We start from the raw sequence: 144,179 nt of genomic DNA, 5'->3' as shown, positions 1-144,179 counted from the left end.
CCTATTATGCCCTTTCACACATAATGACAGTACAGTGCATTGGTTAATAAAAGCCCAAATCACCAGAGCTACCCAGAGTCCCGGGTGTTTCACAGCTTAATGGAGGTGATGTACAATAAGGTTACTAAGATTGATAGAGACAGTTCACATGACACACTTCACCAAGACTGCCATTCTTTACTGCCTCTCTCTCCAACCCTCCTCCTACCTCAACTAATGTTTTTATCAGAAGTTACGATTCCGTTTTTATTAATATAATTAATGCTACGGAGTCCACTCTCTCTCTTCTCTCTCTCTTTAAAATTTACCATCAATGGCACCAAAACCTCTGAAAGGTTAATGGAGAATTATACTTAATTATAATGAATCATTATCATCTATGCAGTTAAGCTAATTTATTGTCGGCTCCTTAACTAAGGGAAAAGTCTGTTGGGGTGAAATAACGTACAATAATTAGCCTTTTGTGTTTAGCGACTGCTTAGTCTCTTAAATCTTATTGTAAAACTAAGGCCACAGTTGTGAAATTGCTGTCACAGTTGCAAAGTGGCAGCAGAATATCTGTGTAATTTCGCAAGGCACACCTGTTACGGATGTATAGGGGAGCCATCAATACCAGCATGTCAGACAGGGACAGATCCTGGTCTCAGGCTGCTAAGTGTGGCATTGTCTGAGTCCGACTATGAATTGATAACGGGAACAGTTGCTTCTACGGATGTCTTTTAGATCAGTGGGATAATGCCACATTCAGAAGCATTGATTTGATCAGGATGTCAACATTGGCAAAGCACAGACACTATTTTGAGCCATAAAGAATAAGTATGAACAGTGTGAGAGAGAAGTAGAGGGAAGGAGAGAGAGAGGGAGAGAGGGGAAACCCAAAGAAAGAGAGAGGAGACTAAAACAACAAATTGATCTTAACCGTTCAATAATAGTCAAAAGCTATATTCATATATATATATATTTTTTTTTTCTTGGAAGTTATAGGGTCTTTAAACTAGTCTTGCTTAGAGAGAGTATTTAAAGAGAGATGGCAAGAAGCTGTCTCCCAGCAAGTCAGTGTGACAGTTTACCATTCCAAAACATGCCTTCTGTGCTCTGGGACTAGCAGTCTTAGGTAGACCAGGCTGTCCTCTGCTTCAGTTTTCATGTGGATGCTCTCTTTAGTACTGTGTAGTTTTCAGCACTGTTGACAAAGTTTTCCCCTTGTCTCTGCACTGACGGTGTTGAGGAAGAGTTAAGGAAAAGGGCTCGTGCTCTGAGGATAAGCAGTGTGGATAAAAATGGAGCCTTGGAAGTGTTACATCCATAACAAAACACTAATACTGTACCGGATGTGATCTACTCTCTTTAGCCCAGCTTCCACTTACAAACCTAGCCTGTAGCTTTGGGCTGATTCAGATAATACAAAGACAAATCCAACAAGATGAAAAAGAAGACCTTTTTTGTTGGGAGTGGGGAGCTTTTTCTTGGCATGGCCATGTGCCTGCCTTTGGGGATCTTCTGGGGCCTGGTGGTCTTCTGGACAACTGCAATGGTATGCAGACTCTGCTCTCCCTCTCCTTACCTGCTGATTCCATTACCCAGTACTTACTCCTGAGTGTGTGGCTCCAGATCACACTGCTGCATATGACCTGTGTGATACAGCCTGCCAGCGATGACAGGGGTGCTCCAGAAATCAAGTCTGCACAAAACTTATGTTTTTCAAAATCTAAATGTCAAAGAAGTTCATCAGCCTTATGTCCCACTGCTGCCTGGACGGGAACCACTAAATAGCTCCCTGCGACCTTGGAAAGGAAAGGCAGGAGGGACCTTGTTTCTCTCTGCATGTGAATGCTTAAATTCAGGCAGATGGCTAGTGAAAGGATGGAGTTGTGGTGACTCTGCCGTATATGAGACCCCCATAGTAAGCGTCTTTGTGGCTCTTTAGAGCACCCAGACTTGGCTCAATAACAAATTAGCCAGTTGAATGTAGGAGACCATCTCATTGGTAAGGGGTTCTGATTTCCTCAGAAGGCAATAGGTCAGGGACTTGGGAAGACTTTCTGAACCCCAGAAAGAGGTTAAAAAAAAAGTAACATAAAATAGCCCTCCTGATAAGTATTTAAACCTTTCAATATATTGAAACCATTTCTTATCTCCATACAAATATGATCATTTTTAAATTCACAACAACTGTAGTTTTGACATACCTCAATAAAACACAAAATATAATAATCATGGTACAGTACTTTGGCTTTTCCCTTTTAGATGACAGGTGATCCCGACACCCCCTCACACACATACACACACACATACACCTTATTCCCAGTGAAAGCTATAAAGGTCACATCGAAAAATAATATAAATTTTGTTCTTTAACTCAAGGAACTTCCATTTGACCTGTTAAGGATGAAGTCAGAGAACTCATAAAAAGTCAAGTGAGAGTAAATGATTTAAATAACAATTCAAGAGAGCCATGATGAGTCAGAGGACTTGCATCATTAGTTGCTAAATGAATGATATGGATTATAATACTTAAAGGGAGTGGGCACAGAAGAAGTTTTCCCAGTGTAATTCTTGAGTTCTGTTATCTCAGTGAGCACTTGTTCATAGGGATATCCATTATATCTGATGGTGATTCCAAGGTACAAATCCACTTGTATACTTCTCTCAAACCCGTCCTATGATAAGAATAGAATAAAACCATGTGCATAGTTAACTATAAGAGGGTTTGAAACTCACTGAGTATAACTATCCTGGAGGTAGGAATGAATTCTGTTGGTTTTTAACTGGAAGATTCAAGGAGGCCTTCATGGAGACATAGTACTTAGTTTGGATCTGGGTTTAGAATTTGGATGGGGGAAATTAGACAAAATACTCCTGGGGAGCTAAGCAAATAAAGAATGGAAGGTGTTTCCCCTGGCGATTAAAGCCCAGAGCCAGCTTTGGTGCTGTCGTTGAATTAACCAGACTTAATTCCTATCACATGCTACTGCTGTTTAGTGAATTCTTGCTGTTAATAACCATTGTTTTTTTTTTTTTTTCTTTTGCTGCCTCCTGCAGTGTGCTGCTCTGGTTGGTGAGGACCAGCCTCTTTGCCCAGATCTTCCCGAACTTGACCTTTCTGAACTTGATGTGAATGACTTGGACACAGACAGCTTTCTGGGTGGACTGAAGTGGTGCAGTGACCAATCAGAAATCATATCCAACCAGTACAACAATGAGCCTGCAAACATATTTGAGGTAAGCATCTCCTCTGGAGAATTTAACTTCTCGTCGACCTTGGCGTGGGCCAAACCGACGCGGTGCCATGCCTGGACACATAGGTGCTCTTACATTGTTGCCAGTAGGCAATTCGTCATCGCAGCTAGAGAATTTCTATGTTATGGAAACACCATGCTTGTTACGTTATGGAAAACGGTGCTTTTTAGAATGAAGGCGCTAAGGCCTGACAGCAGAGTGTGTTAAACTGTGTTGAAATACAAGGGGTTGTGAAAGCTTCGGGGACAAGGAAGAAAAAAAGTGTCAAGCTGTTGACTCCCCTTTGTTCCCACAGAAAGTGACCTCATAGCAAATGGTACCTAAAATGAATTAATACAGAATAAGGCATTTCTTTTTCACTAAGGGGTTAATGTCTATTGCCGTTTGTTTTACCTTGTAGGTGAACAGTTTTGATTATTGCTATTATATTATTGCTTCATACCCCTAATTTTCTCGCATGATGGAAAATTTCTAAACTCAAAAAAATCTAGTATGTACTTATAAATTAGTCAAAATTCATTTACCTTTCAGTAGTGAGAATTACCTCCCAGACGCTAGACGCCTATTATGAGCCTACCCTATAATAAAGAATGTTAATCTACTCCTATTAAAGTGTTACTCAGAGAAACGAGGTTCACTCTCACAAGATCGGGACTCATTTACCTGAAAATAAATAATTTCTTATAGTGATAAGCATTCAGTGAGTACTGTGACAAGTGAATTGGGTACAAATTGCCAAATCAACTAATTTTCAGCATCAAAATCAGCATCAGCACCACAGCTTCTGAGCCTCTCTGTGCCAGGCTGCACACAAAACTTCTGTTAGCCACTGGTCACTACATTACTGACTGTCTTCCCACTTACCCAATTAAAATCTCTGTTCTTTAAAAAAGAACACTTTTATAATAATTCAAATTTTGTACCACCCAGTGCATAGGTGGTACTGAATAAATAAGTGATTGTTGAGTAAATTCATGGTAAAAATGGTAATTGTTGATAAGCAATAATTAGTAACAATGATGGCTCCCATTTTGGATCTCTCCTGCCTTCTGTATGTCATCACACACACACACATCCTTCAAAACAACCTTTTGTTTTCACATATTATTCCATATACATGTGTATATACGTATACATTCTCATTTTACACATGCAGGCACCGAGGACCAAAGAAAGTTAAGCGATTTCACCCAAATCACACAGTTGACAAATAGAGACCTAACACTGAATTTCTAAATTTATCTGATTTCAAAGTCTATATCATTGATAAAAATAGGGAGACAGTGATTCTTGGGTGACAGCCATCCTTTACAAAGATGTATCAAGCTGCTTCTTTGTTCAATATACTTAAAAATAGAACAGAATGTCTTCCTTTTGTGTTGGCCTGTGTGGAGGCACTGGGTGGCTGGTGAATTGAGGTGCTTGTCAGGTCTTTGGAGAGCTAAGATTCTGTAACATGCCTGGGAAATTACCTGGGTCTTAAGAGACTACTTCAGGTGGGGGACTAAGGGTTAGGGAGTGAGCAAAGTGGAGGAAACATCAAGAGTTTGTGGTTGGTTATACTTTCCCAGGCTTCTCAGCTGAGTCTTAGAAAGTTCACACAAGGACGTGGCTGGATAGAACCAGTAAAATGAACATTCCTCATCCAGCACACTTGTCAGGTTACAGGCCCATTCTAAGTCATGCAGCATTAAATAAACAGTTCTTTTCAAACATGTCCATCTCTATAGACCTCTTATCTCAAGATCAGCTATGGCTATTCCATATTGGGTGAATGCCACACATTTTGTAGATGGTGGTTCTGGGATAACTGAAAGGGGGGTAGGTAATGTGGTAATCATTACTTCCCAGGAAGGCTGATTTCAGAACTTTCCCCATGACCTTATGTCCTCATATTTTATCTTGTAGAATCTGTGGGGGTACTTCTCATTTATAGCTTCAGGAGTTTTGGCTTAGCAGCCAGTCGGTTATCTATATATAGATGCTTAATCTATGCTGCAACACTCTTTTTGTTTCCCTATATAACTTCCTACACTGATAGAATTGTTTGCAATGCTCTAAAACACATGGTTCATTTAATTTAATCTCTCATTAGGTCATTTTAAGCCAGTGATTCTAAACCAAAGGCAATTTTGTACCCTCAAGGGATATTGGACAGTGTCTGGAGGTATGTTTGATTGCTAGGTGTAGATGACAAGGTGGTACCTCTGCTATTTAGAAGGGAGAGACTAGGAATGACATAAATACCCTATAATGTGCAGAGTAGCTCATTGCAAACAAGAGCTGTTTGATTATAAATGACTGGTGCTGAGCTTGAGAAGTCCTGGTCTTATTATTGTTGTTGATGTTGTTGTTGTTATTATTATTATTTTAATCACTGAGGTTCTCCCTTATGAAATGCAAAAATGATTTGGTCAGATTGCTGAGGTGAAACGTAGTACAGTGTTGGATCTATAAAGAATGAGACTCCAGATGAAATTATAGAGACGTCTGGACCTCAAGACTCATGTGTTAGGTATTCTCCTAGTGACAGAGGATAAGTACGGCTGTTTTGACAAAGGCTCACAGCAGTCCTCTCTGATGTCACAGGATCCCTTCTTCTTTGACTGGGCAAAGGGTAAGGTCATGTGTGGCAACTGTGTCACCGCCAGCAACAGCGTCATGAGCCCTGTCACCACAGTTTGCTGACTTCCTCACTCTTTGCCCTCTAGTGTTAAACTAACACACATCTCTCCCGTGATGGGAAACAAAAGTGAGTATTAGTGAAATTCTAAAATGGAGTTGCTCCATATTCAGGGACAGAGTTCTCTTTGCCTGACTGTGGCCTTGTGTGCCCTCTGCCAAAGTAGTTTTTCACAAGAGCTGTTTCCCAGGGCCACCCACTCCCATGGACTTTCCTCCTGTACTCCCCTTCTGCTGATCCTCAAAGCCCTGCCTCATCACATTTGAGAAGGCCTTGGCCTTGAACAAGACAAACAGTCATGGCTCTGCCTGAGCTGATCTGTCAGTTGTAAGCATTATTATGTACCTCTGCCTCACAGGATAAAATAAACTATCAAGGAGTTAACCATTTTTCCCTGACTCAAGTTGCATATTGATGTCATGGCTGGAAACTAGCCATGGGGTTCTCAATTGTAATCAAAGCACAGAGTAAGATTCAGGCTGACATGAGAATACAGCAGAACCATCTTGTGATGTTGAGTGTTGGGAGCATGTGATATTCACTTCCTTCCGGCCTCTAGCATACATGTAAATCTTAAGTTTAGTTGTCACTCAATGTCACAAACATCAAATAAGGAATGACAAAGGAAGAATGGAGTTGAAAGGCCCCATGGATAAAGTGCTTGCTGTACAAGCATGAGAACCTGAAGTTTGATTCTCAACACCCATGGCAGAAGGCAAGCATGATAGTACATGCCTGTAACAGTGCTTGGGAGAAAGAGACAAGAAGATCCCAGGAGCTTGCCAGCCAGTCAGGCCAGCCAGCTGGTCAGCTCCAGGTTTACTGGGAGATTTTATGCCAAAACTAAGGTGGAGATTGATTAGGATAACACCTGATATCAACGTCTAGCCTCCATACGAGTGTGCATGAGCACCTGCACACTTACACACACACACACACACACACACACATATATATATATATATATATATATATATATATATATATATATATATATATATACACACAAATACCCTATACGAACATACACATTTATACACACAACATAATGCAGTTCAATTCACAATTTATGAAAGAATAAATTCTAAGTGTGACAAAGGCTGAGCTGACATACAATTGGTTGAATCATTCACTGGACACAAATTAACTTGTGCTTGCAACACCTGCACTTGGATGTGTAAATCCTGGAGACCAGGTATAATTCAGAAGCCACTTTGAGGAACAGGGCATAGAGCCTATAAGGACAGCCTCCAGTGCCTGATCCGTGTGTAAGGAAAACAGGATGCTGTCTCTGAGCAAACTGGTGACAAGATTTATGTTTTAGAATATTGCAACATGACTTCCTTCCCTGGTTGCCTTTGTACATTGTTTGGTGGAGAATAAAGGAGTGCTTTTATGGCAGAGCATTGTATAAAGATGGGTGGTATGGGGTTTATTTAATCAGCACCTAGGCCTTTCTGGGTCACTGTGAGCCACCTTGTCTGTGCTTTATTTGAACACCCGACTTAATGCCTCCATGATACGAGTGAATGGACATCTTTCATTCATTCATTGGGTACTTCTGAATGCAGCTACTTGGAGTTCCTTAGAACACTGGTATGTGGAATGCAGTCTCTGGAGGTCATTGCTTACAATGTACTCAGAGGATGGTCTGTGCTAATGGAAGAACACTCAACAGCTGTAGCCAGCACTCAGGTTTGGCTTATGGTGAGGTTCAAGGTTCAGAACTAGTGTAGCCCAAGTGTGAGTGGTGGTTCCTCGATGTCTGTGTGGAAGGTGTTCTCCTCTGTGCTACCAAAGAAGTGTGATGGAGCTCTCAAAGTACTTGATCATCCTGATTAGAGTATAGGTGTCTTTAATATTTTTTCTTGTGGTTTTCTATTTATATTCTAACATTTTCAATAATGATAATATATTATGTACATACTAAAAAAGCTAAAATAACCAATATTGGCAAATTCAACAGACCCTTAGCATTACAAAAGGATCTGCTAGTTATCTTCACTGAAGGTTTCCCAGCTTAAAGGTGAGGAGAAAGTCAGTACCTACAGAGCTAAAAAGGAAAACTCTCTCTACTTTGTAAGGAAATTTAAATCTAGTTTTGGTGACCAAATGTGAAAATGTAAAACAATTAGCCAACAGTACAAGGCTGTAGGTGTATATATGTGTACAAATGTATCTATACTTTTATATATTAACACATGAAAAATAATGCAGGACTGTATGACCATGTATATACATATGTGTGCATAATAGGATTGACTAGCATGTATAGGCAATGCATAAATGAATATATATGTATATATACACATATACACACACATATATATATAAGCAACTAGCCAACATTGCATGATTGTGTATGTGGGGGAAAAGCCTGAGCTCAATTCCAAGACTTGAATACTTGAATTCCCACCAATCCCTAAACTCACCCTAAGCTTAGGACTTGAAAACCCTCCAATTCATGAGATTGAAATCCTACCAATCCCTGAGCTTGTCCCAAACTCAGGACTTGAAAACCCACCAATCTCAACCCTAGAAAACTCTGCCCCTAAGCAATCCTGTATAAGCTTGCCTCCTACTCAGTTCTTAGCTACTTCTCACTGGATTGGAGTCAACCACCCTCCTGTGTTTTTCTCAATAAATCTCTTGTTCGAGGTTTGTTGTGTGGTGTGACTTTATGGTAGTCCTTGGATCCCAACCACCAGGATACCTTTTTCCTCAGATCTGTAACACTTAACAATGTTTACGTGTGTGAGTGCTTGTGTGTGTGTGTGTGTGTGTGTGTGTGTGTGTGTGTGTGTGTGTATTTCTAGCTAAGGAAAAAAATAGCAGGGTAGATTCATCAAGGCTTCTGAGAAAATGAGAGAAAGGTTTTCAGGGAGTAGGGCTGAAGGTGAAGAGTTTGGTTCACTCAAAATGAAATACAGTCTCATGGGAAGACATTGTATAAGTTTAGATGTAGACCAGCCACACTGTTATGGAGGCTCACTTTGCATTGGGAAGTAGTCACAAGTTTGCATGATAGAAACTAATATTCCCCCAGGAGGCCAGTGTGATGGAGGTGGTATCAACGAGAATCATGCTGGTAGATCTAAGAGGTAGAGGCAAAAAGAAAGTAACCGGAAGCCAGGCAGCCTGTGTGCTAGACTAGGGCATGGGAAGGAGGTAGTTAGAGGGATGGCATCCAGGAAAAGGTTCAAAGAACCTTGAAGAAAAATTCCATCAGCCCTGATAATATGAGTTATATATAGAGGGAGGCGACAAGTAATGTTGACTTGAACACATTCCAAAGGGAATCAGGTCTTCATGGATACCTCTCCTGATCATGTGATTGCTCATTGTTGCAAACTGAGGTACTTCCTTCAACTTGTAAATCATTTTATAAAGAGTGCTCCTTCTCCCTGTGGCCTCAAGCGGACCATATTTACCCAAACCCACAAATTTACATGATGTCTGGTTTTACTCTCTTGTCTTCTTGGAGGACATTTTGTAGCTTTCCATGATAATGAATTCCTACCTCTAACTGTGACAGTGGCCAGGAACTCTATTCTATGAATGGTAAATCTCTTGGAATTTTAACAAAACAAAGTATGTAAGAAAAAAATTTTTACATTCATTTAACCATCAAGAGAATAAATTCTCCTTTGTTGTGTGGAAAGAGTGAATTCATTTACAATAATCACTTTTTAAAGATTTCTAGGATTCCCAATTTGCAATCAATAAATGCTTGCCATTTAAATTAAATTTACGGCCCACCACCAGATTTTTTGCCACACTTGGTAATGACACTTTCAGAGAGCATAGACTTCAAGTAAGAAAATAATAGCCATTTAAGTGGGGAGATAATTGGCTGTAACATAAGAACACTGAAGAATGTTGAAGCTCACGGAGACTTATGGAGTATTTTAAAAATTTATGTTGTACTTATCTTTGCATTTGTAGTCTACCACAAAATTCCAAATTCTGAGCATAAATCAGTTAGATGTTCATCTTGGAGGCTCACAAATCAGAAACCAACAATCTGATCTAGGCTGTGTGCTGTTGCTGTTTCATTTTCAATGACTATTATCAGCTTATCATGCGGAAAGACCAACTGGGGTTGGGTCTGTGTGTGCATGCTTGTGTGTGTGTGTGTGTGTGTGTGTGTGTGTGTGTGTGTGTGTGTATGTGTGTGTGTTCATTTATGCACCTTAGGTAAACACAATTTTAGACTTCTTGGCTTGATAACATCTGGCTTATCTTGGGAACATCTGGTTTATCACCCTATTTTCTCCCTGCCATTATGCTGACCACTGGAAAAATATGGCTTAGGAGTTCTGCCCCACAGGGCTGTGTCTTTTGGCATCCACCCTTGCTAATAAATAGCAAGTCACAGGATGCAGGTTGCATGGCCAGGGGTCACTAGCACATACTTCCTCGGTCATGGATCTTGTTAATGAAAATGGTAGTTACCAGGGATGAGGCTGGCTGCTCTTCATCATGAGAGCTGATCCAGTTCCTAGCCTTTGTAGTCTGGAAAGTAAGAATCTATATGTTTAATTAAGCACACTGATTATTTTTTAGCACTTACTCATATTCTTTGGCAGCGCTTGAGATTGAATGTAGGGTGGTCTCCTGCATTCAAGACATGCACTCCACCCACTTGAGCCCAATCCCCACCCTTAACTTTAGATAGTAGTAGTTATTTTATGGTTGTTTTGTGATTTGGTAAGGGGGTTAAAAGACATTTTTTCATGTCAGACGCTCTGTGTGCTCTAGGAAGTACGTGAGCCATTTGTTTGTCTCGGTGCTTTCTGGTTTCCCAGAGTCTCAGGTTGTTTTATCTTTTGCTTGGATATGTTTAGGTATTAGAAGGAAAGAAAGAAAGAAGGAAAGAAAGAAAGAAAGGAAGGAAGGAAGGAAGGAAGGAAGGAAGGAAGGAAGGAAGGAAGGGGAGAAAGTGGAGACCCAGATTCACAACACCCTGAAGTTGAATCAGGAAAGGAGTGACCAGCTGACTCTCTGGGTTACTTCAAAGCTATCCATCTAGGTTAAAGCAAACACTATTCTGGGTTCTGCACTGGGCAAACAGTCCTTGTGTTCAGCACCTGGGTGCTGTGTGGTAACCTCATCCATATGCTGTCTATATTTGTTCGTGGACATCTAGCTATGTGTGCTGTCATGGAGGGGCAGCCCAGCAGATGGCTCACCTCAGCATGAGAGGAACGCACAACGCAGTCACAAAGATGAACATTATCACACTGTTAAACCAAGAGCCAAATTGCTCCTGCACAGTCCCTTGTCCCACACCTCACATTTTTAACAAGGTTAATTTGTCTGTATAATTATGCACCTATTCTTTCAGCAACGAAAACTTTTATTGTGGGTTTAATAAAATGAATTGCCTGTGATATGAAACAATTCTGGAAGGCTCAGTTTTATCTTCTTCCTTAACCTCTCAAGGCTCCTTTTAAGATTGTGCCCTCTGAGGTTCAGATGGAAGGCAAAACAGAAATCATTTTGCTGTCAAAGAGGCTGACTTGTAACTAAGTAGCCAGGATGAGTGCAAGGGGAAGCCGAGAGAAAGCTACAGTGAGACATACAGGGCTTACTCTTGGCAAGGGCACAATTTTTTCAGAACAAAAGTAACTTCTTATCCATAAAGCTATTTGTCCTGAAATGAGGATAGGTGATACTTCTATGCCTTCTCTTTCCCAAAAGGTTAGAGAATCACACAGTTTCAGGTCCCAAAGCTAACACAGTGTACACCTGCCCTTCTCCATTACTACTGCAAATTATTCATTCAAGGTTCACAACCAGATGGATTAATGAATTACCAGATCTGGGGGATATCTTGGCCTGACTTTTATACACAACTTTCTCTTTACCTCTCCCTTTAGTCTTGTGATTGAGGTTATCACTTCTACAAGCCGAGCCTCTGGAGAATTTCCCCCAGGAAATACCTTCTATAAGCATCTTCTGCATTTTCCCTTTCCTTCTCAACTCCTGCTCACAGGCAGCTGTGGCAGCCAGTGGGTCGGCAGGGATGGGAGAGACCACTCAGTGGCCAAATCTTTGGTAACCTATGACCTTCCTGATGCCAAATATGCACATTTTTCCCTCCTCTGCTCAGCCTTGAGAGTGAGTTCTGTGGGGTTCCTTGCTCAGTGTGTATAACTGGAGCTCTGAACTTTGTGGGAAAGCCTTAGAGCTATTTGCAAAGTGCTGGTGCTCAGTGAATACTAAATTACATGTAGGAAACAGTCTACAGTACCACTTACACTTCATTTTTATTCTTGACACAGACACCTAAATCAGAGAACAGTAACATTTCAGAGATTATGCAAGCAGTTTGGGTATGTTCCAACACCATAATAGGATCAGAATTTTAAGGCCTTTTGTATTATTACCAATAGTCGCTTAGTTTCTACTGCAGTGTTCTTTGTAGGGAATTACAGCTTTTACTAAAAAGATTAAAATGCTATTATGCAAATGATTGCAGTATGTTATTGTGTTTACAAATTAACATCCATGGCTCAACACACAAATTAACTAACTATTCTATCTGTGTTATTAAGGATTTAATAAAGTAACTGTTAATAAAAATGGGTAGCCTGGAACACTTAATAAGAAACAATTGTAATTTAACACACACAACTAGAGTCTGGTGTTTAATGTTCTAGGTGATATAACAGTAAAATCAAGTCGAGCAGAGGCTTTAGAAAAACTACCCTTGTGTGAATGGTGGAGATGTCTGCTTGAGATGCTGATGAGCAAGAACTAAATAGCTACAGGGTACAATATACAGTGGGCAGCGTATCAATAAATCTAAGCAAAGCACACAAAACATCTTCTATTAAAAAGTAGTTCATTGAAATGATAATTGCCCTCTGTTCCATGTCTGATATGTTCCACGCTCCCAGAGAATACTTACATTATTCTAAAATGGAGCTCAGAGCACATTTTGTGGTGGTGACTGGGACTTAGCTGCTGAATATCACTGTGTGATAAAAGAGGAAAAGGCGAGCCTCGGACTAAGATGGCTTTACAAACAGGCTGCAAATGGCTATTCCTGGCTGTTCATGAGAGATCATAAAAGCCAGCAGATAAGAGCCGCCAAGGTCCCTGAGAAATGAATGTGTGTGATTATGTTATCTCTCACTTTGGATTTACTGGATGGACCGACAGCACCTTCACTTTAGCCCCACAGGACAAGTAGGAAGAGATGCAGATTTTGGATAGTAAACTTTGTTGGGATGGCTTTAAATTCCAAAACAATATAAAGTAATTTTTTTTGTATGAAAATGTCCTTATATAACTCAACACCAAATACAATGGATTATATGTAATGAAAATTTATATTAAAGATGATTCTAAAATATCTTATTTTAAAGAAACATGGCTCAAGAGAGACCTAGGATTCCAATGTCTGAATCCCCTGATAGGTCTCATGATAAGAGGTAGGGGGTATTACTTAAAATCAAGCAAGCTAACAGAGAAGAGACCCAAGGACTCAATTCACATTTCAAATATTTTGAATTTGTTCCCTCTCTGATCAAAGATGAGGACAACTTCAAAGTCTTCAGACAGTTACCTGTTTAAGTCTAACCTTCTGAGAGGGAAGAGCTACGAGTATTCAGGGAATGTACAGGCAGGGAAGCCATCGCAAAGTTGGCCAAGGTTTGTGTAATTTATTTTGTTCCAAATAGCACCTCTGTTGTTGTTGGGAAACTACTTATGCAAATTTTTTGATATCTAGCTTTAGCAAGGTGCCTGGTTCCTTCATTTCCTTCCACATTTGGATAAATTGTGTTGTTCTTCACTATTCCAAATTTGTCCTTGTGGAAGTGAACACTTGCAAATTGGTTGAAGCTTCCTAAAAGAAAGCAATCCAGGGAGTAGGGGAGAGGAAGGAAAAAAAAAAGAAAAAAGAAAAACCTGACCAAAAAACAGTTGCTGTGACAGCTTATGATTTGATGGTGTGTGGCCTTGCCCTGTTCCCAGGCACCTGATCAAGAAAGTCGTACAATCCTGTTATGCAGGCATTCTGGAAATCTTGCCAACATTCACCTGACATGACCAGGGTTTAAAGTCCTTGAGGTAACTTTATGGAACGCGATGGAACACTGTGCTTGTGGATATGGGTGCCTATATACTCACATTCTCTTATTTTATAAATAAGAGGTGGGGGCAGGCGGGGGGGGGAAGACTCGGATCTTTGCCACAGAAGGGTGGTAAAATAATTAGTCCAGGAGACAAATGTCTTGGACCATGTTTAAACAGAGCTTTAAGGACACAGTGTTCCCAACACTCACATATCTAAATACAAACGAGTGTCAGCTGTTATACAGACTGAAGCCTAGCAGCCTGCTTTCACGTAGGTCATCGTCAATCCATTTTGGTCACAGTCACACTGCACATCTGTTTCTGCGAGCTGCAGCTTCTTAAGGTGGCATTTGGACTTCATAAGAGCACAAACAACCCGGCTATAAATTGCCACTGCTGGAGTTATTTTGAATAAGTGTATACTGTTTCATATTTATAATGGTGAGGCTTCATAATAGTCGCAGTGAATATATAACACCCATCAGTTCAACAAGCATGAAATTGTATGTTGTCAACTTGTCACATAAATAGAGTCATATTCTGGCTCACGATAATGTTGAACTAACATTTTTTCCCCCAGAATTGTTGAGAGGGTCACATACACACACACACACACAAAAATAAATAAATAAATAAATAAATAAAATTAAAAGAAGAAGAAGGAAGAAGAAAGTGAAGGAGGTGGTTGGTGCTTCCTTTAGGTAGCTATTGTAAAGCTGAATTGCTTGCTGCTACCCTCTCTCCCAAGAAGCTCCCTTTCCTTGAGTGAATGCTAATTGGTTAATTGGAAGTGTTTTCTCTGTCATCTAGTGATATCATTTCTATCCGGACCCTGGAGGGTCTTGCATTTGTGAGTGAGTGGCTTTTATTCTTTTCCTTTCTTTTCTTTTTTCTTTTTTCTTTTTTTTTTTTTTTTGCTTTTTTTTTTTAAAATTCTATTCCTGTGGTGAAAATCAGTGCTAATTGCTACAACTCTAACTCTATGCTCTGTCAGGCTTTCTCCCTGTCTTTGCACCCCGATTAACTCTTAATTCATTATCAGAGCTGTAGGAAACAGTGACAGGAGGACACTTTGTTCAAACTTTTCTGAGTCAGAAAATGGAGAGAGAGAGAGAGAGAGAGAGAGAGAGAGAGAGAGAGAGAGAGAGAGAGAGAGAGAAAGGAAATGATTGTACCAACTTTGCAACTTGCTGAAAGGAAAAAAGACGAATGAAATGTGTTTGCCGGCAGCTAGGGAGCAACTCAAGAGACCAGTTTCCACTGTGGTTGAAGTTTCTGCACCAGAGGCATGAGGAGAGACCAGCGCAAGGAGGAGTCTTTTTCTGCCTTTGAGAAATTCTTAGATGTGTTCAACTCTCCCCATCCTTCTTCAATGGCCCCAAGACAAGAAAGCATTGCAGCCTAGGTCTGCAATCATTTTGACTTAGCCAGTTAAGTTGCTAACTTTAAGACCTCGGGACATTGTCTTGCCTTAAATCAAACACTATGCAGATATTACTGAGGCTTATGACTAACCCTGCTCCCTTCATCCTGTGTCATTGTGAGATGGATGGTCGAATCTTCTCGAAGGAGAAATGATTTGCTGGTCAAAGCTCTTCGTCTCCTTTTTGCGTTTCTTTGTGCTTTTGGGTTTAAAAGTTCATCCATCTTTCAATGGTTGTAATTATTGTTACACAGTAGTATGTCTAGCTTTTTGCCAATTTCTAGGGATACGGTGGCTTAGGGGAGACATGTTTCCTGACCCCATGAAACTCATAGTTAGTGATGAAAACAGGCCTCTAAAACTGAGGGAGGTAAACACTCCAATAAAGGGAACGTCGGGCACTTCCTTCACCTAATTACCTTGCTCATCAAAAAGATAAATTCTGCTCTTTCTTTCAAAAATACCTCCACCTTGAAGTGGATTTTTGGTTGTTTGTTTGCTGACTTGCTTTCCTGGAGACACTTTCCCCAGTTACAGGGCCTTATCCCTCCACCTTGAAGTGGACTTTTGTTTGTTTTTGTTTATTTACTTGCTGACTTTTCTGGAGATCACTTTCTCCAACTACAGGATCTTTCTCTTTCCAACTAGGAACCCAAAGATAAGATCTAAAATTTTTGAGGCAGAGACTCAGAATGTTTGGAATTGTGAGACATTAGACAAGCTACAGGAAATTCATTGAGAAAATGAGAGTTCAGCTCATTGGAATTGCTGAAGGAGATGAAGAGGAAGCAACCATAAAGGGAAGACAGACCCTCGGTCAACTGAGAGCTCTTACACCAGTGTGCACATCTGACATGTCCAAAATGCTGTGTCTCTGACAGTGTGTGCTGGGATTTTCATGGACCAGAACCATTTTGTACCATTTTAGGCTTGGTGACCTTTCTCTCCGAGAATGATATTTCAGTCCAATTGGAAGGGCTAACATGCTTTTGGCTGGTAAGTAACACCCCGTATGTGTGATGTTGCTCTCTCTGAACAAACTGTCTCAGGCCCCTTCTCTAACTGACATCCTCTTTCCTCCTTTGGTAGTGTAACTTGGGGACTGTCTTTTCCCCTTTGGAGAAGCAATATAGAAAGAATATCCTATATCCCCATGCTCCCTTCTCTGGAGGAACAAAATGTCATGTCCCCAACAGCCTTATTCAATCAGATCCCTTTCAGAGTTCTATATTGCTCTGACTTAAATCTCGTCTCCCTGGTCCCCTTTGAGAAGTCTATCTCTCCAGTTGGACAGCTCTTTCTTAGTGGGAAAAACCCTTTATTATAGGCATGCCCTTGGTTTTTACATGGAATCTTGGCCTAAGGATATTAGCTTCCCTGGGTGTCATCTCATCTGCTCAGATGTGAGCTTGGAGCCTCTGTATTCCAGACATAGTTCTCCTGGGTGTCCAAGGAACCTAGCCAGCTCAGATTCTGTCCAGAAAGTTTCTCATGTCAGGATCCTCTTGTGCCTTGCCAGCCAATTCTTAGCAGGGACACCCTGCTCTCCTTTGAGCTGTATGTCTCCATCTGCATTTTTTTTTTTTTTTTGGTAGTGCTACAAATGGGTAGCCTCACTTCTTATTCATGTTGGAGGTGAGCCTGGCAAATACCCAGGAATTGGAACACAGTGATTCTCCACAAGATAAGTGGCTTCTTATTTTTTTCCTGCTGATTCTCAATTCCAGGGCTCTGTGTGCTGCAGATTTGAGAGGGACATTAGGTCACAACGCTACAGTCTAGCTCCTTCAATCCTGTCACCCTCAATCCTAGCTATGTGGCTGTCCCCACCCTAGAGGAATTTCTGTCAATTTCTCCTGGGATAGATCTAGCCTGGACTGCTTTGCAACATTTGTCCAAACTGACAATTTTTGACAAAGACGTTCTATCCACATTGAGCTGGAGAATTTTCTCTGTTTCGATGCGTTTGGAGGTGACTAAATGTTGCCTGGTCTTGGCAGATAACCGAGCCTGTGACTCCACATAGCACATGCCCTGCCCTGTTTAATTTGTCTTTGAATGGCAAATGGGTTTCTTCTCTGTGTCAGCAGAAGTAATGATACCCTCTACTGGGACTGTATGACCTCCTTGCTGCTTTAGGGTGTAGAAGAACAAAATTGGAATTTTATGTTTTACCTTTAGTGTCTGGCTTGTTGTGATTCCTGGCTACATAGTCTACGGCAGAAAGAGAGGTTGTCTTTCATAAAGAAGATGCATGTCTAACTCCATCACAGTGGCTATTTTTATAATTTGCACTAGAAGACCTCATTTCTCTGGCCATTATTAACTTAACGTGATTAATTGTCTGAAACAGAACTGAGAAACACACCATTTTGGAAAGTTGCCTTTGAGAAGCCCAACTAGATTCAGAAAAGTTTTCTCATATTTAACACATTTTATTCCCAGATAAGCTTCTCCGGCCCTCACTTCACACTTGCTTTCTTTTGTTGAATGTGCAGTCTAAATGAGCCCTAGTTACTTGTTGTTCTGGGCGCGTAAGACACAGGAATAGCAATGATTTAAAAAACTCACGAGATGGTAGGGGCAAGGACATCATAGGGAGATTTTCAAGCTGACCTAAAGATGAGACTAAATTTTTACAAAACTCACACCTAGAACAAAACTTTCTGGGGCCATTTATTATGAAGGCAGACAAGCTTCGTGTGTGCCTTATACCATTCCCAACCATCACTTTGGAAGAGCAAATGGTGCTTCAAAAATCAATTCTCATTTTTAGCATGGATGAAATATGTAAATTAATTTTAAAAACCTCTACACATGTGCAGGGGCATGTGTGCCCACCTCCAAGTAGGTAAATTAACGTAAAATAAAGTTTGCTCTTTACACACATCAAGTCCTTGGATTCATTACACAGGGACCTACTGTGTTAATTCTGGATCATTCTTTTCCATGTAGCAGAACATAGTAAATCAGAGAATGCTTTTTGAAATCTTGCAATATTTATTATTATTATTGTTGTTGTTGTTAATCTATTGGAATACTTCTCACTCAACAAACACATCTATTTAGATTTTTGGTGATAATGACACCTCTGGTTATTTTACTTGTTAACTGTAAAACTCTTTGGATACAGAGAAGCTTGTCTTTGTCGAATTCAAATACAATTCAGCTTACTTACTGCTCTGTTATTCCTGGCATTAGAATAAAATTGCCTATGTACCCCTTTCATTGCTTCCATCTTTGTATAGACTCCAATAACCCACAGCCACCCCAGCATGCAGTTCACCTACATGGCTCCATCTAGAGCATGCTCAGTTAAAATAGCTGCACCAACAATGATTCCTCCATTTTTTTTTAATTCTCCTCATTTTGTTTGGAGACTATTATAAGGAAATCAACAGACATAGGGCTTACAAAAGCAATTATTAACATTCTCGACTTGGCTTTGGACAAAGGATTCCAGTTAACATAGAAGACCAAGTTCCTTAAATCTAATTTGCACTTAGAAACCCAGGGACTCCTCCAGCTCCATCTTCATCTATGTTTTCCCACACCTTGTACTTAAAAGTGAATAGCCTGGGTTTCCCCTGTGCAGACCTTGAGACTTGGTTGAGCCATGATTCCTCATTAATATTCAAACTTTGGCAATATCAAAGAGTGCTGTCTTCGCCACCACTGTAAGTGGCCCTGCCTCCCTGGCCCCTTCTCGAACTTATTCTTTGTAGAGAGGCAGTGGTGTCTTTCTTCATGTCCCTTCCAGGAGCAATTCTTTCCCTTGTCCAATTTTTCCCTTTCTCTTTATGGCTGTCATAATGGCCCCTAATGCCGTCAGGCAGCCACGACCCTGTCCATTACTCACCTGCAAGCTATTCTTAAGCTAGTAGATGGTCCCTGAGTGAGCAGATTAATTGTGCCAGTGCTAGACCTTTCCACCCGACCTTTTTTGTCTAGTGGCATAAAAGCTGATTCCAGGCTGTGTGTGAGGCAGGCTGCCCTGCCATCCCTATGCTCTCCATGGAACCCCTCAGTGGCAAGGGCAGCTTCAATGCAAATGAAGTGCCAAAGAAGGGGTGGAAGAAGGGGTGTGGTTGCAGGCTGCCAGGAATCAAATCAGCTCTCCTCTGAGGGCCATTGGAAGCAAGTCTTAAGGAGGGAGGGCCCCAGAGAAATTTTCTGTGGACACCATTTCCATAAACGGTCCTGTAACAATGTGCTATTTTAAAGATGGGTTGTTTAGTCTCTGGTTAGCTGGAGGCTTTACCAGGCACAAGATAAACTCTTAATCCCTCAAATTTAGGAAAGTATCTATGGCCCTCTTGGGCACACAGTGAGTGGTTGCTACATAGGCAAAACAGTGTCCTTTTCTCTTTCCCTAAAGCTCTTGGATTATGACATGGCTGTCTAGCTCTGTGATTCCACGTCTCAATGTATTGTGGATCCCATGAAAGATAGCTGGCTCTGTTTGTCTCCTCACCTCCTCGGTGCCCAGGACAGTGTCATGCACATTGGGACTGTCTCCAGCGCTTCTTAACAGAGGGCTTTACAGTGGTTCTACTGAATTCAGAAAGAGAGAGAGAATAAAATGACCTTCCCAGCCATTCTGACCAATTGGGCTAAAAATAAGACATGTCAAAGATCTGAGAACATGTTCTCCAAGAGATGGTTTATAAACAGAGCCAACAGTGACAGTGGCATGCTGTACGTCTGCCAGCATGGCTGTGAACCTGTCTTCTAACTCATTGAGCAGATTTGCTGTTCAGATTAAGAGATGAGGGAAACTTCAGTGCTGGTGAGGGGATAGGCAGCTGTGTTAGGCCATGTGTGTACACAGTGCACTGCTAAGAGCACGTGGCATTGGCTTTTCACCTGTATAGCACAAGAACAAGATGAGGGAAGTCTCCCCATTCAGTAAACTGCTAAGGATCTTGTAGTTATCTCAGGTTTATGATCACCTCAGTCTACATGTAAGGAACTAGCTAATTCTCACCTAATTAATAAAAACACAGGTTCACAGTATATGCCAGTATCTAATGTACCATTCCCAATGCTGTATTCCTATCTCCAGCGTCTCTTTTGACTTTCTGAACAGTTACAAACTTCAATATTTTACAAACATTTTATCATCGTCCTTGTGTTTCTTGTGATGACCTTTGTTGTTTTTGTCGGGGCTGTGGTGAACCTTCTTTGGGCATTCTGTCTACAAGTTTTGGGACATCAGCGTGACTTACATGTTGCAATGCAGTCCTTTCCTATGTTGGATGTCCTAGTGCAGATCTGTTCTTCCTCATTCATCAATGAACAGAGCTATCAGCCATGTAAGGAGCAGCTGGCATGTAGCAGGCACTGTGTTCATTCCACTGAAATGCACTATGTACATGAGACATAAGATACAGGGACTCCCCTCAGGGATTGCTTGTCTACTGAAGACAGTCCTGAGTTCAAAGACAGAAGATGAGTCCTTCAGCAAAAGTAGAAATAAGCATCAAGAGGACGTCAGCAAAGACTGAAAATGTTTACTGAAAAAGAATGAGGGAGAATTGGTCGCTGATAAGTCATAGATTTACTCCTGAGATGTTAACAAATCAGAAGCAACACAACTTTCGTTTGTTTATAAATTACATTTGCAGAAAGTAGACAAGCAAGGGGGTATATTATAGTTAAGATATTTTTTGAGACAGGGTATCATCTAGGCCTTGAATTTATTGTCTAGCCAAGGATGTACTTGAATTTATGATCTTGTCTCCATCTCCCAAACCCTGGGATTACAGACAAATGTCACCCCCAGTGCTGGGGATCAACCATAAGTTTTGTGCATGCTAAGCAAGATTGCTATGGACTGAGCTCCAGTCCCACGTAGTAGGTTTTTAATGACATGTTTTAATGAATTTACCTCCTAAGCAGCCCTGTCTACTACATGGCTGTGATTGGCAATCCAACAGCTCATTAGATTTTAACAAAAGCAGCCCAGCTAAATAAGAAGGACTCCCTAGTCAAATACCCCTGGGCAATATCTCTGAGAGCAAATGTGACAAATAGAATCAGAAATGAATTAAATAGTCAGCTACAGCAAGCCAAACTAAGAAAAAAAAAAAAAACCAGCCCTGAAGTGACCAAAAATGGAAATATATTACAGTTATCTGCATTCACCGTACAGAGCAAGTTTGGTCATATTTAAGATAATTCTCTAGTGCCTGCTATTTTTAGCCCAAGGGTAATCTCCCTTAAGAGCCTTTCCAAGCTGCATCCCTTTAACCTGGCCTAACAAACTAAGCCAATAAGCTGTCTGCTTTGCCTCGTCCATGCAGGAGGAAGAGCCATGGCTAAAACAAACCATTTGCGGGGAGAATGCTTGGCCTATCTCGTATTAATGGCTTCCTTCATATAGATTTTTAAAACAGCTCACTATCGAGTGTCGTCTGCCAGGGACCAAAATGTCAAGCTTTGCTGTTTGGAAATTGTAGACTCATGGTTATGAAAAGAAGATTTTATAGGCCCGATCTAATGGAAATAAACATTACCCCATTACCTTCAGGAGAAGCAAATCTTTACAGTTCAAGCTATCGTTATTAATGGCTATGAGAAGAGAAAAACGTTTCCAGGGAGTTTTATTTATTTATTTATTTATTTATTTATTTATTTATTTATTTATTTATTTATTTATTAGGCAAAGAAAGACTGGCGAGCTGTACTATAGCAAATGAAAGTTTTCTTAAGACTTTCTCCTCAGTGATTTTGCAGTGTGTAATTTAAAAGCAGAAAGCAAAGAGAAAGCCGTCGAAAACAGCAGGCTGGCTAGTCCTGATTCAGAAGCTTTTGTGAGCCTCTTGCTCAGTCAGCTCTTGTCTGTCTGTCTCGATGTAGTATATTCCAATGACTTCATCACCTCTTAGCACTCACTATCTTCATCAGAGAGAGGGAAGGGGTGCTTGTCCATGTGTGTGCACAGGTGTAGATGCAGGCTGTCTAGGAGGAAGCACCCCACGGGTCACAATACCACATGATGTGTTAGATTCTGCCCAGTGCATCAGAAACAATGGTTCTGATTATTCAAGATCCAAATGAATCCCAGGTTGACTAGTCTACCTCAGTCAGAAGCCTGCAAGAGCTATTTCAGCATGAAGTAGACTTAAGCTGCAGATGTTAAGCATGAGGCATCGATTGCCAGATGCTTTCTGAGCTCATGTGTTACGCAGCACGTTAGGCAGGTGCAGTGGGAGATACACGTTTGTAATATAGGGCGCCAGTCTTCTGGCAGCCGTGTTCTGGGGCTGCAGAACTGACTGAGATGTCTATGCTCACAGAACACCGCAGTCAAGGAGACTGAGGGCACTTACAGATGTCTTCCTCTATCTGAGACATCATGCCTGCATCTTCCAAAGCTCATCCAGAGTTCAACACTACCTGAAACATCAGCCTTCTCATAAACGTTTTATGGAGACCTGCTAGGTGTCAGGTACTACCTTTGGTTAGACATAGTTTCTGTCTTCCTACAGATTAGGAATTTAGAAGTTAGTATTTAACCAGAACCTGTTCCTGGTTCCCACTGCTTCTCTTCAGTATGATGAGATCACCATTCTTTCTCTGGAAATCTCAGGGACCCTAGCTAGCCCCATGGCTACCTTTGGGAGGACATTTGCCTCACCAAGGTGATCTTTTGACTGGGATCTTCTGAGAGTCCTGGTCCTGCAGGGCAGGCTGCTGCCATGCGGTGTTTGGTGGTGCTTCACTGGCCCTGCCTGATCTTTAGACCCCTTTGAGTCTGGCTGTTAATCTTTAGCAGGAGACTGACACTGCAACACAGAGCACACAAGGTTGCCTAACTTCTTGTTTATGTGCTTCGAGGGATCAGAAGCCACTGTGTTGTTTCCCCTAAATCTCAAGCCTTCCATCTCTATTGCCCTCTCACTTTCTCACTGTTGGCTTCCCACCTCCTTTGTTTTCCGTAAGAGTGGGTTTCCAGAGACTTCCTTCCTGCTCTTTGATGAATGCTCACAATCTCTATCTCTGTTTGAACCTCCACTAGCTAGTATTTAAGTTATCGTGCCTGTCTCCATACCCCCACCACTTCCTCAGCCCTGTTCCCCATTGCTCCTGATCAGATCATACCCTACACATATGTTACTTGACTTTGAATCCAAAGGCTGGACTTTGAAACTCCTGCTATGGTCTTTGAACTTTGCCAGAAACTGTGGTACATAAAAAAGAATCATCTGAGATTCAAGGATTCTTTTCCTTGGGACATTCCTAGCCTTAGAAAGATACCAGATTTACATATGTGTCACAAACACCTGCTGTGGCTGCACTGTAAATTGTTGCTTGACAAAGCCTTTTCTAGACCCCATATGAAATACAGCAATTCATCAGCTAGCCCATGCATCCAGTGCCTATGAGGAGCTAATCACTGCATAGGAAGCATGTGGCCATTGGTAAAGGATTAGCAGGCTACTCAGATCTTTAGGAGTGGGAGGAAATCCTTAAAACTGATGAGAAATAAGGAAAGCAGCTACATAGGGAATATAGCTTCTAAATGGGAAGAGTCTCCATCAGCAGAGCAGAAGATAGGTATTTCAGGCATCAAGTTTCATTGCGCTATTCCTTTAGTACAAATTTAGCACCAAGGCTATAGGTTATGTGTTAGAATGAATAAAAGCGATAGAAAATGGCAGCAAAACTGTGGTGAAGGAAACTCTGAGATGAGCCAGAGATGGGACTAACCTAATTAGGTGGAAGGGACAGTAGCTACAATGGGACAGAATTTTTAGATCATCTATCAATGATGTGAGATGATGTTAACTCTTGTATGCTTATTTCAAGTGGGGAAACTGAGTTCTAAGAATGTTAAGTTGCTTATATCAAGAAGCCATCATATGGCTTCTTAGGAGACTATATAGAAGATGACTTGGGTGGGGGATGGCAGAGATGGGGTGAGGGATGTCCAGTTAGGAAGCTTGAGGTCATGTGGTAGGAAATGGGAAGGTTATGGAAACACCGAGAGGAAGGGATGGATGCCGCAGATGTTGGAAATTTTCATTACAGAAAGTGATAGTTTTGATGTTGGAGTGCAACGGGAGTGAAAATGACTGTAGACAAACAGGTTGGCTGTCTTGGAGAACTAGGCATTGGTTAATATACATAAGAGGATTGTGTGGCAAGGGCAAGTGTATGACTCAAGGATGGCACCTAGAAGAAAGATCCAGAATATGGCCTGAGTAGATTGTCAGCCATACACCGTAGTGGCTGTGGGAAGTAATTTTGTTCACAAAATGTGGGGCAGTCATGGAAGGCTGTATGAAGAAGGTTGTCCACAAGGAAATAGTCATTTGGCAGATACATTGTGGAAGAAATCTCAGGGCTTCCTTTTGTTCTGTATACCAAAGATGTTTCACTTTGGCTTTGAAATCCACAATTGGCCAGATTTCTTTTAACAGATAGTAGTAGTAGTTTGATATATGTGTATGTGTTGGGGAGGGGGTTGTCTTTCTACAGGTCAGGTACTAGGGTTGTTCATATTCAAATAATGTTTTAATATAAAAAGAGAACTTTAGTTCTATCAACTTACTTACTAAAAATACTACTCTCATCTAGTTCTCATAATCACCATGGCTGTGTTGGAAGTATTCGCTTATTTTACAGTTTGGAAATTGAAGTTGAGTAAGCCGCTTGCCCAGGGTCCAGTGTCAGAGCAGATACCAGAATAGATAAGCGTTTCTGAACTACAACTTAGGTTTTAACCGTTCCCTATGCTGCCTCGTAATTACTACTTCTCTCGCTAGGTACTGAGCTTCTCATCCCCTTTACTCCCAGCCGCTTCCAACGTTTCTAAATGCCTGAGATTATTTCTGTCTCCTTATTTTCAGTCCTTCTAATTTAAAAATCACAGGAAACTCTGAAATTCAGGAGTTGCTCCCTGCTTAACTCTAATTCTACCTGAACAGTCAGAATAGTAATGGATCCTTTAATACTACTGTGTATTGGGAAGAGCAGCATGAGAGGCTGTCCTACTACCCCAGCCAGCAGATGCGCACCCATCTCCTGCAGCTCAGAGGGACATGGATGTTTCAATCTGCTTAAGAATATGTATATATATTTCAGGAGATCCTGCCACTGTGAGGCTGGGACTCTTAGTTCTTCCTTCTCCATTGTGAATGTTCTTGGCACTTGTTAACTAAGATTCTTGTTGTAACATTTGAATGAAGATGAAGGCAATTAGGAAGTATTAATAGTGTGTCCTAAACTTGGTTTTAGTTCTGTTCATTGGGCCCTTGGAAATGTCTTTGTAAGGTAGATTTAGTTGACTGTCTATCAGGTTCTTGGAAAGGTAAGTTTAGTGGGACATACAATGCCGCCCTCATACAGTTTTCTTCGTTTCCTTAAGTAATGCCAGTTATCCAAATCATCCAAACAAAAAACCACAGCCCGTTTTACTCTTGCCTCACTCCAGTATCAAAATATATTCAAAATACAAATGCTCCTCCCAATAAACAATTTCTTTTAAATTGCACTTAGGTCTAATCACTCCCTTTCCCTTAGTGAGCACCAAATCATTTTGTATTAGTGATTACACAATTTCTCTTAATATTTTGGCCTCCTTTGCTTCTGTGTAAAGGTGAGCAATTGTGCCTTTCCCATCTTTCTCTTGCATGCAATGCTTGTAACTGATAACATGCCACAAGAGGTAGTGTCATTTATCAGCTAAATTATAAGCAGAGAGGATGATTTCTTTCTTTTTTTTAAATTTTGTTTGATTCCTGTGTTCTTCTAGATCCCTGGGTTTCTAATTCAAAATTATGTATATAAACAGAACTGAGTAGCCAGCTGGTGAATAAATGAATGAAGAAATGACATTTAACTTAAGATCTTCTAAACCATTCTGGAAGTGTTCTTAGGGGGCGTGGAACCTTACTTGAGTAATTGGATCTGTCGAATAGCTACCAGGCTGGTTCTGGTGACTGCATTGAAATCTGCAGATGGGTCAGTGATTCGGCATCACTTTGTTCTTTCTTAGTTTCAAATAGTGCAGATTTCTGTGCCTTGATCTTAGAATAAAGCGGGCCCATTTTGCATTTCTGTTTACATTGACCAGTGTTTTATTCCTGTCTAAACATGCACGTGTGAACACCCATTCCCACTGCAGTACCTGAGAAAGGACTGCTGCGTGTCTTTGCCCTTCTGGCTTGAGTAGCAAATTATTGATCAGAGTGTTATGGTAACATCCAGTAGTACTGTTGGTGGGATGAAGATAAATGTCCAAGAAGGCAACTGGTATTTCCTGACATGATGGTTTTTCCTGGGAACTCGGTCATCCCAACAGGCTTTGTGGGAGTGTTTCCTAGGTGCATATTGTGAACTGTGTTATAGGAGTGAACAAATCATGCTGTCTAACTCCTCTGTTCATTTATATTCCAATTCTTACCTCTGTCTGTATCCATCTTTTCACTTTTATTTTTTTAAATATTTTTTTGACTCTAGAATTTTCTGCTGTTCTCTATTCCTTCCTTTTACATGCTTCCTAAGTTACCTTTTGAAGGTTTATGAGCAAATGCTATCATTGCCTATAATACCTTTGTTCTTGAGCTTAATAACTATTCTTCTGATGTCCTCAAATGTCTTTTTGCACGTTATTCCTATTGTATATATTTAAGTAGTACAATGTGATATCTTGGTAAACATATTCATGGTGAAATGATTTCTACTGTCAAGCAAGTTAACATAACAATCTCTTCACATACTTCTCTTTTTACTGTAAGAGCATCTAAATTCTGGTTTTAGGAAAATAGCAGAATATAGTACTGTATTGTTAACTTCAGTTCCAGTGTAGGCTATTAGGCCTTGTTATCCTACACATCTGCAAGTTTGTATCATTTGACCTGTTTTTCACTTCTTCCACCCACCTCCCGTCTCTCCTAGTACTCTCTTCGTTGTTCAACAAAAGTCATTTTTCGGGTCCCCATTCTTCTTGAATTTTCTGTGCTATTTGAATATTCTCCATTGGCCAGCCTGTAGTGAAACTTTGTCTTTGTTGGTGTTTAATATAAATAACTGAGTTTTTGTTACTCTTCTTTATAGTCTGGCAGTTTTTCTTCTTCCATGGACATCCTTTTTTTCTTTCTTTCTCTCCTTTTCTCTTTCTCTCTTTTTCTCTTCCTTTCTTCTTTCTTTCTTTCTTTTTTAATAGATTATCTTGAAAAAACCTCTCTTTTACACATTAAGTATTCAGGTAGACTATGGCTAAATGGATAAGCCAAAGACAATGTCTGAAATGGCTCCCTGGGGCCTCAGTGTCTGATTGTGTTGGCACCACTGAACTAAGAACCTTGTCTTGGCCTGACTTTACAGTGGCTTTGTAAGCAATGCCTCCTTTCCTTAATTAACAGAGACAATCCAAGGAAAAATGGTTTGTGAAATGATGCTCAAGTTGTCTTTAACTACCATTTTATTCCCTGGAGAGTCTGTGGAGTTGATAATTCATCCTGAACAATGTACTAAAGAAGCCTAATATTAAAGATAATTATTGTTAACACTTTAATTTATATTTATAAGTAAATTCTCTTGCATGATATAAACTTCTCTTTGTGTATTATCTTAATTTATGTTAATATTTAATTTATCTTATACAACATAAGTTTTATAGTTTTATATCTTAATTTATCTTTATAAATCATTTCATAGGACAACCCATACAAATTTCACATGTTCTTTCTGTTTCCCTAAATGAACTAAAAGGCAAATGTTTTGCTGTGGAACTGAGTCTCAGTTAAGAGCCCTGCCAGTAGGAATAACAAAGATGAGCATTGACCTTAAATTGACTTTCTGAACATTAAACAGATTCCCAAATTCAAGAAGTTAATACTATGTGGCAGTATTTCATATATGCAGAGACTTCTTTAAGCCTTCAGAAGCCACACAGGGACCATGTCTCCATTTCCCAAGCATGGACCCAGAACGCAGAAGACCTTGTCAAGCTCTTTAGGGTCACAAGGCATCTCTCTCTTCTTTGTACTCTACAACCCTAGAGGCACTATTGTAAGATGACTGGGAAAAAAAGAGAACTATAATCAGAAAGAAATGCTTTTCTTATCCTGAATCTGTCACTTGATTCAAGTGGATACATTTCTTCTTCTGAAAACCATTACTACTTTATGAGGTTATTTACTCATTCCATGAACATTTACAAGTCATGATGTCACATGTGAGAGTCCAGAGACATTGCAGTAGTAAATGAGTAGGAATTCCTGTCTTTGTTGAGCTTCTGTTCTGGATGGTTGTGTCAAGTCTGAATGAGACACAACCTTAGGAGTGCTCTCCAGTGTATAACAAGGGCATTTAATAAATGCTTGTTGGCAAAATGCATACAAAGTCCATGAACACCTGGAGGAGATGGTGGTTGCCACTCATACATAAATGCATCAACAAGGGAAGCCAAAATATCATTAAGAAATTCCTTTCATGGAAATCATTAATATTTAGTCACAGTGAAGGGGGCTTATAATTTATAATTCATCAGTTACAAACAAAGTCATCATCATCATCATCATCATCATCATCATCATTAAAATCATCAACTCTAGCATCCTCACACAGAAGGGCATCTGTAGTGGATAGAATAAGATGAGAAGGTACTGAGTTGGGCTTGGTAACCTTGGTATCTGGAACACAGAAACTGGTCTTAATGGATCTGATCAGCTTCCCATTTTAGTAGGTTTGTCCTGGGACCATGCCAATCCCTGGGGAATAGAGGAAGTTTTTGCCTATTACTTCCTGTGTGAATCTAGGGGAAACTTAATCTGTATAAAAAAATCATGACATTCTTACATATAGGGCTCTGCAGAAACTGACTTTTGGTAGATCTCAGGCTTTAAAGTTGTATGGGAGATCTTGTTAGCAGAAAATGCTTGACATTCAGGGAAGGAATAGGAGTTCTTGTTCCTATTGAAACAGCAGGAATTCTACCACCCAGTGGCTGTCCTCTGAAACTCCACAAATTAAATTAGTGTTCATGTTTCAGCTATTTTCTTTGCCTTTAAAACATGTTGCTTAAATACTTACTTATCTGCATACATATGTGTGTACAGACATATGGACTTTAAATATGTTTTGTAAAACTTCATTTCTCATATTACTTGTCGTAGACAAGTGCTCCTCTGTTTCTTGTGGTCTTTGAAGCTCTTTGGCATTTGCTACTACGTATTTATTCCTTCTTTTATTGTCATAACAGCTTTAGAAACAGTTACCACACATAAGTGTTGAGCATCTTTTGTGATCCCAATATTTTGCTGACTTTGAAAGTAGGCAGGAAGGTTTGGCATTACATGCTATTCCTGAGAAATCAGCTATGTACTTATGCCTAGAAAGTTTGGTTTTTTATTGACCATTTTATTTGCTTATTTGTTTGTTTGCTTATTTAATTTGTATGGGGGTGGTCATGGTGTATGTGGAGGTTAGAGAACAACTTGAATAAGTTGATTCTTTCCTTCTACCATGTGGATTCTAGAGGTCTGACTTAGGTCATCAGGCTTGGCAGTAAGCACTTCTACCTGCTGAGCCAGCCCACTGGCTCTTTTTAAATGTATTTAAGTTTTCTAATAATATATGTAGAAATAACATTAGGAAAGTGCCTGGTTTGGTATTTGTTCTTAACTTTTAGTCAATACATGGCTATTTGCAAGAATATCCGATATGCTGGATTTCTTGGACAGCTCTATAAAACCAAAAATGTCCTTGGGAACAAATTGCATGAAAGTTCTGGTGAAGAGTCAATTTCAAGGGAGGAACTATTCAACTACCTGTCCCTGGCCTCTGGGAGAGCCCTTTAATGAGAATGAGGTTTCTGGTTGCTAGATCCCCAGTGTGGATCTATTATATACTTGTATCAAAGATTAATTCCGGGGGTCTGTCTTATACAGCATTCAACCCCATACACAGTACATTTCCTAGCATGTAGAAATGACCTAAAAATGTTGTTTGGAGAAATGACCTATTTGGGAAGCTCTAGACATCAGCAACAGGGAAATGAGTAAGTGGTTGGCTTGAATAGCAAGGATTGATGTTACAAAACAATTCTAGAATGGGTACAGTGTCTAGCTAATCTCTGTCATGAAATATCTCCTTTGGAGGGATAATAGACAACCAAAGTGTGACTCCTTGAGTGACTTGCAGCTCTGAGCTTCTCTCTCATGTGGCCAACAAAGATCAGCAAGCAAAGATATTTTGTACACTCCATCTAGTTTGAGATGTTTGCAGTGACTAATGGGTCCTGGTGAGCAGAAACCAGGAAGCAATGGCCTACAAGACAGAAAATATCAACACAGAGAACTTTGCTCAGAACATTGGCTACAGAAGTTTAGCATTTGGCATTTTCAACAACTGCTGTTTGATTTGCATTACGCTTGTGATGGCACATTCTGGAAACACAGTCAGCTCTGATATATCTTGTGCCAGCTCGGGGAGATGGATGTGGAGATATAAATGTTTTGTCTCCTCTTATAACTGTGGGAACACATTTCTATATACCATATATTATTTTGGTTCAGGGTAGGAGGACCTGGTTTTCATAAATGTCAGCTGGTTTCCAGAATATAACATGAGTGTAATTATTCATTCGTTTGATGTCTGGGAAATGACTACTATATGCCAAATCTGGTGACCAGACAGTTTCTGGATGTATAGCACATTGTTTTGTTCTGATGTAGGGCCTCTTTTATACTCCTCTTTATAAACTGAATTCTTATTACCAATCAGTATTCCCTTCCTATACCACTGCTAACACCTGGTACCCTGACACAGCCAGTCTGCTGCTCCTGTGTGCCCTAGCCCTATAGCCTCTGCCTAAGGTCCCTTGTTCTCCTCTCTGTTCATGATCTTTTCTTCCTTTTTAAGTGAGTGAGAGAATCTGTACTGTGGTTTTTTTTTTTTTTTTTTTTTTTTTTTTTTTTTTTTTTTTACAAAATCCATTATTGACCTGAATGTTGAAATACAGTATATGCTAATTATGTCCATACTGTATGATTCAAAATAAGGAATGAAATGATCTGATCTGAAATTATTCTGGGAGTATATTAGGAAAAGGATAGCACTGCGTGTTTCAAGAAATCCCATGCTGACTGGGTACTTGACTTGGGCTGAAAGGAACTTTTTGTTAACTCATGTATACTCATTTATTTGCAGCATGGTTTTTTAACATCTAGCCTGCTTCTGATTCTTAGGGCTTCCAGAAGTAAAGGACTTTTGAAAATATAACTAATATTTGAAATTATTTGTCATAAGTGACAAAAGGTAAATTTGCAAGACAATCTGGGTTTAGAGTTATCTGGATGTTCAGGTGATTTTACAGAAGCTGATAAAGTGTTTCAACCTGTTTTCTATTTAAAAAAAAAAAGCCTTTTCTGTCCCCTCCTCCCCCCTTTTCCTTCATATCTGCTCATCCATCCATCTGAGGGTCATTCATTCTTGGCTTGCTCCATTTTATTAGATGCCTGGGATACAAAGATAAATGGCACATGCTCCCCAGGAAATGCACATTGATAAACATTTTTTAGAAGTTTAATCTATCTGCCATTGAGTGAAACATTTCAGTACAATGCTTATCTCTGTGTAAAAACTCACCTTGCTAGGGCAAGGCCACCCTCATTTATAGACATCAAATTCCTTTTCTCAAGCTAGGTCCCTATGCTAAACCCATGAAACTGTTTGCCTCTGAGGCCTCTTGGTCTGGCTAAACACAGCAGCACATTGGAAATGTGTACAATCTCTAGTGATCAGCTAGGTCCCTAGTAAGACTTATTTGAAGTCTATTCTTGCGATCTTATGTTACTTTCTTTCTCCCTTGAACCGTTCATCAGAGGAAAAGCATGGATGGCCTCTTTTGTCCAGATGGGAGGAGAATGCTGTTCTGAACAAGTTGTTGAAAAGATTTCCATGACCAAAATAACATAACTATTCTAAAAGTCCCGTGACCTGATAAGAAATTCCTTGCCTGGATTCTTGGCAACATTATTGAAAACTCAAAATGATTCTCCTCAGAACTAACACTCCATATCTGAGTGACTTATCTGCCACTTGTCATGTACACATAGCCTTGTGGAGTTAGTTATATTTTTACTATTCCTGTCTCACTTTCTAGATTATAAGCCCTTTGAGAATAATAAAATGAGTATTGATGATAGTTAAAATTTATGGAAGGCCTGTATATGTCAGACAGCATTCTGAGCATTTAACGTGGTTTAATTCATTCAATCTTTGCAGCAAGGCACGGGTTAGGTGTTTAATTATTGTCTTAACTATGGGTGGGAAATGGAATACCAGAGGAATTTAGTAGCTCCTGGAGGCGCCATTCCAAGGTAGTACTGAGGACTCCTGCCCAGCGATCTGACTGCAGATCCTAAAGCCCTTGGTAATTACTTTCTAGCTTTGCTAGAGATTTCATACTTTAGCTTACATGCTGAATTGCACCTGAAAGATGCTCCAAAAATATTAAAACATTGATTTATCATGTCATTTTCTAAATGCTTTTGTAATTTTATCAGGATTCGCTCTACCCTTCTGAGTCTGACATAGAAGATAGTTGTGTGACTGTTCTTAGTGAGAGTGTAAATAATGAGAGCAGTTATTTCAGGTACAATAAAGACGTTTATGTAGGATTTCTCCTCACTGTAACCATCAAAGTTTTCTTGAGCCTATGGGTTTCTCAGATGCAGATAGGCAGATCTGTCAGACCCTAAATTTGAGATAAATTTAATATACTTTCTGTTCTCTAAACTGTATCTCGTTTATCTGAGGCAACATTATAAATATAACTTAATCTTTCTTTCATTTGTTTAATACATAGTAGTCCAATGGATTATTCAATGGTGTCTAATAGAATATATATATATATATATATATATATATATATGCTCTAACTTAAATACTTCATTATTATTTATTTTTGCTTAACTTTATTTTTCATAATTATACACACACACACACACATACATAACCCACCGCAGCCCTATTCACACATTAATTTGATCATATTCTTTCCCATTATCTTTTCTCAGCCTCTTCTTCCACCCAAGTCCTCCATTTTATTTATAACTCCTTGAATAAAATTACAGTTGCTTGCTTGACCACAGATGGATGCTCCTTACTTGAATAAAGACAACTTACCTGTAGCTACACACCGAAGAATATGGCTCTTCCACCCCCCAAGATTATTAACAGCTTAACTTCTCAAAGGAGGCTGGGGGTCCCTGCTCTACCTATGATGGCATACCAATGGGCCCAATCTTGTGCAGCTCTTGTGTTACACCCTTTTAAAGAGACCCTGATGCTGAAGACACTGCTGACGTGGGTTGTAGGGCACAGGGAAATTCAGGTGAAACTGTCTGAGAAGCTCACTCCTGCTATCAATTCTTAGGTGCATCAGCCATGCCATGGCTAGGAGACAGCATTTCACAGCTCTCCTTCTCATCTTCTGGCTCTTGGTTCTTTCTTCCTCCTCATATGTGATGTTTGGTTTTTGTTGTTGTTGTTGTTTTTAGCCCTGGACAAAAGTAGGATTTATACAATAAATATAAAACTTGTTATGATATGTCTAAACACTTGAGAGGATGAGACTGGTAACCAATATGTCACGAGACAGAAGAACTCAAGCAGTAGATAAACCCATACAACTTCCATGAGGAAAAAAAAATGGGTGAAATATCTGATATGAGATGTGCCAAAATGAGGAAGTATGAAAGTGGGAAAGAATTTGAAAAGGGAAATCAGAGTGACTCCAATGTTGGGGGTACAGGCAGGGTATTGAACCATGTGGATGAAGGGTAAATGAACATGGGGTTGGCCACGGACATCAGTGTCATGTCTGTGAGGGTGGACAGTGGCAGTCTGTAGGGATCTCTGTCTTTAAGTAGTCACCTGCTCCTCAGCTCCCATCTATCTACATTTTCTGATTTGTTTCTAAAATGCAAAACTTTCAGATGAAATTTTAACTCCAGGAAGTATTATTAAATAATCTAATAATGTTTAAGATCCCTTTGTACACAAAAGCATGTTATCTAAGCAAAATCTATGTCTGGGCCTCTTATGGGGAGACACTTCCATTTTGCAACATGAACCAGCATGCATTAAATGGCATAAACATCTAAGTCTTTATTCAGACTGTGGTGGCATGCCTCCACAAGACAGGAGGAGCAAGGGCCTCAAAAAGGGATTCAGTGTAATCCAACTCAGTTTTTTTTTCCTACTCTGTAAGGTGTGGGAAAGTACTAGAAAAATGTGCTAATTTGATGAAAGAGAGTAGACAATGATCAAAGCACATTATATACGTGAATGAAAATCTTATATGAGGGACTAAAGGCATTTGCTTCCCAGCTTGATGGCTTGATTTCAGTTCAGAGCCCTTATAGTAGAAGGAGAGAACTGACTCCCTCAACTTGTTACCTGAACTCCACAGGTGTGCCATGCCATTCAAGCACAAATTCACACACACACACACACACACACACACACACACACACACACACACTCCAAATAAATAGACAAATGTAGTTTAGAAAATGAAAATTTTACAATGAACCCATTCTTGTACAAATAATGTCTATTAATTACGTATTTTAAAGAATGAATCATAACACACACAAAAGAAAACTAGACCCTTGCTACTCTGCTGAGTTGTATGACATCTACATGGTAAGGGCTTATGACCTAGAGGCTCCTTAAAGGCTCAGAATGTCTTCATGCCACATATCCTGATTCTGAAGCTGCATTTTACTCTTTAGGTGTTTTGTGTCACACCAATATTTGAGAAGCACCAGCTTTGGTGTACTTCATGTTCTCATTTTTAACAGCCTTGGTAGACAGTGCTTACAACAACAATTTGAGTAGATTGCAGGCTTGCAGAGAGCCTTAGCATCACCAGTGGAACCAAGGAACAGCAACAATGTAACGGTTTACTCTCGTTGAAGCTGAACAGAGCAGTTAATATGGTAATGGTGACATGTTTAGCAGTGCATCCATAGTGCTAACTTACATAGAGGAACCTGGTGAGCTAGCTATGAGGCACTGCCCAGGTAATGCATTCGTTTGGTAATCAGTAAATTGCCTTTTATAGTCAGTAAATCGTTAAATCCTGGACAACTGATAAGATCATTTGCTTTCATGTGTTTTTTTCAATATTGTGCTGAGCCTTGAGTACAAATTGAATAGAGTGACCTTTTGGTACTCTGTGAAATTGACTGCATTCCCTAAGATTCTTTGGTTTCAATTACCATAAATTTTTTGATATTGGGTCCACAGTCATCGTGTAGTTTCCAGCATAGTACTGTCTTATCACTGGCTCTGATGATACGGTCTGCAGCAGTACATGTTACTAATGAGTGTATGACCATAGCATGTGTGTTCCCTATCAAGACTTCATGTCAAGTATAGGAACAATGTGTAAATTACCCAAAGCAAATCAAATCACAAAGTTGATTACAAAATGTTGAGTGATTTGGGACCCAATGATGGAAACTGTGTTCTAGGTTGCTGGGTGTTGAGTTTGTGAGATGGATAAGTCAATTAGTGGCTCCTCAGTTTATTAGCAACTTAATTGTCAGAATGTAATGAAACTTCTGAACTGCAACAACTCATTAGAAGCAATGAAACACATGACTTTTCTTTTTCTAGAATATTCAGTGAGCTGTATTTTTTCCCCCAAAGACATCTTGAAAATAAAATGAACAATTAAGTGTAATTTTTTATCTTTGAAGCGGTAAGAGATTTAAATTCCTTCACTGGAAAAATGCTCAGAAAAGGTTAAGTTCACTCAAGAAAATGAGCCTGGGTTCTAATTCCCACTCTGTCATGTGTTTGTTATATCACCTGTATTGATGGCTTAATCTCTTCAAGCCTCTGTCTCCTGCTTGTAGAACACCACAATAATGATTATCAAAGCGATTATTGTGTAGATAGAAGGAACTAACAATGTGTAGTGTATAACAATAATCTTATCACATGTCCTGTGGTCTTTTACCTTTATTTTGAGATAACTTGGATTTTATTTTTGAAGATTAAGGTATTATTAATAAGCACATAGACCATGTATGATCTGTCATACATCAGACATCAGGTCATCAGGTGGCTGTATTTTCATGGCTTCTTGTACCTTGTATATATGGGCTGTTTCTGCAGATCAGGAGTTTACCTTCAAGTAAACACAAAAGAAGCTCAAAGATGAGTCTGGGTGCTTCTCTTATACTTTATTATAGCTATAGCTACCAAAGAAAATCTTTATAATGTTAAGAATAAAGAGCTATTGAAAAGTCCTGAGTGGTGATTCAAACCTTAATTCACATTTTCAAGTCAGTAATTATTTCCCAAAGTCCACAGCCCCAAAGAGCAGTAGAATATGGAAAGAATACTACATCTCCAACTAAAAGTGAAAATATCAGGTTTCCTTTTATTCTCCTAGTTTCCTATTCTAATTTTCATTTTTCTTTTCCTCACTATGATCATTATTTAGTCCATTTTTATCTTAATTAAACAAATAATTTTATTGGTTTATGTACTAATAAATGTAGGCTAGCTAGGATATTGTTTCATTGTAAAGCTAGGGAGTGTGTTTTTAAAAAATGATTTATTTAATTTTATTTTATGTGCATTGGTGTTCTGCCTGTATCTATGCCTGTGTGAGGGAGTCAGATGCCCTGGAACTAGAGTTACAGACAGTTGTGAGCTGCCATGTGGTTGCTGGGAATTGAATCTGGGTCCTCTGGAAGAGCAGCCAGTGCTCTTAACTGCTGAGCCACCCCTCACAACCAGGAGTGTGTTTTTAAAGTCTACCTTTGTGTCCCTACGTGTCCGAGATACCTGTCTTCCAAAAAGCATTTCCTCGGTCTAGTGGATAAAGAGTAAAGAAAAGAATGAGGGCAAATTAAACATAGTGTTAGCCTTGGAGCAGCTTTGCTATACATTGTGGCCCTTCTATTTTTATTGAGACACAGTATCTATACATATTTAAGGGTTAAGTATGACAACATGTTTGTTATACCTATACAATAGACCTTTTATTAAAGAATTTAAGTAAAATATCTACCACATTTGTTGAAGACTGTGTTTTCTAGTCTTACTTTTAAAGAAGACAAATTAGCTTATTTCTTCCTCTATCATCCTAAAAAAAAAAACCCCAGTATATTTACTTCCTGTTTATATTTCTTGTGAATCATTGGCTCCTGCTTCGTTTTAAAAATGATATTTTACCTTAGGTGGGGTGTTCTGAATTGAAGGCAGTATCTGTGGGCCTAAGAGGAGGCTGTGGCTCACCCCCAGTCACAGTCCTTATGCCATGTAGCTTCCTGAGATATCTGTGGAATATTTGTTCTTTGTTGATGATGCAACATTTAAACGTTTTAGAGTAGGAAATATTTCTATGGAGGTCTGCAGTATGCTTTATACATGCCATCACATACTATTACCAAGCAACTATCTCCAGTTGTCAGTGCTGAGTTCAGTGCCCCCAAAAGACTTTCCAAATGACACAAGCTTCATGTGATAAAATTAGAACTTAATTTCATTCTTCTAAGGCAAAAAATCCCCTAAGATTTCCAATCTATGTCTTGTAATTATTCACAATGGACATGATATTGATGAGGAGAGCGGTGAAATGAGAGGCCTTGGGTTAATGTTTGGAGAATATTGAATACTCTTCCAGGGACAAATTGAGCAGCAATTGATGCTTTAGTGACATCTAACTATTTTGCTATCAATTGCTAAAGTCTGATGTTGTCACACAGTGCCTGGAGGTAAAGAGATCCACACTGGGGCTGGTAGCATCAGATCTTTGAACCCTGAGTGAACAGATTACAGCAGCTGATGGCACTGTTCCAACAGTATTGGGACGTTTGCTTCTCATTGTTGCTACCAGCTGAGGTACTGAGGATTCAGCGCAGGTTAGGAACAGGTATTGTCAGGCTTCTCTTGCTCCAAGGCCTTTGCTAGAGTCTCATACACATTCTATTGTTTTTACAGTGGCTGTTACGTTCCATTTGCTGTCACAAAGTTTTATGAGCAAGAAATAAATTCAATCCAACTATAAGTATAATCCAAATTCAGTAAATATTTTGAATGATTTAATCTGAAGTGCATGCTATCACATTTATAGATGTAAAAACAAACCACTTCTTTTACAGATTCCCCTAGAAGTGTTTTAATCTTTACACCCACGCTTAAGTAGGCTGTCTGATCTATGAGACCTGATGGTTTTTACAAACCATTCAATTTGACATTAGTAGTTGAAGCTCTTGATTGGTGGGTGTCCGTATTCTACACTAGAGATCTACTTAATGAAGTTACAAGTTTTAAAATAAGATTGGGACAGGTAACTGAGGAGAAAACTAAAACTTTGAAAAGAAAGCACCTCTAGTACAAGTTCCAGGATGGGTTGTAGCATCTGTATTCCTTAGATGTATGAAGGATCCTGGGCATCCTGAAGCAGGACAAGCGGACCTTATACATTGGCAAGCTTTGTTTGCTTGGGCTCATGATGTGAACATTCATTTTCCTCTATCCTCAAAGGTTCTACCATTTAGTCTTTTAGAGGCATGATTCTCAGTCCTGGCTTCTATTAGAATCCCACCTGGGAAGCTTTAAAAATACTAACTCCCATTTGCAAAGGTACTAATTTAATTGCTCTGGAGTAAGGGCTAAAGCGTAAGTATTTTTAAAATGCATCCATGATTCTATTGAATAGCCAGTATAGAGAATTCCTGCTCTCCAGCTTCCTTTCAGTTCATAGAAAAGATAGCCGCAAGCTGTTCTGTGAGTCCAGTTCTCGTACCAATTGTATTTTCAACTTTAAGTGCTGTGAAGTTATCTCAGTGTGAAGTCTTTCCTAAGAAAACTATTTATGCTCTGCTTTTATAATTAAATCCGATTCTTAAATATGTTTGGCTTTTCTTAACCACAAGTAGCATTCGTACTGCTCTAGCCCTTCTTTTATTCTTCACGGTTGTTTATCATGTTTATAGTAATTTATGTTGTCAATCACTGGTCTCCTTTCTTGTTTAAAATAAGCTCTCTGAGGGAAAGAATTTTATTTATTTTGTTCATTGCTAGATTCCAAGTATCAAGAATGCCTGGTATATAGTAAAGTCTCAAACAGTAATTATTAACGTTGTTCCCAATCATTTTGATGTGCAAATCACAATACCTAACTCGAAGGTGCATATTATTTATTGGAAAACACAGATTGGGACACATCATTTGGTAATTATGGTCCACTATTTCTTTGGAAGTAAATATATTGGAATTTTCCAACTATGATATTTTTAATAATGTTAAATATTAAGGAAGAAAAATAGCACTATAAGAAAAAAAGTACTTCTTTATTGTTACTTTCTTTTATTCTCCTGAAGCAATGGGATCCAGTGGCAAAACTAACCATCACACTGGCCTAGATCAGAACAAATGCAGACTTAGGTTTGTTAGACACTGATTTGGAAGAGGTTTGTTTAACGCTTTGAATGTCTTTCTTCTCACTTCCTATGTAATAGTTTTTCGTGACTTGACTCTGCGCTTTCACTATCTGTTGCTTGTGTGGTTCTACATCCTGGCATTGTGGGAGTGCCTAAAGGAGAAGAGCTTGCATTACCCGACTTTTCCTTTTGTTGTTTTGTAACTCTTGAATTCTTATCCAGATTGGCCTAGCCCACTTTTGTTATTTCCCATGCTGTTACAGGGGAATGTGCTTTTTAAGGCTCTGATATCAAACTCACTTAAAAAAAAATGTTACAGACGTTATAGGCCACTTTGTCTAAAGGATGTCTCATGCTACCTCACTATGCATGCTCCTAGCATATGCATACACATCACCAATAACCATAAAGGAGTCTGCATTGAGAACTAACTTAGTGGAAAGTGTTTAAAGATTCTTCATGAAAGGTGCACTCAGTGTGGCATTAAAAAGAAGCTCAGTATCTAAATCCTAAGAGATTGCAAACTTATTCAGAAGCTTTGGAAAGCAAACCCCATGTAGAATTGTTAGATGTGAAATCATTGAGAAAATGAAGCTCTCATATTGTATTTATTTGGCAACTATTCATCGACAACCCACTCCTCTGTGCAGAGCACTTTAGTGGGATATGAAAGTTGTTCAAGGAGTCTCCGATCCAATCTCAGCTCTAATGGCTTCTGCTCTCTTGGGGAAGGGCCAGGGACAGCACAGAGGATTACCAGGAAGCACACTTTGATTTCCTTTACCCTAGATGGCCCCACAGAGGACAGGCTTGCCTCTGAATAGCTTGCAGCTACCCTGAGACAATTTTCGCTCATTCTATGCTATTGCTGGGATACACAGTAATCAGATCATTTGACACTGTCTGCTTCTTAGTGTACCCAACCTGAAATGCCACATAGATCCAGGTGCCGGGGATCTGCAGCTGCATAATCTCACACATATCTCGTGGTGCTAAGTCTTTGTGAACAAGTTACATTGACCTTTATGATGATGCTGTCTAAGCATTTCTTTTAGGCAGAAAATGTACTATCATATATAGAATAAAGATTGCTTACATCGTCACTCCAAAAAATACTCTCTGTCCTTGATTCATGTAGTCTGATAATTTGCCACAAAAAACCCTTATAAGTTATTTACAGCCACCTCCTATCTGAAGACCTGGTGCTGATGTCTGGACTGATTAGGGATCATGGGTGATTGTTGGTTACAATTTTTGACTATTGGAACTCAAACTTCATAAACTTAATTTCTTATTCATTTAAACTCTCATCTTAGGGCTGTTTATTGCTTCAACTGCTCTTCTCCCTCTCTTTTCCTCTCTCCTCTCTGTCATTCTCTATTTCCTTTTCTCATTCTTATGCAGACTTAGATCAGTTGGGAATTGATCTTGAAGAAGCTTGCTCAACACTTCGAGTCTCTCTTCTCATCTGCCTGACACTACACTCTCATTCTCGGTTGCTTGTATGCTGTTACATCCTGGTATTATGGAAGCCATTAAAGGATGAGTGGTTAAATTCCCTGATTTCTCCTTTTTTGTTTTGTAACTTTGAATTCTTATCCAATTGATTTCATCCACTCATTATTTCCAATCATATTACCCTGTTGAAGTTGAAAAACCTTCATCTAGAGATCTGGATTTAGTGGTCTACACTGAGGTCCCGAATATTTCTGTTCTCAAGGCACCTGTTACTCAGACAAAGAAGTTGGTAGCTTTGAGATGTCTAGAAAATCTGAGTTTGTGCAAAACTACCTATTTTGAGGAGAGAACATTTAATGTCAGCTTTTATATGGGAGTAGTAGGAACAAATGAAGGAAAAGGAAAGAACACCCTAGCAGAACAACTAATCACATCCACTAGGAGTAAAGATGGATTATGAGAGAACATAAGCCAGTAAAAATAGTGAGGCACAACTTCAAAACAGTCCTCCCTTTCCATGTGGAGGATTGCTCTGTTTCTTTGTACATAGCAGCCTGGACATTTTGGTTTTTATCTACGGACAAATATAGATATGACTTCTGATATGAAGATAGACTAGCCCAAATTTACCCCCTTTCCTATAATCTCTCCCATAAAACTCCAATAAAGAACATAGGAGCCACATTTTATCAAACATATTTTGCTTGATGTCCAACTCTGCCTCTCATTAAGCACATGATTTTTAGACTGTTAATAATGTTAAATGGATAATTTAAGTGAAATAAATGCAATATGATAATTAACTCAGTACTGGACACATGAGAAGCATTCAGTAAAATCAGCTTCTGTAGCTACAGTTGCCAGTTCAGGACCTACACAAGATCAAGCCAGCCAGCACTCCTGAATGGATGGGGGAGGAACTAAAAATGTTCTATTCCTAGTTGACAGTCTATTGGCAATTGATGGCTATAGATGGATTTCTTTGAGGATGTGACCTCTGGTAGGTTGCCTATGCTCCATTGGGTAGCTTTACATCTATGCACACACAGATAGTACTAATGGGACCAGTGGGTTATGAAAAAAGTAACAAGAGGAGGCCATGTAGTTGGGAAACAGACTTAGTAGGGAGCCAGAGGAGTTGTAAGAAAGGGGTTGAGGGTAGGCATGACCAAAATACATTGCATACAGAGATGAAATTATGAAAGGATAAATAAACATGTATTTAAAAATAAGCTGTTCTTTCTTGATGTTTTAAATTAAAATAACGTCTATCCAAGAGAATTATAACACTAATTGAACAGAAAAAAATTAGCTGTAAGATAATGATAAGTATCTTAGAATTACTTTTAGGAACAGATTATTTTGTATTTTGGTTTAATCAAAGAGACTGAGAAATCCTAAATGTTTGTGTTTCCAGGTTCAGACTGCTCTCTTTCACTTTTCTTTCTTCCTTCTTTCCTTCATAGAACACCAATTTAAAATCCTGGGCTAAGATGAATAGATATCCACCGCTCAGAGAGGCCCTAGTCCTGCAGTGACATGGGTGATTCTGGCCCTGATAGAATATATTATTTGTTTCTTCTTTTTTTGGTCACCTGGGAATCCCAAGTGGGTAGATCATAAGTTCGTATGGCATGATTTTATTTTCATAAAACCATCCTGTTTCTTCTAATATGTTTTCAAATTGGCTGCTTGGTGATGTGTTCCAGTGTCCTCTCCAAAACAGGGTTGGTATAAATTAATCTCTGTGTTTAAAGGGCTCATCTAAATATCTTCCTTTATCATCCATGGGTATTACATTTATTCCTATGGGTTCAGAGTCCATGGGACAATACAGAAGCAGCCCCTTTGAATTTCTAGCTGTTTTCATATTTCCTTCTTTCCCACCAAGAATACATTGGCTGCTTGCCTGGGCTATCATCTGCTATGTGTGAGATGAATGCAAACTAATTTTAAATCATAGTCTAAGATAAACATTATTAAGAAGATAAATATGCTGGGGGTGGGAGGAGGTGGAAATTACAGATAAAACTAAAAACAAAAGAAAAATGAAATGTCACAATATATTCTGGGTGTTCTGAAAAGTTGTTATTCATTTAAATTAGCCATCTCCAATATGCCAAGTGTCTTTTTTTTTCTGTGCTAAAACCCACAGCCTCCCACATGCTAGTCAAGCTCTCTACCACTCAGCTGCACTCCCAGCTTTATATGCCAAGTATCCTGACAATAATCAAATAGGCCTTTCAGAGATGTTGTTTTAGATAGCACATGAACAAGGAAAATCACTTATATATACAATGAACTATAAAGACAGATGCCAAGAGAGTAATAGGCTAGGGAAGGTGGCTAGAATGTGTCTAGAGTCATTGGGAAGTCTTCATTGAGAGGTCATATTTGAGTGATGGAAGGGAAAGGGGACAGAAAGCTGTGGCCATCTGGCAAGAGAGCCTTATAGGGGTAGGGAACATCAAATGCAAAGGCCTCAGGAGAGAATGTCTGGTGCTTTGTGGACCAGTGGGCAAGAATTCAGGCAGGTAAGTTGTGACATTTGATGGGTGACACGATGTTGATTTAGAAAAGGCTAACCATATGCCCCATTTAACCTGTGATAGTGTGGGCCAACCCAGTGTAGCTGATCATACTGGTTTGGATAATAGCTCATCTGGTGAACACCTAGCTAGTATGTCACTCTTTGGATTTTATTTTTGGAGATAGGAAAGGGCATGAGTGGGAATTGGCAGGGAAGGGGGGTGAGACACAACAGATTTTTTATCACTGTTGCTTAGTCTTCTGTGTTGACATATCAGGGTGGGATGCAACACAGAGGCAGGGGGTTAAAAAGATGGTCATTCTAGATCGTGCAATGCAGCCAGATTTGAGTTGCTTCACTGGAGGCTGTGCAGCTGCTAGCAGTGAGAATGAAAGCATCTGTTCTCTTAGTCTGCTGTCTGGTGTCCTTGCACTTTCTGCAATGATGTTTCTCTTCATTTACATCCAAAAGGAAGGCCTTGCTGCCTCTTCTTGGGTCTGTTGAGCTTCCTGCTCAATGCTACTACTCAGTTCTTTATCCCTCCTACTGTGAGAAATAGATATGAAATGTCACTTTTTCTGTTTCTCCTCTGAAATAGCTCATTTTGCCCACACCAACCATTCTATCGAATCTCTGTATCTACACGTTGGTTCCTACAGCAGCTTCAGAATAATGAATTCCACATGTTCTGTACATACTTATTAACTCATGAATATTGTGATATAAGTTAATAAGTTAGAATGGAGTCTAAGTACAGATGTGAATATGAATTTTATGCCTGCTTAAATAGGGCCATATGTATTCATGGGAATTAAATGGATTCCTACAGATCTAAATATATCCATGCAGAAAAAAATTCTTCAGATTTGCCTGTATTTTATTTCTACTTGAATTTTATTTCATCTTTGTAAGAGTTATCCCTAGTTCTTGATCATTGCTTTCCTTGGTTGAAATGGATAAATGAGACAAAGAGTATTAAGTGCTGATTATATATTGTTATCTAGTCAACAAGAACATATTGAGACTGATGTGTGTGTGTCTGTGTGTGTGTGTGTGTGTGTGTGTGTGTGACTAGACACTATTTCAAAAATGTATACTTGTTATGTATACTGATGTGTTCTAAAAGGTATATTATGGATGTATAATATTTCAAATGGTCTGTGTGTCCATAGTGAAGTACTCAGATAATGAACTTAAAAATTGTATTCTTTCTTTTGCCCCCCAAATTTTAGCACCTTTAGCATCCAGCAGAACTTGTTGGTTCTAAAGATAAATGGCAATAAGCAAGCCCTTGGTGTCTCTACAGAACTTGAAAGCACACTGAAGTATTTTATAATGTGTGCTATAAGCTAAGGAGGCATATTTGGGTAGCTGTCTGTTAGTCACATATGTTTGTTGGGTTTTTAATGTCATATTTGCTTCTGCCTTCCAGTGTTGGCACTTGTACCACGTCCTGTATTCTGCACGGTAAATAAAAGTTAGTGGGATATTCTAGGGACTCTGCTTACAGAATGGGGAAAGATCTAGAAGTCCCCAAGTGGGCTGTGTGGAGGAGAACTTACCTGTCTCTTGTTGATTATGTAATAAAGGAGGCAGAGCAGCTGTCGGTGTCCCTGCTTAGAGAAGCACGAAACACCATAGTGGATTGCAACAATACAGGGAAAGAAGAGAGAGGGTGGGAAAGAGTTGTTTAAAGACAGTCAAAGCACCTCCCTCCACCTTCTACAGACCTCAGGCCTCTCAGAGCTCACACAAGCACTAAAAAGAGAAGCAGCATCTACCCCTGACTGCAGTCATTCAAAGAAAAGATGAAAAAAAAAAAAACAGCTTGATTTCAGGGCCATAGTCTAGATTGCTATCTTTTAATTTCATTTCAGAACAACAACAGCAACAACAGTGAAATCTTATTTTTTTTTACTTCGAATGAATCTTCTTCTAAATCTTGGAATGTTATTCATCAAATACAAAATTCATACATGTAGACTTTTTTGTTGTTGTTGGCCAATTCATACATGAAACCAAGGAACTCTGTGCATGGAGATTCAGGCAAGCGTACCTGAAACCAATTGGATTCCTCATTTGAGCTTTCAAATCCATCACAAAAGTCACTTCTCTATATAGTTATTTGAACTCTTGGTAGGATGTAGTAGAACAAATAATCCAAAATAGTGGATAATCCAAAAATGTCATTTTTATTTGGCTTTGGAATACACTACCAGATGTTACTCTAGCAGATTTCCCTTCCTAATTAGGCCTCACTTAAAGAAGAAGTTAATTTCATCTTCATTAGCTGTTTCCAAATCAGCAGGATAGGGCAAGAAAGAGGCCTAGGGCATGCTGGGTACTTGGGGGAAGCTGGCCCAGAGTGGAAAGTCAGTGGTAGATTGTACACATGGAAGAAAATTCAAATGTAGGTAATCAAGACGATCGGCATATACACTGGAAATACTTCTGGGAACCATCTTGAAGAATTCTTAAGTTGCACTGACACTTTTTTATCCTATTAATCATAAATTCAGAAGAAGAGAAAAGACATTCTGTAACAGGAATGAAAACCTGAAACTTTGCACAGGAAAATAGAGACACTGTAAGGTTAAGTAACCTCTCACACAAATTGATCTCTGAGTCAACAGTTCCTAAGAAACTGAAATTGATTAATGAGTGATAAGAAGACCCCCCTGTTTCCTTCTTATTGATGATTTGAATAATGAGGAAGCTAGAATTCTCATGGCCTAATTCACATTAAGAGAGCTAAGATAATGAAGCTGTGATTAAATGGCTATTAAACTATTTTTATCAAACAGAGATCAAGCGAGTGTGAGAATCTGGGGATGCAGAGTGTAATTGCAATTCTACAAGATGCAGAAAAAATTACTATCATGAGCAGGGCATGGTCCTTCCGTAATAGGCTGCATTTAGAAACCTTAGGGATGCCACATGCGGTTTTCCTCTGTGTTTCTCCCTCCAGGTGTCGGTTAGCAACCCAGTCCTTCATCTTCTCCTTGATTAGGTGGATTTATTTGCTCTCTAGGGCATGTTGCTGGATGAGCTGACTTCACTGTGGGCCCAACCTCCACGTCTTCTTTATCAGTTGGAAGGTCCTTTTGCTCCTGTGGGCAAAGCAAGAGAGTCCAGTTCGGGGCTGGAGTCTGGGATTTTAATCTTTGGGTGACCTTGGGAACCCGTAGGAACATGGTCTATCGTCTTTAGTTGTGCTGTTTAGATTATGTCACACCCAGTGCACAAGCCATTTCAGGACACTGAAGTCTCAAAGAGCAGCAGTGAGCCTCCCGATTCCGTTGACTGTTCAAAACCATTATTTATTAATGATGAGGCATGGCTTAGGAATTGTTGCAGATTCCAGATTTTGGGTTGTCAGTATAAAAGCCAGTGTATCATCTGTCACAGGAAATTCTTTACACCTGGAGTGAGGTTTTGTTGCTGTGTCTCTTTCTTCCTGGAGAGCCCTTGGAGAGTGGAGCTTTACAGACACACAGGCCTTTATTTAGGTCAGAAGAATAGCAGCAAAATTGTACCGTGGAAGGAGAAGCCAGGGTTGAAACTCCCCATAGGAAATGCCCTTGATAGATGCAGAGTAACTTCTGGAGATGCCTGTTGACCTGGGCTTTCCTGTCTCTTCTGCTGCAAGGAATCCAGTTAAGCTAGTGATCTCCACACACCTGTGGTGATCTGTTCTTGCATTCTAGATTCTCTACTTTTCAGTCTTTAGAGCAATCTCAACCTTCCTGTTGCTGTGACCTTCATTACAGTTTCTCATGTTGGGGTGACCCTTAACCATAACATTATTTTGTTGCTACTTCGTAGCTATAATTTTGCTTCTGTTATGAATTGTAATGTAAATGTCTGCCATGCAGGAAAGCTAATATGCAACTCCAAAGGGGTCACAACCCATAGGTTGAGAACCACTGTTTTAGATGGTGCTGAGAAACGCTCCGTCTTGTAATATTGTAAGTTCAGGTGACTGGAGAGGAGCACAAAGGTCAAGGCTGTGAAAGTGTCCCCTACAGTGTCACCTGGATCACTCATGTGCTTCCATTCTCTGGCACTTGTGAACAGACATGTGTTCATAGGCTTCTGTGCTTCATCTGTGGTGACTTTGATTTATTTGCTCTGTAAATTGGGACCAGAGCAATAATGGAAAGTGACATTAATTGTTTAACAGAGTCCTCTTTGTCACATCCATTGCCTTCTCTGGGATGATGACTATTGAAAACTAATTGAAATTGCCACAGTGAGGGACAGAATCCACTCAACTTTACATGTAGGAATATTTGTTGATCTTTGCCACAGAGGTGTGTCATTAGGCTCCCATAATTAACGAAGAAACAAAGTTTGAAATCCTAACAATCATTCTTCCAAAATTCAGAACAAACATTACTAAGTAAATGGTCTTGGAGTACCTGAGCATACAGTGATAGTAAACATACCCAATAATCATTTTTAATTGACAGAATAAAAAAGTCTGGTCTTATTGGTATGTACTGTTTGAATAGTAGCCTTCCTCGCCCAAGCGTCTCAGCCGCATACACATTTACTATAGCAATCTCCCATTCTACAAGCCCTCCCTTCCCATTGTGCTTTCAAGAGAGGAGAATTAAAATAGTTGGTGGTTTGATCAGATCTTGTAAATTAATTATGACATTATCAAGCTCCAATATTTCTGCCATTGTGTGTAGTATACGTTCACTCAGGCTTATTAAAGAAATCGGTGGAAACTAGTTAATTTAAGTGTTCTTTGTCATTTGGGCTTGATTGGAATTATCGGAGTTTGTTTATACAGGGGATAGAGCTGAAGCGCTATTGTATTCTGTGATTGAAAGTAAATAGCAGCTTGTAGTATCACTGGAAAACCAAATATAAAATTTAAATCAGGGTAAACAAAATTACTCATTTATTGGTAAACACTCTTAACTATTTTTCTTGAGTTCTTTTTTGACTTCAGTGAATTGAACCTTTTTTGAAAATGGGATAGGTATTCTTGAAAGTTTTCAATTTAATGAAAGTGTGCATGTGTATGTATTTGAGAGGTCCTCAAATATTATTTTATTACAAAATACAGTTACAGTAATGCAAATCTCATTATTTTGATAAGATTTTCAGTAGTATATTTTATTTAAATATACTTTTATTGCGAAAAGTTTATGACTTGCACTTAATTTTGTTGTTTAGCGTATGGTGGTAATTAGAATTTGGGAATACTAAAAACTAAGTCATTAGAATTTTTAGATACTAGATTATGACATAAAGCAGAAAAATGGAAAATATTTTACTATTTCTATTATTGGGAGTATATGGAAAGATACAGAAGAATTGGGGGAACTGAGGTTTTTGTTTGTTTGTTTGTTACTGTTCAGCTTAGATTTTGAAGAATGTTTAGTTAATGGAAGAAAATGTGCCATGTGAAAGTGACTGTGAACTTCTGGTTGGGTTTCTCTTCTTCATTAGAATTTAAGACTCAATCCAGTTGTCACAGTGCAATGTGCCCAAAGTACATGACTATAGTCTCAAATCCAGGGGCAGTAGGAATATGCCATATGCAAATGTTGAAAAGGTCTATTAACACCCACAGAGAATAAAATGGCTTTTCGTGGCTTTTGAATCTAAAGGAAAACAAAGTCTGTAGTTTGACTCCTAGATAGAGAGTGATCAGTAATGAGGGAAAACATTTTTTTTTCACGTGAAAATAGAATGTCTATGTGATAAGGCCCTGCCTAATTTCGCTAGTAATACAATTTGATTTTCTGATTAGCTGTCTTTTTCTGTGATTCTTGTAATTTTGTCAGGTCAATTAACTGAAGTTCAGTGCTAGTGAGAAAGGAAGTGTGGGCATTGCCAGCTTTATTAGATGTCAGCAGCTTAGGTGCATTTTGTAATAGAGTTGTGTGGGATAATTTAGCCATATTGTTAATGTCATAGCATACAGAACTTGATGAAAAAAAAAGAACTTTGGAAACAGGTCAAATTGGATAAATAATGTAGAATTCTAAAAGAAAGAACAGAAAATGGTGTGCACCATCTCTGTGGGTGCCAGTAAATGCTATCAATGAATTATTCTGACTCACCAATGACCATGTATTCCATGTGCCCAGCACTGATACTAATTGATTACATGCATAGACAAGAACACATTGTCATATTAACAGATATAGACATTCCAGTTTTTGTACAGAGAACCAAGACTAAAATTATCTTTTATGTAATTTGTTCATATTGTTCATAGACTTTTTTTCTTTCCACTAGAGGAAAGAGTTCAGTCTAATTTTTCTTTCTATCTTAAGTCCTTACCATGACATCGCCAAAGACTAAGGCATTCAATAATATTCATGGAAGGCATAATACAAGATTAGTTTTGTATGAGCATCAATGAAAATGAGTTTAGGCAGAAGGACAGCAAGTTAGAATACATCATGGAAGCGAAGCCCCTACTAGAAAGCATATTATGTTGAAGTTAGAACCTCTGGTACAACAGATAAGTTTGGTTAAGATACATTGAAAAGAGAGCTTTCTTCTTAGCAACCAACTTCATAATAGGGAGTCCTGGCATTGCAGAGCACAAATCTGAAGAATTGATAGTCAAGCTAAAGAAGTTAAGAAAAAGAGTAGAGGAAAGGTCCCAAGTTTGGGTTTGGGAGACAAGAGAGCCATTATATGGTAGAAGTATCCAGTAGGCAGAGATTTATGACTTAAGTTGGGAGAGATGTCAGGAAGAGAAATAAATGATTTGGGAGTGAGCAGTGATGAGATTATAATGGAAATCACAAAAGGGTGTAGATTTCCTTAGTGTAGTTCAAGTTTCTGATGGTGTTCAAGTGAAAAGTTGTCTAAATATTTGGGGTGGCATACTGAGTGGGAGATCTAAGAACTGTGCATGAAGGTTAGATGATGCTTAAAATTTTCTTACGGCCTGAGATTTCCTAAGTTAGGGGCAGAAGACATAAAGATGTGGAAAAAACGATTGTGAACACAACAGAAATATATGCTGCAGTATTAAGGACCAGTCTTAAAGATTGCTAAACCAGACAGCTCCAGGATCTGTAAATGTATTTTGTAATCATATGATTCAGACTAAAAATGAGTTAGAAGTTTGAGGAAGACACAATGTTTGTGTTCTGGTGTGGGCATTGAAGATTTCAGATACAGTTTCCTCACCCACCCAGACATGTTCAGCCTATGCTGATTAATCATGGTGTCTGCCCCCTCTTGTCAACTCATTCATGTCTTCTGTATTTTTTCTCTGCTTCTGCAGAAGATAGATGAAGAGAATGAGGCAAACTTGCTAGCAGTCCTCACAGAGACACTGGACAGTCTCCCTGTGGATGAAGACGGATTGCCCTCATTTGATGCCTTGACAGATGGAGACGTGACCACTGACAACGAGGCCAGTCCTTCCTCCATGCCTGACGGCACCCCTCCACCTCAGGAGGCAGAAGAGCCGTCTCTAGTAAGAACCCTTCCTACTGTTTAACAGTGGCCAGAGTTGCCACTGGCTGCCCAGTGCATGACTGTGGTATAGGAACAATTGGGTTTGGATTTTTAATTCAGACTAAAGTGAAAAGAAATCTATATAAGCCAGCCTAGATTGTCCAATTCTGTAATTCTCTATTAAAAAGTATTGATAATACACTTCTTACATGGCATAATGCAAGTTGCTTATGAAAGCAATCTTTTACTGTTTCTATGTGTGTGATCGTTTCTCTTAGAATTATTCAAGTTCATGATACAAGTTTAAAGAGTTGAACAAGATCTAGAAAGAAAAGAATAAACATTCACCTGTGGTCTTTAAAACCTTATCATATCAAAATGACTGAATTTTTTAATGAAAGATTTAAGAAGGATATTTAAGATGGATTAAAATATAACTTTATCAATTTTCCCATTTTCTATCATTCCTCCAGGACATTCTAGGTACCTCCTTCTTAACCCTTCTGTACTCCCCACTCTCAAATTAATAGCCTCTTTTAATTCAATTATTATTGTTACATACATACATTATATATGTGTGTGTGTTCAAATATGTAAATACAACCTGTAATGTCTGTTTTTGTTGTTTCTGTATATGGTTTGAACATATGCAGAATTTTAGTGGTTACATAGTATTTTTTTTTGTATGGAGATGCTGTGATTTATTAGACAATCCAGTATGGTGAGATGTTTAGTTTTTTTTTTCCTTTCCATGTTTTTGCTGTTACAGATTGTATAATAATGTTTACATTTCTTTGCATGTGATTCTAAAAATAGAATTGCAAGTCAGGCAGTATGCTATAGTTTAAGACTTTAGATCAGCATTTCTTACGAAGATGAAAAAATAATAGCTTATCTGCAGCCCAAGTTACTGAAATTTGTGGTAGGCAATGGAGAGTAAATTTGTTGGCCATGAGGAGTGACTTTTCTTTTCAACAAAATGCTTGACCAGAATTTTATTAGTTCTTAGTGCCATTTGCCTCCTCATCTATGATAGCCATTTGTCATTTGCTATAAATCTCATGGAAGAGCAATGCTGTGTAAATTATGGAATGCCATTGTTCTAACATTAATAAAATACTCTGGCATGCTATTTGGAGGTTGATTCTCTCCAATCGTTAAGTCTGAAGGAACTCTACATGAACATATGGAGATCTGCTTGTTTCCTCTTTGGATTCTAAGATTCTTGCTGGTGAGGAAAATATTACATGTGAGAATTATTCCTCACTCACCATGCCCCCCATGTGTCACTGGTTCTATGGTCTAGTATCTTAATTCCTTAACATTGATTGGCATCTGTACAGTTTGTTCAATTGGGAAGTGATGTTGAGTCAAAGACATCCTGCATGTCAGAGCAGGGAGGTTCCTGAGAGTCATTCAGCCAAATGAAGAAACTGGGGTCAGTCATGAAATAGTAAGTGCTAACCTGGGGCATTGTAGTGCACACCTACGATCTAGTTGCTTAGGAGGCTGCAGGAGGAGTAGTCTTTGCATAAGAAGGCCCTGACTCAAAAAGCAAAGGCACAAACAAACAAAAATAGTAAATACTTGCCTTGTGCTATAACCCACATGTAGGCTGTTGAACAGTGTCCTATTTCCAAATCCTTTCTTTCTTTTCTTACACCAGTGATAGCCACTGCTCTAATCCACATATTTTTAATTCATCAGTTTATGCATTTAGTTATGAAACATGGCTCAGAAAATGTTTTCATTGATTATCATGTGCGTTTGATGGGCACAGAGAGGAAGATTCAGTATCTAACCTCTGCCTCCAAAGCTTTAGCAGGCAAAGCAGACTTCCTTACCACAGGTGGTTTTGCTTTAGGAAAAGCACTTTTTAGGGAAGTTTGCATCACTATTCTATGTAAAAATCACCTAATAATTGAGGAAAATAATGTCAAATTTCAAATAAAATGTAAGGAAATATTTTCCTAGGTAAGCACTGTAATGCTAAAATCTTTTCTTACTTTTAATGAAACTGTTTCCTTTACCATTTTTGTGCTAAAGTGTGGTATTGTTAAAGAGGAATATAATTAGTTCTGGTCAACTTTCAGTTACCAATCTGAAGCTTAGAAGGTGTGTAACTTTTCTTGCTTTCTCTTCCCTGGTATGTCTAGCTTAAGAAGCTCTTACTGGCACCCGCCAACACTCAGCTCAGCTACAATGAATGCAGCGGTCTTAGCACTCAGAACCATGCAAACCACAACCACAGGATCAGAACAAGCCCTGCAGTTGTTAAGGTACGCATGCAAACATTTTTATAGAGAAAAGTAACGGTTTGGGGGTTGCACGAATCTGTGTAAGAGACATGAAGTTTGCATGTATTAATTTAGCCAGGATCCAGCAGCTGCCTCTGGAGTGGAAGCCGACATAAAATGGGTCTCCAAACACGGCACTAGCACTTGGGGGAAACCAGGAAGAGTTCCCTTATGCATTGTTTTTCTGATGATTGGGATGTGTAATTCCTTTCCCACTTGATTAATACATGCAGTGGTCTGTCTGTACCACAACACGATTTACTGGCAGCTGTGGTCTGTGGATGACTTTAAGATGCAGGATGGCTGTTTTGCCAGCTGTTTAACCTGAGAAAGATAGTTTCGGATTCATCGCAAAAGATCCGTCTCTGCCATTAATTGGAGAAAATGCTGGCAATGACATAATTCAGTTAGCGGGCTGTATTAAACAATGTTTGTCTTGCCATTCGCTGTGAGCGAAAGCGGAGCGTTAAGGGGTACTTAAGAGAGTTGTGAATACTGGGCCTCAGCAATCAGCGGTAAATTAAGGTTTAAAGCAGCTTTTTTTTTTCTTTACTCACAGTAAAGGCGCTGTAGGGTCTTGTTAGTTACATGTTGCTGAGTAGGAACATCGGGATGTAGGAGAAATGAAATAAAAAGCTGCATAAAAATGGCATTTAGGAATTTTAAATGTAATTTTCTTCCTTGTTCTGCAAACAATTATTCACAGCTCATAGATCCAGTACACTTAGACTGAGCACTTCACCGAAAATCTCATCTCTTCAGAAAACCTATATCCATTCCGATAAGGTTCACTTCACTAATTTTAGCTTTCTTTATGCCTTGTTTTTAAGACCGAGAATTCATGGGGCAATAAAGCAAAGAGCATTTGTCAACAGCAAAAGCCACAAAGACGTCCCTGCTCAGAGCTTCTCAAGTATCTGACCACAAGCGATGACCCTCCTCACACCAAACCCGCAGAGAACAGGAACAGCAGCAGAGACAAATGCGCCTCCAAAAAGAAGTCCCATACACAACCGCAGTCGCAACATGCTCAAGGTATGCCAGGCCAGTAACAGCCAGCAGCCAGCAGGGGCGCTGACTGCATCTGAAGTCTGAGCGTATGGACTCCGCTTCATCCCATCTGTGTTTGTCTGGGGCAAAAAGGGGTGGGGGAGTAGGGTGGGGTCTTCCATGGACCCAGGATGAACGTATCTTATTTGGCAGATAGGCAGCATGAGTAATTAACTCCGAAAGACACCTGCATTGTTAGCTGGGTGGAGTGGGGCCGCAGGGATTACACCTTTGAGGTTTATACACATCTGGATTACTGAGATCACTGACTGTTATGTTCAGTCGCTTGCCAATTCTTTGCAGGGCTCTTTGATTTTCCCTTTCCAGTCATGGGGAAAAAAAAGAAAGAAAGAAAGGAAGAGAGAGAGAGAGAGAGAGAGAGAGAGAGAGAGAGAGAGAGAGAGAGAGAGAGAGAGAGGAGGGAGGGAGGGAGGGAGGGAGAGAGAGAGAGAGAGAGAGAGAGAGAGAGAGAGACGCTGGAGATTTCCCCCTCTCCACCTTGGGAAGCAGTAAATAGCATTGCATAGTCTTTCTGATTAAGTACATTCTTGTTTTACTTTTTAAGACCACCTGCTATGCTCCCAGATTTTACTTCACATGTAAGGATTTGGAAATTCCTGATTTCCCCCACCCTTCATATTTAAAAAAAATACTACCTAGATTAAACAAAACATCTGGGTTGATCTTTATTAGTCCCATATGTAGCCAGGAGGCTGATGCTTGCGAGGCAGTTTCGGGGGATTTGGGGAAAATATCTCTCGGCTGAGATACAGTTTTCTCTCTAAACTCTTCCCCTTCCAATTGTGGAAGTCCAGGAAGCAGAAAGAGGGTTTGCTGAAAGTAGCTGTTGCTTTAAAAATGCCGGCTTGTGCTCCCTGTCCTGGACGCTGGTATGTTCTGTGGTAGCTACAAACATTCCCACTTTGTGTTTCTGGCTCCCCAATTTACAGCCACGGGGTGGTAGTCCCTGTCTGGTTTGAGCCATGATCATTTCATACAGCAGGCACACTGCTGCTGCTGAGGATGAGGATGAGGATGATGATGATGATGATGATGATGATGATTTTAATAAGCATTTCTTTCTCAGGGTTTGTAATCCCTCTACCTTCCTATCTTAGAGGACTTTTAGGAATTTTCCTTTAATGTTCTAAGTTGGCTTTCCATTAGGATTTGTTGTTTGTTTTTGTTTTCCTTGCTGGATGTATCCAATTTACTACCAACCTCTGCCTGTCACTTTGGCAAGATAAATTTAATTATATGGGACAAACTCCCTTCCAGCTTCCTCTGCCAGGATTAACCCCTGATCACAAGCTCTATCATTCTTGTGTTGATTTTGTTGTAGCAGAGGGATTGATGATGTCGAAGACCTAGGAAAAGGAGCCCACTGAGTTTGGTGTAGTGAGTGAGTGAAGAATCCATTGGGTTCCTCCTGACCAGTTCCCAGTCATGCATTCATCTAGAGCTGAACTGAGAGTCTTGGACTCTTCGAAATCCTGTGGTCAGGAACCTGGTCAATTAGCATATACTTTGAAGTTCTCTATCTCTTCTCTCTTTCTCTTGTACACTCTCTTCCCTTTCTCTCTGTATTTCTTGTATCCTTTTGGAGTTTGAGATGTTCTTAAAGTTCATTTACCATTAAATATTACCATAAACTTTTACAAACCATGCCATTGAACAATTAAGTACATCCCTGGAAGATGGATTCTCTGAGGGGGACCAGTTATATGAAGAATTTTTAAAAGTATAGATCTGTGGTAAGGCCCAAAAGGCCCATCCCAGAACAAAGCCTGCTGATTCTAAAGAAAAAGACATCCCTTAGTTTTTAGAAGCCTAGGAGAAAGGAAGCCTAGCCTGTGATTAGTAACCAATAGGCACTTATCCTCCAAGATTATTTAAATTATTCAAGTTAAAAAGTAGAAATGGCCTGAACAGTCAGAGTCTATTCTGAAGAGGACACGGAGATGACTTTCTTCTTGTGTTGGTATGTTTCTGACAGGGCTTTTTTTTCTACTCGTCTTCACATTGTGACATTATGCACTTTTTGGTTCCTTAGGATAATTGCCTAATCTATGGTATGTGCTGGGTCTCATTCATTCATTCACTCACATACATATTTATTCAAAAAGAGCATCAACATGAAGGGTAACTGTGAGGGTCCTAGCAGTCTGTGGTCAGCCAGTCCTTGGAGCAGCACCAGGGAAATTCTCTATCAATAAAATCAGTGGTCCTCATGAGACAGTGCCTGTGAGCCAATGTCCAGTCAGGAGTTCCAGTCTGAGGGTGGTTGGAGGCCTGGCCCCTACATAGGCATCTCATTCCCTGCTTGTCTCTGCTGGTATTCAGCATGACTGTGGCCAGTTCTGTCCCTCTGTTGCTTTCAGGATTCCCTATACCTGGCTGTCTGAATCTTGGGAAGATTTGTACGAGCGTTTAACATGGCCTATTGTACATCCCCGTTTCTGATTTTCAGTGTACATTTACTGTGTGATTTATCTCACTGTTCATAGTCAGGTAGTATTGTCTATAGAATCTGTGTAAATTATCCTGGCTATTAGCAAAATATCATAAAAGTGAGTCAAATTTGTTCATAAATTCCTTCTTTTTGAAAGGCTGATTAAATTAGGCATACACAAAAATTAATGTACAATCAGCTCATCTATCTGTATATATGTAAAAGCCAATTAATCAATGTACCTAATTTGCAGAAGACAGCATGAGTTTCATATTTCTGGATGCACACTGGATAGATGATATACTTACTACTCAATTGTTTAAAAACGAAATTCTAATCTACAAATTAAATATGTAAATACTATTTTTCACATAAAGTACCTTATTCCAGGCTAATTTAAACATAAATAATATTTTTACATTTCAAAGGACCTTAATTACTAGGGTTGATTAAATTACTTTAAGGTGTATTGAATTAAATTCCTTTTGATAATAGGAGGAAGGAAACATCTTAGTGTCCAACTCTGCCAAGAATCAGTTTTATGGCCCTGTAGGCATTGTTTAACATCTTTGTGTCTTCAGAGTATTCAACCATAATGTAAGAAACTATTCCAGAGACCCTTTTTGTTTCAACTATATGATCTTCATTATACATGTAGCTACCTCTTGACCTTCTGAAAGTAATTAACAAGAAAAAAATGGACAAAAGCTTACATGCATACATACCCATAGATAAGCGTATATATATGTAAAATATATTTCTCATTATTTATTCTCTTCTTCCTGCTCAAAGCACAAGATTGACATAAAGAAGTAGTCAACATATTAGAGCAAGAAGATTCCTACTCTTGCATTTCTTGTTGAGAAAACACACCAAAGAAAGTAAGATTCTGTGGCATTCAAGGACAGAAAGGAATAGTGAGCTTTAGAAAAATGTCTGTAGCTCTTTTAACTGGTAAATGTGATGCCTCCATTTGTCTATCAGATTTGGGATGCAAACTCCATTTAAGCCATCTGGGTCAATGTCCACAATTTGTCATCATCTCTCGATGATGGTTATTGCTTGAGCCTTAGTCTCATAGAAATTTCCTATTCTTTGGGCTAGATATAAAACTATGCATTTTAGGAGTAAAATCAACTGAATATTCATAACGATCTGTCACCTTGTAGTTACTCTGCAATTTCCTAGTGTAAACAAACCGTGTACTGATTTCAAATTAAAAACAGAAAACAATATTTCTCTTTGATGGTATGATGCAAATTTTGTGTCCTAAACGAGATGGTGCATTTGTGGGACAATTCTGTGTTTGTATGTGTTTCCTAATGGTATTGTACTAATTCAAATGTTGTTTGGAATTTGCTTTAGCATAATAGACTGTAGTCTGACTTTTAGCCAACATTCAGGCATTCCCTTAGTTTATTCTTACAGTTGCCTGGTTGTTTCCTACTTGAGTGTAGCAGAAAGTCAATCTGAAAAAGATTCAATATTTTATAATTAGTTTCTTCTTCTTTCCTTTAGCCAAACCAACAACTTTATCTCTTCCTCTGACCCCAGAGTCACCAAAGTAAGTATTAAGAAATGCAAACATTTTCAGAAAGGGAAGGGGGTTCTAATACATTTGGCTACAGCAACTCCATTTCAGTTTGTTTTTATAAATGTGCCATATCTTCCAGTGACCCCAAGGGTTCCCCATTTGAGAACAAGACTATTGAGCGAACCTTAAGTGTGGAACTCTCTGGAACTGCAGGTAAGCTTTTATTTCAGTCGGAACTTCTCTCTGTGAAATACATATTCGATGATAGACTATGTTTTCATGGAAATAGAGTACAAGTGGAATTGGATAAGAAGTCATCTGCAAAGTATCTTCAGCTGTTTACTTAAAAAGAAAACATCAAACAAAGCAAAGCAAAACAAAGCAAAACAAAACCTAAAAGACCTTGAATTGAAAAATGTTTCAAAGAGACAGGTTTATTCATTTTCAGAGGTAGTCCCACCCTTCTGAGACATGGTTTTGCTATGGATTCTCAAAGAACACCACTTCAGGTTAAGAGACCCAAACATTAGTAGATGGAGAACCGACTATTTTTTTCCAGTTTCTTTTCTTAGTAGCAATGTTTTTATTTTTTTTTGAGAATTTTATACAATGTATTTTGAACTTAACATCTTTAATCTCCCAATCAATGAGTGTGATCGACATGTAAGTGGTTTCAGTAAAGTCCACAGTGACCTAATGAAAAATAGTGGATTTTTTTTTCAATTTTGAGATAAAAAATAAGTTAGTGATATATTAAATAATCTGTAAGAAGTCACCAAGATGGAAAACAGAGATAACCCTTAAATTCAAATTTATTAATTGTCAGTACTTCATGTATAATATACTTCATGTATAATATTTTCTCACTCTGACATATATAGCAGCATAATGCTATCATATACATATATGTGTATTAATATGTATTCATATCTATCATTAACATATATATGTATATATGTATACTATTTTTCATCTTTCCAGCAATGGAGAAAAATGAAAATATTCCCTTTCTCAAGTCACAATGTTCATATATATATATATATATATATATATATATATATAGAGAGAGAGAGAGAGAGAGAGAGAGAGAGAGAGAGAGAGAGAGAGGGAGTCCTTGTCTCCTTCATTTGAGACTTCTGAACTGATCTAGTCAGTCCTTGTGTCACATGGAGACAAAGGAGCTTTAGAACTTGAACTAACTGAAGAGTTCCTAGGCAAACTTCTGAGTTGGTTGTAAACAGCGCTTTAGGTTGTAAATGGAGGCTCTTGACATCCACCAGAGAGTAAGTCTTAGGATGTCTAAACCAGGAAGTCCTTGGCTCTGGCCATTGCTGATAAGGATAAAGGAACAGGAAGGTAGACAAGATGCTTTCAACCAGAACTGTGGTGCCTACACGCATCATGGTCATTGTCGCTAAGTTTAATTTCACACTTTGAGTTTGCTAAATTACCTTCTTATCAAAGGTCTACTGCATGATTGCATGGTTTGGTCAAGCAGCAGAGCAGTTAATTTCATGGCATATAATGTGTGTATGCAGATGACACATACACATACATGTACAAACAGGTTTATATATACATGGATATACTCATGCATACATTCACTTGTAAGCATATGCACAACTTTTTTTTACAATATTTACTTTTAGTTTTTAATATCATGTTTATATATGTATAAGTGTGGATATGTGCACATGAGAGCAGATGCCCAAGGAACACAGAAGAGAACATTGGATCCACTTGGAGCTGGAGTTACAGGTAGTTAAAAGCTAGCAGACTTGGGTGCTGAGAATGAGTCTTCTGGAAGAGCAGTCCATGCTCTGAACTGCTGAACCATTTCTCTAGCCTTTATCCTGATTTCTTAAATAAATTATACTTACATACATTAATAGAAAGAACTTTTGTATGCACATATTATCTATATGAGAGGCCTTCTTATTTGACCAGCAAAGACAAATAGTTGGTGAGTTTCTTTGAAAAGCTGCTACACAATTCTTCATTTAACTTTTGCTTGAAACATATAGCTATTCATTCAAATATCACACTTTGGTTAGGAGACAGTGAGCATAGCACTGAGCTTCAGTGTGCTAACCAGAAATCCATTCATCTTTTTTGCATAAATCACAGTAATAAAATGTCATGAGGCTCTCCAATTTTTACTTCATGTTTTTTGAGGGATGATAATCTAAGTGCAATTTTCTTTTCTGGATTTTTTTGTGATATTCTCAGTGCTCTGCAATAACACACACACACACACACACTAATTTGACAGTATCTTTTCTAGAAATTCACATTAATTGTCTTTTAATAGAAACAAATTCTCATACTAACATTCCATTTGTTTATATAAAACTTTATCATCTTACTTAATACTAGCCCCTGGGCCAATGAACATTATAAACAGGTTTGAGAAGATACACCACTGTGCACCTCGGTAAATGTCCAGCTGAAAGTGATCTGTTAATTGAGAGTGTCCAGAACTTGTAGAGTTAGTCTCTTTGTTTCTGAAAGGAGCAAGCATAGTTATGTACCAATGCCTGGCTTTCCAGTAAGGAAATATTTATTATGAGTATAAATAACTTCAGCCTATTAGAAACATCACAGATATAAGTCAGTTGAAAAATTCTTCATAGTTCTAAAATGAAAATATTCATAGAGTTGTTTTCTACAGTAATATGCACGTAGCTGTAGGATCATTATGTATGTCAGTGAATGCTTATATAATCTCACAGCCTAAGTTTTCACCTGACATAAGCTGCTTTTTGTACCATCTCAAACTCTATTATCAAGATATAGCAGTATTGTATAATAATCATTTGAGCAGGCAAATAGAAATTTATTTGCTCAAATGCTTATTTTTACATGTTTAGGTTGTTTTATAATGTTACTATTTTGAAATAGCACTCTGTGAGAAACCTTTGTACATAAATTTTAAAATCTGATTTCCTCAAAATAGATTTCTAGCAGTTGTTATTGCCAAAAATAAGCATTTAAATATCTTAGGGCATTCTGATACATACATTGCTACATTGATTTGCAAAATGATATTTCTATTCATAGCCCCACTCGTGCTAAGGGGACATCCATGCCTCATTACATCTAGGTCGATGATATTAGATGTCTTCATGCCAAGGTGTCTTCCTAGTTTCTAAATATGAACACATCACACAATTTGTATTTATTCCATTAAAGATATTATGATATTATACAATGCTTATTTTTATTTTCTTCTTTTATTTATTTTTGTATTTTATATTTTATTTAGTTTTACATTTCTTATCTGATGGATGTTTGGCTTTCACGTATGTCTGTGCACTAAATGCATGCAGTGCCAGCAGAGGCCAGAAGAGAGCATTGGATCCCCGGGACTGGACTTCCAAGGCACCATGTGGGGTGCTAGAAATAGAGCCCGAGTCTTCTGGAAGAGTGGCCAGTGTCTTTAACCTTTGAGTCATCTCTCCAAAGCTTATTTATTTTTTTTGTGCTATTTGGGAGCAATTAAAGTCCTTGCACTTACTAGGCAAGCACTGTACCACCAAGTTGCATTCCCCAGCCCAGGCACTTAGTTTTAAGTAATTTCCTTACAAGTTTGAGTTTTTAGTAGTCTACTCTATGGAAAGGTTGGTCGAGATTATTTTGTAGATGCTAGACATCCTTCACATTTTATATAGTATATTTATTTCTGACAGGGACTTTATATTCGTATTATTAATTAAATCCTTCATTCTTTGTTATCATTGAAAGATTTGGTACAATGTAAACCAAATTACCAGGACTGTTTTTCCTCTCTGCTCATTGTTGGTGATATGTCAGGCCTTGGTGAGAATACAGTCAGTATGAGGCATAGAAAAAATTCCATGTATAGTGCTGAGAACAAAGTCTGGCCATAGGAAGTATAAAGTAATTTTTCTCAAGTTTGAGATATGGTCTAATAGCTTATTGAGAAAAGAATGTTCATTGATAAGTGGCACAAAAGGAAAACAGGTTATTAGATATAATATTTTGGACCTTTAAGAAAGATGAGCCTCAAGGATGATTTTTAATTTGCTAAGCACAGTATCAGGAACTATATAGGGAAGCTGAAATGGAGCCAACTTGCATTATACAATAGAGGGAATTGGGGTGATGAGTCACGTGGAGGAGCTGAAAGGTGTGGAGAGTGAAGTTCTGTAGTTAGTATAAAGGAGGAGATTGGGTCGAAGGAAGAATTTTATAGTAACACCCACTATTTTGGCTATAGAAGGAATTCTATGTAGTGAGAGATGCTGATAATCTCCCCTTAGTAATCTTCTGTAGAATGCATTAATAGACAACATTGGACATCAGGAATCACAAAGGAGAAAGGGAGTCATCAAAGAACCACTGTGGCACCCCATCCCTGTTTAAGGAAGTGTTTGTACAGAAGACTTAGAACTTTGAAGACTGTTAAGGGTTGGAAGTAGTATCAAAGCAGTATTATTGCTCTAGTGAATAGCCTAGGTGATCCCTGGAATCAACTTGGTCAGTTTTTAGTTTTTAGATTATATTCACAACAACTAAATAAGAGTTCTGTTGTACTCAAAGTAGCAGAATACAATATTTCCAGTATTTAACCACCAGTGCCCTACAAAAAATGGCAACTCATGTAATTCAACTTAATTTAAACACCATACAAACAGCAAAGATAAAAATAAAAGTACACTATTAGGATCAAAGAGACAATGTATCTTAGTGAAGCTATACAAAACCCACTTTGATGTTAGACAAAGTCAAGTTCAACTCAGTGACTGAGTCTCTGTGAGTGTTAAATAAGACTGAGTATGACTGCCAACATATCATATAGGCATCCAGTCCATATTAGCTTCTGCTGAGGCCTATTCACCTTGCTTCTCAAGTTGTCAAGTCTCATCCATCTCTAACATTGCTAGTCTCTCTTTGGCAATTTCACATGTGGTGTTTTCTATTTTCTTTTATGGCACATACTAGCCTACTTCTATTTCTGCAAACATTGAATAAATACTGCTTTTGGTACAGGTATAGGATTTAGAAAATGGAGGTATAAGCAACAGATCTTTCAGATTCTGTCAACAACTATTTCTACTGCCACAAACTCTGGAATTCTTGATTGGCATTTTAAACAAAATATTATTTTGACTCTCTGCCCATTCCATTATTTGGAAAAAGCTATATGTTGACAGCAGCTTCCTGGTGAACTCTGGGTTCAAAGCAGTTCCATCTGACTAGAGTGTAGATTAGATTTCTTTTCTGGATTTTAAAGATAGTAGTTGGCATCTGTTATGTTAAATAGTTTTCTTCCCCTTTGCCAACTTGCATTGATCGGTATTGGCTGCCAGAAGCACTGTGTTGAGAGAGATTCTAAGGCCAAGTTTGTACTCAGTGGGAATGTCATGATCAATTAGTGATGTCTGCCACAGGTGCAGCAGGGGGTGAATGGAATGGAAACAACATCCATACAGTTGATTGGTTGATCTTTGATCTACCTGCTTATTCTGTTTAGTTGAGACAGAGAAGGTCTATGAAGCTGCTGCATGCACTCTCCTACTGTCCTCTTTTACTTTACTCTAAAATTTTTTTCAGTGAGTTTCCCCAGACATTTAAGTGGAAATGTAAAGACTCAACAGAATTCTAAGACCTCCAGAATAATGTGTGTGCCCCATCTGCAGCATCTTTGGGAGGCAGGAGGGATGAGATAGGGAGTTTGTTTTATTAGGTATTGCCAGCTGCTCTGACTTCCTTGTGATTGTCCTAAGCTAGCTTGTTGTGGCTGATAAAAAAAACAAAACAAAACAAAACCTCTTCTCTTTTACAGGTGTAAAAACTAATTTGATTTCAAAATAGCTGTTGTTAGTAAAGCAAGATGAGAGAAAAGAGAATGCTCTTTTGGCAGAAGGCATTTAAATCTATTGCATATGGAGATTTTTCAGACACTACCAACACATTTTTGTGTCTGAAATGGAAATGGCAAAGCAGTGTCAGCTTAACAAGGTGATGGTTTGAAACGTAAGACACGAAGGAACTTGGTTAGGGACCAAAACGACTGGTCCCCAACTTTTATGTGTATGCATAAATGTTTTGGTTATCACTATAAACATTGCGAAAACAACAGAGCTGTTTTTATACGGATAAATAAATGAGCAGAACAAAATAATCAGCTGTCTTTTCACTCTGGGACCAGAGTTCTGCCCATCTTTCCCTCTGTTCACATATCCTTGGCTACACTGTTTTGAATGGAATGGACATGAGGCTAATTTGATTTGTTATTATTTTATTTGTTTGAGGATTTCATAAGTGAACACACTGTATTTGTATCATTTCCACCCCCCACAACTCCTCTCCAAACCACACCTCTTAATTTCACATCCTCTTCTTCTATAATTATTGTTGTTGTCATATATTACACACACACACACACACACACACACACACACACACACACACACACACACACACACTGAGTACAGGTAGTGCTGCTCTTATTTTAGAATTAACCAGTTAGGACTGAGGTCTCATCCCTGAAAAATTAAGAGGAAGAAGAAGAAGGAAAACCACTGGATCTTCTTCCCTCAGCAGCCACTGCTTGTAGTTTTTTTTTTTTTTTTTTTATAAGTGGCACCTTGTGAAACTTTCTTCTGTCCATATATTGGCATGTTGCCTGGTGCAATCTATTCAGGTCTTATGCAGGCAGCCACATTGTTTAGAGTTTATGGGTTAATGCATGACATACCAAGAAGACACTATCCTGTAACAGTCAGCCTTGTCTTCTGGCTCTTAATATCTCTCTGCCCCTTCTTCCATAATGATCTCCAAATTTAGGGGTAGCCGTTCTGTTACAGATGTCCTGTTTGGGGCTGGGCACTCCGTGGTTGCTTATCATCTGCATTTTGTGATGTCATTTATTTTTAACTGAGTATTTTCACTTGGTTAAATAACTAATCATTCAAAGTGCATTTTAGTGAACTTGTGGTTAAAAGAAACACACATTAATGAATTAATTTCCAATTTCTTTTATTTTGAATTTTTGGATTAAGAGAAGAATTTTTGTTTTTCTAAAAGAAACATTGACAGTGTGCATGCAACTTGTCTTGTTGGTAGCTATTTGTTCTACATTTGACATGCTTTGAGAAAAATAGAAAAAGCAAAATATTTACAGTATCTAGTAGTTTAACAGGAAAAAAAAAAAAACAGCTACAGAAAATTTGGAAGTTGGCCAGTAAGGTGGTTCAGTTGCTAAATGCACTTGTTGTTAAGCTTGACAACTGAATTTGATAGCTGGGATTCCTATGGTGGAGAGTTATCTTCATACACTTAAGCACTCAGACACACATCTGTGCACATACATACACATGTACTCATATGCACACACCCATGTGCCACCACACACATACATTAGAAATGAATAAATGTAATTTTTAAAAAGGAAAGTGCAAAGTGACTTTGGCATGTTATTTAATCCATTCCTTTTGAGGAAGCATCCATGAAAGGGAGAGTTTGGAGGCCGGTGTAGTGTTCGGCCACTCTCGCTGGCATGTTACCCTTTAGCTTCGATTTCCAGTCTCATTCATCTCGACCTGAGATCTGTAATTCTTGCTCTTTCTTCTGTTTGCTTTTCTGGAAGTGATATTATCCCATTGCCTATTTAAGCCAAGGATAACAAAGTGACTTCCAGCCTCACCTCAGGTTTGGGCTTTGGTGGTAGATAACGGCATTTCCAGATTCTCAGCTTCAGGTCTGTGGAAAAGTACTTCAGGGACAATTAGTACTAACCTCAACTTCGAATTCCACAAGTGAAAATTGGGATATTAGGTGCTTTTTGTAGGAAAAGTCTTGAGGATTTTCTGCAAAGTCAGTTTCATCCTTAATGATCAGGACGATGTGCAAAGTAATTCGTGATGTCAAACAGGGAATTCCGTGTCAGTGTGAATGGATGCCAGCCAGAAAACCAGGGTAATGTATAGGAGGCCTTATTGTACTAAGTGTTCACACTTTAGTGAGTGGATTTTGTGGTCCACAAGTGACTCTTGGGAATGAGCGAGAGATGGAGGCCATCAGAAAAACCAAGACTAGCCAAGTACTTTAGCACCCTCTGCAGCAGTAGCTGCTGTCCCAGCGTATTGGCCTTCTCTCTGCTCTCCTGACAGGATCTTCCAGGTCTGAAGCTCTGGGATACATGAGAAAGACAAGACCTGCTTGTCTTTGCCCTGTCTTCCTGCCTCGGTGAACTTCTAAGCTAACTTAACCCCTCAGTGTTTTTCCTTCAACTCCTAAATTGCCACAGAACCCAAGCAAAATCCTGCTGTTAAGTTAAACCAGAAGTAAATGACAGAGTTAGCAGGACATCCTGAGTCAGGTTATAAACTGTGTGCACATACACATACACACACACACAGGCAAGAAAAATAGTCCTGCAGAATTTAGTTGAATACTAGGGCTCAAGACGCAGGGCAAGAGCTTCATCGTTTATTAGAGTCATTCAATTAAACAAACAAACTCCGAAGAGAGCTGCTCAAAGAAAATCACTTCATGGCACATAATGAAAAACAAAACAAAACAAAACTTGTCTCTGACTTTTTCCTTTAAATAAAAGGGCTGTTTAAAAAGATGACTTGTAGAGTGTGTGCCACTTCTCCCAGATCGGCAGTGCAGAAGTGCACAAGTGTGAGTGATGTAGAGGTACTTGTTTATTATAGAGCACATTTCAATGCAGTAATCATAAATATTGCTAAGGTTGTGCTCTGTTGAAATATGACCTACATACTCTTGATTGTTTGTGTTACGTGATTTGTCTGACACCCATTACATTCTGGGTAATAGCAGCCATTTGTTGCTCTGCACAGCAGGCTCTTTTGACAAAAGAAAATAGGCAGCAATAAAAAAGCTATAGTCTGAATTACATTCTGCACGGAGCTGCACTGCTGAGAGTTTCTGCAAGTGTCTTAACAATGCTCTGAACTGCCTCTTGTCAGCCTTCAGCCTGTAATGGCCATCTGTCCTCACATCAATCTGTCAAAACCTGCTAAGTTCAAGAGAGAGCACGGAATATACCTTGTACTGTCAACACCAAAATGTACACATTCCCCGGAAAAATCAACACGCAGGAAAGGAGCCAGAGGTTATGGGAGGCATTAGCACTGTTGATTTAGGCTTGTGGCATGAAATAGAGAGTCCAACCATTAGTGGAAAGATGAGCAAAGGAATTGAGCATTAAGGAATTGAGTGTCGACCTCCTTTGTACCACAGGGGAAGAAACTGTGGGCAGAGCAAGCCAGGGTAGAGAAATATAGCTGATTCAGGGGCCAAGAGGGGTAACCTGTCCCATCAGGTGTGCTTAAAAGTTTGACACAACACTAAAAGGAATAATAAAAGAAATGTTCTTTGTGCTTTCGTTTTCCTTTATTTTGCCTTAAGTCTTGACTATATTTGGAAATAGATTTTCAATTAAGCACTGGGTGAGACAAAGTCTGTCATCCATGAAATTTCTCAGTGTTGTGCAGAGATATTCTCTGGATATGGGGGTTTTGGTAAAGAGTCTGAAGAAGATACTGAATTGTGTAAAATCTTTCCCCTATTCTCCCATGAACAAACAGTGAACCGTTTCCCATCTGATGAGCAAGTAGAATTTTTTTCAGCAGGCGATCTGAGCAGAGATTCACAGCTACTGTGTTTTCACTCACAGCACGTTTGGTTTTCCCCAGAACATTTCCACCCATTTTAAGCATATCTACCACAAAACATAAGTATTTCAAAGTTAGAAGAATTACTTCTTTATTAAAAGCAACTGTGATGTCCCTTTGGGTGGACACTTTGAAATACCAGCAACCCATGTAGCATCCGGCACACAGTAGGTATGCTGTAGATGTCTGTTCAGTGGCAAGAGGTTCTCATATCTGTAAGACATAAAAAACTTTTGTCTTTAACTGAGAGGAAGTATGATCAGGGAATCTCTACATCCAAGAACAAAACCATTTATTTAAACAATAATGAGCTTAGATACTGGGGCAAGGGTTTCAAATTTTGAAGAGTAAAAGAATTTCTATATTTAAAATCCCTAGATAGTCAAGGTATTTTTAGAGCTAGTCTCTCTTTTATAGTGGCCTAATTTGGCATTTCTGAAGTTAGGGGTTTCTTTTTATACATCTGGACTGTCAGTCAAAACAGATATTTGGAGTAAAGGCCATGTGCTACACAGATGTTCAAAGACCTTGGTTCTCAGTATGTGGTCTGGGAACCATCTCATTAAAAATTTGTAACTTAGTGTCCTTAGTGACTCTTAGGCTACTGACATATGAGATCAACTACTCAGAAAGAAACTGCAAAAATGAAAATAAGCAAAATAACCTGTAGACAATTAAATCTAGGCAGCATCCTACAAAGCACTCATGATCTCTGTGGAGAAAAATGATGAGATTCTCCTTAAAAAGAAAAAAAAAAGACAAATTCATAGACATGCAGTACACATGAAGTGAGCCACCCCAACACGAGTCAGAAGAACAGAAAAAACTTACCTTAAACTGAATGAGATGAAAAGATTTATGTACATTGATTCTGTGTGTTGAATGACATTCTCAAGGGTCACGTTTTTTTAATTTATTTGACCAGTACTTGTTGGCACTTACTCAGCTTACTCATCATTCATTTTTGAGAGTGTGTGTTGTATTGTATATGTACGGTGTAGGTACTTGTTAGTGCTGGTGTGCGTGTGCGTGTGCGTGCGTGCGTGCGTGTGTGTGTGTGTGTGTGTGTGTGTGTGTGTAGGTACACATTGATGCAGGCACATGAGAAAGTCAGAGGTCAGAATCAGATGGCTTTCCTTTGTCACTCTTCATCTTTTATTTATTGTTTCTGAGACAAAGACTCTCATTGAACCTGAAGCTAGCTCATGGATTTCCAGCCAGTGAGGTTCAGGGATCCCTTTATCTCTGATGCCCATCACTTAGAGTTCCAGGTACATTCTGCCACACCAGACTTTTTACATGGGTGCTGTTAATTTAAACTCGGGTTCTCATGTATAAGCAATAGGCATATTACTGGATGAACCATCTCCCCAATCCCTCCTCTTCAATTTATGAGCATCTTTGACTCTAATGGGGACTATTCAAGAAATTAACATCTCTTTTTGATCATGAATACTTTAAAATGTGTTGTGTTGGTAACCAAAGATAACCTACAGTAGAAATCTCTACACAAAAACAGAGCAATGCAAAGTCTAAACAGAATGAGGAAGAAAAGGAATAGGAACTTCATAGTCTAAAACAAGCCCTGCTTTTCCTAATGAAGAGAACAAAAAGAGCATGCACCTCAATGGCACAGAAGTTTTATGCAAGAAAATGTTACCTGTTCTTCTGCTGCAGTGAAAAGTGGGCTCATGGATGAATCCAGCTCCTGTGCGACTCAGGTGTGCCCAAAGGAAGAGTGTCCATGTCTGTATTCATCTTTCTAAATGCCACCCCCACCTTTCTCCACGGAGATAATTAGCTCAGCATGCAAAAAGTTGCCTACGATTGGGCCAGAATCTTTCCTTTAAGAAAAAAAAAACATTAATTTCTTCCACATCTTTATCATCCAGTAGGCGAACAAGACAGCATCTTCCTGTTTATATCAAAATTGCATGTGGCGCTCTGTGACCTACTTGGTTCTTGACATATTTATATTTTTTTCCAGCAAGGTAGGAATTTTTTCCCCCTTGAAATGCACAGTTGCCTTGAGTCTCACCCCAGGCTTGTTAACAGACTTGAAACCTTTTTTTTTTTTTTCTGCTGAATAGCATTCACCCATCCTCCTAAATAGAAAATCTATTGTAAACTAAAATGTTCCCTTGTAAGCATAAAGCCATTTGAACTGCAGCCTGCCCTCCTTCAAGGTTCCTTGGACACTGGAGCTTCACAGTGATTCTTCCTGGGCAAGACAGAATGAATGGAGTTGATTCATGGTTTAGACTTAGAGGTAACAACTATGCCTCCGACTAGCCTACCCTGGCTTCAGAATTATCTATAGAAAGGCAGACAAAACACCAACCCATAGACACTCTTGTCTTCCTCTATTTGTTCTTTATGTAATTAGCTGCTGAAGCTTGGAATCATTTCAGTCCTTCTGTCTCATGCTCTCACTGACGATGTGCTCTAAATAAAATGGTCCCCTGGCATGGAGATATTTAGAGTCACTATGCACTTAGCTTTCTGTTGCAGAACCATATTTTAGACAGAATGTATTAGTTATGCTTACAAGAATGTATTCTACCTACATTAGCCATGGTTTACTAAGTTAATGAACTGTGGAGACAAAGACTCATTGCCGTCAAGTTGTGGAGGGGCTCTGGTTCCCTGCCTTCAGCTGGGCCATCCTATTTCGCTGAACCTATTTCGAAGTTGTCTGTGTATGTCATTCCTATCCTGACCAAAATTTGCACTCATTCCACTTTTTGAAAAATATTGCCCCAAGGGGGAGATTCTTGATTGTTCTGAGAGCCTTGAACCACTTGTATTTTTCCTGCAGCATTCTTTGTAGACAAATGCCACCAAGGCTGTACCGTGATTCTCAGGTCCCACCACATCAATTGCCTTTAAGTGACCCCTGCAACACCCTTGAAAATGCCAGTGTTGGTGACACCTGCTGCTGGGGCAGCCAGCAGTGACACATTCCTGTTTTCTAGGCAGCAGGATTTGTTAGCATAGATGTTTGAAACACGAAATATCACAGCCCTTGCTGCTGCCTGGTGCTGTCCATCTGTCTTTTGTTGGGTGACAGGAACTTAGGAGAAGAATCCATTTTTTAGGACTTGTCACAAATTTAGTTTCTTCCTTCTTCACTCAGTTTTAACCATAGTCTGAAATCTAAAAAATATTAGAAAATGTGTTTATTCTTGAACAACATTTTCTCTTTCTCTTTTCTCTATTTCCCCACATTTCTTCTTGTTTCTCTTTTGTCATAGGCCTAACTCCACCCACAACTCCTCCTCATAAAGCCAACCAAGATAACCCTTTCAAGGCTTCTCCAAAGCTGAAGCCCTCTTGCAAGACCGTGGTGCCACCACCATCAAAGAGGGCCCGGTACAGTGAGTGTTCTGGTACCCAAGGCAGCCACTCCACTAAGAAAGGGCCGGAGCAATCTGAGTTGTATGCACAACTCAGCAAGTCCTCAGTGTTCAGCCGGGGACACGAGGAAAGGAAGACTAAACGGCCCAGCCTACGCCTGTTTGGTGACCATGACTACTGTCAGTCAATCAATTCCAAAACGGATATACTCATTAACATATCACAGGAGCTCCAAGACTCTAGACAACTAGACTTCAAAGATGCCTCCTGTGACTGGCAGGGGCACATCTGCTCTTCCACAGATTCAGGCCAGTGCTACTTGAGAGAGACTTTGGAGGCCAGCAAGCAAGTCTCTCCTTGCAGCACCAGAAAACAGCTCCAAGACCAGGAAATCCGAGCTGAGCTGAACAAGCACTTCGGTCATCCCAGTCAAGCTGTTTTTGACGACGAAACAGACAAGACCAGTGAACTGAGGGATGGCGACTTCAGTAATGAACAATTCTCCAAACTACCTGTGTTTATAAATTCAGGACTAGCCATGGATGGCCTATTTGATGACAGTGAAGATGAAAGTGATAAACTGAGCTACCCTTGGGATGGCACGCAGTCCTATTCATTGTTTGATGTGTCGCCTTCTTGCTCCTCTTTTAACTCTCCGTGTCGAGATTCAGTGTCGCCACCCAAATCCTTACTTTCTCAAAGACCCCAAAGGATGCGCTCTCGTTCAAGATCCTTTTCTCGACACAGATCGTGTTCCCGATCACCATATTCCAGGTCAAGATCAAGGTCCCCAGGCAGTAGATCCTCTTCAAGGTAAGGTTGTCAAAATCCACCCAATGCTAAAATGTTTCCTTAGAAGTTAGAGGAAATATCCAACCTTAGGGTTGCTTTTCTCAGTCACTCAACCAATTAACTGAGGCTTGTACATATATGCCCCGCTCTCCATGTTCTCTCATACACCCAGCTCTGAGCATGCTACCTTGGTCAACCAGAACACAGAGAGACATTTGTAAGAAACTTGCTCGTGTAATTTTTTTTCCATCACCTGCAAAGCAGCCCTGTGCCCAGAGAGTTGAGATCCATGTAAGATAAATCTAACAGCATGGCCATCCCATGAGCCATGGTCACATCAGTAAGAGACATGGGGAAGGAATTGATCGCTAGTTTGGTCTCCAGTCTGACTAGCTGATGGCAAGCTGTCACTGGAAGGTCTTGCTGGTAAGGAGAAGGTAATTCACACATCCCTGAGCTTCCAGTGATGTTCAGTGTGGTCCTGGTAACTTGGGCTAAGAGCCCGTTGCAAATGTCCTTTTGGTTTTCTCCTCTCTCCCAGATCCTGCTACTACTATGAATCAAGCCACTACAGACACCGCACACACCGCAGTTCTCCCTTGTATGTGAGATCACGTTCAAGGTCACCCTACAGCCGTAGGCCCAGGTAATGAGGCCTGCCTGTCCTTTTTCCTTCAGCTCCTTTTATCCCCTCCTTTAGATGGCAAGACATCACCCAAACTCTTCTTGTCCCCTCCCCAAATGATAATGTATTTTTTCATACAAACAGAGGTGGTCGACCTAATGATGAAGTTATGCTTCCCAGGTATGACAGCTACGAAGCGTATCAACATGAGAGGCTGAAGAGGGATGAATACCGCAGAGAGTATGAGAAGCGGGAATCTGAAAGGGCCAAGCAGAGGGAGAGGCAGAAGCAGAAAGCAATTGTAAGCAGCGTGGAGCTAATTTCTTTACTTTTCCTCAGAGACTTTTTATTTTGGCAGATTAAACAATAACCAAAAGTTAATGCTTTGTTAACGGAAAAATATTCTTTTTTTTTTTTTATTTTGGCTTTAAAAGATCAGAGTCCTACGGCTCTCTTATTTGAAATGGTGTCAGTATACTTCTCACTGCAGTAGAGTTGTGAAGTTCATTAGCATTCTCAAGTTTTGTTTGGAAAAATGAAGAAAGGGGAAGGTTCTTGGGTCTGATAGGAGCTGGAGAACGTGCGTTTTTCTAGCTGCTTCCTGTTACTTCTTTCTTTGAGTGAGGCATGAAGAGATTCCAGATTCCATTTAAAGTCATATTGGAAAGTCTGACTAATAAAGTCAGTATTTTTTACCTCTGATGGGCCATCACCTGACTGCGGGATGATGGTGTTGATACATTCACCTGCCATGTGGGCAGTGCTGATGCTCATGTGTAAACATGCAAGTTACCGTTGTAACTTGTTTGTTCTCTGAAATCCAATACTGTCCTTCACAAGCTGCTAAAAATGTGGCACTCAAGTGGTCAAAATCCAGTACATGCCCATGGCAGACATTCTTAATCAATCATGGAACTCTGTCCCTCTGAGGTCCCACAGAGCCTTAAGGTCTTTCCCAACATAGTGCTCCTGGGAGCTGTGGCTAATCAATGAGCTATGGCACTGTTTTGGTTCATTGCACCTGCTGCCTGTCTATGTTAGCTGCTCCAAGTCACTGCAGTGCAAGGCAGCATTTGACATAGTGAACCAAGCCTTAGAGAAATAAGCTCTAGCTATTAGTGCTGGGTTCCTGTAGAACCTCCAAGGAAACCCAATAATATCAACACAAAAATGAGAAAACAGTAAAATTCACCATATAAAACACATCATTGATGGCGTCAGATTAAGACTTAGCTCATAGTAAGAAAGAGTAGAAAGGTTAAACGAGAGGTTTGTTAACCATAGGAATTGAAAGAGAGACATTGAATCGTTAGATTGAAGTTCTGGGTGTTTGGTACGATTTAACTATGCATCCACCAAGGACTGAATCAAAGGCATTCTGCAAATTATAACACTTTACCTCATTTATTTTCAATTTTTAAATAAGCTGTGATGTTAAGATTTGCCAGAATGTCATTAGTTCACACTTAGGAAGACTAATGAAAATGAAAATTTCAACTTTTCTAATATTGCTGTATTTAATTAATGGCCTATTCAATAATTATCATAATTCACATTTACAGAGTGCTGTATAGTTTACAAAGCCTTTTCACAGCACACATTGCAGTTACTAATTACAAAAGCGAGAGCCACATTGAGAGAACATGCAGTAACATAGTGTTTGCTGATTCACTGCATTTACTGTTTATAAATTCATATCTTATAAAGTTCTTGATTCTTTTCCTTAAAGATAGGGTATTATTTGCTCATTTGGGCAAAATACAGTGCAATTCTAATCAAAGGCAGATGAATGTATTAATCAAAAAATGTGGATAAATGACATGTACTTATTTTATGCCTACCAAAATAATTTAGGTCTAGATACTTAGTTAGAAAAAGTAGGGGAGGGAGATGTGCTTTTTTTTCTGGTTTAACTGTCTCTGAAAACATCTAGTAGTTTGCCATTAATCTTGGTGAGGCAAAAGTTTTCTTAAACTTCCCCTTTCTTTCCTTTGTCTCTCAAATGTTGACTTAATTCTTTGATCAAGACTGTTCTTTGAAAGAGGACTTGGAGTAATTCAGATGTCACCTTGGCTATACGAAAGCAGTATGCATTAACTAGACACTGCTGAGACTTTTGGCATTGGTATTTATTTAGATTTCAAAAAGTATTTGGAAAAAAAAAAACCAAAACAGGGAACAGAAACTGTTTACTAACACATTGATCTGCAAGTAGCAAGTGCTTATACATGTTGGAGACTTTCTGTTGAATAAATTCCCACTTGGAAAGTTATATGCTATTTCTGTTGACCACACACAATTTCTCAGAATCTCATGATAAGTAGTTGCCAGGTGCTTGAGATATGCATTTAGGCAAGACCTGGTAGCCGAATCCAAAGAGCTTGAAGTCAGCTGACAGATAAAGATGCATAAGCAGAAAATATAATGTGATTAATGGCTTGACAGAGGGTTCATCTAAGGTGTGTGGTTTAAAGTGGTCATCTAGACCTGTGGGTGAGGAAGAGCAAACATAGGAAAGTTGAAACTGATCAAAATCCTGTATAGGGAGAGAGAGCAAAGGTTTTTAACAACTGGAATGTCCAATACGGCAGCCGAAATTAATTAAATGGCTAGTTGTCTTAGGCAGAATTAAGATGGACCATGTGAATGGATTTTAAAGACTTGGTACAAAAAAAGGTGGGAAAGTTCTAAGTGTTTTTGTATCTATCATGAGTCATTGGTATTGTAGATATTCTAAGCTAAATAGTATGCATTGTTAGAATTATTTTCTGTTTCTTTTTCTATTACTTAATGTGGCTTTAGAAAATTTTAGTTTACTTACATTAGAATGTGCTTTTATTGAACATTGTTATTCACTGTAGAGACTGTGCCTATGAAGCATCTCTGGAAATGAGTTCACTATACTGGGGACCTCTAGTGATTTAACAGTTAACACTGGGGCAAGATGGACCAGAAATAAGTCAGTACATCTCAGTGGCAGGCAGATTTTGAAGTTATGTAACTCACGCTAATGATTTTGAACACAGTGGCACTATGTAATGACTTTACCCACAAAAAGATTTTTTTAATTGGTTCTCTTCTTCCCATTATAAAGGACTTCTTTCTTGTGCCAATCATGGAAAAATATACTTTAATGGACTTGAGCATAGCATGCCTACAATGATTTTTTTCACTCATTTACTTTAAATTACATTCAGGAAGTAGGTGTGGGAGCCAAGATAGACCACCTAAGTTAGCTGGATAGGTGACTTCCATTCAATTTTTGAGATGCCCTTAAAGTAATGGAATGAATAGCCACTTGAATTTGTAATGTCTTGGATGCCACGCTGCATTAACCACTAAGCAGAGCAATCATGTACTTAGGGACCAGCAATTTAGAAGTTCCAAAAGAAAACTTAAAAAGTATTAAAAAGTGGTCATTGATATTTTGCAGAATAAGTGTACAGTTTTGTCTTCTGGGCTGCATTGCATCTATGTTGAATTTTCAAGGAAAGTGCTTTAAGAGATCTGCAAACTTGTCATGAATTGAAGCTCTAAAAGTCTTTACAGAGCCCAGGTTAGCTTCATAAAGCTGGCATTAACAATTAGGAATTACAAATACAGAATTCTCCATCATGATTGGATAATATCATTACGTCAATGTCTGCTTTCACATGACTTCCATCCAAAGTCATTCTCAAAAGCCAATTGACTCTCTGCTTTTCTCTGTCCCCTAAGTTTAAAATAATTCAGATGAAACCAGAGCTATGAATGCCAGAGTTAGTACTTAGTGTCTGAACTGTCACTGTTTTAATTTCTTGCTGAAATCCAAGTCCAACTCCATTTGCAATCTGTACAGTTTCTGCCAGAAAACATGATAATGGGATGTTCATTTAAAGAACAAATCTAGACATTATGATATGGCTCAGTGCTTAAAACCAAACCCAGATGCTTGGAAATGGCTAGGCTCTCACATAGCTCTTCTCTGTTGGTGACTAGGTAGTTCAGGAGTCACAACCAATACATCATTACTGTTGATTATAAATGTCTCTCTCTAAATATATAAATGTCACGTATTCTTCTTAGAGAAAAGAATCCAGTTTCCTGTATAAGCCTTTTTTTTCATAGTTTTTTTAGTATTTAGCCTTTTCAAGGAATTGTCAGTAGAGAGAAATATAACTATCATGACTTTAAGTTCAGCGTTGTCCCTATACTGTGCACTTTGATATATTTAAATGATAGATCTCATATTAAGTATACACCTGTGCATACACAGAGAGAGAAAAGAGAGAGAGAGAGAGAGAGAGAGAGAGAGAGAGAGAGAGAGAGAGAGAGAGAGAGGCCACAATAACACAAGGACATTAATGCCTTTTTAAAAAACAAAATTCTTAAAATTTATTTTTTTTTTATTCATTTTACATACTATATTTTTTATTCATTTTACATACCAACCACAGATTCCCCTATCATTCCTCCTCCTGATCCCCCCCATCTTCCTCCCAACCCCTTATCCACTCCTCTAAATGTGTAAGTTCTCCCATTGCGGGACAGCTAAGTCTGGCCCATTCAGTTGAGATAGGACCAAGCCCCTCCCCACTGCATCAAGGGTGAGCAAAGTGTCCCACCATAGGTAATGGGATCCAGCAAGCCAGTTCATGCACTGGGGATAGATCCTGATCACACTGCCAGGGGCCCCTCAAACAGACCCAGCTACACAACTCTCTCCTGCATGCAGAGGGTCTAGTCTGGTCCTATGCAGGTTCTACAGCTGTCAGTCTAATGCTTGTGAGTTCCTATGAGCTTGGTTCAGTTGTCTCTGCAGATTTCCCCATTGTGATCTTGATCCCCCTTGTTCATGTAATCCCTCTTACTTCTCTTCAACTGGACTTTCAGAGCTTGGCCTGGTATATGGTTGTGGATCTCTGCATCTGCTTCCATCAGATACTGGATGAAGGCTCTATGGATGATAATTAGGGTATTCACTAATCTGCTTACCAGGGTAGGCCAGTTCAGGTACCCTCTCCACGATTGCTAGTAGTCTAATCTGGGGTCATCCTTGTGGATTCCTGGGAATTTCCCTAGCACCATGTTTCTCCCTTACCCCATAATGTCTCCTTCTATTGAGATATCTTTCATTGCTCTCCCACTCTGTCCCTACCCCTAGCTTGACCATCCCATTCCCTCATGTTCCACAGAATGGAAAAATATCTTCACCAATCCCACATCTGACAGAGGGCTGATCTCCAAAATAGATAAAGACTTCAAGAAACTAAACAGAAAAATACCAAACAATCCAATTAAAAAATGGGCTACAGATCTAAACAGAGAATTCTCAACAGAAGAATCCCAAATGACCAAAAGACATTTAAGGAATTGCTTAGCATCCTTTGTCATCAGGGAAACGCAAATGAAAGTGACTCTGAGATACCATCTTATACCTGTCAGAATGGCTAAGATAAAAAACACTGGTGGTAGCTTATGTTGGAGAGGATGTGGAACAAGGGGAACACTCTTCCACTGTTGATGGGAGTGCAAACTTGTACAACCACTTTGGAAATCAGTATGGCAGTTTCTCAGAAAATTGGGAATCAATCTACCTCAAGACCTAATGCCTTTATTATAGTCAAGATTTGGCAGGTACAAGCATATTCCAAAATTCATCAAAATATTTACACTGAAGATGTGCAACTTTTATATTCTGATTATATTCAAATAAAGCTCTCAAAGCACACCCTTATCAGTCTATAGATTTGAATGCATCTCACCTTTTATTTGACTGTTTGCTCCTGAATTGATTCAGGGTAGCCTTAGCTGCTAGACTGAAAGATTTTATATAATATTTGCCTACAAATGATTTTTGAAAATCTGAATGCTATCATTTTGTCTCTGCCCTGAAAATACCCTTTAGTAGGAGATATTTAGTTAATGGCTTCTCCACTACATAAGTTGTACTCAATATTAAGAGCAAGGGCAACAGATTTTTTTCCCATTGTTGGTTGGTCTTTCTTTCTTGATAGCTTTACATCTAGCTTGCTGTCAACTCCATTTACCTTTTTTTTTTTTTTAAATATGGTTATTGTAGCCGGGTGGTGGTGGCACAAGCCTTTAATCCCAGCACTTGAGAGGCAGAAGCAGGCAGATCTCTGTGAGTTCAAGGCCAGCTTGGGCTACATAGTGAGTTCTAGGAAAGGCTCCAAAGCTACACAGAGAAACCCTGTCTCAAAAAACCAAAATAAATAAATAAATAAATAAATAAATAAATAAATAAATAAATAAGGTATTTTAACTAAGATGTTCAGTCGTGCACCATATTCATAGTACCGTGCTTACATGCGCACGTGTGTGTGAGTGTGTGTAACTCAGGGACTTTGCATGCTGAGCATGGGCTCTACCCCCTGACCTATTCCCCCAGAAGTACATTGAAAATTTCTGCTGAAGTCATCTTACAACTAATCTAGAAGACAAAACAAAAATCTTTTGTTCAGAAGGTTAAAATGGATTTCCCTTTGCAGAGAAAGAAAAGTTAACAGTTTTTATGCTGCTCTGAAATAAAAATGTAGAATAAAAGTACCAGAAACCAAAGTCAGAATTATACTAGACACAGTGGTGTCTAGGATTATGGGACATTTTACTGAGGTAATCCATTCAAAAGTATCTAACCCATCACTTGGCCTATATAGTGCTCAGTAAATGTCAACTCCCTACTGCTTCTCATCTCTCCTCAGTCAAACTCCTCGTACCGAGAATCACTTATTATTTCATGAGAGACAACATTGCTTGTTTTCCCTAGCTAACCAGCAAGCTCTATTCTCTTCTTGATAAAGATTTTAGTAATATAAAGTCAGTTAATTCCATCATACTTTTTTCTTTATTTATCTCCTGTGTTTCAGTGTAACGAGGATTTACCGCAGTAGTTAATGCAACATAAATCTCCAGTTTTATTATCCACCCCATCAGCAAACTAGCCTTTGTGAAAATTGAAGCTAAAAGTTATTTGATAAATGTTCCATCCTCCTCAATAGTGAAAACTGGTCTGATAATAATTTTTCAACCAGCATTTTCCAAAGGTTCTGAGTTCCTTCAAGCCCCGAAGAAGTTAGAAATGTTATTAAACATTTTGATTTCTTCCCCCTTTCATCTCCTGTTTAGAAATTAATGTCTTGAAAAATTGGATGCAAATGTTATTTTTTTTTTAAATATACGAACTCTATTCATCCATCTAATTCAACTGCAATATGTTAAAGGGCTGATTCTTTGCCGGAAATCTTGGCCAATCACGGAAAGATTTTAGTCTTTGCTGCCTAGACCTTAAGGTGTCTTCTTTCTTTTTTTTCATGTTTAGCAAGTGGAAAACAAAGGACCTCAATGCTTCTTAGAGCATCCCAGCATGCCTTCAATCCTCTGCTCTTTGTCAGGTAGCAGGGCCTGGCCCATCCTTGTGTTTCATAAAAAGAGTTGGTAGATTAAAAGGTAATTTGAGTGATGGAGGAGCAACTCTTTCTAGCTGAGTCTCCTTTCACAGAAGAATCTTTCAGTCCTAGAAAAGGTCCTCTGGGTTATCTCTTTTAGTGAAGATCATTGTTGCATACAGCTTTGTATAAAGCTGCAATTCAGAAACTGTCCCAATATGTCTGCACATATGGTCGATTTTCTCTTTAACTTCACATTTCCTTGAATACATAGGCTGTGTGTATTCCCATAATGGTAGCTGAGCAATTTCTATGCTATGGCTCAATTTCTTTCTTTCCCTTCTGCAGTTCCCTCTTCTTTCTTTACACAGTAGTAACTTCCCTAAAAGGCTCATTAAAAAAAATCCATAACACCATGCAAGCAGGCGCCAGGAAGTTTAAGTTTAGATAACAGTCCCATCACATTTGGCTGTTGGGCTGAAACTGGGTGCGTAAATAGAATGGAATGTGGTGTTATGATTCCCTTGATAATATGTGTGAAGGGCTTCTTAGGCTCGAGCCTCACCAGCCATTTCTATCTACTGACTATTGAGCTATGTTGCATGCTGTGGAAAAACAATTTCAGCCTTAAGTCGCGACATACAATCTACATGGAAGTGAATCTTAAGTCTGCTTGCTTTACTTCATCAGGTCAGTTAGGAGGCTTGATAGCGTGGTCAGAGGAATTTTGTTCCACCTGTTTGAGTGGAGTCTCCCCTCTGATTTCCAGAGTTCTTTTTTTAAATGAGTCTGCTTACATAATAGCCTGCAAACATGCATCTATTCTATACTTCGCACCCTTCAATCTGTAAATTCCTTTTGGTAACTCACTTAGCTGAGCTGCCTAGGCAGAGCTTTTCCATTAACAGAGGACCATAGTCATATAATACCCCCTTTATGTTGCAATATCTCAGAGAGTAAAGGCTGCCCAGACATGGGCATGTTAAAAGTATTAATTGAGGATAGAAGGGAATGCTTAGCTACTAAGACTACATTTTGTTCTTGAAGAGGATATGGGTTTGGTTTAGCTCACAACCACTATAACTCCAGTTCCAGGGAATACAGTGCCCTCTTCTGAACTCCATGGGTTACCAGGCACACATGTGATGCACACACATAGATTCAGGCAAAATAGTTGTACACATAAAAAATATTAATTGATTTTAATTAATTTTGTATCAACTATTTACTGAGATTCTCTTTCATACTTAAAATAAATTGAGGTAAAGAATAGATATAGGTTCTAATTTCAAGAATTCTTCATTGTGTGAGGGAGAGAGTCATTGAGCAATGAATAAACTATAATGATTTAATAACACTTAACAGAGAATGACAGGGAAACAGATTTCTTAAGGCCAGCTAATAGCACTTCACCTGAATTCTCAAATGAACCAGCTATGGAGCTTATTGTAATTCTAGGCAGTAAATCTGAGGGTCCTGGGGCACAATTTAGGAAATATATTACAAAGTTACAATGGACCACCTTGTGCAAAGCCTTTGAGATGGAAGGAACACAGTGTCACTAGGAGCCTGTAAAAGTCCAGCAGAGAAACTAGAGGCAAGGATGGGCCATAGGAAAAAAGTCCAGATCTTGCAGGGCCCACCTATTAGGTCTTGTTAATGAATTAGATGTATTATCAGAAGTATTAGAGACCATTAATACATTTAATTTAGATGGCAAATGACATGACTGAGTTCTTTTGACTTATTAAAAATTATTCCATCTATAGTAAAAGGACAAATTAAAGGGAGAAAACGTAGACATGTGGATTTAAGTCGAAAGATATTACACTAGTCCATAAAGAAAAGTTGGAGGGAGAGGGAATAAAGAAGACAAATTGGAGAGAGATTAAAGAGATAAAGCTCAACAGGACCTGGGTTCAGTCTCCAGCCCCCACTTGGTGGCTCATGCCTCTTTGTAATTCTAGCTCTGGAGGATCCAGTGACCTCTCTTGGCCTCCTGGTGTGTAGCTAGAGAGTGTGCTTTAGCAAGGTTGTTCCAGTTTAAGAGGTTTAGAGAAAGTCTGGTAGGTAGTTGGTTATCTGAAGCTCAGAGGAGCTTCCTTCCCTAATGAAAGTATTCAGTGGTGTTGTTTATAGTAAATGTGAGTAGGCATAGAGGAGCATATCATCGAAGAAGCTGCAGAACATGCAGGTTGTTGACTTCACAGGCGCTATTAAGTGCTCACTCTTAGACAGACCATTTGCTAATACTTGTGAAAAAAGGAAAGGCTCCCAATAAATGTTGGCGGACTTCTCTCTGCCTTAAGCCTGAAATGACTTTTGTGGCTTCTAAGAATGAGGCACTCAGTATAACCAGAGAAAAACTCTTGGGCAGCTGAACCTACATGCTAGCCCCGTGTTCCCCAGACTTTGCTTTGCTCTTACTTCAATCTCTGCAACCTCAAGTTCATTTTTTTTCCCTTATCCCTGGAAGAAACATAAACTAGTTGGTAAGGACAGTCCTTATATTTACTCCAAGTGTTCTTTAAAACCCCCCTCAATTTTGAGATATTATTCAGTTTGGCCCCAGAACAAGATATTCAAGAGTGTTTCTTTCACTAAGAATGAACCCCAAATTTATATAAAAGGAAGCTTATCTTAAGGCAACAGTATTGTCTTCCTGTGTTTTGTAGGTTATAAATTTCTAATGGCTTCTACATTATGATCGTATTGACCTCACTTGTAGTAATGAGGCTACACCCCTCTAGTCTTTCCCTAAAATAGGACTGGATCTATTGGCAAAGTAAAACTTATATCTTTTTTCATTTGGCTCTTACTCTTCAGAGACCCATGGCTAAAAATGGCCTACATTTTAAGACTGTTTCTCAAATGATTCTCTTTAGACCAAATACTTTAGAATTGCTGTGGTCTTTGCTATAAATGATGATCATTGAGGCTTATCCCCCATCCGTTTCATTATTTACCTCCTGGATAAACCCCAACAATTGCATTTTGAACACGTTCCTTCAGGAAATTTTTTTTTTGGGGGGGGAGTATTAGAGATTAAGAACTACCCTTTGAGGATGTCAAAATTTGTACATTTTCTGATTAGAATTCTGAGTTGATGGGAAATTAAGTAGTTTTATAAGCCAGATTAGTTATTGTACCAGTTCTCATGATTAATAACCAAGTCATAAGTGCTCATATATTTCCTATGTAATGGTTATATTCTCGGGTGATTTTAATCTCATGGAATGATTGTCTTTTCTGATACATGAAGTTCATGTGAAGAAAGACAAGAGTGAGACAGAAGAAGTAGAATAGGGAAGATCCATGGAGAAGAAAGCTTAAGTGTGACTGAGGTGCCTGAACTTAAGGCATGGAAAGTCAAACTTGGTTCCTATGTGGTATTTTTCCTTAGGTGTGATATCTGGTTTGCTCTAGGAGATTGCTCTGTAAGTTTTTGTACACGATTATATGTTCATGGATGCTTCTAGTGGCACATCTGCATTTTGTCTCCAGAGCTAGAAAATGTCTCTCCTTCCTTTCTGCTTATAGGAAGAACGCCGTGTGATTTACGTTGGTAAAATCAGACCTGACACAACGCGGACAGAACTGAGAGACCGCTTTGAAGTTTTTGGTGAAATTGAGGAATGCACAGTAAATCTGCGGGATGATGGGTGAGAATCTTCAAAATTATTTCTTGTTTAGGAGCTGACGTATGTTAAAAATTATGACCCTAAGATTACTGGGATGGGAGTTGCCAATGTAAGTGCTTTGACAGATGACATGTTGAGTTCAGAACCTTATTTATTTTCTTTCATCCCTATTTATTAATCTTTCTAGTTGAGATTTCCTGTCTCAGAATAAGTATTTAGCTGCCTGACAGGACAATCACACTGATAAATGGATGTGGTGGCAGAGACGCTGGCACCAGTGATGTCTCCCAAACTAGAAGGGGTTGCAGTCTTCTGTGCCAATGCTGCATAACCAGCTCTTAATACCTCTTCCATGCCCGTTGCAGAGACAGCTACGGTTTCATCACCTACCGTTACACCTGTGATGCTTTTGCTGCTCTAGAGAATGGATATACTTTACGCAGGTCGAATGAAACTGACTTTGAGCTGTACTTTTGTGGACGGAAGCAGTTTTTCAAGTCTAACTATGCAGACCTAGGTACGTTGTACATGGGAGGGTGAATCCATAGCATAGAGCTCAAAATGGAAGTGAGCATGCTCCACAGACACCTTAGGTTAGGCCTTCCTGAAGGGGACATATGAATCCAGTTTCATTTGTTTTTGTAGGAGACCATTTCAGAAGCAAGGTGCTTAAGTCTGAGCCATAAAAGGCAGGTGTTCTTGTGCTCTATGAATAGACACTAAGTCATTTGTGGTGTTTGTGTGTGGTGGGGGCATTGTCTTATGTGTGCATGTGTTGTCTGCATTTGTATCTACATTTATTAAAGTTTTGCATATGTCTGTCTGTGTTTGTAGTCTGTGTTTGCTCTCCATACTTACCCTCAGTCTTTCTTGTGAACTCAAGCACTGTCATTGTTTTGTGGCACAGGGTGTGACAAGGGCTTGTTCTTCCTTTCTTATTATGTCACAAGCACTTGGAAACACTCTCATTATCTATGAATTATACTCAAGAAGAGAAAGCTGAAGTCCGTTAGCTAAATGACAACATACGTACTGTCTTGAGAATAAAATAAAGCAAAAACCAAGTATGTGGAGTATTTCCAGATCCTATACATTGTATAGGAAGCTAAGCAAACAGTTGTCATTTGAGAGAAAATCACAGTAGGAGGTATGTGTTGTTATCATACCAATTGTACTTTCAGTTAAAATAAAACACATATAACTATTTATTTTTTCCTGTTCAAAGATGAAAAGTAAAATTCCGATCAGCTTGTTACCCACAGATGATACTATTACCAACTGATTTCAGAATTTTGTCTTTTAGTTCCTCCTGTCCTAAGGTTGAGTTCACATTATATATGTGCACATATGTGCTTACACCTGTACATACAACTTAAGTTCTGTCTTCTTCAGCAAATATGTGTGTGTGTGTGTGTGTGTGTGTGTGTGTGTGTGTGTGTGTATTCATTCCCTGATGTGATTCACAGGACCAAAAATAACTCATACACATATTTTAATGGCTGCATACTATTTTGCTGGGCATGTAGTATCATTATAGTTAGATAATTCATTCTAACTCTATTTGTATTCAATTTTTAATTTTTTGATATTATAAATAATGCTACAATGGACATCTTAATGTCCTTTCTAATTTTAATTTTGCTCCATTGCCTGCCATTCCCTATCTAACGTGTGCGTTATACGCCTTTTAATTCTTTGAGGAAGGAATGAAGAAAAGTGGCAAATGTGCGTACCATGATTATTTTAAATTAATTCATAATAAGCATAAAATTAGCATGCACATCTATTCTTCAGCATTATTAGCTATCCAGTCACAATTGCTCTGATGCAGTATAAAGACAAAAACGAATAGCCAATACTGTGACTTCTTTTCCCCTTGCAGTACAGTTGTGTCTTCCTGGAGTAATTGATATAGGTGCTGTGCATTGTTCAGGGGAAATATGCTATAATTCACTTCACAAGCTAAATAGATAGAGGGAAACAGGGGAGCGGCAGCTGACTGCTACAGAGATAGAGGCCTAGGGATGAAAATATAAAACCTGGCAAGTCATTTGTTCAAATGGTGGCTGATAAAACCAGTCAAGACAGATTGAAGCCTTGAGTTGATTTGACTTATTTTCTTCAGTGATGAAGGCTAGGGTGTTTCTACTCTCTCGCAACATCTAGAGTTTAAAACAAGCTACCTAGAGGGGTCTTTAGATAACGATTCATCATGGCAGAGGGAGGATTGGATGGTATTTCCAAATTGAACTGGCACCTCCCTGAAATATTTCTAAGAAGAATGCTCTTTCTTAGCTCGTTGTCTCCCCGCGTAGCCAGCAGCCATGGAAACTTTGGCCTTGCTAAGCTCATTCACTATGTTTTGTAAAGCACGTTTGTTGCATATTACAAAGGCATGAGGTATTCAATCTTCCTAAAACATTTCTGGGACATTAAGGTGTGGTTGTTCTGAACATATTCATGAGGTAGCCAAAAGAGCCTAAGCACCTCAATCATGTCACCCTGTGTTTGAGACTTGGTTCACTGATGATCATGGGTAAGCATTTCAGCTCTATTATCTTCTGATTATTTCTTCATAAAATAACTCATATTGTTGTGGAGGCATATTCAATGTCTGTGGAGGAGGTGACATCACAATGCCTGCTATAAAATAAATAGACTATAATTAAAAGTACAAGTGATAAGAAGTTAGAAATTTAGGATTGTTTTTAAATTGAAGAAATAACATTAGGATCTAGCTTAGGAGCTCAATGAAAATTTCACGTATCTTATCTTTGTTTCCACAAAGAATTTAGATTAAATGTTTCAAGTCATGTGTGATCCCTAAATAAAAGGAACATAATAATGGACTACATACATAAAGGAATTGGAAACTCTAGATACATTAAAATTAAGCAAAACCGATGCAATACATATTAATTTTACTGGAACAGGAAAATGTGCTATTATTTTAGACAGATTCTACCCTTTTCCCCCTGTTTTATTTGCTTCTCCAAATGAAGTTACCCTGCCACACACATCCTATTTTTCTACCACAGAAACTGGCTAATGACGACTACAATACTATTAGAAAAAAATATAATGATTTCAACTACAACTTTTTAGTCAGTTTTAAATGTGAGAATGAAAATTTTATATGACTTGATTAGGGCTATAGTGGTGAGGCCATGATTTGAAGTTTACTCTGCTACCTAGGAATTTCTACCTACTGGTTCTATTTACTGTTTTATAAGCTAATGACTCTTACTAACAAAATGCCTTGATAAAAAAAATATTAAGAAGGGCTGGATATATGGATCAGCAGTCTAGAATATATATCACTCTTTCAGAGGGCCCAGATTCAATTACCTGTACCCACATGGTGGCTCACAACCATCCACAACTCCAGTTTTAGGGGAACCAACACCCTCCTCTGCCCTCCACTGGATAAGGCATGCACAAGGTACACATACGTACTTGCATGCAAAATACTCATGCACATAAAATTAAGGGAATAAATATAAATTTAAAAAAATATTAATCATTAAAGACATGATCAGAACAGGGTGAATTTGTATTAACAATACAATAGCTTTGATTAAGTACTAGTAATACACAGAAATCATGTTCAGGCATATATGAAAAATAAAATACTTTATTTACTCAAACAGTAGATTATACTATCAGATACTGCATGTATATATATATATATATATATATATATATATATATATATATATATATATATATAGTGTGTGTGTGTGTAAATTTACATTTTTTCTTGCCTTTTATTGGTAAATTATTTCCAGATCACAATGTGAATATTTTCAGCTATGGTTTTAATAGTATATGGGTGCCTGAGATTGAGTGCATCCATTCAAGATCATTAAGTTGACTATCTACCTGGTGCCAATAGTTCTCCAGGTGCCAAGATAATACAAATGTGATGATTTTTTGTTTCTATTAATATGGGGCCATTGTTTATAACAATTTCTTTGGAAAATAATGAGGTGGATTTTAGTGTATTTCCACATTTTTTCATCATGTCTTACTGTGTTCCAATATCTTCCCTTCAATATGAGGGGACATGATGGAGTTCCTACCATCATCTCATACAGGGCTTGTCTCATCCAATACGAAAATCCCTTTTGGATGCCTATTAAAAGCCATGATGTGTGTGCTTGTGTAGGTGGGTGTCTAAGTGAAGTCCATCACAGTAAAGAAACTCTTGAGAAACATTGCCTCACACACAGCATTCTGAATATTTATCAATAGAAATACACAATATTAAATTCTGGATTAAGTACCCTTAGGGTAATACAGCATTAGGCGACTGAATTCTTCTCTCAATTCCCTCCATAAAATAAAAGTGCAGATTGCCCTTCCTGGTCCCCTAATGCCTTTTGTCTTACACACTACCCCTGAGCTACACCACCAGCCCCAGCTAAGTATGTCTTCATGTTGGGATTGATGCTTCCATATTCTCTACTCTTACATACCTATCATTTGAATTTTTGTACTGTAACTTAGCATAGGAAAAATGTGAAATGTGTATATGATTAGTAGAATTGTTATTGTGTTCCTGAAAGGTTTTATTTCCCTTCAAATAAATACTCCCCAAGAAAGTAATTTATTCACAGGAGGCTTTGGCTATATTTCCAAGAAACTCTTCCTCACTTGTAAGACCAGCATGTACTATCTACCTTTTTTGTAGATATAAATAAAGAATAGCTAGAAGTGTTCAAGTATTTTACTTTACACACATTGCTAAACACAAGTGTTTTAAAAGAGTTATTTGAAGTTTTATGATTTTGCATAATCCCACATGTTAAAATCTGATTTGAACAAGTTGAAAAATCTAGAATGATCTTTGTCCTTCCTAATCAATTAAATTTTATGCTCAACAAGGTTAAATCCATTGAGTGGGAAAATTATTTCCAGTTTCTACTTGTACCTTTCCATATAAGTTATTGGGAAACCATTGGGAAGATGGTTAAAATGCCAAGATAAGAGAAAGCTGGTCACCTATAAAAATATTAAATATTAAAGAACTATTGAAGTCTACTACTCCTGTGTACCTTGAGTTTTTAGGTATACAATGAATCAATAGGTTTTTGTTTTTTAAAGTCAACTGCTCCCTTCTGTATTTACATTTATATATTCAATAAAATTCAGGCATTGTTTTTAAGTACATTGATTTGCTGCATTACAATTGAACCAGGTATCTTGAATTGCATTGAAAGCCGCCAGCAAAGGGTGCATCTAACCTGGCTTGGGTTTCTTTCAGATTCAAATTCAGATGACTTTGACCCTGCTTCCACCAAGAGCAAGTATGACTCTCTGGATTTTGATAGTTTACTGAAGGAAGCTCAGAGAAGTTTGCGCAGGTAACGTGTTCGCTGGCTGAGGATGACAGAGAGATGGTCAATACCTCAAGGGACAGCGTGTCCTTTCCCAAGACTCTTGCAAGTCATACTTAGGAATTTCTCCTACTTTACACTCTCTGTACAAAAATAAAGCAAAAACAACAACCACCATACTAGAACAAGAACAACAACGGTTTACATGAACACAGCTGCTGAAGAGGCAAGAGATGGAATGATAATCCAGTAAGCACACGTTTATTCATGGGTGTCAGCTTTGCTTTCCCTGGAGGCTCTTGGTGACAATGTGTGTGTGTGTGTGTGTGTGTGTGTGTGTGTGTGTGTGTGTGTGTGTGTACTTGTTTGGGAAGTACATGTGTGCACATGTGAGGACTTTGGGGCACCTGACCAGAATGAACAAGGGCAAACCCCTTCAAATGGCAGCATTTCCATGAAGACACACTTAAAACCTAGAACTTCAAAATGTTCCTATTCTATACAAAAGGAAAATAAATATATATAAATTAAAAGGAAAGAAAACTCACAAACCACCCTAAAATGACATTGCTGATGTCTGCCGTCAGCCTCCGGTACCGTCTTTTCAGAAAGTGCAAAACCAACCTGCAGCAAGCTCTCTCTATTAATGTAACGATTATGTGACAATCCCGAAGACACTACAGGTTCCACAGAACTAATATCCTGCCCCCTCTCTCTGTCTCTCTGTATCTCTGTCTCTCTCTGTGTCTCCCTCTCTCCCTCTCTCTCTTTCCTTTTGCCATGGAATCTGGGTGGGAGAGGATTCTGCAGGCACCAGATGCTAAACTTTCCTAACATTTTGAAGTTTCTGTAGTTCGTCCTTTGTCCTGACACCTATGTATATGTCCAAAATGTTGATCTTCCACTGCAAATTTTGAAAAGCCTTGTCATTGGTCAAGCGGGGAGTGTGTTCAGCGGTTCCTTCTGAGGAGCAGACATGGTGTTACATGACTGCTGAGAGTTGGGTAGAACTCTCTGGATGTGTTCAGATAGTGTAATTGCTACATTCTCTGATGTAGTTAAGTATTTACAGATGTTAAATGGAGTATTTTTATTTTATGTACATACTCTACAACTATGTTCTTTTTTGTTACAGCTATGCACTGTAAATGCAGCCTTCTTTTCAAAACTGCTAAATTTTTCTTAATCAAGAATATTCAAATGTAATTATGAGGTGAAACAATTATTGTACACTAACATATTTAGAAGCTAAACTTACTGCTTATATATATTTGATTGTAAAAAAAACAAAACAAAACAAAACAAAACAAAAGACAGTGTGTGTGTGTGTGTCCGTTGAGTGTAACTACAACAAAATGACGCTTCACGCACATCCATATCCCTCCTTAGGAGCTTCGATCTAAGCATCTTGTCAACAACAACAGAAAACCTAGGCCCCTAAAGGTATTAACCACTTCTGCGATATTTTTCCACATTTTCTTGTTGCTTGTTTTTCTTTGAAGTTTTATACACTGGATTTGTTAGGGGAATGAAATTTTCTCATCTAAAATTTTTCTAGACGATATCATGATTTTATGTAAAGTCTCTCAATGGGGAACCATTAAAAAATGTTTTTATTTTCTCTATCAACAGTAGTTTTGAAACTAGAGGTCAAAAAAAATCTTTTTAAAATGCTGTTTCGTTTTAATTTTTGTGATTTTAATTTGATACAAAATGCTGAGGTAATAATTACAGTATGATTTTTACAATAATTAATGTGTGTCTGAAGACTATCTTTGAAGCCAGTATATCTTTCCCTTGGCAGAGTATGATGATGGTATTTAATCTGTATTTTTTACAGTTATACATCCTGTATAAATACTGATATTTCATTCCTTTGTTTACTAAAGAGACATATTTATCAGTTGCAGATAGCCTATTTATTATAAATTATGAGATGATGAAAATAATAAGGCCAGTGGAGACTTTCTCCCCAGGGTGCATGGCGGTTGTCAGGTTGGAGTGTTAGTTCTTCATCTGGGAAACTCAGCTCCCGCAGAAGCACTGTTCCTTTTCTCACTAGCATGGCCTCTGACATGACCATGATGTTGTTCGTGGTAACATTGCTTCTGCTAAATCTAATAACGATAATAATAACAAATGTCAGAAAAAAAAAAAACCTCCATTTTGAGCATCAGGATTTCATCTGAGTGTGGAGTCGCTGCCATGGAAGTCACTAAAGTTTGGAGTATGTTTTTGATTTCCAAATGGAGATGAGTTTACTGTTTGGCTGATGTGACTTTTCTGGAAGATGTGATAGACCTAACTAACTACTTACTTAATTGTTCTTTTCCTTTCTCTCACCCAACACGATCTTACAAAATGGGTTTCACCCCCAGGCCGATGCAGCTAATTTTGACGGCTGCATTCATTTATCACCAGCATATTGTGTTCTGAGTGAATCCACTGTCTGTCCTGTCGGATGCTTGCTCAAGTGTTTGGCTTATTATTTCTAAGTAGATAGAAAGCAATAAATAACTATGAAATAAAAGAATTGTGTTCACAGGTTCTGCGTTACAACAGTAACACATCTTTAATCCGCCTAATTCTTGTTCTGTAGGTTCGATGCAGGTATTTTAACCCTTTGTGAACGCCAAACTAAAGTTTACAGTCTTTCTTTCTGAATTTTGAGTATCTTCTGTTGTAGAATAATAATAAAAAAGACTATTAAGAGCAATAAATTATTTTTAAGAAATCAATATTTAGTAAATCCTGTTATGTGTTTAAGGACCAGATGCGTTCTCTATTTTGCCTTTAAATTTTTGTGATCCAACTTTAAATACGTTATCTGTTTGCCCTGGATCATGGACATGACTGAAATACGTGGTTTCTTTTCTTACTTATCAAAAGACAACACTACAGATTTCATGTTGAGGATTCATTGATCTCTCTCACCCTCTGGCCTGACAAATCTTGTTACCATGAAGATAGTTTTCCTCCATGGACTTCAAATTGCATCTAAAATTAGTGAAGCTTTTGTATCTTATGCAGACACTGTGGGTAGCCCATCAAAATATAAGCTGTAAGCTGTGTTCCTTTCATTTTTTTTCACTTCTTTTGGGAGAGAATATTTCCAACAAACACATGCACCCCAACATCATGGGAGGCAAATTTCAGCATAGATCTATAAGACTTTCAGATGACCATGGGCCATTGCCTTCATGCTGTGGTAAGTACTACATCTACAATTTTGGTACCCGAACTGGTGCTTTAGAAATGCGGGGTTTTTATTAAAAAAAAAAAAAAGAAATGTAGCCGAATAATTCTTTCAGTGCAACAAAATTAGTTTTTGTAAAGAACTCTGAGAACAACAGTTGGGCTGTCAACACTCAAAGCAGCAGAGAGGGAACTTGGCACTATTGGGGTAAAGTGTTTGGGTCAGTTGAAAAAAGGAAACCTTTTCATGCCTTTAGATGTGAGCTAACAGTAGGTAATGATCATGTGTCCTTTTTTGATGGCTGTACCGAGAACTTCAATCACTGTAGTCTAAGATCTGATCTATAGATGACCTAGAATAGCCATGTAATATAATGTGATGATTCTAAATTTGTACCTATGTGACAGACATTTTCAATAATGTGAAAACTGCTGATTTGATGGAGCTACTTTAAGATTTGTAGGTGAAAGTGTAATACTGTTGGTTGAACTATGCTGAAGAGGGAAAGTGAGCGATTAGTTTGAGCCCTTGCTGGCTCTTCTCCACCTGCCAATTCTACATGTATTGTTGTGGTTTTATTCATTGTATGAAAATTCCTGTGATTTTTTTTTAATGTGCAGTACACATCAGCCTCACTGAGCTAATAAAGGGAAACGAATGTTTCAAATCTACTTCTGCTTTTCTTATTTATCGGAACCAAATTATTGGCATGTTTCTCAGATCAGTACACATCACTGTTTATTATTCAATTTTCTCCCAGGCTCTCCCCCTTTCTCCCTGCTTTTCTGTATTAATGGATGTGCTTTCTTTCTGAGGACATGTGCACCTCCCATGTTTTTCCTAGCATTTTTCAAAGTTTAAAGGGCAGGTGTGGTTGATTTCTATAATGAAGGTTGAGAGGGTGAAAAGTGACATGGAACTTTATCAAATGCTTAACTCTATTTGTGCAAGTAACCCTGGAAAGTATGTACTTTTAGGGATAAGCTATTGCCTGGAGGGTTATCAGGTAAATATTTAGTGTGGAAATTGATTCTATTATAGATGGCTCAGATACTTTCAATGTCTTGCATAAGGAGAATGACCTTGTTCTATTCATGTTACCAGGTTGTATATGAAATGGGTGGGTAACTGCAGGTGTGTCCTGCTGTCTGGTTGTCTGTTGTTCCTGATAGCTTAGTGGTGGTCTTTAATAAAAGGCATTATTATAACTATAGCCTCTCCTGCTTTAGTATGGGTCTCTGCACTCAACCATTTGCTTTTCAAGACCAGTACAAACACAGCATTGGGAGAAACACAACTAAGTATATCCTCTCCCACTCACCCCACCAAATCTTCAAGAGGAAACAATGTTTGTGAATATTGAAATGTGATGAAACAATCAGCGAAATTAACTAAAAATCTTCCAAGTAACGTAGGAAACACTCTCTATGGTGCCATTTTAGTTCTGTACAAATAGTAAGACTCATTAATATACGTTATCAACATTCAAGATAAAAAGAAATCTTAATGGTAAGTCATGAAAATACTGAATTCACCTACAACTATAGACCCTAAGTCTCTGAGGTCCAGGGTATGTACCAGAGCTTACTCACCTTCCGTTCTCATTTATGTTGCATTGGGCATCTTTTTATCTTCTGGTTGGAAACAGCCAGGAGTTAACTAAATAATATGAGTGCTTCTAAAGAAGTTAACTATTTACCCTAATAACCCTTTTTTGGGGGGAAGGTAGATAGATAATGGAGATTTTAAGTGATCTTAGCTGGTAGCTTGGTATTGGAATGTCTTGATGGGAGATAAGGGACTTGTAATATAAAGGCCTTTATAATGTTAAATCATTTCCATCTTTGATGATACTATTGACAAAAATCATTATCAAAACCAAAAGCACCTGAATAGTTGATAGGAATATTTTTTTGTCTCACTTCAAAAATCTTCCGTATTAAAATCATCTAAACTATATACAATGTGATATTGAGTTGAAATTCTTTCTCAACATTGTCAGTTTTCTCTTATTTGTGGAGTTATTTAGCAAATCACTGGATGCAATTTGCAGCCCAAATATTATTATTATAATCATTTGACACTAGTGTTACTAGACGTACAGTTTTAACTCAGTATTAATTATGGAACATTTTAAACAAAGCCTACTTTTTGCAATATTTACTTTTTAGTAACTTCATATTATGCAATTTCTGCCTGGCCTTTTTTTTTAGCATACTGTACACCATTATAAATCAATCTTTGTCCTTTATCAAACAACAGAGAGTAATAAAGAAGGTCACAACTCAGAGAGAAGTTCCTTGGAGGTTTGTAACATCATGATTTAAATCTCAGAAAGATTTAATCAAAAGCTGAATTAATCCCCGAGGAGAAGATGTTGTATAGATTCTATTGATGGGTACAAAGCAACCTATTTCTTTTTTACTGGTTTCTGATAATATGTTGATGAAAGGAAAAGTTTTTGTATGAGAAGGACATGGATTCCTTGGTAGAAGAAGGTGGGAGAAGCGGGGAGAAGGTGGGAGAAGGTGGGAGAAGGCTAACATCCAATCCCCTTTAGGTCAGCCTTTATCTCTTCCATTATTGTTTCATTCTGCTTGTGGGGGCACTGTCAGTGTTTCTAGTGCATAAAGTGAAATGTCCTCCACACGTTCGTTCTCAGCTATCCCATGTGACTCTGTAACCGCACACCATCCTCAAAGCTGCACTCCAGTGAAGCATGTGGAATGTGCTGGTCACATGGGCTGGTTTCCAGGTCTCTTCTGTGCAATCAGGTGATTGCTCCAGGGCAAATTCTCAACATTCATTCATGGGTACCAAGGACTTGCAGAAAGAAATGAACATAAAATTAGAATACTTCCAAGACCAGGTTCTACTGAAAAGCATACCCAGGCTCCCTGACTAAGGGCAAGAGGCTGCCACCCTCCCAATGCTGTCTTGCTGTCCACAATTCCATAGCAACACAACCATATCCCTGTTAGCTTGACGTTCCTTGGCTGTGACCAGAAGACTCACAGATGAGGCTTAGTGGAATTAATTAGTTGCAAGAAAGTGAGAGAACTTTTAGAGGAGAAAAATCAAATGATCCTGTAATATTTTCATGATTAAATTAAATGAACACAATTATACATGCACATATGCACACCAAGGCATTATTATAATCAGGAATCTTAAAATATTGTATTGTTTTAAATTTATGCATATAGCAGTAACTGAAGGCAACTAGCTAGTGTGATATTTGAATTTGCATACTGACCATTTTCATATATTTTCATATATTAACTTCTAGTAGGAAGAAGCTGAATTATTAGTGAAAAAATCCTAGGGTGCTTGACAAAAAAATATTGTGCTTTTGCTGGGCTTTGAGCATCGGGGCACTTAGGAACATTATCTCCCCCGCCCCTCCACACACACAGTAGTTCTGATGGATTTTCAACAAGATGACATTCAAGTGAAAGCTGAAATTAAATGGGAAGGAAAGAATGTTAAGTGGTAAAATCCTAAATAGCTTATTAGACTACTTAATTGGAGGGAATTTATTTTTGTGGCTGCTAGGTGCTCTACAGTTAAGTTTCTCCAGCAACAATACTAATTGATGAGAGAAGCAGCAGCTATAGTTATGTGGTTACCACACAATACCCTCAAGCAAGTCATTTAAGGAAACTCACAGGTACTTTCCTTCGACTGACTTTGGTGTTCCTGATAATTTGGTCCTGTCTTCATTTGCATTACCACTTTCTCACTTCATTTCCAATCAGGTACCTTGCTTATTCTTACAAGGGCTTCACAGAGCAGTTAAAAGTCTTATTTAATACTTAGAAGTAAAGCTGTTCTTCCTCCTCACTTAATCACTTAGCAGGTTTCCCTTTGATAAGCACACTCTTTCATTAAATGTTTCATATTGCTTAGAGATAGCACCCTTTGAAAGCATGTCTCTATTCAGTGACAGGACTTAGTGTCCACTATCACAGAATGAGGATTAGTTGCCCTACAACCCAGAGAAGGGAAATTAGTAATCTGCATATATATCTTGTGATACGGATGCATTACTTTCATATAACTCCATGTTCAAATCAACATTATTTTCTTCCATATACTGATATGGAAAAAACATCCTGGTGTTAATTCAGTGAATGACTGTTCCCTGGCTCAATGATCTGAATTGCAATGGAGATTTCCAACAGGAATATAGTTAGAGGGAAAGCTCCAAATTCACTACCTATTGTTTGGCATCAGCATCTGCAGTATGGAAGGTGTCTATATCGGTGCTGGGTTTTCCCACTTCCAATAGCAGGTACCTTGTAACACATAAAGGGACATAAAAGTGCCTGAGCCCAATGAATGAAATAATTCATAGAGTGCTCACAAGAACTCCTTTGTCACATGGTGCCAGTGTATCACACAATCACATGGACTAAGTGGAAAGGTCATCTGAAGGAAACAGAAGTAGTAAATAGAAGGTTAATCAAACACCTTTGAACATCATGTACAAAGCAAGGTAGGCAAAGATATCTTGGATCTGATTTGCCTTTTATATCTACACATTCCATGAGGTCACATAGACAGAAGAAGAGGTTGTACAGGTAGGTAGCTGATCTATGAAGAAGAGAATGAATATTGTAAGGCTAGTTTCATGTGTGGGGTTGTCTCTGTGTTTGCTTAGAAGATTTGACTAAAGTCCTGTTTACTGCCTTGCTATAAGATTGATGGTAACATAGGTAGGATTTCAGATACAACATTTAAGCATTAATTTTGTACAGTTATAATATAAGATTCACCCCACATATAACAGAAAGGGCAATCTATATTTCATTTATATTTTCAGGAAGATTCCTTTATTTTCTCCTGAATGGTTAATTTTTGCTATTTTTTGCCATCCAAATAGTCATTTGCAACAAGGGATCTTAGCAGACTTTCAGTATTTAGAAGTTAACATCAACCTCCCATAAAAGCCATATCGGTTAGTTAACTTGGGCATATGCAAATTTGTGATATTGGGGCTATTGAAAGACGTTTTCCCTTGTAATTTTGCTCTGTAAATTTCATTTAGAAGCATGATCAACTTAAGAGACTTCTTTTCCCACTATGAGATGTACCTGGTTGTTGCTCTTCCCCAGAAATTTGATCTCAGATAATGGTGTGGCTGGACCTGAAACTTTTCCTCAATATCCTCCATTCAAATTAAGATGAAAGGCTACCTCAAGTTGAAAGTCCAGATAAGCAGGCTATGTGAACGTGAAGATAATGAAAATTACAACGATGGTATCAGCTAACATTTATAATGGATTTACCATGTCAGCAGTCATTTTGCCTATCTGATTACAGTGCATTTTCTTAATCAGTCTATATAACCAAAGGATAAGGGAGAAACATAACCCTTCCCATTTTATAGATGAGGAAATAGAAGTTTGGGACAATTACTGTCTAGAACAGGGCAAAGTTGAACTGACCTGAAACCTTATTTCCCTGTCTTGCAACATATAATGCCTCTAGGAATAAAATATTGATATTTAAAGGGAAAAAATTCTATCAGAAGTAATTGGATATTTAAACACTTGTGTAGATTTGTTGTTTCTATCTGGCTGGATCAAAACTCTTGATAGTTTAAATTCTTCCATTCTACACTGATGAAATTCCAATATGCTGATGATTGCAGCCTATACAAACAGCAAAAAGAGATAGATGGGGATCCTGTTCCATATCTTGCTACCAGTACAAAAAATATTAAAATGTAAATTTCCTAAGAGCAACAGAAGGGCATTCAGAGCTTCTGTGAGCCTCATTCACACATACATTTTCCCGCTTGCCATATTTTCCGAAGAGTGTTGTTTTTACATCAATGGGAAATGGAGATTATGTTCCAATAAACATGTAAGAAGTTGAACATACAATTTAGTTAGAAAGCCATCCCACCTACATAATCTCTGAGCCTTCACAGTTGAGAAGTACAAGGAACTGCAGAGTTCTGTAACTTCCCTCATGAGCTCAGGGGTCACTGTGAACTACAGTCTGCCTGTTAGTCCAGTGCCACAAGAGAATACTGTGTTAAACAACACTATCCTAAGAAAAGATCAAAATGTAATGTATAACTTTCAATAAACGTGTATCATTTTCAGACCATCTTAATGTGTAAAAATCATAAAATAATTTACCTTAAATCAGAACCATCTATATGACCGATGTCTGTGAAATCAGAGGCCCGAGTGCCTCTATGAAAGGAAAGACCTTGTACTGTGGTCTTATGGCATACAGCCTGCTTTAGAAGTATTGTACTTTCATGAACCAACATGTGTATTTACAACATCTTCTAATTAAAACTTTAAATGGCTCGTTGAAGAAGCTGTAATAGGTCTGTGTTACAGCCATTGTTAATCCAATTATTACATTAAAGGAGATTTGGTGGTTTAAGATGCTATTGCCTTATCACTGAGGAGTCAAATAACAAAAATATCATATACAGTAGTTCTCTATGATTTTTAAGCAACTTTAGAAGCTTTGGGATTAAGGCTGGAGTACCTGGCAAGCACAGGACATACTGACGAGCCATCCTTTGACCAGATGCTTTCTTATTCCTGTGGCTACGTTGATGTGAGTGGGCAGTGAGTGGGCATTGAGTGGGCATTGAGAGCACCTTCTTAAGAGTTCTGTAACATTTGCACCTGGATTTCTCTCTACTATGCTATCATGTCTATACTTACATTTTAGGCTTACTGTGAGGAAGAAGGGGGCTCAATATTCAACATTGCAGAGTTTGGGTTTCATCCCAATCAGTGGCCAGCCTCAGAGAGAACGAGGTTCTTTAAAATTAAGAAGTAGTAAATAGTGGAAGTTAGTCATTTATTTTTAATCTTTGGAAGTCTTTGAACTGCCATTTAAAAAACTTGGGACACAGGGTTTTGATAATGGATGAAGAAGTTTCATTCATTGACAATAAATACATAAATATATACAGTAACAGGAGGGAACTACATGAAGCTGCCACTCAGATTGATGATATTTCAACATTTGACACACTATGTTTATAATTGTTCTTTTTAATATATATAATTATATATATAATTTATTCTTATTAATTACATCTTTTTATTTTAAGTATTGGAGTGTTTGCCTACATGTATGTAAGTACATGACATGCATGCAGTGGCTGATGCAGTGACTGAACACAGCAGAGAAGGGTGTCCGGTCCCATGGAATTGGAGTTACAGGTTTTAGTCACCATGTCTTCTACTAGAGCAGCAAGTGCTCTTAACTGTTGAGCCATGTCTTTATACCCAATACTGTACCTAAAGCAAATTATTTTCCTCTTTTTGTCTCCTTCCATCTACTCAATGGCTTCTACGTATTTTTTTCATTGAATTTTTCTTTTATTACATTTTCTTGTATCCAAAAGCACAATCCAGAATTACCTTGTGTCTTTGGAACATTTCATAATATTCTCCTACTTTACATATCCTTTTACAATTTACCAATTTAGCCTTCTAATAAAAATGTAATCCAAACAATTGAGCCCTTTATGGAAGATGGAAGGAGACCCTTCTTGCAGGTATGTGAAATTGCCTTGGAAGCTTGTCCCCCTGTCCCCGCTAATTATGCTTCACTGGGCTCTTGACATTTCTCTTTGTTTCAATTTGGCTCATGGTTATAAATGTATTTAAGCAATAGCTGTAAAAGTCTTTGACCCTTTGGCCCATGCCTTTGCCTTGTTTATGGATTGTTATAAAGCTGTTCTGAGGAAAGAGAATGCTATAAAATCATAGCAGAAAATGGAAACCAACCCCTAGGGGTGTGTGTGTGTGTGTGTGTGTGTGTGTGTGTGTGTGTGTGTGTGTGTGTTGTTTTTTCTTTAGTCACATATTTCTGCTAGACTCCTCAGAGTAGCATTCCCAAATACCTGAGAATGGCCATACCCTTCCAGGGAGGACACTTGGAAGCCCATCACTGAAGAAATTATTTCTCATAATTGAACCTATTAAACTACTTACTACCTGGAACACATGTTTCTGAACTTAAGTTAATTGAACTGCTTCAAAATAAATGCGATTCTAAATTGTTTCAGTATTCCAAAGTGCTTCATGCATGCAGATAAAAATATAAAGAAAAAACCCTATTAAATTGGTTCAGAATGTACAAGTAAGGCATTCAGCACTGACATTTAGATCTATGATCTGATTACTGTGCAGTGGGTACCTTGCAACATACTATGGGCTTGTTTCCCATCTCTTTTGCTGAATTTGACTTTGAAACTCCTGAACAGTGGTTTGATACTCAAAAGTATAAGTCAGACTGTGATCAGAAGGAGAACTGTCTGCCTCAGGGTTTTTCTACCAATTTTTCCAGAAAATAATCCCTTCATAAATTCATTTCTTGGGCCAAAAACACAGGGGATTGTTGAAAGGAGGTTGAGCTTAATGGAGGAATGGAGCTTAATGGTGCTTAATGGAGTATTTTATTCTGGGGATACTGGGATCAAATTTGGTTTATGGTTCTGCTTGCAGCTGGTTTATGGATCTGTTTGCAGGGTATCACTTCATTATATGCTGCTCCTTCTGTATCTGGAGCCACTGTACACTGTCAATGAATATCTAAATTTTAGAAGGGGATGGCCCTGAAGCAAAAAGTTGGATGTCCTTCCACCCCATTACCTAACACACACATAAAAACATTCCATTTACATAGATTTCCATTGCTACAGATTTCCTGGACTCATACATAGACCAGGGGAAAGGACTAAATAGGAGGTGTTTGAAAGACTTTGGTGGGCTTCAAAAAAACTTTTGACAGCTTAATGAATCATCTGGAGTAGTAAGTCACACAAAATCCATAACAAGTATCATATCCCTCCGACATCAACACTTCTGCTCCCAAAGAAACGTAAGAAGATGAAGTGAATCCAGCACTGGTTGATTTTATATTTATATACTCTATTTGAATGTATAAAGAGGCTTGAAGAATTAGAATTGACTTCAGAGTGTGGTTATTGGAAAAGATAAAGAGGATACTCAGAGCCACAGGTGGTGAGACCCTGGCTTCAGGTCATACAGTGGGACAGACTAAGTGGGAATAGAATTGTTCCAGGTACCACAGAAGTATCCTGGCATCCCAGAATACCAGAACATGAACCAGAAAGCTCTTAATAAAAACATACTCATGTATGTAGCAGAACAACCTGTATTATAAAGACCGCAAAAATAACGAGTGGCCCATGAAATGTGGTCTGAAAACAAGACAACATCAGTAGGAGAGTCAGGCAGAGACTGAGATCTAAATAATCATATGAAAGACACTACCTGGCACAGAGCAAAACTAGACATCCTGTCCACCAAGGCCACCACGTAACAGAGAAAGGATATGCAGGAAAGTGCTCTATGCAATGACTTACAAGGTGTCAGTCTGCTAGGCACAGCATAATTGAGCTTCTAACCTTTCCTCTGTTGTGGTCCACTTTCTATCTTAATAAACAGCCTCTGCTTCTACCATGTGTCCTTGTCCACTATCTTCTTCTAAGACACGAGAACCAAGAAATCCCTGTGGTGCCTACCAGACTCTCATGTTTACCTATATCACCTCCTGTATACATTACAATTAACATTGGGAGTTTAACATTTAGTGACTTGTGTATATTAAATTAAGCTGGAAAAATAAATTATACTGTAGTCTTATATGTTCTTGCTTAGTTCATTTAATGATGAGAACTAGTTGGATTAGGGCAAAAGTGAGGAACTTATGGGCACACAAGTCCTCACTAACTGGTGAGGATAGGAAACAGAGATAGTGTGCACTTAAGGAAAGGATGCACACACAGACAGTGTGCCATTAACTTCAGAAGCAAGACTCCATTTAAGTAGGTTCTTTAAACTTTTTATGAACATGGACTTTGAGTACCTTGTCAATTTTCTGAGGGGCAAATCTATTCATTGCTACCTCCAGGGAATACCTAATTAAGTATAGAGACCTATGTAATATTTGACAAATCAAAAGAACTCCCACTGTGTCTCAGATAGCAATTCCATCATGAAACTGATGAAAATAACCTCACAAGCTACGCTGTTCTCAGAAAGTTGAGGTTCAATGAGTGCACACCATGACTTGAATGAAGAACAAGGATATGCCCACAGGTGTGTAGAAAGGTTTGCCCAACTAAGAAGAGAGGAAGGACAGTGAGGAGTCTACAGGCACTGAGACAGTCCATGGTGTGCGTAATGGTGCAAATGAGAGTAGCAAAAATTTTCTTCTTTCACGTATGCCCTTGAATTTAGAGACTCCATGGTTTTGGTACCCATTTGCTTCACTATTCAATAAGTTAATATGCTGTTTATGCTCCAGACTTTCCTCCTTCTGTGCCCAGATTTTAGACATCATACCACTTTTTGATTTCGTCATCTAGTGCTGAGAATATCATATCATTTTCAGAGTTGTTACTTTGCTTTTATTTTTTTTTTATTTTTTATTTTTTTTTTTGATTTTTCGAGACAGGGTTTCTCTGTGTAGCTTTGCGCCTTTCCTGGAACTCACTTGGTAGCCCAGGCTGGCCTCGAACTCACAGAGATCCGCCTGGCTCTGCCTCCCGAGTGCTGGGATTAAAGGCGTGCGCCGCCGCCGCCCGGCGTTTGCTTTTGTTTTTGTCCATAGTACTGGGATAAATGTTGGCTGATTGAATAGAGAATCAAATAAAACTGGAGAGAGTTTGATGGTTACCTAAACCAATTCCCAAAGATGTAATTTATGAATTACTTATAGAATGTCATTCTTCTGAAACTCAAATAAATGACAACTTATGACTGGACTCTTCATTTGGAAAAAAATGATCTAACCTCATATGATCTTTGCAGAACACAGGCTATTTTCAGAACCATGACTTCCCATGGTCTGTGTCACCTCTGGAGGAGAAAGCTATGTGCTTCCCCCTTCTATGCATCACAAGGTTAGCTTTGTGGCTCTGATTGGGGTTGTTTGGGTTATAGGGTACCCAGGCCAAGCATCTTGGTTCTTTACCCAGTATAAACTTGACTCAGTCAAAGGAGGCTCCTGAGGACGTGGGTACCTAGCCAGTCTTCTGTCATTTTGGACAACTCTGGTGGTTACTGTTGTAAGGGTACTTCCCTGGAGACCTACAGATTTCTGCTGATCCTGGCAACTTAGAGATGCTTGAAATGCAGTGCAAAAGACTCGCTTGTACTCAAATGGATGAAGCCTGGGGATAGTTGCTCAAGCTTTCCAAATTATCTATTTGAAAAATGTCTCATTTCTGCTATTTCTATAGCCAAATGAATTGTCATATTCATGTACATCCTTTACCGAGCAATCTGTTTATCAAGAAAGAAGCCTGTTGTCTCCCAATTTCTGCTTTCCAGGTGACTGATATTAATTAGTTCGCAGCAGGCATGGTTTATCTCTGACTCAAACCCAAGCGTATGAAAATGCTTGCTAGCAGTAAGATTTTTTTCTTCTACAATGAATGGGATGAAGATACTTATCTGAGAGAACAGGTTTCAGTTGGAGGTTCCATCAGCAGTACTTTGAAATGCATTGTTAGACTAGGGCTGATCCAGGTAAAGAATAAAAACAGCATGTCATATTGTGACTGCATTAACTCCTTTCTAATAAAAGACGTGAGGCCCTTGCACAATGCTAGGTTTGCTCTAAGGGTAGAAAGCACTGACACTCTAAATAACCATGGAGTTGCTTCTCAGTTACTGGCATTTCTTCAAAGATATTGCCAAGTTCACAAATGAGGGAGCATTATGTTAGAATTCATCTTAGTCCCCCAGTATAGACAACAAAATTTTAAAACCAACCTACTCTTTCCTAAGTATTAATAAAATTGCCCCCCAAAATGATCCTTTAGTGTTGCAATGCATGTGAAGTAAGCAATGAACTTCACAAGTAGAAATAGACATTATTAGAACTGCAGAATGTGACATAACTACATCCTAGTATATGACACTAGATTTACTTGTTTTTTTTATATCTTGTGTCCTCGGTGTCTTCAATAGATTAATGGGAAGATAAGGCCCATTTGGCAGGAGTGGATAGGACATTTCCTTTCATCATCTGTCCAGAAGAACCTGGCAGACAGTGTGCGCACTCACTCTCTTCTCTCAGTGACCAAATGAGCAATGTCTTTATGAACATGGAAAGTTAAGGCAAAGTCTGAGATTGAAAAGGTGGATTTTTCAATGTGTTTGTTGAGTTCCCATGCACTATTCTCCACATTGAGGTCCAATGAAAAAAGCAAAGACAAACAGAGCAATTCTGGCTTGGGTTGGAACCAGAAGCTCTGGCTTTTAGTTGTGGCTATAATACTGGCCAGTGGCAACCACCTTATGAATGTGTACACCGTCCACTACATCTCTAGCATGGACAGGTAGACAGCTCCCAGTAGTGGCATCTCAGGAAAACAGAAAGATGTATCTGTCTGTTAACGCTCCGTGTTTTCCTTGCTACTATAGCTGCTGTTTTATCTTCCCCTTCCTAGGTCCCTTTCTTTTCTTTACTTAAATCTCTTATTCTGACTCCCTAGGTCCTTCTCGCCAGGTGTCTTTGCCTTTATGCACCCTCTCCTTGAGATATATCATTGACTTCCCTGAGATGGTGGAGGTGACTTCTAAATCTATTTGTCCAATGAAAATCACCAGAACTTTAGAAGTGTAGGTACCTGACAACTGGAAAACTCCTTTTGAATTTCTCCCTGAAGTATAAACACAGTTAAGCCCTAAACTGGAAACACCACACTTAAATTCCTCTTGTCAGAGTTTGTCAAACAAACTGCACTAAGCAAAATATTAGGCGACATGATAAATTCCCCCAGCATTTCATACACAGTGGATTAACTACCAAACCTTGTTGATTTTGCTTTTCAAAGCCCTCAAATTAGTTCCCTTTTATCTTTCAGTTATTAAAAATATCAGTAAATCTTTTAAATATCCTCTTATGCTACATTTGCACATTCACTGCATCTTTGAAGGTTCTGGAACTGACAATACTCCTCATATTTACAAATCTTAGCAGAAGTTGCTCGTTCTGCTTGGAATGGCTTTTTTCCCCCTTCCAAGTGAAGTGTGTGTGTTTGCAGATGGAGGAAGCATCAAGTCTCTTGAGCAAGACTTACCTACAATAAAATACTTGATCTAGTATTTATAATCCCTGGAATAGTACTTTTATAATGGAAATAATAGTATTTCCTGAAGTGTGTGTTCTAAAGACTAACATATATTTAGAAGAATACATAATATGGGACAGCTAATACTTTTCCTTCTCAGCTGAGTTCTAAGCTCCTTTTCTACCCATCCTCAACCATATTTCCAATGTCCAGGTTGGTTTAGATCTTTGCTGGCACAGGTGTGTAGTACTTGTTACTGTGTCTGATGCACAGCAAAGCTGCCGGAGAGTAGATGTTGCAATCAAGGCTCAATTCAGATGCTGCTTCTAGGAATCTCTGGTTGAACTTGAACCTTCCCTTGAACAGCCTAAAACTAGGCCCCAGGCATAGTTTCACTTTCTTCTCCAGATGCTCAAGTTTCTGGAGGTGAGGGGTGGCATCAGCTGCATCACTAAATTTCCACCCCTTTCCCAGCTTCACATAGGCCCACTCAAGAAGCCTTTGTGAGTTAACGGACAGATTAGAAATAGAGAAATGCTTCATTCTTTCACCCATGTTTTCCTATCTTCTTTTCCCTCTTACCATGCTCCATTTGCTTTCTGAAAACCAAATCAGGGGGCTGGAGGGATGACTCTGCATTTGAGAGAGCTAGCTGTTCCTACAGAGGATCAGGGTTGTTTCCCAGCAGCCCTGTCAGGTGACACACAACCGTTTCTAACTCAAGCTCCAAAGGATCCAATGCCTTCTTCTGACCTCCTCAGGCAACCCCCCTCCACACACACACACACACACACACACACACACACACACACACACACACAAACGAAAAGAAAACAAAAAGAGAGGGAGATAATGAAAGAAAGAAACAAAGGAAGGAAGAAAGGAAAGAGAGAGAGAGAGAGAGAGAAATGATAATCAGATCAGGCAGGGAATCTAGAAACCAGGGCCATGGGACTCGTGAAACCAATACTGCTCCCAGACTAGACACTATAGTCAGTCCCCTGGTCCTCCGACGGAGTTAATGTTGATGGTGACACCTGGGGAGAGACTTTTCCACCAAAAGGACTTTTAACAGCTTCCTGTGAGTGAGGACATGAAAATGACACAAAGAGCGGCCAGGGAACTCTGCAGACTTCCCTAAAGGCACTTTGGAAAGTTGGGGTATAAGTGAGAGTGCATCATGGGACTATGTCCAAGGAGAAGACCAGTGAGAATAAGGGAGAATTGTGTGGTTCTCCATCATCTCCGGTGAGAGAGGCCGAAGGATGGCCTGCCTTAGACGTCTCTACCTTGTTCCTGGGCCATGGCCTCCAAACCACCTTGCAGTCAAGGCAACAAGCCCAGCTGACCCTGATATGCATCAGAATGAAAGGGTTTGTGTGCAAATCAGGGAAAAATCCCTTCAGCACCTGTGGGAAAGGTGCCAAGGCGTTAACATTTGGAAGCCTCCGTTCGGTGCCAGGTGGTTGTTTGAAAAGGAGCAGATCTCGAGGCAAATGCCAGGGAAGGAGTGAGGACAAGGACTCCAGGAATTATAAGTTCAATTAAAAAAAAAAGAAAAGAATGTTCCAGACACTTGATAGCTCTCTTCCTTGTCAAAAGGGAAAAAGAAAGAGAGGCAAAAAAAGGACACTGAGAGGAGCATTCGTGGAAGCAGGCTGCCCACGGTTTCCAGGGGAATTGAGAGGGCAGATGCTACAAGGTTATTGGAGTCAGTGTCAAATGTGAGAACAAAGTGTCAGTGACACGAGCTGAGAAGTGACTAAGCACTGGAGCCCTAGAGTAGCTAAGAGCTGGATCCTACTGCCAAAGGAAGCAGTTGTCTCGACTCATTTGAATACTTCTGAAGGGGTGATGAAAACCTAAGAGGAGGGACGGAGTCTATTCCGTGGGCGCATATCCCCAGGTGGTGAGATACCGCGGCCGGCTGCAGTACTGCGGGTTGGGATTCATCACTCTTCTAACTCAGCCAGACTTTTTTTTTTTCCTGACCTTTCAGAGTGACAGTCCTAGAGACCTTATTTCATAAAGAATGGTTTCATATTTGCTGTTTAGGGCTCCCATCTACCCACCAGGGCTGCGTGGAGCTTGAGGATGAGAGAAGGCAAGCTTCTCTTGCTTGCCTTTTCTGTTCCTCTTTTGATCTCCACTGCTTGTGTATGTTAAGATCCTGAAGGACTGGGGTGCAAAGGACATGGTTACAAAAGCAGAGAGAAGTTGGGAAAGTGTGGACTCCTGCAGAGTAGCTGACTGAGTACATGTGGGCAGCCCATGCTTACAGAGCAGCCTAGCCTGGCTTCTCCTGCTCCTTAGCACTTCCTTTCCTTCTTGGCTTCTCTTCCTTTCTGTCTTACTAAGGAAGGGGTTTTCAGAACAAAAGGGATGTTTCAGGACTTGTGAGATGGCTCAGAGGGCAAGGGTACCTGCCGCCAAATCTGATGACCGGAGTTCAGGGACCCATATGGTCAAAGGAAAGAATTAACTCCAGGAGGCTGTTCTCTGATCTCCACATGCCCCACCTCAGAAGATAAATAAGTAATAGTATACTTTAAAAAATAAGTGTAATTAAAACTTTTTAAGGAAACAAATGGTATTTAAAGGGACAGTAGTTAATGACAACAGGCACTGTTTACTGAGTGCCTCCTGAGCCCGAAATGCCACAGCAGGTATTTCCATGATCTCAGTCCTTTTGTCAGTCCTTGGAATAAGATGGGCAAATAGCCTCACTTTACAAATGAGAAGGTTGAGCTAAACATAAAGCAAGTCACTTGGCCCTGTCAGTAAAAGCAATGGAGCTGGATCCCAGACTCAGCATTACTATGCTGCACCATTTCTCTCCTACAACACCATTTCTCACCTGCAACATGCAAATGTAGCTCCTTGGAGATGCGTGCAGTCCTCTGGGCACTTACCCATGAGTAAACTCCAGGCTAGTGGCAAAAGCCTGTTACATAAAACAAGGTAGACATTATATGAGAAATGACACCTACAGTTGACCTGCAGCCTCCACATTCATGTACACTCATGTATACATAGGCATGCACACACACACACACACACACACACACACACACACACACACACGAGGTTGGGAAGAATTTTTTTTTTTTTTTAAAGTAGATACCTAGTCTGAGTAAGCAATTGCCCTTTTCATGTCCATGCTGTCCCTTGTTGTCCCTTCCTTGCCCACAAAAGCCCCAGTGAAGAACGGAGTGTGGAAATACAACCTTCTAGTAAGGAATGACTTTTCTGCTCTGTTACATTTTCTTTTCTTGAGTGCCGACTATACTAAGCTCTGTTCTAAGAGCCAGTGGGAACAACTCCAGTCCCTGGGAGGAATTTTCCTTCTCTGTTCCTGTCTCATTGGACAATTTCATACCTTGTTGACCACTTAAAAAGAAATCTTTGAAAAGATCAAGTAGGTGGCTAGGGAGCAAAGGGATTAAGGAATAGAAAAGGGGGATATTCATTTTAAACTGTTCATTTAGAATAACTAGTTTCAATCAATGACAATTTTAGGATATTAAATGCATTCTGGAGTAACCTGTCACACAGTGTAGGAAAAGGTGCTATTACTGATATTCTCCAAGGCTTTTCTAATAAGATCAGGGTCAGTGATGGGAAATAAGCTCCAAGATGAATAGGATGTCAGAATGCAATTGAGTTCCAAGGAGTTATTGAAAGTTCCCAGTAAATACACTGTGAACAAGTTTGTTCCAAGATGATGGTCAGGGATGACTTTGTTGAAACTGGTCCAGAGAAGAGCTACTCTTTCACCACTCAAAATAGTAAGCTGTTTAAGCTGTGGAAAATAGCACTAGGTGCTCTCCTAGTTAAAGCAGAGGACCACAGGAACCCCTTTCTCTCCTCTTCTGTTTCTATACTTATTTGTATTTTAATAATATATCACCAGAGACTAGCCACAGCAGAACTCATATCATTCTAGTTCATTTCTTATGGCCTGGTTCCTTTATGTGTAACTTTTTCTAAACTTTAGTTTCCAAGGCCAAGAAATGGGGATAATAGTCTTCTGGCTAGTCATGATAGTATACACTGATATAGGGATTGTGTCTCTGCTGAAACACTGCCATGTTAGACACTCACCAGCTCATTTGCTGCTCACTAGCCTGTGCACAAAGAATGTTATAGTCATTGGTACCTTAGCAAGAATAAGTGTGCAGGTCTAACATCACTAGAGGTGACTTTTTATAAGTATCATGATTATCTTTTCAAAAACACAATGCATGAATTCTGTGGCGGTCATCTCTGCTGGAAGGAATGTCCACTATTTCATTTGTTGCAGATTTCAGAAGTACAGCAGTGATACAATCAATAGCTATCAGTGAGGACTTATTAGAGTGATTTACACAATATACACTGAGTGGTCCAACAATGGCTGTCTTCACACCTGAGACACAGAAAAACCCATAACTGCCCAATCTGCAAAGCTGGATATATATCCTTAGCAGTCCTAACCATTGATTGTAGAACTTGAGGGTTCATGGAGAGCCACTGATATTCAGTCTACATTGGAAGGCTGAAGACTTTGGATTTTGATGTCAGTGAAGAATGCAATAGAAGTAGCAGCAACAGAGTAGAAGTACACATAAAAAAGAGGTGCAGGTGGCCAGGCAAAAAGTAAGTTTTTTTATGCTTGAATCTAGGTCACCACTCCCAGAAGATGCCACCCATTTTGGGAGAGGGAATTTCCTCCCATTTAATTCTTCCAGGACATAGCTTTATAGAACAACCCAGAGCCATGTCTCTTAGTTGAATCTAGATTCAGTAAAGTTGACAACAAAGTTTAGCCATTGTAGCTTCTTCTTCAACAGGCAGATAGTAGCTCCTTCAGCAATCACCAAGTCCTCTCAGGGCACTGGATGCCAAGATTCATGAGTCAGCTTCCTGTTATGCTAATGAAGCAACTGAGGTTATTAGCATATAAAGAAAAGGTTTGTATTGGCTCCAAGATCTGGAAGCTTCAGTTCAGAAGCAAGTGGTGCCAATGCTTTGGGTATCCCACAAGTAATACACAGCTAGATGTGAGCCTGTGGCAGCCATCTGCTCACCTCCATGACTCAGGAAACATTACAAAAGAGAGAGAGAAAGAGATAAGGGTCATAATCCCTTCAAGGGCATACCTTTGATGCGGTTAACTTCCAACAAGGTCTCACACCCGATACTTTCTACCATCTGCCCATAGTGTCACCTTGGGGATTAATCTTTAATATAAGGGATTAAGGGATACATTTAGCATCCAAATTAAAGCACGAGTCATTGAATTTATTGCAAACTTATAGTACTATCTTAGTCCATTTTAAGGAGCTATGATAAAATGCCTATGTTCTTCATGATGAAGTTTATTTAATCCAACATTTAGGAGGTACAATACTATTGAATTGGTTTGAGCTTTTAATTATAAATATTTACTATTAGTAATAGTAGCATTATTTTATGGATGTGTGTATAATACTGTGTGAATGCATGTACACCACATATGTGCATGAGGCTGTTGAGGACAGAAGAAGGTGTCAGATGTCTCAGAACTAGAGTTACAGCCCTATTTGATCCACCATGTAGCTGCTGGGAACCCAACCCAGGTCTTCTACAAGATCAGTAAGATTTTTCCAGTCCTACGGCACGACATTTTGGTCAGGAGTCCAACTCACAGTTTTATAATAACCTTTCATAAGAGCTTAATGAACCCAGAGAAGCCAGCTTTAGACCCTCCTTGATGAAGGTTCCATCTCATGATTAGACCATCTCTTCAATATTCTTTTACTTCAAAACTTGGGGACTAAGCTTCTAAGACATGACATTTTGGGAGACAAGCCATATCCAAACTATAGAAAATACCCATTAAGCAGTTGTGTAGGGTATTTTTATACAATAGTGATTCTTTGTTGAAACATTTTCACACGCCTTATTCAACACCCACAAACATGAAGTAAAAGAATCAATGTTACCACCAGACCCCTAACTTTGTGTTCTGTTCTTGGATTTGTCCTAGACATCCCACCTTACTAGAAACAAGGGATACACATATTTCATTGTAGACGAATTTCTGAACAGTCTTATTAAATAAGAAACACAGAGCCAAATACACGGGTGAAAGCCGTAGAAATCAGACTGATAGCCACCAACTAACCTTAGCTCACTACATCGCTGTAGCTTCCCCAGAGAGCCTCTTCCTGTCTAACCTGCGCCTTTATCTGCCTTTTCATTGACTCTTAACCCAGCCATCTCACTTCCTCATCACTACCTGTCCATACAGACTTCCAGGTCTCTATGGTTGGTACTGAGATTAAAGGCATGTATCACCATGCTTGGCTGTGTCCTTGAACACACAGAGACTCTGCCTGCCATGTGATCAGATTAAGGGTGTGTGCCACCACCACCTGACTTCTGTTTATGACCGGCTATGACCTCTGATCTCCAGACAAACTTTCTTTACTAACATACAAATAAAATATCACATTTCAGCACAAATAAAATATCACCACATTTCATCTTCAGCAGAGCCCTTCAGGGCCCCTTCCCAAGGCCTCAGCCCACAGGGAGTGTGTTCACCTTAAAGAAGGAAGGAAACCATTTCTTCCACTAAACTCTGACAGAACCCTTCCTTCTTCTCTCCATGCCTGCTAGCCTCTAGCCTTTCCTTTACTCCACTCTTGTTTAGGGATCTGTAAGAAAGGGAAAAAAAATCACCTAAGGTCAACCAGTAAAAGTTGCTTCTGGATCTCCTAACCACATCTTGACATGTCCTGCCACATTTCTCTTGGGCTACAGTTTAATAAAGCTTCCTAACATTTTTTGTATGTCTTCTCTTCTCACAGGTCCCCTACAGCATCTTCCCTTATTAGTTAGGAATCTCCTCTGGATGAGAGACAATTTTGTCTTTTAGTTTTTTCCTAATCATTTCAGAGGTGACTTTGGCTGCAAGAGTGAGAACAGGGTCTGAAAAAGAGCCCTGAGTACTTTGCCATGGACAAAGGATTGTAGCTACAAAGTGATTTCTGATAGTTCTGTCTGAGAAAGGCAAGAGATAGGACTATTTCCCAGGCTTCGTCTGGTTCCTGAATTGTCATGATTGTCCAGTAGCGTGTTTTTAATCATTCATTTAATGTAGGCTACACATTAGGGGAGATTGTATAAGCACCTACTGAATGCTCACTAATGTGAATACTGAGCAATCCTAGGTTCTTGTTCTCTAAGTGGGAGAAACAGACAAGTAAATTATTGAAATTGGTGTAAAGGCAGTGAGTCCTGGGAGTCTGGAGTGGTTTTTTTTTTTGTTTGTTTGTTTTGTTTTTTTGTTTTTTTTTTCAAGTTAAAAGAGAAATATTTACTTTCCTCCACAGGTCAGAGAGCCAAAAAGCAAATCTGTTCAAGTCATAAGGTACCAAATCATAGAATTCAAAGATGAGGTCTTAAGAAGGGATGCCAAAGCAGTGGCATGTTTGATATCAGGCAAGCTCAGAATCAGAGTATGCCACATGTGAACTGTGTTAATTGTGATGAGCTATGATCCTATCTAATTTCAGCTTCTTGAGCCTTAAAACAGATTGGCTTTTATAGGGTTTCTGTGCCAATCAGAACATAATCTGTAAGTTTCGAGGATCATGGCCCAATACAAAGTATGCAAATATTCAATACATGGAGACCTATTATTTTATTATGTATGTGACAGCCATAGTATTATGAATCTAGCAGAAATAATTCATTGAAAACAAAAACTTGAGCATTGAAAAAATAAAATACCTCCTTACAGTTTGGCTGATAATTGCAGTATGTAAGGTAATGGGTAGTAAACCAGGAACCTGTACATTGAGGTCCTTGTATTCTGTATTTTGGATTATGGGTTATTTCTTCAAGGGGGCTTGGTCCATTAATGGTTAGCCACGTTTTAGGAATGTCTGTGGGCACAAAATTAAGCATCTCCATGATGACCTGGTGCTCCTATTATCAGCTATCTGGTTTGCAAAGCCTTGGTTCATTTACTACCTGGCTGTGGAAAATAAAAATCTATCCACCACTTTCCCTATGAAGAGTTCTCAGCAATTTTTCAGAGCAAAATACTTTCCGTGAAATTCCTGAGGATTTCTCCCCCTCTCTCTGAGAGGCCCTGCATTTCAAACAGCTCTAATATTGCTGACTCATTTCTAGTTTCATAAGGATCTAGGTTGACTTGTCATATGTTATGAATCTCTACTTCGTGAAATTTCTCCAATTGCTGTAAAGCAGAACTGGAAGTGTGTCAGAGGGATTCAAGGTGGGCTAAAGAGAAGATGAGCTTAGAAAGCATCCATCCATTCACACAGTTTTCCTCCTTCTTGTTCTCCTTCCCTCTCCCTTCTCTTTCCCTCTTTCTTTTTCTATTTCCTTTCATTTTTTTTAAAGTAAGAGTAAATATGATTTTTAGGTTTGTTTTTAAGAAGTCAATATACTAGTGTTGTATTTATGTAATTTCTAGCATAGACTATGGAGGAAAATTTACTCCTTCTATTTTCCTAAATCAGTATAATTTCTAGCTGTATTCTAAATGTTCGTCCTTCTACCCACAGATAGGTGTAGCTCCCATTCCTCATCAAAGAAGTTATTTATTTTCAGTAGATGAAAACTATTACAGACCCCACACAACTGGTCAAAATTCAGAGAGTAGGTGACCCTGGGACACTCAGTCCCAACTGGTACACTTACACTTACTACCGTAAGGTTCTGAAAAAAATCACAGAAGGGACAGAAAGATTGAAAGAGCCAGAGTACTAGGTGACCTCTGAGGCATTGTCTTTTATATATGATAGGAAAACTACTTCCATGAAATCTCAACAATACGGTAGCCTAAATAAAACCTACATAATTACGTAATTACTCACTGACTTGCCATTATGGATGGGGAGATTTCACAAGGCTCCACTAATAGATGAAGAGTTAAAGGCAATCAAGGCCCCTGGGAAAGGGAGAATACACTTTTTTTCAAGGATGAACTACTGACAGGCTATCCAAACCTACAGGGCTCAGTCCTAAAGATATATACATATGAAAAACTTTAAAAAGTAGGATATATGTGTCTGTATGTGTATGTGTATAACAATAATAAGAAAAGATGAAGCGATCATGAGATTGAAGGAGTGGGAAGATATAAGAAGGGTAAAACCTCAATGTTTTTACAGAAGGCTGTTATTTAATTTTTGTCCTGAGGAAATGTTAGGGAATAGGCTTCAAAGACATATGTTCATGGATTGCACAGGGCTTTCCATAAAGTTTCAAGGAATCCCCACATCATTCATGTCAAAAACATGTCAGAACTACAAGAGGCAAGGTTTCTGGTTTTAAGTCTTTGATGTGACCACCAGCTACTTTCAAAAACTGACCTGAGACTTGTATGTTAAATAAGAAAAGCAAACACATGAAAATATACAGCAAGAGAAAAAGAACCTTGGCTGAGACAAATATGTCTTATGTCACAGTTTTGTTTTGTTTTCCCAGGAATCAACTATATTGACAAGTCTATTGAGTAAACAACAGAAGATTTGAATTATGAGTCTGTCAGCCAACTTACACAAGAATGATTCTTCCCTGCTAGGAAAGCTTGCCTGTGTCTTTGTACAAGTTCCTATCCTCTTATAGAACACACTGATGAATGAACTAATGTATGTGGTCAGGTGGATGATGGGTAAGTGGCAGAAAGGATGGCTGGGCTATCTAGGGTAACAACCCTTATCTAAACCTGTAACTGCCTCATCCATTGTTATATACACTTTTTCCTTGAGTGTTTTTGCAGTGTTTCTTTTTTTTTCTTTTTCTTTTTTGCTACACCTTGTTTGCTCTTCCCTCTTTCATTTTAACCTTCATGAGCTAAAGCCAAAGTCATAGAAAAGATATTGGGAAACTGAGCCTCTACTATTTACTACACAGGGTTCCTTTTAGGAGGAGACACTGACTCATAGAACTGCCTGGGTGGTTTTTATATGCAATTGCATAATTTTTCTTTTACACTGATTTTGTTAGGCAACAAGTCTGTGGAATGTGAGGAGAGAGCTATCAAATACTCTTCTTGCAACCTTGTACAATATGGAATAATATCATCTCTACTTTTCCTTGTTGTATAATCTTTTCCCCTCACTAGAAATGTAAACTCCATAGGGGGCAAGGGTTTTGAGGCTTTTGGTAGCTGATGTACTCCTTCACCTCCAATCCCTCACACAAGTAGAAACTAATTAAATATCTGAATAAATTAATGATTGAATACAAAGTCAATACACCTTCATTCTTCTTTTCTGACAGTGGCTTTGTGCAGATTTCTTGTATCTCCCTTGGGAAAAGGTTCACAGTATCCCCACAATGAAGCCCTGACCGTTGTTCTTCAAGATTGTGCCACTATAAAAGAAGGAAGTAGGAGATGGTGGCCAATTCTGTCTCACTAACCTCAGAGAATTGCTAAATTAACTTTTCTATATTTTTACAATCCTTTTATTTCTGATTTAGTTGAGTACAAGCTTGTTTTCCTTAGGCTGTTGTTATGTAAAAATATTCATTTCTAAGATGTCTTTAAACTGAATTTGGATTTTATTATTTTATAAACTGTATAATAGTTTCTTTAAAAAGTCTCAATTGTCCTTATGTGCAATTCTTCCTTTTTGAGCCACAAATAGAAATTTACCTGGGCCTCATGGTAGACTTTCTTTTTATTTTAGTAGGTACTATAGTTTCTTTTAGCACTCTTTCAATGTATTTTAAGTCAGATAAGTTCCTTCCCTTTTACTTGGTGAGAAGGGAAAAACTTACTCCTTTTTATCTTTTCTTCCATTTAAGTTGAAAGATAGATTGGAAGTAGAAAACAGAAAGTCACTGATCAAGGATCTATTTTATTGGATAGGAGAAAGACATTAGTTTACAAGTTGTACCTAGAAAAAAAATTCCTTCTAATGTTTGTAATTTCTCCCAAAGGATACGTTAACAGTCTTTTACAAAGAGGTGGTGAAGGCATCGTTGAATATATGACAGTAGAATAGTCATAGACAAGTTTCAAATGCTCAAATATAAGGCAAAGAGATACAGATAAAAGAAATCAATTATTCGTATGAAGGGGATGGTGTTTGCTAGGATCATAATGGGGAAATTTGAATATAGTCAGCAAGATTATGTATGTCTTGTTGAGTAGCCATCAAGATAAAGTTAATTAGGACTAAAAGGAAAGAGGAGAACCCAGAACATGACTGAAAATTGAGCCTCCGTACTTTAACAAAAAGGGATAAGATGACTTGCTAGGGAACAGATCCATGTTTGGATCATGTAATGTGTGGATGCAGTGATAAGAAATGAAACCCATGGTGGAATAAGGGTTGGGGAAATGGTTCAGTAGACAAATAACTTGCTGTATAAGCACAAAGATTAGAGTTCAGTTCTCTAGCACCCACACAAAAAAGCCAGGCTGCCCACTTGTAATTTTAACACTTAGGAGGCAGAAGAAGGGGATTACCTAAGGTGAGTTGGCTACCCAGCCCAGCCTAATTGGTGAGTTCTGAGTTCAGTGAAGTAAAGTGGAGTGTGATCAAAAGATACCTGAAGTCAATCTCTGGCCTCCATATGTATAAATACACACATGTGCAGTCATACACTCATATGTGCCCGCATATGTGAACATGCATACATACATGTACACCAAATGTATGCATACACATATGCAAAACACAAAAAGAAAAACACAGTGAGGTTCCAAGTTATTCACCAGCTTCAGTTGACTGTCAGTGACTCCTATAGCTAGGTTAGGAGAGATTCTCAATGTCAAGAGGGATGTATGAGAGAAAGAACAATGATCATCAGCAATATCTATCATGGACTTTGCTCTTAGACATGTTGGCATGCATTCTACAGAATTTTCATTGCTGATTCATGGCTAATTGTTGCTTCATGGCATGTTTAATTTGCTGTATATAATTGTATTTTTGCTGTTGTTTCTAAATTTTGTATTAAAAATTTGTTCAGGAAAGATTGATGTACCCTACATTTCATCTGGTCCTTGTACTGTTTATCTAGTTGGGGCTGTTACAAAGTTGTACCCTATCTGTCACCTCTGACAGATTTCATAGCATAAAGCGAATATTCCACCTAGACTGAAAAGAGAAATATTCTTACTTAAGGAAGCAGAGAGATACACAAGGAAAAATTCACTTCTTTTTGTTTTGTTTTGTTTTTTGTTTTGTTTCTGTTTTTATTAGGAAACTGTAGTAGACTCTTCTACCACAAAGGGCTCTCAGTGGCTCTTTGCTTTCAATTGTGAAGAGTAATAAACAGAATCAGCTGTGGCTTAAGGTAATATGAACAATGGCTTTTCACTTAACAAGAAACAGGAAGTGGATCATTGCTGACATTTGTTTAGTACCATGATAGCATGGGATTTCTCATGTCTCTGTCTCTTGAAGTTTTTCTCGTGGATATTTCTTAGAAGCCACATTAGCAGTTCTCCTGTTTACCTTAGGAAGTGTGGAGGCAAGGAAAAGTACCAGAGTCCTCTACTCATTTTCTAATGAAAAAATTATACACATGTCCTCAGAACTTTGTCACCTTTTGTTAAAAAGGTCATCCTGTGGCTCAACTGGTGGCATGGGAAGCTCAGACTGGGTGTCTAACTCTTCTACCTAAATAAATGAGGCAAGACTTCGTTGGAGCAAGTATTAGTTAACCAACCACTGTGTCTGTCATAACATAGCCCTCAGATTGGGGGCATTTGTATATAGCTTTTTCCCTCTGTGCGCATTTTAATAGTGTTTACCAATCTCATTTCCAGACTTAGCTCTCTGTCACTGGTTTTTAAAATCTAACTTAAAGTGCAGCATCATATGATGATGAATGAATTCTCCTTATGATCAGATCCAAATGTGGATTTTCTGGTCTAGTGACTAGTACTTAAAAGACATGTTTTCTGTTCCCCTTTTCTAGCATACAATGTTGATGATAGGTCAGGATAGTTAGAGTAGCCATTCAACTTTGAAAAGGGGGGAATAAGAATGACATATAAATGACCTATGTAAACAAATAGGAAAGATTTTGCCCTGGTAGTGGAGTGCATTACTGTCTTAGAAATCCATTCCTCCCTGTATTTTCTGGGAGGAAGGGTAGTATCTGGAAGAACGCAGGAGATGGATATGCTAATTTTCTTCTCTGCCACATGTGATTCAGAGCTTAGAGAAGATGTTCATCTAAGAAATGTGTAACTTTATAGTTCATTTCTTATTTATGTAGATTCAACAACTAATGGTCTTGGTGACTCTGTTGACATCTTTCATTTGGGATAGTGGGAGAGGAAAAAATATTTATGGAGATTCAGTTTTACCTCATGAGGACTCCTGCCTCCCAGTGCCTAAGTTTAGGAATTAGTATAATGTGCAATATCCTGTGAAGATATGAAAGATATAGATACATGTTTGAAGATACTATCTATATGAAGGAATAGATGGAGCAGTTGTTAAATGTTGGGATTATGCCTTAGTGAATAGGTAGCTGCTCACTCATACCTTGAGTCTGTCCTCTGAGTATCCACTATTTAGGATCAGCATTTGCTACCATACAGGGCTCCTTGAGAAAAGTGATGTAGTTTTGTTGTCAACATTATTTTAATTCTTCATGATTTTTGCCTTTCCTGGGCCTCTAGTTCATGGCTTTGATGTCCCCAAAATGTGGATTATGATTCAAAGCTTGGTTGTAGGGTGCCATTATTGGAAAGTTGAGCCTAATTGGAGGTCCTTAAGTACTGTTCATGCTCTTGGACAAGATTTGAGGACTCTAGTCTCTTTTGTCACTCTCCTTTTGACTTATTGCTTGGTGATGTAAATTTTGCCCCTATTTGCCTGTGCTGTAATATAGCATATTGAGATAGAGGGCTTGTATCATGTACTTGAACTTTCTAAACTTGAAGCTAATTAAACTTCTTCATAAGAGGACTACGTCAGACATTTCATTAGCTAAATGAACTAATATGCTGCTATTACATATTTTGTATATCATATCTGGCTTATGTCCAGTTATGGCAGCATCAAAGTATGTTCCTTGTTATAGGGGCCCCTGGGACCAACTCATACATTTTTCAAGGATATATCACATTATTTGAATGCTAATCAAAGTTTTTTTTTTTTAAAAGAACTGTATCAGTAAGTTGTAAGGAAGTAATAAAAATAAAAAGAAGGTCAAAAATAGGTTGGTTACAGACAATGTACGAGTTGGTAGAAAGTAGATTCAGGAGATAATTATGCTAATGCAGACCAACTGCTGTGGCATTTTTTTCCTGTGTATCTTGGCACAGTTTAGTGCCCAGGGGCATGTCCTTAAAGCCATTGACCCCTCCTGGATATAGGCCAAACAAGGAAGGGCGAAGAGCAGAAGCCCAATTAATCAGGTACCTCCAATGTAGGCAGCCAAGAGACCAAAGACTGGAAGGTCAGATATGACTGGGGAAGCATGAAGGTGTAATAGATCTTAGAACACCAACAGGCTCCAGAGTCTCAGAGGTTATGGATTTGGCAGAAATAACTCTAGTAATAAGTGTTGAACTTGGACCCTAGGGCAGAAAGTGTTCCATTGAACTCATTATTATAAGACCTGATGAATGTGAGTGAATTGCTACATATTGTCAAAAAGCCTAAAGCTTTTTTACTGACCAAGGGTGGGCCCAAGATGTCAGGAAGACCTTAAATTTTATTAGAAAACTATGTTTTTGATTCTTAATTTTTTAATCATTCATTTAGTTTTAAATTCTCTGGTAATACATACTATTCTGACTATTAATAATAGCTGGCATTCTGAAAGAGATTGATTAAAACATACTAGGACATGGCTTTTTGTGTCATTTTTTTACTTAATAGAGGCCACCATCTACTTTACATTTGCTACAAAAGTTCTCTATATGTTTCATATTTTCTTATTTATCAACTCACCCACTTATCCATCCATCCATCCATCCATCCATCCATCCATCCATCCATCCATCCATCTATTCATTCACTCAACAAATTGACATCCAAGCTGTCAATGATATATACAAGAAGTGCAATAATGAACAAATCTGGCAACCTTCCTTAGACTATTATTATAATCTAGCAAGAGAACCAGACAATTAAATAAGCATTTATAGTGTGATGTCACAACAATAAATTGCAAGAAATATTGTGGATTTAGGGATGGGACATTTTGACTTTCTCAAGGAGCAGAAAAGCTTTCATGAAGACATCTAAAGCAAATAACCAATGGCCCATAAACATTCAGAGAGTAGGGGACAAAATGTTAAAGAGCTAGAAGAGTGAAAATTTCTTGATTAGACCATAGTGTGAAAAGGAGAAGTACAAAGATTAGGAAAGAAAGGGAGTCAGGATGTCAGGCCACCAAAGGCAAGGGGCTTGGGTTTTATTTTAACGGCATTGGGAAGTCTTTGACGAGTGTTTACAAGTTATTTCTTTTACTTTTTTTAGATTATTTATTATTATTTTTATAGATTATTATTATTTTTTAGATTATCACATTATTTTCCCTTCTTGTTCTCTTTCAAGTTCACGGTCTCTGTTCTCATTACTTGTTACATACTTAAGCACAATCTGCTCAGTCTGTATAATAATGTTAGTTGTACGTATGTTTTCAGTGCTGACCATTTGGCATTGGATAACCAATTGGTATACTCTTCCCTGGAGTAGAGAAGAGGGATTTACTTCACGTTCTAGAAGAATTGCTCTGGCTGTGGTGTGGAGGATGTGTTGGATGGGAAAAGACTCTAGGCAGTCAGTTGCATTCCCCCAGATGAAAGATGGTAGCAGACAGAACAATGGCAGTGGCTATTAGAAAATTTTAAAAAGTGGATGAGATGGAATGATAACTAGGAAGTGGAGTTATACAGAACTTGCCGTGGGCTTTTCTTATGGAATATGTAATACCATGCATATATTGCAATTCGTATGGAGTAAATAGTACTGAGTTGGGATCTCATGCCATATTTTCAGCATCTAATTGAGTGCCTGGGGGATTATGGAAAAGCAGTGCCTCCACAATGTACATTTTTGCACTTGATAATACATGACAAGAGAACTTCTCATTTTCATAAAAAAGAGCTCAATATTTATAGCAAAAGACTGGTTGTATTACAATGTTAGGGCCTTGGATGCTATTTGAATTCATTTTTTTTCAATTATGAATCCAAGAGAAAGCTACACTGTAAGGCATTGAAATATGGGAGGGACTCAGTGGGGAGATTGAGGGGAACTCTTCTCCCAAGAATGACTATTTTGAAAGAAAAGGGGTTGCAGGAAATATTCTGTGCTGCCACACTGAAATTCTGCCTTCCTTATCGTGTAAGTGACTTCTCCTTTAAGGGAAGGACTTGGAGTGGGATTCTAAGAAAGCAACATGACAGCCAAAACTTGGAAGAGTCTGGGTTCAACCTAGATGCCCAGGCTAGGCTCTGATGTAAAACCCTGAGCAGACTCATTTTTCATCCATTTCATAACCAGGAAGTACATGAATAGGAGCTTCTTTTTGGAATTATATTGCCTCCCTATTGAATTTCACTTTTGTCCAATTGAAAAGCCTCCTATTTTACTGCCAGTCACTTCAGCTGCTCCTCAGCAAACCATTGAGACTAGATATTTTTCTTGCACATGGTACATACTTTTATTGTTGTCAGCTCGCACGGTATTTTGCAACCTGTTCATTTCTATGCTCTGGCTAGCTAAGGCCTAATTATTAATGTGTCATTCTCTGAAATTGAGCTCCTCATGCCTTGTCTTATAAAGAATTGCATTACATATTTAAATTGGCATTCAGGTGAAATCAGATATAGCTCTTGTTCTGGCCAGCATTACTGTGGTTCTTAGTCCATTGCATTTCTGCTTTCTTGCCATTTCCCAGGCTCCACAGAGCTCTGGGACATTTCTCACCAATAGCTGCAGAATAAAAATCTTATTTTTTGGTGAGGGTGGTGAGAGAGGTGCTCCTGGGGTACTATCATCAGCTCTAGCCTGAATGACTGCAGTTGCCTATGTTCTAATCTCTCCAGCTTTCATTCTGCAATCCTCTAACATATTCTCCAATCTGCAGCTAAACATAACCTTATCTGTGGTGTTCCCTGCTGTAATCCCTGTGAGCTATTAGAGCCTTTTATAATTTCACCTCTTACTAACTCTCCCGGGAGTCTGCAGTCTATCCAGATAGATCTTTACGTTTCTGGATTGGCTGTGCTTTCAACTCCATCCAGAATTTCCACATGTATTTCCTTGTGTCTGAAATAGTCATCTCATACTTCTATCTATTCAGCCAATCTGAGTTTAGCCCTGATTGTCTCTAGGAAGCCTTCTTTCTGTAAACAGAATTGTACACTTCTCCTTCTTTCCAGTATTAAATCTCTTTATTCTTTTTGAACTTGCCTTTTAAATATCTGTCTTCCCTCATGTACTGTAAGTGGTTGAAACAGGGACTGTATTTTCTACCTTTGATGCACTAGCACGCAGCACAATGGATGCCATATAGAGATAGCTTGATAAATTCATGTTGACTGCTTAGGGTTGTAGGAAAGAAATGTTCTCTCAGCCTCACAACAGAAATCCTTCTCATTAATCAAAGGAAGTATCTAATATTAATTAATTCATTCATGCCTATTCAATAAATATTTTCAGTACCTATGAATATGCCAGGGACTGTTTTGAGCACTGGGAATATGGAGATGAATGTGGCATTTTTCTTTTTCTCAAGACACTCTAAGTTTATGTGGAGAAATAGAGAAGTAAATAGTTATGATGTGATATATGTAATAATAAATAAATGCATAAGTTGCTGTAGAACATAAAAATGCAGTGCTTAAATCTGCCTGAGCATCTAAAGAGACCTGACGTACACTGAGTGTTGATGAATTTGTGAGTGGATAGCAGTCAAACAGCCAGAAAGAAGCAATTCCTAGTGGGGAGAAGTCCATAACTGCAAAGGATCAAGTTGATAGGTGCATTGGCACATCCAAGAAACTGAGTGGTCAATATAGCGACTGATGATGGTCACTCATTGGACCTGTCAGGCTTGTGAGGAGCTAAATCGTTGTGTCTTGTGATGCAAATAAAAACAAATTGGGTCTATCAATTAATTTGGGTAGAGGAGAGAGACGCTCAGTGCAGTACATTGCAGAGCAGCACTGTGAAGGCACTATTAGAGGCCAATAAGCCCCATTAGGAAGCATTTTTAATGATATTGGTGAGAAACATCAAGCTTCTGCATAACAGCTTTTGGCAATAGACCCGCAACAAAAGGGAAACGATCATAAGTGAATTTGGAGGTTGAACTATCATGTTGCCTGTCTCTTCTTTCTTGAATTATTTTGTCTTTTCTTTAGCTAATCCTCATCCTACCACTCATCTACCATCATTCCACTGAAGACTTGCCTCTGTTAAGTTTCTTCTGGCTCTCTCACCTCAATCTGCTTAGGTTCCCCTTCCCCGAATTACTCATTGCTTATACTATGCAGCCTCTGTAACACTAAGCCAAAAGTAATTTGAGAGCACATGTGATACCTGACTCTATCTCGAAATGTTAGCAGAGTCTCTATGACTTGGTATATGGCCAGTCCATACTTATTATATGGATAAATAGTATGAACATGACTAAGTAACTACTGATTTTCAAAACATTAACAAAAATGAGTTAGTGGAATTCTCAGATTTTTCTCTTAAACAATAGGTTGTATGGTTGGGATAATCACAGATTTATGGATAAGAGGGGAAGAAAAAAAGTTGAAAAAGGCCTTAGGAAAAGTGTCAATGGAGACATTTAGTTAGGGAAATTGGATTTGAATGGCTTATTAGAAGAACTCAGGAAAGCTGAGATCAAGAATTATGACTTCTTGATGGATAGGTAGATGATAGTTGAAAGTATCATGTCCTTCAGTCTTCTAGGAACACTGAGAATAAGAAAATATTTACCAGACAGACTGGAGGATCACCAGTATATTGTCCAGCAATAAAGGTGTCAAAGAGACCCACAAGAAATGGGTAGACATTAACATAAAAGTTTGAAGAGAGTATTGCTTGGGAAGACAGGAGAATAAGTCATGGGAAATAGTGGGCAATGCCAAATATTTCCAAAAGGTCGAATAAAACAAGGGTTGAAAACGTCAGGTTCACATAAATGTATGTCAGTATTTCGCAGTGATAGAGATCAAAGTATAACCTCTCACATACTAGTCAAACACTTCACCAAAAGCTTTGCTCTCAGCCCCTCAGTTCCAAACTTGAAACTACTTACTCTCTACAAAAGATGATGCTAAGGTACTTAAGGATGCCACAGAGTTGGTGATGGTTGGAGAAATGGTATTATTAGAATCAATGAGAGTCATTTTGTAAAATGCTTGTTAGGAAAAGATAATTAATGGGGGAGAGAACAATAAACTTGAGAAATAGTATCCAGACTTGGAGGAACCATCCTTTTTCAACTAGAGAAAAACGAATATGGCAACATCTTGAGATTATGCTTCAATTTCAAAAGGTGCCATTAGTAGCACAAGTGAAGATGGATTTTGCAATAAGGCTTAGGCTAGAATGGACTTGGGTCTCCCAAAGGATCATTTTGTATCAAAGGGAGTTACCTGCCCTCTAAAATAAGTAGAAGAAACTTGAGTTTGATTTTGAGTTATGGGAATTCAAACACAGTGGATTTTTTTGTCTTTTTCTAAAAAGTAGTGATATGATCATCTGCAATGAATGAAGAGAGTAGGAGTAATAAAAAGGACTTTAAATGCTTGTTGGCTAGCTTCTGTGGTAATTAAACATAGAACTTAACAGAGTGATAAAAAATTATGGTGTAGCTGTGCAGACTTTGTGAAAATGGGTAAAAATGTATCTGTTGTGTAGTAATTTTCACAGTTGCATGATTTGCTTAGCATCAAGAAACAGTTTGTGTCAACCTCAGTTAGAGAAAGCAGGTTATTAAAGTGATGCAGACTAATAGTTACTGGCTACCTACATGGATTTCCAGTTTGGGATTCATTACTCAGAGTTCATGTGCAACTTCAAGAGTAGGTATCTTAGGAACTTCCAAAAAGGAACACAAAATATGCATGCATGCAGATAATTTTATGGAGAGATAGTAATAACTCTGTTTAATTTAACATTATAATGCTTTTAATAAAAAACTTAAGACTAAACTATTGGACTGGAGAGATATCTCAGAGGTTAAAAGCACTTGCCCCCGTTGCAGAGGACCAAGGTTTAGTTCCAAGCAACCACGGCAAAGCCATATCTGGTGGGAATGGCAAGTCATAAGGCTGGCACAGTTGCTTGTCAAAGATCCAGCAATGTTGAGCCACAGGATGACCACCATACCACCTTTGGGTTTCATCTCCACCTATTGCATACTTGGGTGACTTTTAATATTTGTACAATTTGGCGATATTGGATTGATGGGAAATTTCATATGAATCATTTATGCCTTCTCCCAGGAACATCTGAACATACTACCCATCCTGCTTTTAGGGAGATATCCTTATCTACTTGAACATCTTCCTTATGCCTTTGAGGTTGTGATACACATAAAGAAGCCAGAGGCATCTTTATGAGGCTATGAGACATTTTTGAAACATCTGTCTCTGTACTTGCTCAGGAAAAAGATATTAAAAAAAAAAGTAGTCAACAAGATTTGGTGGTCTAGAGCAGTTGGCCACAGATCAGATTGCAAACCTCTTCCCACTATACATTCAGGCAATTACGTGGCATATACAGGAACACATTTAGATTAGCTGAAGTTACCTCAGGCCTACACAGAGATTTATATTGGTGAGCAAACTATGTAGTGGAAAGATGATAAAAGAATGAGACATAAGGACCTCCCTTTCTCAGAAAAGTTAGCACATTCAGAGCCACTGTGGTGTCATATGACCAAGGAGCAACAGAATGCCAAGATGAGACAGATAAATTCTATAAAGTTAAAAAAATATATGTATTATGCCAGAATTTGAATAATAACTGTAGCCGCTTTGGTCTGAGAATTTTTTCTTGGACACTATGACCATGAAGAGTTAATAGTATACTGCTTGTAACATGGCAATATTCCTGAGCTGGCTTGAAGATTTTTGTTTTGGTCTAGTGTCCTTGTAGCCACAAAAGCTGCTGGCCTGAGAACAGGCTGGCATATGCCTCTGGATTCTTAAAAATTGGGTTATGGGGTTAATGAGTGAAAATGTTAACTCTGTGTATCAATGATGTCAAAACTTGAGGGAAAATCATTCGAAATGATAATTCTGTTCCATCATAGTTTATTAATGATGACTAAAAGATGAGCAAAAGGAAGTGAAACATATGTCCAAAACCAAAAATGATATGATATATGTTTTAGAACAACATGAATGTATCCCTGCTTACTGAATTCTGTATAAATAATGAAGCACTCTGGCTACTAGTCAGTTAGACTGCAAAATTCTCACCACCACCATGGCCTGGCTCACCTCCATCCCCTGCCAACTCCTTACATCCTCTGCTGGGACCTGTCCACCACTGAAGATGGCTCCTAGAACAACCACAATTCTCTGTAACGCTAGCCTCAAAGCATCTGATGCTCTTTTCTGGAATTTTCCAGCATCAGGTACATACATAGTACACCTGACAAGCAAAACACTCATATACATAACATTTCTAAAAGACTAAAAGATTGAAAGAAAAATATAATACTTGAGGATGGATGAGTGATACTCAAAAGCTAATGAAAGAATAAAAAGGAGCCCTTTGAGTTGCAATATTTGCAAGCAAAATTTTATATTAAAACACATACACAGGTACATGAATAGAGACATATATACCATATACCACCCACTACCCACCCACCCACCCACCAACACCCCCCACACACACCAACACACACACACACACACACACACACACACACACACACACACACACACCCCTGAGAAATGATTAATATCCAGACTATAAAAAGAAGCATAGTAAGAAAAGTATATAAAATAGGCAAAATCTTTGAACTGACATTCCGTAGAGAAGATAGATGCATAGCAAGCAATCACAGACAAAGGTGCATACCAGTGTTAATCAATAGGGAAATTCAAATGCCAACCATAAAGAAATACAGTGTACTAGAAAGGATCATTTAAAAAGTGCAATCCAGGGGACTGGAGAGATGGCTCAGAGGTTAAGAGCACTGACTGCACTTCCAGAGGTCCTGAGTTCAATTCCCAGCAACCACATGGTGGCTCAGAACCATCTATAATGAGATCTGGTGCCCTCTTCTGGCCTGCAGTCATACATGCAGACAGAACACTGTATACATAATAAAAAGTGCAATCCAAAATGTTGGTGATGATGTAGAGAACCTGGAAGTCTTCACACTGCTGTCATATGGCTCAATGGTTATCAAAAAGGGAAAAAGGGCACTTATTGCAGTTGATTGTAGTTAATTCAGATACTTATAACTGATAAAAGTACAGAGAATAATTATCACTGGGAGTGCTTAGCCACAAATTGAACATCAAACCTCCACAGGTTCAAGGACTATCATGAAAAGGGAGCAGAAGGATTTTAAAAAGCCGGAAGTCAGTTTCTTCTGGACATAAAGAAGTGCTACATTCATGGGCTCCTAGCAGCTGTGATTACCTAAACAAGATCTAAAAAAGATAAAGCCAGGAAATATCCTGGCATGGATGGGAGAGAGGCTCAAAAGCCCTCATCTCTATCTGAAGAGCTACTGCAAGTTGATGACTTCTGGGGGAAGGAGAGTCAGTTTTGTTTAAGGGTGTGGCCTCTGGTAGGTTGACCATCCTCCATTGAATGGCTCCTCACCCAGGAGTATGAGTAGCACAAATTTGACTTAGTAAGTTATTAAAAACAGCAGCAACAATAACAAAACAAGAACATTAAATTTGTAGTGGAAGGGGGAGTGAATGTAGCCTCGAGATGGGGGAGGAGTAAGATGAGTATGATCAAAAAATGTTATATGAAACTCTTGAAGAATTGATAAAATATATTAAAATACTTGTTTACACAAAAGATCTATGAGAAATCTTAGTGACATTATTCATAACTCAAAAGTTTGAAACAATTCAATAATCTTCAGCTGTGAATGACTTTTAATAATATGGTACGTTATACAATAGAATATTACTCAACAAAATAAGAACAAAAGTTTGAAACATGGAGCCAAGTAGAAAACTCAACAGCATATGGTAAATGGAAGAATCTAAGGTCAGAAGGTTACAAAAGTGTATGATTCTCAGATGTCACATTTTGAAGAAGGCAAATGGTGTCAGATTGATGTTGAAAAGCTAAGAATGGGATTGCCAATAAAAAAGACACAATGAAAAGTGGAAAGGAGGATGTGAAGAAAAAAATTCCCCATCCGATTTGAGTGGTTATAAGTATATCAAGTGGGGTAGAACAAAATATGTGAGGGAATTGGAGCACATAACTCTCCAAGGAAATGTACTACAAAGAAAACAATGGGGCAGTTCTAAATGACTTTGGACTGTTTTCTCCTCAGCATCTCCCTTAACATAGAGCTTTTTTTCCTTGATGAAAACCCTTTCTTAATCACAAATGCAAAACACAGAACACTCTAAAGTCTTTGTGAAGATGAATTCTGGAGGAAGACTCTACATGTGGTAACAGTGGGGGAAAGAACCCTACTGGCAAGATGAAAATCGGTGGGAAACGTCTGGGCCTTTCCTACCTAGTATCTTTTTCCCAACTTAAATTCTTGCAAAACTTTGATCCATATTCATAATGACCTCTGTTGCCTTGTAGCATTAACACAAACACAAACTTGTACACCAGGGAGAGGCAATCAGGTTAGTTCTTAGCATGCCCATTTCATCTCAGATTAGTCTCTTACTAGATCTCTGTACACTGACTAAAGGAAGTCTTTCTTGGAATACATCCAGAGTGAGAAAATTGTTGTACAACTTAACTGCGAAGTACTTGCTTCCTGAGGTCCAAGCACAGATGGGACTCAGAACTACCAGCTTTTACCTGATCACAGCACAGCATCACGTGCCTGCTCTGGATACAGTGTGGGGAAGGGGTGATATAGGTTAAAGTGAAAATGAAGATGGAAAAGAACTAAGAATAAACTGATAACTTTATCTTTACTGTAGCTATGACAACCCAAAGAACATGTGGTTTAAGTGTTCTGTGTATGTAGTCAGATTTGATTTAAAATGTATTCTATTTGGTTGAACTGAATGGCCTAAACTCAAAGAAAGAGAAGGCTGTGAGTATCATCTCTGGAAGAATAGGATTTGCTGAGCATGGAAACTCAAATATCCATCCTAAAGTCACTACTGGACTACAACATGAGTCAAAATGTTTTCTCCCCCAAATATCATTTGATGATGATAGTAACTATGGGAACATCATAGAGTACAAGGTCTCTGCTTAACTGTAATGCTTGTTATTTCAAAACATTTCAATGTTAATATCTTGTAACTGTTGTTGTTATACTAATGGAGAATTGCTACATAACATTCAGGAGAGAGGTTATTCTTAACCTACATATATGATAGTTCAACCATACCATCTTAAAAAGTCATAGCCACTATTAAATAAGACATGATACATTTGAACTTAATTCTTAATAAAAAGTCATCTGAATCTAGAAAAGATTCAGAATAAAACAGTCCTTATCCTTGCACTGTACAGTTGAGAAGTGAGTGATCAAGAGGATAGAGAGGGAAGTCAGAGGACAGTGAAAAGGGGAATGAAGTCATTGTCAGATGAGGCCATTTTAAAGATAAAAACCAGTTAGAATTTTTCAAGATATATGGGAGGGATTTACAATTTGAATGTAAAATGTCCATGGAGGTTCATGTATTTGAACATTTGGTCCCTAGATGGTCAAGCTGTTTGGTGGGTATGCTGGATAGTTTTATATCAACTTGATATAAGCTAAAGTCATCTGAGAGGAGGGAACCTCAATTAAGAAAATGCCTCCACAAGATCAGGTTGTAGGCAATCCTGTAGGGCATTTTTTTTAAATTAGTGATTGGTGGCAGATGGCCCAGCCCATTGTGGGTGGTGCCATCCCTAGGATGATAGTCCTGGATCCATAAGAAAATACGATGAGCAAGCCATGGGGAGCAAGCCAGTAAGCAGAACTCCTCTATGGCTTCAGTGTCAGGTCCTGCTTCCAGGTTCCTCCCCTGCTTGAGTTCCTGCCCTCACTGCTTTTGATGATGAACTGTAATGTGGAACTGTGAGCAAAGTAAACCCTTTACTCCCCACGTTTCTTTTGGTCATGATGTTTTGCCATAGCAATAACAACCCTAACTAAGACAGGGGGGTTAGGGATACTTCCAAGGACATAGCTTATCTGTTAGTCACTAACGTAGGCAGGCCACATGGATTGTAGCTCAGCCTGCTTCAAGGTAAGGTCTCTCTGCTTCCTGGTCCACTGAACTGTGAGGTGTCCCACTTGCAAACTCCTAGTACCATGAAAGTCCACCATTCCTTTCCTGCCACAATAGACCTTCTTCAATTATGACCCAAAATAAATCCTTTCCTATCTCAATGGTTTCTTCAGGTTGTTTCAGGTATTTTTGTCTCAGCAATAAGAAAAAGCAACTAATTTAGGAAGCATAAATGTTAGAAATACCATAGATAAAGGTGCAGATAACCAAAGTGAAATTTAAATCACTAAAACTTTGAACTCTTATGTATTTATTGAGACAAATGAACTTGGATATAAAATTGATCTGTACATAGGAAAAGGACCACTTGAAGTTAGCTAGTGATCAACTGAGTTAGCAGCTCAGTTCTCTCCTCTGAGGACAACTACAGCTATAGACCATTAACAAAAGTCTATATCATATTAAATACAAAGCCAATGGAAGGAAAATTTTATTTACATATTGGGTTTTTAGAACTATGATTTTACTTTATACGTGCATATACTTAAACAAGCCTGGGTTTCTGTTTCAACAAGGTCTTAAGAAATATATTATTTCATAATCAAATTGAATAATTTGAAGAGTTCTTAGAAGAGAAAATGATTTCAAAGCAATATCAAAATGCCAATATGCAAAAGACAGTATGTAGAGACTATTAAATTAAGGGCACAAGGTGGTCACGACCTATTAAAAACATGGGAAGGAGGGGCAGAAAAATAGTGATTAGACTCAAATGTGAGGAAAATGAGGCAAAGGCTGCTTCCTGAGCCCCTTCATCTTCTGAGGAGATAATGGCCAGTTGCAATATGATTTCTTTCTCCTCTATTCTCTTGGTTTCTCACCGATACCTCCCATTGTCTGTCTCATGAGAATACCGGAGTTCAGAAATCTATTGGTGTAAGTTCTATAGGTTATATGCCTAAGGCCAAGAGCAGAGTGAAGAAGAGAGGTGAGCAGGTCTGGAATGGCAGGAATTCCTTGCAAAATTTCTTTGACAACCATCTCCTTCCATCTATTAAGTAGTTATGACAAACACAGAGACACAAACCTGCTACTAAATCGGTATGAGGGGTGATGTAATTACTTTCATTATTCTGGAAGAAAGCTAAAATACCAGATAGTGAGCTTGATATAAATCAGTGGAAAGACAGAAGCCTTGGGTAACCATGATATTTACTTATTTTAGCTTACCTTAGTAACTGTACATAAGGGCTAGTTGTTAATCATAACTATCACCTGAGGTCATATGTTCAAGTCTCTTTCCATGTTCCATTGGCCGCATGCCTGCTTGGAAGATGGTGACCGAAAGCCCATTCCCATAGCTGTGTTCTTAGTACTCTTGTCTTCCTCAGGGACATTGCTTCAACTTTCCATTCATTATACCATAAGGTAAAAGGTAATAAACATTGGCTCCTGGTGGCATCCTTGTTTTATCTTCCTGGTACTTATGGATGACCACAATCCAGTGGCCAAAGATCAATCACTCATGAAACAATAGTCACCCTTCTCTAGCTGGTAGGACAGCTGCCATACATGGTATGGCTAACAAGAAAAATATACTTACAGGTCAAGGGGCTCAGGGTTCATGTCTTGTGAGCATTCCTCTTTTGACATGAGTCCCTCCAAATTCATCAAGCTTTTGTAAGATTAAACAAGGTGATGCCAATGAGTATTAGCTGATCATTGCTTTGACTTGCACTTAAAATAAGTTGTGTAATGAAGAGTACATTCTGGAAGGTACTGTACTAGTTTTTAGGCAGGTACAACAAAGTACTAAAAACTGAGTGGCTTAGATAACAAAAATTTATATTCTCACATCTAGAGGCCAATGTATCAAGAGCACAAGCTGGGCTAGGCTTGCTCTGAATGGTACATGGCAGCAGCTGTTGCCAAGTTTCATGGAAGATCATATTCTTGTATATGTGCATGCATGCTTCTGTTTCATCCCCTCTCTTATCAGGATAACATATAAGTATGACATTAGAATATGAAATTATTTGTATCTGCTATGACCCTACTTTCAAACGGGATCATATTCTAAGGCACAAAGGAGTAACATAAAATTTAGGGGGAATACAATTCACAACCTCACAGGTATCATGATAATCAATAAAAACTCTTTCTACTTTTATAAAAAATACTTAACAGGGTCTGTCTTCTGAAGGATTCCCGGACAAACTAATATCCTGTAGAAAAAAAGGCTAGTTCCCAAACATGTTTCTACATCATGAGATCAGGGCATTTTAAACGGTCACTTTTATTACATTTAAGGGTCTTGAAATAAATTTTCCTGCCACAAATTTACTATATAAACAATGAGGCTGAGGTGACCACCAGACTAGGTAACTAGCTCCCTGCTGAACATTGATTTAAGGAGTTGTCTTTTGGTCTGAATGTGCTGTGTGTTACATGCACTCCCACGAAAGTGAGTAAGTAGAAGTCTTCCTCAAGCCTTTCTGCATTTGAAAAAAAAAAAGGCTCAAATAAAAGGAAATTTTACTTTTGATTGGATTTAGTCTTTGTGGATAAGCATATATATGTATATATATATAGATATAGACAGATATACACACACATTTCTGTGTGTGTGTGTAAATTGGGGACAAATCTAGAAACTGTTTCTCAAATACTGTATTATTGGCACAATAGCCCTGTTGGTCTTTGTTTTTCTAAGTTGAGCATATAGCCTGTAAACACACACACACACACACACACACACACACACACACATACACAGATACATAGACACACACTCACACACACAGACAGACACATACACACAGACAGACACACACACCCCATCACATAAGTTATAAAGAGCTATTTGTATGATATATGATCTGAGTAACAATAAAATACTCTTGCCTCAGAGTCAATCTTCCTTTAACCTACTTTAAATTCTAGAATTGTCACTTTGTTCCAGGCAAAAATCCTCCCTGCTATGGTATTCTGTGAAGAGGTCTTTTGTTCTAATGAAATTTTCCCCTGGACTAAGTACATCTGATATAGTAAAAAGATGACAGACTTGGGGATGTAGAAATAGAGACACTACTTCAAGTCCTATCCCTAATTGTCCATGCAGATGAGACAAACTGTATCTATTTGGCCCCATGTTACCTCATTTGAAAGATAAAGAGACTGATAAAAATCAAGGTTGTAATAATTGACTGATCAAAAGAATCACATGGAGTGCTTATTAAATGATGGCTTCCAGACTGCTCACCTTAGTCTCTGGAGTACACACCAGTGGGATTTCTGTAGTCAAATTAAACCCCACACTGTATCCTATGTTCTTAGGCACCAACAATTTAGGGAAATGCCATATCAGGTTATTTCTAAACGCCATTCCTCTTGCAAGTAATCCTGGAAACTAAATATCGGTCACTGTACCGATTAACCCATGTGCTGACATTATTCCAGTTAGAAGAGTATCAAGAGGAATTGTCTAGGATGGGTAACTTCTGATCAGCAGACTGTTTGGTGCAGCAGGAGGTCCAGATGTCAGGTGCAACTTGGAGAACTTGAGGACAGAATGAGGGCCGAATAGATAATTTGGGCATAAAAAAAAAAGCCTGAAAGCATGTATTATCTATCAGTGTGTGTGTGTGAATGTGTGTATATGTGTGTATTCATGTATATATATATATATATATATATATATATATATATATATATATATATATATATGAAACAGACTAAATGTCCCAATTATAGATACATTTATAGCGATTGCTAAAAACGATAGCACAAATCTATATTTATTGAAACGGAAAGATGCACACTATGGATTTCTATGTGGAAATTAGCTCTGCCTCAGCTTTCACTTTGGAAAAGAAATATTCCTTTTGAATGTGGAGACTATATTGTGGGAGGCTAGATGAAGTTGAATCAGGAGAGCATAGTTAATTTTTATGCTCTTTCACTTCCATTTTCAGATAAACTCATTTTTTTTTACAGTAGAAATATAATTGTTTACAATCATAAGCAACCATAAAGTGATTTTCACTGTGACAGTAAAGGACAAGGTAAGTTTCACAGGGGAGGCAAGGATGGTGGCTTTTTCTGGACATATGAAGACCCTAAAAAGAACAAGTGTGAATAATTGGACAGAGAGCAATGGGTAGCTATGTCAGCAGAGGTAAAAGGAGTGAAATTGGTAAGGGAGAACCACAAAGTTGGGTAAGACCTGCTTCTCCTAGGTCCCTATCACCTCGTACTTGGGCACAGGTAGGGTAGCAATCCTTCAGTTTGTGGTGTTCTGGGACAGTGAGAAACCTGTGTGTCCATACAGCAAGGATGATTGCTGTCTATGCAGGCCACGTTGTGTTGTTTAAGATTTAGGTCCTTCGCTTCCTGTTGCCAGCCTACAAGCTTGCCTGTGGCTACCTGATTCACAGACCAATGTATTTGTTTCTGTGTGCAACCAGCATTGCAGGGTTGACTAGCAGCTTGGAGGGTAGACAAGGCAACAGAGGCTATTTATAGCTAGCAGCAACAAAGGCTTCCTTTTTTCCCGGTCACACCGGTTGTATTTCTCTGAGACTCTGCCCATGTCGTGCAGAAATCAAAAGGGCAGAAGAACGAGTTCTCCAGAGCTGGACGCAAAGTTCCAGGGCTCTGTTTTTAGAGCAAATCTGCCAGCTTCGGAGGAGGTTGCAGCCACCCTCAGATTCTAAATCAGTTTGATGGCGGTGCAAATAGATGCAAATGAGGGTCAAATCAATTTCCATAATGAACAGCACAAGCAAAGCGGCCTCCTCTCCACCTGACTCAAAATTACTAGAAAATCCAGCGAGGGGGGGGGAAAGAAACAAAGAAAGCAAGGGGGTGCTAACATCTTAGTAACTTGAAACTGTCACTTTGGATTGGGAAATGGAAACTCAAAGGTCCGAGGATGATTTTGTGTTCGTTTGAAAGCTTACACAAAAAAACGGCTGATTTAACATAGCTCGCCTAAGAACTTTTAGTTTAACCAAGTCCTCTGTTTTCTTTGCCATACTTTGACTTTCCCCGGTTCAAGGCTCCACGTGCTGTCATACCCTTGTTGTTCCCGATACCTTACTGGATGTTTATTAAGATGCAATTTATCTATCATAAAATTCACCCCTCTAAGTGCCGTGAGTTTAGTATATCATGGAGTTTTACAACCATCACAAATACTTTATGTTAGAGTTTTCATCACATACAAAATAAATCCATAATCAATAGTGCTCTTCCTCCTTCCTACAGGCTGTGTTCATCTGCTGTCTGGGTCTGTGAATTTGACTATTCTAGGGGCTTTGCATGCATGGACTCATCATGTTCTATGTCTCCTTTTCTGCCTAACTTCTTTCACTATGCCAAGTATCAAGATTATTCTATATTGAAACTTCGGTACTTATACCTTATTATGGTGGCTCAGACTTTTTACGAAGAGTAAAGCTGAGGGTCATGCATATGACTATATGTCTCAGAGGATGATGGCCACTTGCTCTGCTGAAAACTACATGAACTTGGAGGTGATAGTAACAGAGCCAAAATTTATTACTTGGAAATTCATTTCTTGTGGAATATATTTTGCTCTTGATTTCGGTGTATTTCAGAAATCAGTTTCATGCCACTCAGTTAATATTGAGATCTAAGCTGACTGCCATTCATAACTAACCAAAGTGTAGAGAAACTCATTTCCAAAGATTATTTTGGTACTTCTGGTAAGTCTTACATGTTGTATTTGGTTGATAAGCATATCTGAAAGAGACAAGACTTGCAACAGCTGTACATGTTGGGCCATTGGCTAAACCAACCAAGGGATTTTTGATTAGTATGTAGATAGAATATAATACTGTATAAAGATGAATTGTTTTAAATGCTTAAAGACATAGAGGGTACTAATTGAGTAGACTTTATTTGCTGGAAGACACTAAATGCCTTTTGATAATCCTAAATTTCTCTCTCTAAAGCTCTATTTCCATAAAAGTCTGTACCTGTAAGCCATATTCACTGAAGGTTTCTCTTGTGTTGCACATTTTGAAGTTATGAAATTTTTTTAGTAATTGTGCACAGAAAGCCTTCTTCATCTGATGTGTGAGTAAATAGAACCTCACACTTAATAGAGAAATGCACAGGGAGAATAAAAATCAAGTTTGCTGAACATTCTTGGGAGGCTCTATGAAAGACCAAAGAATTAAATCTAATCTCAAGCTCCTTTTTTTGCTAGTAGAACCATTTCAGAGAATGCTTGACAGATGGATAGAAAGAACAAGTCAGCAATCTGTTTTCCGGCTAAGTATTAACGAAGAGGAATCTCCCAACAGAGAATTCATGTGTTCTGATTCTGATCTGGGAACTCATCCTGAGGACATGAGTTCTCTTATATTTTGTGTGATATTCAAGGAACTATCAAAGTTGTGTTGTAGACCAAAAGATCTGGCATAAGAACAAATATTAATATACTATCATGGAGAGGATATAAAATTCACTAAAGGCAATACAACAAATAGAGTTGGTTTTCATATGAGATTAGGTTTGCTACCCATGGAACATGATTAGGAAAGCTTGAAGAACACAAATACATGCTTACACACACACACACACACACACACAAAGTGGCATTCTCTTCTAAGGCAAGATAAATATAAATAAATTGGCTGTGCATAATAACTCTGTCATTACAAAGGGACCCATATCAATATGAATAGAAGAACTCTTTCAGACACCTAGATGGCTGCTAGCCTGAGGTCTTCACTTCCACTAAAAGCTCTATAAAACATAAAATCTCAAGACAAAATCATTTTTGTGTATCTGTCACAAGTATAATACAAAAATGGTTGCAAAGTTTGTTTTAGCATAAAGCTGGGTATAGCTTTGACATGGCAAGTGTTGAGAACGTTGGAAGAAACACAGCTCATAAGAGGTCCTGGAGCAGGAGTGCCTAGGTGTAGCTGTGTGAGTGTACAAGGATATGAGAAATAATTGTATGAAGGTAAGAGGGAAACAAAGAGTTTAGAGAATGGGATAACAACATAATAGCATTGCTGGTACCAGTGGAATTAATGAGAGGCATCAGACAACTTCTCGGGTGGAGTTGCTGTGGTCATATCCTGCCTATTCTAAGATTCCCTCTTCCCCTATTTTTATAACTCCTTACTTGATGAGACTCATGTCATGGGAGATTATTAAGAACAGGTAAGTAAGGTTATTAGGGACTTTGAAGAAGTCTAAACTAGCAGATTTGGGTGAAATCCAAACAAATAATGATGATTTGAATAGAAAAAACATACCAGCTATTGAATGTACTATGTTCTAGGCTCTGGGCCAAGTGTTTACATTTAGAGTCTTCCAAAATAACTCTTTGAATTAAATATGTTTATTACATCCATGATACAATCAGGGAAACTGAAGCTTTGTCTTAGCCTTATCTTGGGAGGGATATTGTCAGAGTTCACCAGGATCTTTCCTAGCCTAAGTTCTTGGCCTTTATGTTGTATTACCCCCCCCCACACACACACACATTATGACTACTGGGACTTGATTTTTGTATATTCATGTTTTGGGTCTGTCTATTTCTTTGGGTACATCTTGAGCATGCTATTTAAAACTTTAATCTTTATGCAGAAAGTCATAGCTATTCCTATGTACTTAAGTGGACTCTCTTCACCAGGGTAAATGAATTCACAAGTAAATGTGTGAATTTTATACAAGAGTAGACTTCAATGGGAAGAAAGACTAGTATTAGGGAAAGATTTTATTATTGTTCATCCCTGAGCATCTTCAATGAAGAGTGAAAAGAAGAAAATGGACTCTTTGGACTCTTTGGTTGGTGATACAGCAGCTTTATAAAATCAGTATCATTCCCCTTTTACTTGGGTGAAAGAAGTGACATCTAGAGCACAATCTTAAGTCATGGGAGACTCAAAGTCACATATGGATGTAAGCCCACTTGTGCCACTGAGCCACCTTCTGACTGAATGGGGACATGGGGAAGGGGTTATCAGTTTCTTCATCTTTAAACAAACTTGAACATGGGGCATTTATCTGTCCAATTCTTCTAGCAAACACTTGTGGAATGCTTCCATTACACCATGCTAGATGATATTAACAGTCTTAGAATTGATTTTGGTGGTAAATTCCTTTGTCTGGTGGAAGAGACAGAACATAAATGTTCGTTTGTAAGATGCATTAATGTATGAGAGGAAAGGGGAGGCACAGCAATACCTACTAATAGATGACTGTAAAGAGGAATGGCCCACTGTGCAGATGATGGAATGGGTTTACCAGAGAAGGTTAAAGGATGTGTGTGTGTGTGTGTGTGTGTGTGTGTGTGTGTGTGTGTGTGTGTGTAGGTCTTGCAATTAGAAAAGGAAAAATTGCAAGGGAAGAAAAATTATAAGGGAGAGAGAGAGAAGAGGGCAATGAAATGGATGTTATACGAAAGAGGGAGAAATCTTTATAGAGAAGAAGGTTATCATCAAAAGTAGGCAAAGGAGGTTGGGGAAAGGGAATGGAGAAGAGGTAGATAAAAAAAGTATATTGACACATATATGAAAATGATACATTGAAGTCTATTGCTGTGTATGTTACTATAAAAGTTAATTTAAAAAAGAAAATAACCCAAACCATACTCATCCTGAAGACCCAGAAGAGTTCAGTGTGGACAGAGGAACTTTGTGTGGCTTGAATGTCCAGTTTTGAGATAGGCAATAGAGAAGTTAATATGTGATGCCTTCTTCCTGGGACTCTTCTTGAAGAATTTTCCAAGTCAAGAAAATGAATCTGAACTTTTTACTGTATCTGACAAGAAATCATTATAGCTTGCATAGGGAGGGTGATTGAATTTTTGTGTGAAAAAGATAATTATGGATTTGTGATATGTTGATGTATTGATAGGGGGTATTAAGGAGAATTGTTAAGAAGGTAATCAACTTGATGCCATCTCTGACCTCTCCTGGCCCACTCCACACTGTCATTGTCTCTGAAGAAATGTCTCAAAGTTAAGTCCATCTTCATTGTGACATGTCATGTTCATGATCCTGTAGCACATCTAAATCTGGGTTTCCCTGCTTCCTAGCTACTTCATCTAAGCCCTTCATCTCATCTGCTATAGTTCCCCTTACACAGAGCCTCCTATAAGCCTCAGGCCTTGATGAAAGCAGTTTGTGGATCATGCTACACTTCTGTGTCTTTTCTCAGGCATAGAGATAACAATGAAGTTGAGCTGATAGGAACCAGGACTGGTTCTCCATGGGTTTTCCCCATATGAATAATAGCTGATGGAAAAAGTGATGCCTTCAACTTTCAGCACAGCCTGGCAGATGGGAAATAGCTGGGGTTCAAAACTGTTCTGTTGGATCACCATTCCCTCTGAATTGAGACATTCCTTCCTGGAGGGAGGAAGAAGGTTCAAGATTCATGAATTAAACAAAACTTACAAGTCTCAGGAAACTCCTGAAGCCTAAAATATTCACTAATCCCATACGTAAGTCAACATTTCTAAGGAAAGGGCTGTCTCTAACCAGCTGAGCTACCTAAAATGTACAGGGATATCAAGGAAGGAAGCTTTCATAAGTTACTGCTCATGCTAGGGTCTGTTTTTTGATGATGGAACTGAGTTTGAGTTACTTATGCTCTGTAAGTAATCCCAGGAAACTCCACACTGTCATTGTCTCTGAAGAAATGTCTCAAAGTTAAGTCCATCTTTACGTCATGTTCATGATCCTATAGCACATCTATATCTGGGTTTCCCTGCTTCCTAGCTACTTCATCTAAGCCCTTCATCTCGTCTGCTATAGTTCCCCTCACATTAAGATAGACTGGGATGGAATCAGTTCTTTGGTCCATTGTCTGTGCCCTATATGGGGTGAAGAATTGGTTTTTCATGTATCCTCATGAAAAAGCATACAGTATTGAACATCAAAGAGCACCTTTCATTTATCATCATGATTCCTGATAGTAGCTTCATCTGCGTGCATGTGTGTGTGTGTGTGTGTGTGTGTGTGTGTGTGTGTGTGTGTGCATGCTTGTGTACGTGTGTGTGTAACATGATGCAAGGAAACATAACACATAACTAAAAGAATTTAAAATATAAAACTACCCCCTGAGATATGAGGTTGTAGAAAAGAGTATTTTGAGTTGGGAAATAACCCTTTACTTACGATTTCCACATTGGACTGAAAACATTGGCAGAGATTTGAATTCTGTTCTTTACTCTCTTTGTAGTTGGTTTTATGATATTGGCCAAGTCAATTAACCTTTCTATTCCTCAGATTAACCTCAGTAATCTTAGAATAATATACCACAGCCTGCCTGGCTCCCAAGCACGTAAGGTGGAAAGGGTTAATGGGCAAAAGTTTAGAAAGTATCCAAGGCAGTGTTTATCAGAATGTCTACAGTCAGTTTTGATAGGCAATCTATGAGTGAGTGTGCTAGATAGCAGAGGGCTATGAAGCCTTTGTCAGTAAGATTACTGGGCACAGCTATCTCGTTTTCCCTAAAGCCCTCAACTTATAGGTCAATGAGACCTCTGTACTGGATGATAGTCAAGGTTAGAGGAAGCACATGCCTTGCTACTGTATTGTAACAAATCAGTTAATTACAGGGCAACCTGTGCTTAACAGCTCCTGGAGTCCCTGCCTGACCCTGAATAAGGGCTGTGAAAAGACACTTTCATGACAAGTTACTTTCATAATCAGCCTTATGAGGGCTCTCCCTGTACTCAGGTATTTACAAGGGTAGCTAAATGCAGGACTTACAATTTCCTTTGAAAGTCACCATGCCTCCTTTCTATGACTTCTTAACTATGCACAGAAAATAAGCAAGTAGGGGGTTTCTTGGGCATCAGAACTGCCAGGCAGTAGAAGGCTGGTGATGGAACAGAGCATTTTATCATTGGTTAACAGGTGACTGGGAGAAGAGGAGTGTTCTTTTCAATGTCATGTTGAAATCACACTTGGCAAATCTGTAAAGAGTGGAGACTTAAGCAGGCTAGGTGGTGTACCCAGTTTGGGGACTTATTTGACTGCATGTGTGAAAATTAAATTTTCACATCTTCTGTGCCCCAGCAATTTTACTTTATAGCCCTATAGAAAACAATCACTCATGCATAAAGAGCCATGAATATGAACAGACATTTTAGTACACCTGGTAATTTTTAAAAAGGCAGAATGGAGGCATATCTTAAATATAGGGAATGACTAAGTAAAGAATGGAGTAGTCATACAATGAAATGTAATAGAGAGAGTTAAAAGAATGTGTGTGGGATGGCCTATCGTTGGCAAATTCTTGGATTTTTTTCTTCTAAAGTCTACTGTGTATCTTACCAGTTCTAACAATCCCATTCTAGACAACACCTTATCTCACTGCTTATGTGGACTAGGGCATACTCAGACCCTTTTCCTAAAGTCTCATCCATCGCCTGCTATCGCCCCCATAAGTTTATTTTCTACTTGGCAGCCAGTGTCTCTCATTGCAAATGTGATCATATGACTGTGCTAGTTTCTCATCACACTTCCATGAATACCAAAAGGCTCTCAGGAGTGCCTTCAAGGCCATAAAGGTTTTGAGTTCTGATACTTCTCCCAATATTTTTGTTTTTACCATTATTATACTCTAGAGTAGGTGCTCAGCAAAACATTGCTGAATCCATGAAAGTGGTCTTTAAATTCACCTAAATCAAAAGAACAAAACCATCTACAGGGTGTGCTATGGATGAACACATTGACAGCCAGTTCAAAGTACCCAAGTTCTAATCTGAAATTCACCGGCTTTCAGCTGTGTTGTCTTTGAAGCTCACTCTACTTTATGTATCTTAAGCTTCTTATCTGAAAATGGAACTGCTGTCTCCTAGAGATGTTGTGAGTATTAAATGATCAATTCAGGTAAAGCAGGAGAGCTATGTCTTACTCCCAGCATGCCTCAATGAGTGTTTTCTCACAACTCTGTGCAGCTCCAGTGGATTTTTTGAGTTTTCCTCTGTCTTTGTTACTGTTCTATAGCTGAGAAGGGAACTTGTTTACAGTTTTGGAGGGTGAGTCCATGACCATCAAGGGAGGAAGCATGGCAGCAAGCAGGCAGACGTTATACTGAAGGAAACTGAGAGCTTATATGTTATCTACAAGTTGGAGTCAGAGAAAGAAAAAGATTGGGCATGGTATGGGCTTTTGCAGTCTCAAAGCCCACTCCCAGTGACACACCTCCTCCAACAATGCCTCACCTCCTAATCCTTCCCCAAACATTCCACTAACTAGGAACTAAGTATTGAAATGTGCAAGACTGTGGGGGCCATTCTCATTCAAACCACCATATCTTCTTTATATGTTTGCCACAATATGTGTCATTGGTTCAACTTTAAATGGCAAGATCAAAGCAAAACTTATTACTTAGGTGATTACTGGGGAGATCTGTAGGCAATGAGGTTGAAGACCACATAGCTGTTCTGGAAAATACACAGGGGAGGGGGGAACAATTCAAGCAAATCATCTGAGTTGGGCATGTTCTTGAATGCTTGCTCTAAAGCAGAGCTGTGGTACATGATGAAAACGGGGAGAAGAAGAACTCTGAGGCTCCAGGCTGTGAGGACACAGTACAGAGCGCTGTGCTACATCCTAATCACAATAAGCCTTAATGTTGTGTCATAATGTGAGGTTTTGGTAAGAGATGCTTAAAGATGAAGGTTCTAGAAGACATAGAAGTGAAATCCCCATATTTACTTTTGATGTCTCAAAGCCTCATTAGGTTTGAAAGCATCACTCTTCTTAGTTACTACTGAACTCACTAGCTCTCCTTGTTACTGGCCATTGTTATTGAGTACCAGTACTTATCTGTTGGTACTGAGTGCACAGCACTTTATTTGAATCTTACTAGGATGCTGTCAGTTTCTCTGTTATCCAATTCAGAAAACTGAGAATCAAAAACATGCAGTTACTATGATATGGGTGATACCAGGACAGAATTTCCTAAGGTTATTTCACAGAATATTAAATGCTATGAAAAGAAAATGATGATGCTACAAGATTGGGAAATGTTAGATTAAATCAATATAAGCATGCTTTTTAACAGGACTT

General features: G+C 38.7%; 2 protein-coding genes across 2 annotated transcripts in view; both read left to right on the top strand.

The window, feature by feature from the left end:
* The window catches only part of LOC131920394 (peroxisome proliferator-activated receptor gamma coactivator 1-alpha-like), a 5,320-nt gene extending 1,873 nt beyond the window's left edge, over positions 1-3,447 (top strand). Inside the window, exon 2 of the mRNA XM_059274740.1 lies at positions 3,043-3,447. Within this exon, the coding sequence (XP_059130723.1) occupies positions 3,043-3,447 (405 nt within the window). The remainder of the gene's footprint in view (positions 1-3,042) is intronic.
* A 47,673-nt stretch (positions 3,448-51,120) lies between these two features.
* LOC131920629 (peroxisome proliferator-activated receptor gamma coactivator 1-alpha) lies at positions 51,121-93,273 on the top strand. The gene is made up of 11 exons (XM_059275048.1): positions 51,121-51,315; positions 53,453-53,575; positions 54,424-54,628; positions 58,614-58,659; positions 58,769-58,842; positions 71,555-72,470; positions 72,991-73,095; positions 73,255-73,375; positions 84,003-84,124; positions 84,469-84,620; positions 89,370-93,273. The coding sequence occupies exons 1-11, from the start codon at positions 51,268-51,270 to the stop codon at positions 89,471-89,473; spliced, it is 2,016 nt and encodes a 671-aa protein (XP_059131031.1). The 5' UTR covers positions 51,121-51,267; the 3' UTR covers positions 89,474-93,273.
* The last annotated feature ends 50,906 nt before the right edge of the window (positions 93,274-144,179 follow it).

Source organism: Peromyscus eremicus, chromosome 10 (assembly GCF_949786415.1).
Source record: "Peromyscus eremicus chromosome 10, PerEre_H2_v1, whole genome shotgun sequence".
NCBI lineage: Eukaryota > Metazoa > Chordata > Mammalia > Rodentia > Cricetidae > Peromyscus > Peromyscus eremicus.
This window is presented reverse-complemented; position numbering and strand designations above follow the sequence as displayed.

Coding starts and splice junctions, on each gene's coding strand:
- LOC131920629 (XM_059275048.1), top strand. CDS start 51,268: ATGCCTGACGGCACCCCTCCACCTCAGGAGGCAGAAGAGCCGTCTCTA. Junction 53,576..54,423: donor CAAGCCCTGCAGTTGTTAAG/GTACGCATGCAA, acceptor CTTGTTTTTAAG/ACCGAGAATTCATGGGGCAA. Junction 84,621..89,369: donor GTCTAACTATGCAGACCTAG/GTACGTTGTACA, acceptor GGTTTCTTTCAG/ATTCAAATTCAGATGACTTT.